This window comes from Pyrgilauda ruficollis, unplaced genomic scaffold, assembly GCF_017590135.1.
Source record: "Pyrgilauda ruficollis isolate IOZ18807 unplaced genomic scaffold, ASM1759013v1 scaffold9, whole genome shotgun sequence".
In the NCBI taxonomy this organism is placed as follows: Eukaryota; Metazoa; Chordata; class Aves; order Passeriformes; family Passeridae; genus Pyrgilauda; species Pyrgilauda ruficollis.
The window spans coordinates 13,419,506-13,562,654 of NW_024531043.1; the positions used below are offsets into that span (position 1 = coordinate 13,419,506).

Sequence of the window (143,149 nt, forward strand, 5' to 3'; positions counted from 1 at the left end):
TAGTATTTGTGTAATTGAGATCTGACTACCTGAATGATCCCAGAACGTTCCCAGGCACAGGCAGTGGCTTCTGGCAAAAGGATTTGGCTTAATCACATAAAAAAGGATTTGTAAAACATTTTATTTGTGCAATTATCCAATTTTACATAAGCTTGACATTAAGGCTCAGATAATCAAAGATATGATTAAATTAAATCTTTGAGATTGGCACAAAATCCTAAACCACTTAGCAAAAGTCTGATGTTTCCTTCAGTACATGGAGTCAGATATTGCAGGCACTATCAGGATGCAAAACCAGTCCAATGAACAGAAAATAGACAATAAAAGGGCTAATCCAGTAACTCTGTTAGGAACTGGGACCTCATTTAGGGAAACTTCCAATGTATAATTTAGTGTATGGTTTTATCTACCTGCCTAATTGCTCTTTGAATCATCAGTGTCTTCATGTTTTCACAAAGAATATCTATATCCATGCAAAATCAGCTCCACATTACATGTGCTGCACAATGAAAGTATTTTCATTTGATTAGGCCTCAATTTCATTGCCAAAACGCTGTATTTTGTTCTCTGGCATCAACCAGCAACTTCTCATATTCTTAATTAGAAAAATATTTTTCCATGACAGCGTCGGCCCTGTTGAGTTAACTGCAGGGTTTGTGTTTGTTTTCCTTTTCTGCATCTGAACTGCTCCGTTTGTCCTTCCCACAAAGGGTGTTTTGGGTGTTCAGGAGGGTGTTTTGGGTATTCAGAGGGTATTTAGGGTGTTTAGGGTGTTCAGGAGGGTGTTTTGGGTGTTCAGAGGGTATTTAGGGTGCTTAAGAGGGTGTTTTGGGCATTCAGAGGGTATTTAGGGTGTTCAGGAGGGTGTTTTGGGTGTTCAGAGGGTATTTAGGGTGTTCAGGAGGGTGTTTTGGGCATTCAGAGGGTATTTAGGGTGGTCAGGAGGGTGTTTTGGGCATTCAGAGGGTATTTAGCTGCTGTTTCAGAGCGTGTTGTGCAGGTGAGAACCATAAAGCCTCAACTCCTGCTGCCTCTGAGGGTTTTTTCCGGCTCTTTGCAGGTTTAGAAGCACTTCCCACAGGAAAACAGAAGCTGTGTGCTGGAAGCCTTAAGGAAAAGCACAGCTCAGCCTTTTGTGACTCATCCCCATCCCCTCCATCAATGCTGATTGGTATGGTGATAATTTTGAGCTGTTTTAAAAGCAGAAATCTTCTGGCTTTAGCGGGGTTTGTGTTTTCCTGCTCTCCGGAGCCAGGGGGCTCCAGTCGTTATCCCAAGGGAATCTCCCGTGGCTGGCCAATTAGTATCGCCCATTACCAGGGATTGATTGCAGTGCATCAAGGAAAAGGAGAAAGAAACATTCTTCAGTCTCTGGGAAGGTGGTGCAGCTGGCAAATGATTTTTTAAAGTGCAAATCTAACCAAATTGCACCTGTGCACATCTGAGCAGCTCCCTGGAGCAAAGGACAGATGAATGAGTTTACACAGCTGCGGGGTGATTTGTGTAAGTGAATTAAATAAATCCCTTCTACAAGTGCTTAGCTGGGATGTCCATTACCAGAGAAGTTTGCAGTAAAATGTGAGTGGCTGTGTGCTGATAAATCAGCTGTAATCACTGCCTAACAGTGCCTGTTCCTGCCAGAGGAACGGCCTGACCAGAGTCACTGTAATGCACAATATTTATCGATCTGTTAGTGGAGACTGTGAAACTTTTACAAAGTCTATTGATTCTTAAAACGCTCCTTTCTGAGGTGCTTGCTGAAACATTTCAGTCCCGGTTAGGCACCAGCTCTCCCGTGGTAAATCGGTGACTCCAGGGCCAACAAGGGAAGGAAAGAAAGGTGTTACAGATGGTTTGTCTTGTGCAGGGCCACAGACCCTCGGTGATCCTTCCTCTGCTTCTCTCAGGGAGCTGGCTGCGAGGCTGCGCACCCGGGCTCTTTGTCCTTCCCTGCTGAATGTCAGTGAAAGGTTTGCTGGTGTCTGTCCCAGGCTGTTTCCAGCCTGACTGAGCTGGGGATGCTGCACTCACTGTCACCTCCTGGCTCACACTGTCACCTGCTGGCTCACACTCACACTCACCTGCTGGCTCACACTGTCACCTCCTGGCTCACACCCACACTCACCTGCTGGCTCCCTGTCCTGCTCCCTGCCCTGCTCCTGCCCAGCTGGACACAAACTCTGGGGCTGTTCCAGGGCCCCCAGGGCTGTGCCCAGCCCTGCACCCCTCACAGGGTGGACAGATGGACAGAGGGTGGGGATGGACAGATGGACGGGGTGGGGATGGACAGAGGTGAGCATGGACAGATGGACAGGAGTGGGGATGGACAAGGCTGAGGATGGGCAGGGGTGAGGATGGGCAGCGGTGAGCATGGATAGATGGACAGGAGTGGGGATGGACAGAGCACCCCTCACAGGGTGGACAGATGGACAGAGGGTGGGGATGGACAGATGGACGGGGTGGGGATGGACAGAGGTGAGCATGGACAGATGGACAAGGCTGAGGATGGACAAGGCTGAGGATGGACAGGGGTGAGGATGGGCAGGGGTGAGGATGGGCAGCGGTGCTGGGGCTGAGCTCCTGCAGGCTCAGCTCGGGCTGCAGCACCCAGCACTGCCCTGGGCGCCTCCAGGGACCCAAAGGATTTTAAATGATCTCTGCTCCCTGCTGGGGCTCCCCAGGAGCCTCCCTGGGTGCCCTGGCTGCCCAGTGCTGCCCAGTTTGCCCTCACAGGGCTGCCCCAGATCCTTCAGATCGTGTTCAGAGCATCACAGGAATAAATTCACATTTGTTTCTGTGGATGGTCTCCAAAGTCTGCTTGCAGTTTGCTGTTTCCGCAGAAATTTCTGGCAGGGAATTTGTTTGCTTGGATTCTCACTGTTGTTTTGGTAAGCATATTCCTTCCCTTGACAGGCCCCTCTTGGCAAATATTTCAAATTCCTGTCTTCCTCTTTTTACATTTTAGTTTTTTTCTCAGGATTTTTAGCTGCAGCTCTGTGTTATTTCTAAGAATGGCTCTACTTGTCACTATACGATGCAGAACTTGTAGGGTTTACACAGAATTCCTGCTCTTCCTGCAGGACATCGAGGAGATTGTGGCCCACACTAATGAGGGAGGAAGTCTCAAAAAAGCTGGAGGGAAATAGGCAAAAGCCAGGCTGGTTACCACTACACTTTTGTAGCAACTGAAATTCAAAACTTCGAAATTTTCAAAATTCTTCTTTTATGGGCTCTAAATCAGGATTGCAAACAAAATTCACATTTTATTACAATACTGAAATTCTGTAACACTGAACCTGGGTAACCTTGGAGCGTTCATGCAGCGTGAGGGGCTTAGGGCTGTGGAATGTCTCCAGAAAGGGGAACAGAAAAGGTGTGGATGTGGAACAGGGAGAGAACATCCCCAGAAAGGGGAACAGAACAGGTGTGGATGTAGAACAGGAACAGGGAGAGAACATCCCCAGAAAGGGGAACAGAACAGGTACAGAGCATCTCCATACAGAGAACAGAACAGGTACAGGTACAGAACAGGTACTGGTACAGAGTGTTGATAGGGAAATGCAGAAGAAGTTAACAGGGATGGAAAACTTATCAAATTTTGTTTAAAATATTAGTCTTTCAGTTTATTTGGCTGAAAATAAAGAACTTTGAGAGAACTGAAAACAAGACTATCACAGAAGAGCAGATAAAATAAAGAATATCAGCTAGTTCTAGCTGTTATTTTTCCTTTACATGTAAAATGCTGGTTAATATTTGTGACGTAGAGTGTAATTGGGAGACTCTTATAAAGTACTTACAAGTAATTAGTTTTATTAAAATAAGAAGCAAAGTAGCAACTACAGAGGATTTTTCCTAGCTTTGTGCAGCTCTGAGGAATGCCTCAGTTTCCCCTGCTTGGTCCAGACCCAGTGACCCCAGTCCCTGGGAGTGCCATGTGATTGCAGCCAGTGCTTTTAGAGCTTTCTTCGGGCAGAAATACAACCTGAACTTATTTAAATAAAGAGGTGCCAGCTTTCCCTGGGGATGTCCCGTGTTCCTCCCAGCGTTTGAATGCGGGTGCTGGCTGTGGCCGTGATCCCCCCAGGCGGGTTTGGGGAGCTCCCCTCCCTGCCGGAGCTGGGGCTGCTCCCAGCGGCGGGACAGGGCAGAAACGGAGAGGTGGGAATGGGGAGGAATGGGTAGGAATGGATAGGAATGGGTAGGAATGGATAGGAATGGATAGGAATGGGTAGGAATGGATAAAAATGGATAGGAATGGGTAGGAATGGGTAGAAATGGGTAGGAATGGATAGGAATGGGAAGAAATTGATAGAAATAATTAGGAATGGACAGAAATTGATAGGAATAATTAGGAATGGGTAGGAATGGATAAAATGGATAGGAATGGGCAGAAATTGATAGAAATAATTAGGAATGGACAGAAATTGATAGGAATAATTAGGAATGGATAAAAATGGATAGGAATGGGCAGAAATTTATAGAAATAATTAGAAATGGACAGGAATAAAGGGGTAGAAATGGAAGGAATGGATAGGAATGGGCAGAAATGGATAGAAATAATTAGAAACGGAGAGGAATGGAGAGGAATAGAGAGGTAGGAATGCAGAGGAATGATCAGGAATGGGCAGGAACAGAAGGAGCAGAGCGGGACAGGGCTGGGGAGCGCTGACATCACCCGCAGGCTGCGGGCTGGAGGTGCGGCTCAGCGGGACGGGCGGGACTCCGCCGCCCCTTTCGGCCCCTTTCGGCCCCTTTCGGCCCGTTTCGGCCCGTTTCGGCCCGCTTGAGCCCCCCGGAGCCAGCAGGGGTCCCGCCCGGGCAGAGGGTCCCTCTCCGGGCGCTGCGGGGAGCGCACCGCGGCCGCAAAGTTCCGAACTGGAGATTTTCCTCTTGGCGCACGCTGGAAGAGAAGGGCTGGACTCCTCTCGGGACAGCACAGCTCCGGGGCTTGGGGCACGTTTCCGTGAGCTTTCCTCCGGTCACGGGAATGTATTCGGAGTTCAATGAAGATACCGAAGGGTGAAGCAAGGAAACAGCACTTGGAGGGTCTGGAAGGATATTCTGCCATCGCTGAAGGAATGGACCTTTTGAACCTGCGTGGGAAATGTCCTTTTTGATACCAAAAGTCACCAAGGAAAACTTATGATTGGAATCTTACAGGAGTTTGATCTCAGCTGTACTTTTAACCTTAAATAGACCATGGAGAGTTTGTTATCGCTGCTCTGTTGCCATTATTCTTTGCTGATTTTATTTCAGCACAAATACCAGGTAATGCTCTGAATCTGGTCAGTGTTGAGAGGTGCTTGGATTCCTCGTAGCAAGTTTTGCCTCTCCGTGTCTCATTGTGTGATGTTTTCTGTGCAGGTGTACGGAAACCACTCCCAGCTCCCCAAGCACCCAGGTAAGGAATGATCTGCTTCCATTTGGTGACAATGTGCCTGACTATTTACTTGCTTTTTCTGCAGTTTGTGGGTTGTTTATTTCCTTAGTAGCCCCAGAGAAGCTGAGCCCGTGTTTGAGTGCCAGCCTGCATTAAAGATAACAGCCCAAAGTATCAGACTGTCCCAGCCCCAGAGAAGCTGAGCCCGTGTTTGAGTGCCAGCCTGCATTAAAGATGTAACAGCCCAAAGTATCAGACTGTCCCTTGTGACATTGTGTCATTGTGAATTCAGTACCCAAACGCCGAATATTCTGGAGAGAAAGACATTTGGGGAAAAATGCCTTGTATTTGATATGTGGGAAGGTCCTATTGTTTATCCTCACTTTCCTGGAGTGTAAGTTTGTGAATCAAATCTCTACACAGACAGTTTTCCTTTTCCCCTCGACGTTCAGCAGTTTTTGCTCAATGATGAGCAGTTGGATGTGCCAGTTTGTGCACTTCACAGTACTCTCGTGGCTTCAAGTCTCTCCCCTCCTCCCAGCCTTCACACTTGGGTTTAAATCACTTACAGAGCAGATTAAGGATTTCTCATCTGTTTCCAATGTAAAAAATCTCACCCAGAGCTCAGAAGGGTTTGTGTGTGTAACTGCAGAATTCTTCTGTTTATATAAATAGTTTAACCTCAAGCCTCATGGTGGTGTACAAGTACAGTTTTACTGCTTTGCCAGCCCCTGGATTGCTTTTTTCAGTTTTAACCACATGTAATTATTCTCAAGTAAAAGGCAGAGCAGTGGGGAAAGGCCACGTCTGTTGAGGGAGCAGCTTCAGCCTGATTAATGGCTTCTGTCCCACCTTTGCTCAAAACCAAAAAAAGAGGGAATTTTTATTTCCTAAAAACGAGGGTCTGAGGCTTCTGGCTGGTGGCACAAAAGGGGAAAGCCTCCTGCCCCAGGTGGGGAGTCCAGGGGCTGCTTTGGGGTGCAGGGTGTGTGGAGGCTGTGCTGCAGGGATGCTGCTGGTTTGGAGCGAGCCCTGGGCTCTCTCCTGAGCGATTTTGGAAAGGATTTTGCATTCAGGGCAGCAGCTCCTTGATCCAGAGGTCTCAGCTGGGTTGGAACTTTCGGATTTTGTGGTGTGTGCTTGCTGTGGGTCCCTGTCCTTGAGGCTGGCAGTGCCCTTGTCCCCTCAGTGCCAGCTGTGCCCTTCTCTGCCTCCCAGGCAGCCAGAGGAGATGGAGAACCCCAGGACCCCATTTCCATCCCATGAGACACCCCCATCTCCTCTGTTTGTGCTGTCCCCTCCTGGAGGGAAAGCCTCTATGACAACGGCAAACATTTAGTTAGGTGGGCTAAGAATAGATCCTGAATTAATGGATTCAATCGTGAATCATTTGTTAGATATCTCTGCTGTAGTTGACTTTGGAAGCACGTCTGAGTAGCTCTTGTACCCTCACAAGATGCAGAACTTGGAGTTCTGTTTCCTCAGATCTGCAATTGCTCCTTGTGAGGTTTAGCCATTTTATCAACTTTGCACTCAAAAAAATAAATCTTAGGATTTGTCACACCTCAGAAACTGCACCATGAGGATGGAGCCATCAAAGTGCTCTCCAGGGGGCATTAGGCACTTTTAATAAAGTCTTTGCACCTTTGTATCCATGATACAAAACTCCGGTGTGTATCCAGGACAGGAAAATGACAGAGCAAGCATCAGACAGGCAAAAGGGTTGATCTCAAAGAGTCAAAACCAAAGGTGTGGGATGAGCCCCAGAGGCCAAAGGACACAGCTCCTGCCTCGGGTTAATGAATTTGCACTTTGGGTGTGGGGGTTCTGCAGTGTTTGACGGCTGAAGTGGGGTTTGACAAACTTTCCTGTCAGCTTCACCCCTCAGTCTCCTGAAAGATTGCTTGGGATGGAAAATGACTGCAGGGCAGAGAGCAAGAAATGTAGAAATGTGGTGTGACAGAAACCCGGCTCCCCTTGTCCCTGCTGCTCTTTGTGTTGTCCCAGTGGCCCAGGCCAGTGGGATGATATGCCATGATGGTGCATCCATGGAGAAACTTCTGTGCCTCTGTATCAACTTCCCCAAACTTTCTCAGCTGTAGGACGTGCTAAATTTATTTCATCACATCTGATTAAATGGGTTGTTTTGAAAATAAAGGGTTTCTTGCAGCAAGCAAGACAGTAAGAAATTACAAGTCATGTTTTTCTACACTAGTAATGCTCCACCCTTAAAATAGAATTGTTACCTTAAGAGAAAATGTGGTTGTTTTGGGCAGCCTGCTCCTGATTAAGTTCAAGTGACCCCACATCCCAAAATTTGTTCAAGCTCTGGTCAGCCAGACTGCACAGACAGAAATGCCAGTGGAAACCTGCAGGTGTTGGCCTCTGTCAGCTTGTCCACCTGCTGGAAAGGAGAACTTGCAGGAGAACGAGATGTTCCCCCAAGCCCCAGCCAGTCCCAGTCCGTCCCACCAGCCCCGGGGGCTCTTCTGGTTTTGGGGAGCTGGGGGGCTCTGCAGGAAGGGCTGGTGCTGGGGGAGGTGGGAGCTCTTCTGGTTTTGGGGAGCTGGGGGGCTCTGCAGGAAGGGCTGGTGCTGGGGGAACTGGGAGCTCTTCTGGTTTTGGGGAGCTGGGGGGCTCTGCAGGAAGGGCTGGTGCTGGGGGAACTGGGAGCTCTTCTGGTTTTGGGGAGCTGGGGGGCTCTGCAGGAAGGGCTGGTGCTGGGGGAGCTGGGAGCCCTTCTGGTTTTGGGGAGCTGGGGGGCTCTGCAGGAAGGGCTGGTGCTGGGGGAGCTGTTCCGTGGCTGCTCTGGAAGCCCCTCTCAGGAGAGTCCCCCTCCTCTGGTGCCCCCAGGAGCAGGGCTGTTGGCTCCGGAGGCTGAACCTCCCCTGTGTGCTCCCCCCCAGGGCTCGGGGCTGTCCCCACCTGCTAAAACCTCAGTAAAATCTGGAAAAAACCACTCTGCAGTGACTCCTCAGCTGTGACTTCAGTGGGTGCTGCCAGATGCACCAGCAGGGATTCAGTCAGAGGCTGGGACACGTTTTAGGTGAATTAGAAGGAAAATCAGCTGGGATTTGGAAGCAGGTTTTCTGCAGTGGTTAATCAGTGATACAGCTTTAATCTACTCTGCTGCTTTGATTTATGACCTCGCTTGTGTGCCACACTTGATTTACATAAAATATTTTGGTTTACTTAACCTTTTGACATCCTTTATGGTTATCTTCTGTGGAGACTTGTTACACACCTGGTTGGTCTTTATTTAATAATCTTTTAACCTGTGTTTCTTGAAAGGGTTCAAAGTCCTGGCATCAGCTTCCCATTACTGGCCACTGGAAGATGTGGATGGAATTCACGAGTTCCGGGATACGAACGGAGGTGGGCAAAGCCGGCCCTGGCCCTGGCAGCAGCACGGCTCTGTGCCTGGCTGCCATCACAAGGGCCAGCAGGAGATGAGGAAGGGCTTCACTTCTGTAGCCCAGGGGCTGAGGTTTTTTCCCAGTTGATGGTTTTGCAGGGTTCCGATGTCCAAATGGCGTTGTATTTGTCAGCTGATTTTTATGGAGTGTGCTCCGAGGTGTTATGGGCTGTGTGTGCATTGCTGAGGTTATAAAGAGAAAAGGTTTATGATGCAAGCAGTCATTGAAATCACATTGTTATTAGTTGCTTTGGTACATGCACAGCATGCTCCAGGTGCTCAGGGTTTGGGATCTCTGCTCTGCCAGCAGGGAATGTCTCTCCTTTGATTTTGGGAGCAGTTAAATGCCCAGGCTCCTCAGGCACCTTTGAATGTTCATGTAGTGTCTACAGAAAGACAAGTGTAAGCTCTCATCTGGACACCTCACTCATTTTTATCTGCCTTTGGGAGTTTCCTTCAGAGCAGAATTGCAGCATGAGTTGATATCAAAGTTAAATTCCTTTTCCAGCTGGGCGAAATCAGGAGAGATTTGAGGCCAAGCTGTCCCTGGTTATCCAGGGTGAGCTGTGAGGAGTGTGGGACCCGCGTTTGACATTCCTGATGGCATTTGTGCTGCGGGGCTGGGTGGGGAGCCCCTGGTGACCCCAGCTCTGCCCTGCAGGTGTTCCTCCTCAGGAAGGGCTCCCCAGGAGCTGGCTTTGCCCTGCTGACACCCTGGCAGCTCCAGGCTGTGCTGATGTGCATTGCCAGAGCTCCCCAGCGCTCCCCAAACCAGCGCCAGAATGGCAATATCAGCCTCTGATCTGTGAATGTCTAAATCCCTTTATTGTAGAGGTGTCCAAGTATTTTCAGCCTAAACTTCGACCTCTTTCCACAAAATTTCTGGAAGGAATGGAATTGCCTGAGCAGAAATCTATTTGGGCAATATTCTGCTTCCATTAGGAGCTGATGGCAGCATTCCTACTGACTGAACAGAAGAATAATTTGGCTTACAAAAGTTGCCACATAAGTTCTCTAAAAGTGTGTTAAAGTCATTTTCTGATCCTGGACTCCACGTGGTTTCAAAAAGAGTGAAGTGCTCCCTATCTAGCACAGTTCTGGCAATCATGTTACAACCAAGCTGTTAGGAAAGTGCTTGAAAATTTTATATATATATATATAATACAGCTCTTGGAAAAAGGCAATTGATGTTAGATTGTTTTACAAATTTTGTTTAATTTTACTTCAGCAAAATTCAGAAATATTTTCAGTGCCTTGGAAGAGAGAAAGCAGAACAGATGAAGTTCTGATCCTCCCAACCTTCACTTGCAGGAAAGGGGCTGGCTCACAGGAGCAATCTCTCTTGATTCCTATTATGACATGGTGATAAAGAAATTTATCAATGAGCCAGCTGCAGCACTTTGCTGAAAAATTTGGTGGATTTTGTCTTACAATTACCTGCAGGGGACATCAGCAGTGGTCTTTGTCCCTGCAGTGCTGAATTCTCTGCAGTGCTGCACTGGATGGCTCAGATTCCTCCCAGTTGTTTATATTGTGCCTTATCAGACACAGATATCATTTCAGCTGCCTCCAGCAGAGGTTTTATCTGCCTGATATTTCACTTTGATATACAAGAAAAGTGTTCTTTATTGTTGTAATCTACTCCAGGTGACAATTTGCTTGGTTTTGGCTCCATTCTGATTACACAACTCTTCTGTTTATTGCAGAGTCTCTCTTGTTTTTCCACTCATCATATCATGCAATTATTTTCATTCCATGTTTCTCCTCTCAAGCCCTTGAAGCACCATAATCTGTCCGTCACGTTAATCCATTTTATTTGTTGAAGTCATTGTGTGTGAGGCCAGATTTGTATCTCTCAGAGCATTCGTGTGCTCAGAGTGTGTCAGCAAATTAATGCTTTGGAAATCTCAGCACTAGAAGCAATTGAAAGGAAACAATCAGCTCAAAATATTGCAAATAAAAAGAAAGTGGCCATGCTCAGGTTTTTCATCTGGCCCCTTGATTTCCATGCATTTTTATCTGCAGGTTTTTGTGTGTGTTTTTCTTTTCCTAAGAGCATTTGTCTTTTTGCTCTGTGAGCTCAGTTGGTCTAAATGCCAAATCAATGCCTCTCCATCTACTTTCATGGGCTTTTCATCAGGCTTTATTTGCCTGCCCAGGGTAAACAATTACAGTGTGCAAGACACTGTTACATTTTCAAAATCAGAGAAAAAAATTAGAGAATAAAACCTTGTGGTCAGACATAAAAAAGTTGGAGGTTTTCTTATATTTGGATGGAGTTTCTTGTACTTTGATCCGTGCCCGTTGCTCTGACCTGCTCTGTGGGCACAAACAGGAGAGCCTGGCCCATCTCTCCATGGTCCCTGCAGGCTGAGCAGCCCCAGCTCCCTCAGCCTCTCCTGCCCTGCCCCAGGTGTGCAGGTCCCTTCCTGGGCAGCCAGCTGCTGAGCCCTGCAGTGATTTTCGTTGTGCCATGATTATTTTATGTATTGTATTTCATTTTATTCCTTGCCAGCAGGAGGGAGCTCACAGCCCTCCACCTGCAGCTGGGTTTGTACAGATCTTTCTGCTCAGTGACTGAGGGGAACCTGCCTTTAGAGGCTCTGCCTTTCCCTGAGCAGGTGGAGCCCAGGGAGAAGTGTGCTAAATTTCAATGGACAAACCTGTGACCTGTGCTGAGAGATAGGAACTGGCCACTTCATTACTGATGGTGTTTATTCATTGTTTTGCTTATTTGCTTGTTTTCTTTTGTTGTTCCACCCAGCTCTAAGAATCCACAACTTCACTGTGCTTCCTTCCCATAACTCTACCTTTGTAAATACCAATGACTCTGCCTACTCTAACTTCTCTGCAACTGTAGGTGAGATTTTCTCGTTTTTTTGTTCTGCATTTGTCAGGCGTGGATGGTTCTTGTAACCTTGGATTCAGAGTGAACTCTGGGTTTGGGTTCAAGTGCTCCTGTGGTAAAAGTGATTATTATTATCATCATTATTATTAATATTAATATTATTATTGTTATTGTTATTATTACTACACTGTCACACATTGCTGGAAGAGCAGCCTGCAGGGTTACCTGGCCTGCTGGAGTTCTGGGAGAGGCATCCCCACGTGAATCCCATGGCAGGATGGGCCCCAGGGATCCTCCAAAACCTAAAAAAATTCTATTATGCTTAAAAGAAACAGAGATGTTCAGAGGAACATGTGAGAATAAACAGGTTATTTTTTTCCTTGTATTTCAAGGCTAAAATGGAGAAGAAGCCCTCTGTTTTTCACTGGTTTATATTAGTTTTTCAGGACATGTTAAGAAAGACAAATGCAAGTGGATTTGCAAAGCCTGGAAGTGAGATGTTGTCAGTCATGACAGCTTTGGTTAACAAGATGATTTATTTTGGTTTTTTGTTTGGTATTTTTTTTTTTTAATGAGAAGCAAATCTTTCTATATCTGTCCTTACATTATTTTTTTTAACATCCACATGCTAGGAGATCAAAGGAAGAACAGAAAATGGCAGCTCCCAGGCAGAAACCTGGCAGACTGGAAACCAGCTACAGCAGCTTAAAGTCACATAATTTCAGTAATTGCATTTGTGCTGTGTGGCTGCAGTTGCAATGTGACCTCGTGCCCACTCTGCCTGAGGTGTTAACTCACATCAAACTGTCAGGAAACCCGACCTAGGAGAAGGATGGAAATGGCAAAACTGTCACTTGGGCTGCTCAGATAGCAGGAGTTTTGTATTGGAATACTAAACCCACCATTTTTTTACTCTCTAACAGTAAAAGAGTGCTGCCAAATGGGAACTCTATTAATGATGAACTTCAAATGACCCTAATTCCTTTCAGTCCTCTCTTATCTGCTTTATAGACCATTTGCACAGTTCTCACATAATAAATGTTCAGTATGAACATTACAGAGAGTGACACCTGTGGCCAAGGAAGTGCTGTGGGAACAGAAATGTGTTACCTTGTGGGAACAGAAATGTGTTACCTTGTGGGAGCTTCCCTGCAGAGGGGAATTCATCGTTCAGGTGCCTCGAGAAGAACTTGGAAATGCTGGATTTTCTCCATAGTACACACTCATGTTTTTAAAAGGAACTACATTTTATCAGTCAGTTAGAGGCAGGGCTTGATGGCTTCTTCCTCAGAGGGGGGGGAAGATACCTGAAAACTGATATTTAAATAAGGATTTGGGATGAACTCAGAGAACATTGAAACATGCATTCGTTCAGAAAAGGAAAATGTTTCCCACTCCTGGAGCTCCCTCAGAGCAGCTCTTCCCAATATTTTTCCAGAAGAAATCCTGAGGAAGGGTCCTAAACCCAGGGTTCTGAATCGCCACAGTCCTTGCAGAAATGCCATCCCGAAGAGTGGTGGGAGCAGGAAATCCCCCCAACAATTGACATTCTGTCTGCTCAGGAACAGGCAATCCAGTATCCCCTGTTCCCTGAGTGCAGGCATCTCAGCCCAGCAGCTTTGGTGCTGATTTCTGCTTGTGATTTCTGCTTGTGATTTCCCAGTGTCTGCGCTGTAAAACCAGCCAGGACACAGGAGAACAGCTCCCCATCATCTCCTGTCAGCTGCACCCGACCTTAATGAGGCTCCTGCAGCAAACACACAGCAGGATTCTCCTGCTGAGAGGATTCCTGTGCTTCAGCTGCTGGGCGATGAATCAACAGTGCTTTTCCTTGGGAGGGAACACAAGGAATCACAAGAAAATTAGTCATTATTCATGCTGGATAAAGCAATTGCCTTTCCAAGGACACCCCAGCAAGGGATGTCTGAAAGGAGATCTGTTTCTGTCTGTGAGTGGACCTTCTCAAGGATCTCTCACTGAGTAATTTTTCAGTGAAAACTGGCATTGGATCACCAGCTCACCCTTTCAAATAATGAAAAAAAGAAACACTATTTTGTTACACTTTAATTAGTTAAAGAATTTCTTTACTAGCTCACCTAACAGTAAGACACTCTAGGAAGTGTCTGGCATTCCAAACTCTGCAAAGCATAAAGTTTATTCAGATTACTTTAAAATAATCATTTTTGGGTGTGTGGGTTCTCTCAGTCTCAGTTAACCACAGAGCTGAGTGGACATGAGTGTAATATTTACAAACTTGAAATAAAGGTGGTGTCTGTGTGGTCTTTAAAAATACAACAAACCACTGGCAAATGGAAACAAACAAAGAAACTGAACACACCGAAACTGGCAAACTGGAACAAAAACACCAAAAAGAAAAACAAACACAGAAAGTGACAAAGCCATATAGTTGGACCAAGATAAACATCTGAGCTATAGGAGTCTGGTAAAAACATGTTTCCAGGAAGTTTTCCTTTATGTGAATGTTAAATTGGATTTTGCTTTTGCTTTAGATATTGTAGAAGGGATGGTGAACAAAGGAATTTACGTCACTGAAAAGAAAGGAGTCACCTTTCTCTTCTTTGGAAGCTATAGAAATTCTTGCATCAGTAATCCAGAGGCTTGTGGGCCTGAAGGTGAGAAATTCATTCATTGTGTTATTCAATAATCATTGTTTCTTTCCTCCTTGGAAGGAAATCTAAAAATGAGGCTGGACACTTTATTGACTTCTGGGACAATTGAGTGTTGATTGCTGAAGATTTAGTCTTTTCTAACTGCAAGTTAAATTAGAACTGATCACCAGCTGCTCAGATTCAGTGTGGCCTCTTTGCAAGAGTGGGCTTGGGCTTTTTAGATTTCTCTCTAGAGGTAAGAACATTTGTAAGTCTCTGGGGTTATGGAATCCATTTGTCCAATTCATAGGTGCTGAAATCCCTTCATTCTGTTTCTCATTCTTGTGGAATTCATGTCATATGCTTTCAACACCTGTAGTGTAACATAACAATCAGAATAAATTGTTTTGTAGTACCAGAGCACTCCCAGTATCTCACAAACAAGAACGTTAAAGGCATAAAACACTGAAATGTTCAGCAGATAAAATGTGAGGAGAAGAAATCGTATAAATAATAAACACTAAGTCACTGGAGCACATATTAATAGAAGGAAAAAAAGGAAAAAAGGTAACACCCTTTTGTCTAAAGATAGTGTCTGTGGTTTTTCAAATCAAATGCACCTGTGGTGAGGGCAAGGTGGGATTTTATTCCAGCTGCTGCTGCTAAACCACCCCTTGATGTGTTTGTGTGAAAGTGGAGTCAAGCACCCTCAGCCAGGGAATGCCTTTGGGACGGGTGTTGGGATCTTCCCAGGTGAAATACTATACCCCATGGAACAAAAACCCCAGTGTTTCTTCTAAGGCTGAGTTTCACAACATTTCAGGACTATTATTTTTACTCGAGAAAACAAATTTTCCTTTTGGTGTGTTGGAACATTCTTAAGCATCTTTAAACAATGGTTTTCTGTGAGCAGCTTTGGGCTCATTGCAGCGACCTCTTCAGTCAAAAGGAACATTTGTGGCAGATGCAAGAGGCTGTTCTCTTATTCCTTGGCTTGAGCTCATTTGGAGAAGCTGCCTGTGGCCAGCAAATGTCAAGTGGGAGCGAGGTTTGATTTGCCACTTGTGTGTCAGTGGAGCCTTCTGGGGTAGCCTTTACCAAAGAAAGCCACCTTATGGAAATTGCATTTATTCACCAATGTGTGGCCTGGAGAGCCGCTCCATTCCACAGGGTGACAGTGAAATCTGCTGTGAACAGGAGTATTGTGGGTGAAGTTAATCACACTTGCACTTGCAGGACTGTGTTGTATTTTTGGAACAGTTCTTTTCTTTTTGTCTAGGTGGGGACCTGAGAATCTTTCCTGTGGCTCTGCATGTACAGTTACCCCTTTATGTGCCACCGGGCTTGCAGGAGCTGTTGGTGGATGGAGGGTGAAAACACACACAATAGCTTAGGAAATCCAGCGGTTAGCAGGGTGGGCTGGAGCCAGGCAGTGCTGAGGAGCTCGGGAGAGGGCACTGGGTTAAATCTGCCTGTGATGGGGCCTGGGGAGCACCAAAACACCTGTAGGTGCCCTTTGGAGACCAGAGAACTTTGGTTTTCACGGAGAGAAGCTGCTCAGGACACTGCTGCGTCCTGGGTGTGCTCACGGGGTGCAAAGCTGAGGGAGGGATTGTTTATCTGGTGTAAACTGTTGGAGCATTGTTGATTTTAGAAATGCTGTCCTGGTCTATGCCAGCAGATGATCTGTCCTCAAAAGCATTCCCACTGCCTGTATCCTACCCTCTGGAAATTTTCAATTGCACTCGGTTTTTTCATTCAAGTCTCCTCTCCCTTGCTTTCCTCAGGAGTAACATTTTCCTTCTTCTGGAAGACTCAAGACCAACAGGCCAAGCTTCTCCCTGCCTCTGGTGGACGAGTAATTTCCAGTGGTTTCAAAATCTGCTCCAACGAGGGTGAAGGCTCTGTGGAGTTTTACACCCGTGGGAATGCAATGATGAAGTGGAAAGCAAGCTTTAGTCCACCAGGTAAAGTTTCTATATTTTAAAAAACCTGATTTCTTTGTTGCATTTTGCTTTATTCCTGCAGACAGAGGTAGTGAGAAGAGCACAGCTTCAGGAAAGAGAAGGGGGTATATAAAAATAGCTGCAGACCTCTGTGCTTGAGAATCCTCTTGGTGTGGGGAGGAGGGATGAAATAAAAAGGAAAGCAGTGATGTATTGCAGAGCACTTGCCCTTGGCTCCAGCTTGCAGAGGTGTCTGAGTGCAGTCCTTACTGACTCCCGTGGTTCATGCACGTCTGGGTGGGAGCACAGCAAAGAATGCAGAGTAATCCCTGGCAGCTCCCGGGGCATCCCAGCGTGGTGGGCTGCTCCCTGCTGGACTCAGGCTTTATTTGGTAACTCTCTCACTGCTCTTTGGTGCTTTCATGGTTCTGTTTCTGTTGAGTGTCAGCTTTCCTATGCCAAGCCATAGCATTAATGAACATTTTGGTATATCACATGTCTCACTGCTTCTGTCTAAACTGTGCATTGCTGGGGAGCACTAATATCTACTGACTGGAACAAATTCTGGTCTTCCAGTAATGCTAATGGCATTCAATAAATATTTTCTTGCCCTAGTTTGTCTGCCTGTATGTTGTTAAAATAGGACTCACGGTAGCAGTTTCATAAACCTTAATGAATCACTTCGGAAATTTTATTTTAAGAGAAAAGCTGCAAATGGCAAGAATAATTCACACATTGTAGATTATCCAATCCAAGTGAAAATGAATATTGCATTCTCTGCCTCTCAAGCATAAGAAGGAAACGGTGAGAACTTGTGAGTGGTTCATGTGCTTGCTCTCCAGCTCTTGCAGTCTTTGTGCCGCTCGCGCTGGGCTGAGTTTGAGGCAGGAGTGAGGAGACCTCAGATCTCGGCCGGCAGCGCTCAGCAGGGGGAATTTATGGAGCTGCGGTGAGCCCAGGTTCAGACAAAGCTGAGGGCATGCTGCCAGGCGTGGGCTTCCCCAGGGGGTGGAGAGTAGCGGGGAGCATCAGCGGTCCGTGGTTCCCCGAGGGGCTCCCTGGCAGCGAGCCTGAGCACGGAGCTCTGCGCGGAGCCCCCAGCGCTGCCTCTGCTGCCTCGCAGGCCCCTTCTGGACCCACGTGCTGTTCACCTGGCGGCCCCGGGAAGGCCTGAAGGTGTACGTGAACGGCACCCTGCGCACCACGGACCCCCAGGGCAAGGTGTTCTACGACTACGGGGACGCTGGGGCCGAGCTGCTGGCGGGCAGCGAGGGCACGGCCCGGCGCTCCGTCAGCGGCGCCTTCGACGAGTTCGTCATCTGGGAGCGGGCCCTGAGCCCCCGCGAGGTGCAGCAGTACTTCACGGCCGCCGTGGGTGAGTGGGGGCTGGCACGGGGGGCTGCCGGGCAGGGCTGGGTGCCCCGACACCCTCTGCTGCTGAGCACAGCTCCGGAGGCACCCAGCGTGAGGGGCAGTGGCACAGCCTCAGGGTGAGGGGCACTGGCACAGCCCAAATCCATATACTATATTATACTATATTATACTATATTATACTATATCATACAATACTATCAGCATGTGTGCCCTGTTCCACTGCCAGGGAAGAATGGCTTAAGTAAAAACAGGGAGAGCTCTTTTTAACCCCCTGTCCCCTGGGGGGCCCCCAGCACTGCCCCATGTCCCCTGCACCTCCCACATCCCCTGTGACAGGCCAGGCAAATCAAATCCTGTAATCCTGTTTTTCCAGGGAATCCAATCCTGTGCAGGGCTCCCTTCCCTCTCCTTCCCTCTGGCCCTGGGGGTCTCTGGGCCCCAAATCTGGCTGCTGGGCATCACTGTCGGGAGCTCTCTTCTGAAACCCTGCTCAGGGTGCTGGGCCCTCCAGTTCTGCTAAGTCCAGATGTTTTCAGAGCTGTGCAGAATTTTGCCTGCATCCCACCTTTAATCCCTGCTGATTTTCAGGAGGCTGCACAGCAAACTCCTTGATTTGTACCTGGAGATGTTCCTGCACCTGTGCCTTTACTGCGATTTCCATGGCATTAATTGCTCTGTTGATGGGTTTTTCTCCTAAACTCCTAGTTCACAGGTTTTTCAGTCATGTGGAACTATCAGAATGCTGTGGAAAATCAATGTACAGCCTCTTAATTGAAAGTGAAGCTGAATGTGTATTTTCCAGGGGCTTAGGAATTCAAATGTAAAGGGATGCCAGGTATATATATATTTTTTTAATTAGACAGAAGAATTCCAAGCCAACATTGTTTTAATGTGATCAGGTGTTTTGGAGCACTTGGGAAATGTGGCAATTTAATTTTTGGCTTTTCTCTTTAAAATAAAACTGATTGGGTTTTGTAAAATTTCCCACTTAATGTATGAAATTAGAATATTCTCAGAGGAAGCAATGGCTTTTACAATAGTAATCAACACAGGTAGAAAGGTTATGATATCTATTTATTGATTTTGGGGGATTTCTAGCAGGGTTGAAGCAGGGTAGTGTGCTTTGACGTAAGGAAACAGGACAGCCTGGTTTTTAATGGAATGAATGTTCATGTTCCTTTTGGGTCTGTGAGAGGAATGGGTCCTGTGTATGCAGCTAAGTTCCACACCCCTGGCAAATAATAACTCTTGGTCAGATGTAGATTAGAAGAAAATTTTATTTCTCTATCACAAATTACTAATAAATCTCTTTGCACAGAAAGGAATCAATACTTTTTAAATGGAGCAGCTGAAAGCCATCCAGAATGAAGTTTATTCTCTCTGCCTTGACAGATCATTTCTGACATGCTCACATGGTCATGTTCAGTGCACCGTTTCTACCCCTGCTTTCATTTGAGGGCTCCTCAGTTTGGCTGCAAGCACTGGGAGTATTTCCACTGGCTTTCAATGTTTTTCAGATATTCAGATAGCACAGAATTTCTGATGGGGAAAAGCCTTTCTGGGCTTGCCTCTGTGGGTGTGATTTTATTTGGCACTGGGACAATTCAGACTCCAGATCTGAGTCAGCAGCTGGAGATGGGAGCTGAGACCTGGCCCTCGTTTCTCCAGGGTCCCAACAGTCCCAGTCCAGTTGGTCTCACACACAGAAATAAAACAAGATCTTCCATGAAATTGTCAGAACTGTCCACAGATCATTATTTATTTTTGAAAAGACAGAGGATGAAAAAACCCGCTAAACCCTAAAGAATTTCTGTAAATGTTGGGGAAAGAGCTGGAGGAGAAAGATGGATGTTAGTGTTGTAACTGTACCATTGACCTTTTTAAACTGAGATAAAACACTTGAAATTTCCTGTTTGCAAACCAAAATTTAAGTATGTAAGACTAAAACTACTGCAGTGCTCATCTGTAATAAGATGATGGAAAAAATCTGATGAGAGAATCAGAAAATTAATTTTTTTAAACAAGGTTGTGTGGCTACAGTACTGGAAATAAATAAAATCCACAGACCAGCAAATCTGTTGTTTCAGTTGGAACTGATTCAGCCTGAGGTGGGAATATGTATATAAAATTATGTATCCGATATAAAAGTGCAGATTTGTTAACACCCTCATTTGTGTTTGTATTTCCCCAGGTGTGCAAGTTCTGCTCTCTTCAACACTTCCCTGGTCTCTGATGACAACCACGACAAACCCCGTGGTAGGACAGTGCTCAGGACTCCTTTCCACAATGGCAGAATGTGCCTAAATCCCAGTTACAGCCCCTCCTCCCTGCCTGATTTTCATTAATGGCACTTATCTTCATACCTCCATTATAAGTGCCTTTGGACACGCATAGGCAGACGTTTTAGCCACTGTGGGAAGATGGGAACACAAAGGAAATTCACCGTTAAATAAAATATTTACTACATTAAAAAATGAAAGAAAGTAGCAACTTCTGAAGTATTACTATTAACTTGGAAAATATAGGAGACTAAAAACCATTTTGATAATGTTCCTTTTCCTTTGGCCCATACGGATAATCTGGGATATTCTGTGCTGGGTTGTGTCCCTGCTGGGGGCAGTATGGATAATTTGGGATATTCTGTCCTGGGTTGTGTTTCTGCTAAGGGCAGTATGGATAATCTAGGATATTCTGTGCTGGGTTGTGTTTCTGCTGAGGGCCATACAGATAATCTGGGATATTCTGTGCTGGGTTATGTCACTGCTATGGACAGTATGGATAATCTGGGATACCCTGTGCTGAATTCTGTCCCTGCAAAGGCAGCATGGATAATCTGGGATACCCTCTGCTGAATTCTGTCCCTGCAAAGGCAGCATGGATAATCTGGGATACCCTCTGCTGAATTCTGTCCCTGCTAAGGGCAGCATGGATAATCTGGGATACCCTGTGCTGAATTCTGTCCCTGCTAAGGGCAGCATGGATAATCTGGGATACCCTCTGCTGAATTCTGTCCCTGCAAAGGGCAGTATGGATAATCTGGGATACCCTGAGCTGAATTCTGTCCCTGCTAAGGGCAGCATGGATAATCTGGGATACCCTCTGCTGAATTCTGTCCCTGCTAAGGGCAGCATGGATAATCTGGGATACCCTGTCCCTTTGCAGCTCCCCACCGATGCCTACCAGCCCGTCCTCGCGGCGCTGAGCCAGGACAGAGGCAGCTCCCCCTCGCCCAGCTCGCTGCTGGGGCACCTGCAGAACGTGTCCTCCAGCCTGCCCCACAAAGCCCTGTCCAAGGACTCTGCCCTCAGCCTGGCCCAGGTGAGTGGGGCTCCCCGGTGACCCTGGTGCTTCTGCAGAGCCTGGGGTGCCCAGTGTCGCTGGGAAGCCTTTGCTCGCTGCAGACACCCCTGTGAATAAAGCAGTGGTGCTTTAGGGAGCAGCAGAAGCTGAGCAGAGCAGAGCTGAAATGTCTCACCAGTCCCTGGAGATATTACCTTGTGCCTTTGGACCTATTCTGAGCAAGGAAGGCACTGAGGGGCTGGGTCCCTTCTCCCAAACACGGACAAGAAGAAATAGCCTCAGGTGGTGCCAGGGTAGGCTTCAGTTGGATCTCAGGGAAAAATCCTTCCCTGAAAGGGCTGTCAGGCACTTGGACAGCCTGCCCACAGAAATGGTGGAGTCACTGTCTCCTCTGAAATGGGTTCAAGGAATTTATTTTATTCAAGCCAATCCACAGAGGGGAAAAGGCAAGCAGATGTTTCTGCAGTCTGAGCTGAGAACAAGGGGCCGTGTCCCACTAACATAAAGTTATAACATGGAGTGCTGGGAAGTGATGGCCGTCTAATTCCCTGATTTCAGCAGGCTGAAGCCATTATTGCAGTAATCAGCTCTGGCCTCGCTGCTGATTGTTCCCCTAAGCCTGAGGGTAATTCCAGAGTGACAAGAGCGCTTTACTCAGACAAAAAAAATACAAATAAACCTTCTGAAAACCACAGGGACAGCAACTGAGAGACTGTGTTAAAAGCTTAGCATTTGCAAACTCTAAAGCTTGGATTTCACGGATCACAGTTTAATATGTAGCAAAAGCTCTTCTAAAAAGCTTTAATACGTTCTTTCCTTTGTTTTCCTGAAATATTTCTATGGGCTCTGCGTGTCAGATGGAGCAGCCTCCTGCCAGACCCCATACCTGTTTCCCACATCATGCAGTTGCTGTCTGGGTGCTCATTCCTGCCGTCTGACGCTGCTTTGTGTGCCATGACAGCGATTTGCAGACAGAAATGTGGGACATGATTATCTTTAGCAGAGCTATTTTGGGACGTAAATACAAGAGAGTCCCGATCATACACACCGACCCTGTCATTTGCCTGATTGATGGGGAGGCTTTGTATTGTCTGCAGCTAATTCTCTGAGAGACAGGCACTGAGCAGCCATGTGATTTTCTGCGGAGTTATCTCTGCCTGATTGTCCTACGCCTCACAGCACCAGGAAATTTGATTTAAGTGATGTGCAATAAACTTTCTGATTACTGACACACGTTATAATGAATTGCTTCTGACAAATCTGACTTGGGTTTGTTATGTGGTGTCTCCCACGTTTCACTGTGGAACTTTACTGTATTCATTCTCTGAAGGCTTTTTAATGGATAAGTTTAAGCTGGAAACTTGGGGTTTTTCTTTTGATTTTCAGTGCAGTTTTCTGTGCTCCCTTTTCCCTTCCATGCCAGCAGGACTGCCCAGCCCTGGCTGTGTTTGGGCAGAGCCTGCAGTGCCCAGCCAGGCTGGACAGGGCGTGGGGCAGCCTGGGGCTCTGGCAGTGTCCCTGCCACGGACCGGGGCCGGATTGAGATGGTTTCTAAGGTCCCTTCCAAGCCTCTATGATTCTACAGATGTCATATGGGTTTAGGTGAAACAGGAGACTGAGTTCATTCAGCCTCAGCCCTGGCGTTAGCTCAGCTGTGGTGACTGCACCTGGACTGCCAATACAATAATTGTCACTTTGGGAAGTCACCACACTGAACGTGCTGAGTGTGCTGGCAGGTACAGATGGATCTGTGACTGCAATGGAAGTGGGCTTGTCATCTTAACATGAACCTGAGAAAAATCCTGGCAGATGTCTGCCCTAGGTCCTTGCCAGGAGATGTAGCTGATTAATAAATAATTGAGTTTTATTTATCTTTCAGGCATTTTTAAAAGCTATTGAAGACTTCCTGTTACTGTCTGACTGGATTGATGGACCAGAGGTAAGACAAATGGGCTTAGATTTGTGATTTCCTCCAGTTGCACAAATTCACATGATAATGACAGAACTGGTTGTCACTGTTACTTCACTTGCTGGGACTTTTTGGCACTGTGACTTATTTTATCATCTGGCACTGATGAAATACCTGCCGGGTGAATCCAGAAGTTTCCTGGTTTTTTTGCTTGAATCTTAAGAAAACACAGATTTCAGAAGAAAGAGCTTTTATACTGAGAGAAGGAGAACCCAAAGCACAGGGAGGTCTCATTGAAGCCTAAAATGCTTTTGAGACAAAAAGATGTCTAATTGATTTAAGTTCTTAGTGTGAAATCCTTGATCATCTCTGGTGTAAATGGATTTCAGATAAAATAGGTTTCCTTTTCACTGAAACATGCATTAACTCTGACATTTTATGAATCAAGTTTCAGCCTGGAGGGTTAAAGTTGCTTTATACCGAGGAGCATTTGAATAAACATGAAAGAAAGGCCAAACTGTCTCAGCTGGTGTTCCAAGAAAGACTTGATACCAATCTTTAGATATTGTCAAAGACATTCTGCCCAGTTCCTGGCCTCATTCTCTGAACGCTGAGTGCAGCTGGCTGTGAGGCTGTGGGGCTGCACTCCCTTGGCTGTTCTAAAGCAGCACTTGGGGAATTGGCCCTGGGTGGCCTCGGTCTGTGGGACACCTTCTCCAGGGAGGCTGGGGAGGGAGGGTTCTCTTCTCCCCCCGGGCTGGGGCCCCCTGGGCTGTGCTCAGTCCCTGCTCAGCCCTGTGTGTGTCTGTCTGTCCCTGGGCTGTGCTCAGTCCCTGCTCAGCCCTGTGTGTGTCTGTCCCTCCGCAGTCCCTGCTCACCCCGTGTCTGTCTGTCCCTGGGCTGTGGTCAGTCCCTGTGTCTCTCTGTCCCCGCTCACCCCGTGTCTGTCTGTCCCTCCACAGTCCCTGCTCACCCCGTGTCTGTCTGTCCCTCCGCAGTCCCCGCTCACCCCGTGTCTGTCTGTCCGTCCGCAGGGCCTGGCCGTGCTCAGCAGCCTGATCCACACCATCGACACCGTGCTGTCTCACCTGTCCCTCCACCTGGAGGGGAGCTCGCTGCCGCTGACCCTCGAGGGCTCCTCGGCCGTGGCAGGTGGGGCCGGGCACAGCTGCTCCCCTTTCCCACCCTCCTGAGCTTCCCAGAGCTCCTCAGCCCCCTCTGCCAGTGCCAAACGGAGTTTTATTGGTGCAGGCTGCAGGTGATGGCTCTGGCTGTGCTTGGGTTTTCCTGGGGTTATCTGGGGAGGAATTCAGAATTAGTGTGTGTCAAGGGCTCAGTAATGCCAGGCTAATAAAGAGCCTAGAGCTCATATGCAGCCCCTGAGGTTTGGGTGCTACAAAACTTCAATCTTTGCAAGGGTTTTGCAAGAGACTGAAAATGATGGGAATAGTTTTGACCTTTTTGGAGAATTTTATTTTACTGCAGGTTAGCATCTTAGCACCTTAATTTTGTCTGCATCTGTGGATGCTGCAGGCATCAGAGGTGTTTCATCTGTCCTGGCTGCCTGCTTTGCCTTGCTGAGACCCCTCTGAGGGGTAATAACCTGAGCAGTCCCTGCAGCACCCATCACTGCTGCGCCTCTCCCACATGGGGGTCTCAGGTGCAGGAATGGTGCTGCAGTGCAGGAGTGCTGCAGGTCTGCTCTGCTGCGCTGGGGGCTGGGGCTCTGAGCCTGGCTGGGGCATCATGGAACAGTAAAAGTGCACAAACCTGCTCTGCCATAGAGCAGAGCAACAAGCAGTCTGGGGCTGGGGGATTCACACATTGCCTGCAAACGTCTGGGTTCAAATACAGGAGTGTTTCAGTAGCTGCAGTAGCTCTCAGGGCAGGCTGGTTAGGCAGTCAGCTGTTGACTTGCTGATGTTCTTGTCTGGGTTATCACACAGATTACGCTGTGGTCAAAATGCATCCTCAGAGCCTGAATGTGTCCCACTATCGATTCCCATCTCGAGGGCAGAGCTATATTTCCATCCCCAGTGAAGCTTTCCATGGAAGAGGTAAGGAGGGGATTAAAGAGAGAAGTGGACTCGTGTGCACAGGGTATCTGAAAATGATTTTGCTTTAGAGCAGGTTTTGGTTCACTTTATTTTTCCAGGTAACTGATTTGATCCCTGTGGATTGCACTGAGTCTGAGGAAGCAGCAGTGATCCTGTCAGGCTAACGAGCAATTAATGTGGTGGAGTTTTCATACTAATTGGATTAATATTGAATAATGGGGCTGAGCAACAGAGACTGAAGCCATTAAATTCTGACACATTTTTACATCAGAGAAGCCATAATTCCATAATTATTCTTTTTAATTATCTGAACTGGTTATTTTAAAGAAATTCTAGGATGTCAGGTCAGGTATTACCTATCCCTTCATGCAAAACTGGTCTTTTGTCTAAAATTAAACTATAAAATGAGAGGTTTAAGCAATAGCAGCTACAGGAACTGAATGAAGATAAAGACTACACTCATGGCAAAAAGTCAGACTCAGAAATCCATACCTATGCAAAAATTTTAAAAACCCCCAAAACAAGCATGGCTAAAATCTGCACCTTTAGTCAAGTCTCTAAAATAGCAATGTTAAGTTAATTATCTCTGCTTTACTCAGGGGTTGAAGGAACCCATTTACAAAAGCACCTGCTTCCATTCTCAAACCTTTGAAAATCTGACTTAGGTGCCCTAAATTCCAACCCACAGAATTGACTCACCCAGAGGCTTTTCTGCAGTCACCTCTGGAGAGGGATGGTCAATCCCTCTTTCATAAAGTGCAAAGTTAGCTGAAAATAACCTGCAGTGAGAAATTCTCTGATAATTACTGAACTGTCTGCCTGATTTGTGGTGACAGCTTTGTTTCTCTGCACTGGCAGGGGATCTGGCTGGAGACTGCAAGTCCTCCCAGGTTTGAATAACTATAATTGCAAACCAACTTGTAATGCCAAAAATAGCATGTGAGAGGAGTTTTTTCCTTTCCCACTTCTACAGTTCCTCACCATACAGATTCTCTTTGATTTTCCAGAACATTGTCGTGCTTTGTATCCTGAAATGATCCAGGGCATTAAATGTTTTACTCTTTTCCAGCTGAAGCTCACTTCTGAGCAATTTCATCCTTGAGGCCACACTTCTACACTGTCCAGATGAGCTAACCTAAAAAATCTGTTATTTCACCTTAAGCAGCTGACTCTGTAAATACTTGGAACCTGACAAAAGGGATAGTAAAAGCCATCTGTGTGGCTCACTCTGAGGAAACACACATCTGCCTCTGCACTCAGACGCTGGGGAAGTCACCTGCAGTGTGGGCAGCACACAGCACTGCTGGCCAGGCTGGAGTTTCCCCAGCTGCCAGCCAGTGCTGGGGGTGCCCTGAGACCCTGGTGGCTCCCAGGGAGGCACTGCTGTGTCCTGCTCCTCTCCTGCTGCTGGGGATGTTGTCACTGACCGTGGGTGAATTAGCAGCTGATTGTGGAGTGCAGCTGTGCAGCACAGGCATCTCTGTTCCAGCTGTGGTGCCTGTGCTGTGCAGTGTTCACACCTTTTCACTGGGCAGAGCAATCAGAGCCCTGCCAAAGCCAAGGTGCACAGGGCTGTGCAAGTCAGGGCGGCCAGTGAACAAGAGCTGCAGCCCTGGGAGGGTTCTGTGCTTGGCACTGCTGCTCTGAGCAATGTCCCTGTTCCTCTCCACAGCCTGCGTCACCATCGTGGGCCTGCTTTACCACAGCATGCATCGCTTCTTCAGCAACATCAACCCCCTGCACACCAGGTGAGTGCCTGGGCCCTGCAGCAGGTAACAGCCTGTTTATTCTGTGTGCTACACCTGGGCACAGGTGTATCCTGTCCTTATCAGCTGTGACAAATGACAAGCCATAACCCTGCAGTGCTGAGGGCGTGTGGTCATTAACCAGGCAGGGATTAAAGTTTACACTGCATGTTTTATTTTAGGTGGCAATAAAATAGATTCCATAGCGACATGTTTGTCTTTTTTTCTTCTTCCACTCATCAGATCTGGTACCAGAATTTCATAATTTAATCTGTCTCATAAAAGGAAATTGCATTTTTTTCTCCTAGCACATATGAAGATAAAGCTTGCACTTAAATGAAACAAGTAAGGAAACATAACATCCCTCTTTAGACAAAATCTGAATCCTAATCCTAGAAAGCCATAAGGTAATTTTATAACAGGACACCAGGCAATTGTTCAAAGACCTTCTGCTTTATGTACCACACCAGTGAAATCATTAGCAGATAAGATACAGTAAATGCAGAGCTGTAGAGCCCTCTGCAGTGCAGCTCCCAAGGGGTTTGCAAGGCCACTCATGCAAACCATTACCTGGTCCTCTGAGCAAGTGCAGGACAGCTTTCATTTGACTTTGGGCTGTGTGGATCAGCTCCCACTGTCTGTCTGTCCTACTGGACTTGTTGCTGCTAGCAGGAAAGGAGCAGCATCCCAGCCCCAGGGAGTGCCAGGGGCTGCCAGAGATTGACAGGCATTGCCAGGAATTAACAGGCATTGCCGGGGATTGCCAGGGGCTGCCAGGCATTGCCAGGGATCCCCTCACTCCCTGGTGCCCCTCGGGGTGCAGAGCCCTGCCTGGCTGCCCCGGGTCACAGTGCAGGCTGGTCACAGCCAGTGATCCCTCAGCCACTGCTCAGTGGCACTGCCCAGCCAGTTCAGGCTGTGCTGCCCTGCCCTGCCCTTCTCTGCTCTCTCAGGAGGACACTCAGCTCACACAGGTGGCTCCAAGGCAGCTCTGCCTCCACTCTGCAATATTTTATACTCACATGAAGAAATTGAGGCAATAACTTACGAGAGCCTATGTTTTCCAAAGAGAAGGATCAATGCAATTTATTAAGGCAATAAGATGTAATCTCAATTTTTCAAAGGGAGAAAGAGAATTAAAATGATCCTGACTCAGGTCAAAGTTTATTGAATATGCTGCATAGCAAAGCTCTGTATGCTAAAGCACTGTCCCAGGTCCTGGGGCTCTGGCACAGCAAACGGAACAGATCTGTAATCTTGGAGTGCATTCCCTGAAATCTGTGGCACAGGACAACCTGGGGATCCATTCCTGTTCCCCTGAGCTGGCTTTGATTTCAGCACTCATCTGGAGAATGAAGGGTCTGCCCTGTCACAATGTTAAAAAAAACACAAAGTCATGGGAGAAGAAATGTTTCCTAGATTTCTACAATTAATTCAAACTGCTTGAAATGTTTGCAGTATGTAATGCACTACAAGATCATGTCCTTGAAACTGTGGATGCAGGTCTGCCCAAACCAGCATCCAGAAAGGTAATAATTCAGGGAATGCTGCCTTAGCAATTCTTCCTCTGGAGCCAAACCCCAGGTACTCAAGGGTCTTTTAAAAATAAGTATGCACTTCTCTTCTGCTTGCTTTTTCTTTTCTGTGCTCTACTATTATAACTTTTTTGCTTACTTTTCAGTAGAATAATTTTTTTTCTCAGAGTAGTTTGTTTTAGAGAGTTTCTTTTGTGTTCCTTCTACCACTGGGCTACTTAAACACCTGTAATTTGAAACCCGACCTTCTTCTTTTTTTGTGGTGGAAAACCAAAACCAAACCTCTTGGAGCTTTGTGCTGTACAGACACAGAGCTATTTTCAGACCCCATAAATACCAGTTTCTAAGGGGAGCAGCTCTTGATGCTTTCCCCAGAGAAGATGAAGCACAGCAATGTCCCGAGCCCATTCTGCTGCTGCTCACAGGCAGTTTGTGTAAACGTGGACCTGACACCCAGGGCCAAGGTGAGGAGAGGCTGTGCAGGCACAGAAGCACCATGCCCTGCTTCTGGTGAAGATTGTCACTCCAAAACTCACCAAGGTCTCTAAAGGTAAAACAAGCAGGTGTGGAAAAAGCATCCACGCTCTTAATCTGTGTAGGGGGAACCTCAAAAGTGTTGGATAATGAGTTTAACTTGACAAGTCCTTATCCAAACTTAAATTTGTCGAATCAGAGTAGCAAATTCTGCCTTTGGATGAACAAGCTCCGTTCCCATGCTGGTTTCTGGGAGCAGAAGTAATCTCTGATCCTGATGGGTTTTTAAGGTCAGAGCTGAGGGGTTGTGCTAAATGAGTTCTGTTCTGTGGCCCTGCCAAGGAGCTGAGAGCAGTTATTTCAACGTCCCACGTGAGGTTTTTGGGGTTTTTTTTCTGAAATAAAAATAAGAAACCACTGCAGACAGGTGGTGGGTGTAAACAAGGTGGTTTTTCATTTGTTTCAAACTGGCCTTTTCCAGGTGGGCTATGTTTGGGAGCCCAGGCTGGTGGTTAATTCACCCAGGCTCAAATTTCTCATGGTAAAACCCATTCATCCACCTGCTCAAGGGACAGATGACAACAGGCATTTAATCCTGCAGTTTGTTACTCAGAGTGTAAAAAATTCTACCCTGAAACCAAATGGATCTCAGTTACTCCTAAATGTGTGAAAATGCCAAACTCATAAGTTTTACCTTAAAATAAGGGTTCTTATGTACTGCAAAATAGCTTCCCACTGGAATAAATTAATTTCCAGGACTAATCAGCTATTTAGTCCAGTTCAGCTGTGTGTATTGTGACCTGTCTTTCCCTCTAACAAATCTAACTGGACATCATCTATTTGTCAAGGTACAGCTACAAATCACTTCTAAATACATTCCTGTGTTTATTTTGTGCATTTTGTCCGTGTGTCTCACAGACTGATTTATCTGTCAGCCAGCCTGAAAGCCCCTGCAAGTTTCCTCCTCTCTTTGCTCAGGGAATTGTTTAGATCCCTCCATAGGATTCTCCCCAGTTCCCTCAAACATTTTCAGCAAGGCTTGTAAACCTTTGCAAGCAGGAGCAGAGTGAAGGAGGAGCTTTGATGTCAGGTGTCCAGGGCTTTCCCTGTCCTTTACAGGTACATGGCCTCTAGTCCTGGAGGACCCTTTGGGGCCAGACCTGGCTGCCCTAGAGGAGCTCCTTGGCTTGAAGGGAACAAGGAGGTCCTGTATTCCTTTGCTGCTATGTGTGAACCAAAAACCAGTTGTTATTCTTCTTCCTTAACATATTTACTTCTTTCCAAGGATTGCTGAAGCTGCTGCCTACAAAGGCTCCATGATCTCAGCCAGCAGTTATCTCATCTCTATCAAGGTGGAGCCTCTGCCCCAGCTGTCCCCCAACCTGTCGGGCTCTCCCCTCATCACCATCCAGCTCACCCACACCCTGGTAAGTGAATGGGAGCTGCTGCTCTGGGCTGGGCAGAGCTTCCCTCCTGGGACCCTTTCTTTGCACTTCTCCCATGATTTTTGTGGGCATTTTTAGTAGCAATCCAGTTGCCATTTGTGGCTACAGCATTCTGTTTTCCCCACCATTATGGCTTCTTTTTCCATCCCTGCAAAAGGCTGATGAGTGCTGTGCCCGGGGCAGCTGGAGGCCCTCGTGTGTGTGCTCTGGGGTGAAGTGCTGCTTTCCCACTGCAGTGCTCAATAACAAGGATTCCCTTGTGGTTTTTGCTTTTTGATGTTGGTCTGCACTGAGATAACGGAGGGGCTTTGATGGTTTGATGTCAGTGGAATGGAGAGGAGGCAGTGCAGCATCTCTGCCCCACTTACAGCCGTGAATAGGAGCGGCAAGGAAAGATTTAAATTCTTAAACAGTTCCTAGAATACATCTCTTAGATGTTCTTCTGAATATTTTATCATGTTTTTCTTTCAAAGCTATTTTCAAGTCGGTTTATCCTCTTTCTGTTGGGCTCTTGGTAAAGCTGGCGTGAGCTGCAGAAGCAGGGAGGATCCCCGAGGCCCAGGAGTGAAGTGTGCTGTTCTGCTGACAGTTTTCCAAACTGAGAACTCCCAAATGTCCCCAGAGGCCTCTTAGAGGTGGGCACTTGTGAAGATCTGCACGGATCATTTCCAAAAAGCACTTTGCTGTATTTACCCAGGTTCCTCCCCGAGCTGCAGTGGTGATGATTTACTGGCAGGCTCTCAGACAAACCTGTGGGTTTTCCTTTGCTGGGACACAGACAGGAGTGCTGCATTTGTCAGGCACCCTTCTTTGCTTAGGCAGCAAAGCCCCAGAAGGTGGGATGGCCATGGCTGGTTTCTCTGTGGCAGAGAAGGGGCTGGCACTCAGGCTCCTCCTGGACCCCTCTGTGCTTTAATTCTGTCAGCAGGGCTGGGTCCCTCACAGAGCTCTTCTGCCTGATGGGCAATGCAATCACAGTGCACACGGAATTTGCCAGGAGGACTGCTTGCCACCTCTGGCTTTCACACTGTAATTGCTCATGTGGCTGTTAATTGACGGTCGAATTTAACATCCAGGAATGGGTGAACAGATGATTCCTGGTGGGGCTGCACTGGGCCAGGCCTGCTCTCCTGTACACTGCTGTGAATCCCATGGAACCATTTTGGACAATAGAAATTTAGACAACTGTAAATTTACTTAGGGAAATGACTTCAGCAAGTTTACAGAAGTAAATTCAAGTGAATTTACTTCAGCAGGCTGGGAGGTGGCTCTGTGTCCCTGGAAGCTTTCAGCTGCCAGCAGCACAGATCCCTCCTGATGTCACTTCACTCTGGAGGGTTTCCTTTGGCTGAGTAGGGCTCCTCGTGGAATAAAGGTAGAATTTAAAATGTAAAAGAAATTCTGGCTGCAAGATCATTGTGTTAAAGTAGGTGCTTTAAAGAGTAACAGTCAAGTTATGTATCTAAGGTTGTGATTGAATGATGTGTTTAAACTGAGAGCATAAAAACTGGCTTGGAAACCTGTTTTATCCATTAAAATACTGCAGTAATGGGAGAAACATTTGAAGTGGATACCATTTCATTCTTATAGCTGTTTGTTTGTTCCACATAATGTTCTCAGTTTAGCAGAGGAAAGTGTAATAAGAAAAAGTAAAAAATACCTAGTCCAAGCAAATAGTTTTTCTTTATTAAAAGTTTCAGTCTGACTTCTTAATTCCTCTTCTTCTAATGTGTGTAGGAAAAATGCCAATCACTGAGCAACAGAAAACAAAAGGAAGTTGGAATAAACCAAGTCTATTTTAGGAAATAGTTACAAAGAAAATGCCTGTGAACTGAATATCACCTCGTGAAACAAAACTTCACAGCGCATTTATCATCCCACAGTTTAACTCCCGGTGAGTTAAATCCCCCTCAGGCCGGGCTTTCTCTGAAATGTCTGCAGTGCTCACATAGCTCTGAGGAGCTGGTGAGCTCAGGAAATTTCCCTCTCATTTTAAAACATGAGGTGTTCCAAACTGGGACTAATGTCTGATTGATTAGGGAAGGCTACAGGGAATATCTGTCAGTGATGTGTCAGTGCTTCCCTTGGCAGAGAGCAGCGTGGGCAGAGCTGGGGCTGTGGGGCTGAGAAGGCACCTCAGAGCTGATAACAAACCTGTTAATTCAGGTTAATTCAGGTCATTCAGGTTCATTCATGGACCAGGGAGAGCAGGCTGGCTCTGACAGGGGAGTTACAAAGAAAATGCCTGTGAACTGAATATCACCTCGTGAAACAAAACTTCACAGCGCATTTATCATCCCACAGTTTAACTCCCGGTGAGTTAAATCCCCCTCAGGCAGGGCTTTCTCTGAAATGTCTGCAGTGCTCACATAGCTCTGAGGAGCTGGTGAGCTCAGGAAATTTCCCTCTCATTTTAAAACACGAGGTGTTCCAAACTGGGACTAATGTCTGATTGATTAGGGAAGGCTACAGGGAATATCTGTCAGTGATGTGTCAGTGCTTCCCTTGGCAGAGAGCAGCGTGGGCAGAGCTGGGGCTGTGGGGCTGAGAAGGCACCTCAGAGCTGATAACAAACCTGTTAATTCAGGTTAATTCAGGTTCATTCAGGTTCATTCATGGACCAGGGAGAGCTGGGCTCTGACAGGGCTATTGGCTGTAATTGCAGCACAGTCTCTGTGAACACTGAATATATTTCATTTCTCTTTCTCATCAGCAAAATTTTGCCTGAATTAAGTCCTCTAAGAGACAATTTAATACGATATTAATTATTGATTAATTAATTATCTGTTAATTAATTATTAATGCAATTTAATACAGTACATTGCAATGGTCAGTTGGTATTCAGGAACACTTCAGGGACAGACAGACCTTTTTTGACAGATTTAAAAAGTGGAGCTGCTCTGCTCTTCACCAGCTCGGATGAACTGCTGTGTCCAGCAGAGCAGAGCACAGAAATTCAGAAATTCACAGAAATCCCCAACACCTCCAGGGCCTGGGGGAGGATGTGGAGACTGAGGGTGGTTTGAGGCTGGAGACAGCTTAGTCTTGACCTGTCCAGATGTTTTGTAGTGAGGCAACAGTACATTTTGTAAAATGATTGTCTGAAAAAAATTCTGTTTCCAGCAAGATGTTTTTCATAGCAGGAACAACTAGAGAAGAACTAACATTTCACTTCTCTGATCCAAGAAATTACAGCACAGGGTAGAAATTTAGAAGAGATGAATGTCAGGGCTGAAATGCAGCACAATGTGCTCTGGAAAAACTCAGAAGAGGCAGCAGAGGAGGAAATTGTGTCAAGCAGCACCAGCATTTTGTAAAACTCATATGGCTGCACAGCACAGGCTACACAGCATCAACCTTGACTTGTGCCCATGCTGAAGTTGCAGTTTGACACTCCTGGGGACAAAGTTAGCTGTAAATTCTCGTGTTTCAGGCACCTTTCAGCTGGTAGGAGCAGCAGCGGGGTGGAAATCCAGGCACATTTGGTACAAAGAGGGCACAGAACTGCCAGGGACAGTCAGCTGGTGGGACAGGAGGGCAGCAGTCACAGCCTGGGGGCTGCTCAGAGCTCTGTGGATCCTCACTCCTGACTGGCACTCCAGAGAAAATTGCCTCACACCTGGAAGAAAACTCCTTGTGCACTCATTTTAACCACTTCGAGTTTTCTCCAGGGCTTTATTTTCTCATTGCTCTTTGCAGAAGAGGAATATGTGCAGCTGCATTTTTGGAGAGCTATGAGCTCCTGGCTGCTGCACCCTCTGTGAGAATCCTCTCATGAAGATTAGATGCAAATTGGGAATTCTTAATGCAGCTGTTTTACATCAAATATGGTTTGGGGCAGAGCCACTTTAAAGAACTGTTTGGTTCTGGAAAAAAGGCATGTTTTACTAAGATACTGCAAGTCAGGACTAATTTAGCATTGTTCCACTCAGTCCTTTGCTCAGCATTGTCCATTTTAATAAACACAGTGCTTGGGGAATTGAGGTGCTCATCCTTCCTGCCATGGTCCTGCACTGAATCATTAAACAGCTACTCCTCTCCTGGTTTGTGAGGAGCTGCCTCTGCTCTCCCTCTTTGTGCAGTGAGTGCTTCCCATCAGGACCCTGCTGTGACCCTGCCCTTCACCACTGAGGCTTCAGCAGCCCCTTTTGATTATCAGCTCCTTCCTTCAGCATCTTCTCCTCTCCGTGATCATCAGCTCCTTCCTCTGTCAGCCTCTCCTCTCCATTATCATCAGCCCTTTCCTTCAGCATCTTCTCTCCATTACCATCAGCTCCTTCCTTCAGCAGCTTCTCTTCATCATATCTCCTTCCTTTAGCATATTTTCCTCTCCGTTATCATCAGCCCCTTCCTTCAGCATCTTCTCCTCCCCGTTACCATCAGCTCCTTCCTTCAGCAGCTGCTGCTCCCAGTCCCTCTCCTGTTCCCAGTCCCTCTCCTGCTCTGTTCCTGGCTCTCCCAGTCCCTCTCCTGTTCCTGGCTGTCTTGCAGGAGCTGCAGGAGCACCTCAGCATTCCGGGGTGCTGCCGTGCAGGCACCACAGACCTTCTGCACAAACTCAGCCTGGTTCACAAAACTGCTTCTCACTTGTCCCTTCTCACTGAGCTTTAAATGAGGCAATGGGAGTTTTGCCTGAAAACTCACCCAAAGCTCATCCTTTCCTCTCTCTTTTTCCTGGCCAGGCCACACCCCGAGGTTTGTTTAACATCATTACTGATAAGAAAATAAAATAAGGGAAGAAGCAATTCCCGTTCGTACACAAATATTAGTGCTGCCCTGAGAGAGGCAAATCAATGTGGAGCCAATTAATTTTTATGGCCAGTTAAGTGTTGGCTAATTTATATATTGATTGATGAAAAACAATGAATCTTGCCCACATCTGCAGAACAAAGGTATAACTTTTCAGTGGATGGACTTTGACAGAGAAAACATGACTAAAATACAATTGAAACTGTGACTCTTGCAGAATGTACCACAATTAAGCAAAGAGAAAAAATACTAATCAAGCTCATGATTTTTAGGCACTTTGTTAGACAAGTGAAATCCTTGCTATGAGGAATAGAGGAACTGCACTGGCCCAGAGAGGGCAGAGCACTCGCACTTCAGAGAGGCAGCAGAGGAGGAGAGGCTCCACTGGGGTTCGTTCCCTCGGCACTGCCCGTCCCCAGGAGCTGGGACTGCACTCCTGCTGCTGGGTATGACAGTGGCAGCCAGCAAGGCCTTGGGCTCTTGTTCTAGCAGATGTGCAGCTGCTGAGGAGGGGTTTTCCCTTTCTGAAAGAAAAACGGGAATGCAGTCCTTCCCAGCTGCAGAGGCAGCACGGGCTGGCTCAGAGCACCTTCCTGCAGGACAGGGAGGAGCTGCCTGGGAGGAGCTGAGCCAGCTCTGCACTGCTGCCAGCTCTGCACTGCTGCCAGCTCTGCACTGCTGCCAGCTCTGCATTGGTGCCAGCTCTGCACTGCTGCTTCCTCTGCACTGCTGCCAGCTTTGCACTGCTGCCAGCTCTGCATTGGTGCCAGCTCTGCACTGCTGCCAGTGCTGCACTGCTGCTTCCTCTGCATTGCTGCCAGCTCTGCACTGCTGCCAGCTCTGCATTGGTGCCAGCTCTGCACTGCTGCTGCCAGCTCTGCACTGCTGCTTCCTCTGCACTGCTGCCAGCTCTGCACTGCTGCCAGCTCTGCATTGGTGCCAGCTCTGCACTGCTGCCAGTGCTGCACTGCTGCTTCCTCTGCATTGCTGCCAGCTCTGCACTGCTGCCAGCCGAGGTTTGGAGTTTTGCTGGAGCTGCTCAGGACCCTCACTGTGACAGGAGGGAGGCAGAGGCTGTGCAGAGCAGCAGAGCTGTCCCTGGGTGGGTGCCACAGGGGGAGTCAGGGGCTGGCACACACAGCCCAGAGCTGAGCTCTGCCATGCCCACAGGGCTGGCACACACAGCCCAGAGCTGAGCTCTGCCATGCCCACAGGGCTGGCACACACAGCCCCAGCTCTGCCATGCCCACAGGGCTGACACACACAGCCCAGAGCTGCCCCATGCCCACAGGGCTGGCACACACAGCCCAGAGCTGCGCTCTGCCATGCCCACAGGGCAGGCACACACAGCCCCAGCTCTGCCATGCCCGCGGGGCTGACACCCACAGCCCAGAGCTGCCCCATGCCCACAGGGCACTGCAGCCACCTCTCTCTTGCCCAACTGGCTCTCAGGTAAGGAATGCATGAATGGATTGCTCAAGGAGATAGCTAATTAATAAACCTGCAAGGAAAAAAATATCCTGTGGCACTTCAGATGTGTTCACAGCAAGCTGTGGGTGAGTTATGCTGCTCCTTGTCAGCATTTTCTACAGTAGAGTTGTTATTTGCCTGAGGATGTTTTAAATAATTTCAATAGCAAGAACTCCAGGAGCCAGTGCTGTCTGTATTCCTCATTGCTTGTTTCTGTCTGCTATGAAAATTGACATCAAATACAGCTTGAATACAGCAAAAGAAGAAGTTTGGAGAAAGCACCAGACACACCAGGGAATTCAGTTTTCCTGAGTGATTTTGTAATTATTCAGCTACACTGGTGAAATCTCACTGATTCCTATTTGTCATTAGGGATGCCAATTCTACCCTCAAAAAGCTTCGGAATTTCAGATTTGGGAGAAAGCTTTTTTGTTTGTTTCTTTGTGGTTTTTTCCACCTTGACCTAAAAATAAGTTTTCTTGATTTTTGCATATGGCAGACATATGGTAATTTTTTAGGAGTGTTACTTGAAGGCCCTCAGAACTGGATTGATTTTTCTTTATCAAGAAATTCAGCTTTGCAATGTAATACTATTAATTTGCACTCCAAGTAATTAAAAAGCTAGAGGAGTATTGAATTTTTCTTGTAACCTCTGATTTCTCAGTTTCACCTTCTATGTAATGGCTGTTTCGTGAGTCATACAAAACTTTTCCCCTAGGTTTATTCAATGTTGAAGTCCTGATTTCCATTGATTTTGATACGTGAAACCCTTTGTATTGACATGATCTATTTTCCAGTCAAATGCTTTTGTTTGCTCTTGCTCAGACTGAAATCATCATTATAGAAATGGGCTCAAGCTTTATGGGCCAGGTTCTCGTGTGCAGTCAGCCAGCAGAGCTCACAGGGGTGAATGAAATGGTGCCACTTTGGACTAACAGGACCTTCCCAGGTTATTGCACAGCCACTGCACTTCCAAAATGCCCAAAACTCCCCAAAATGTGACTGCTGCATGCCTGGAGAGCAGGGCAGTGAACATGCACTGTGTGAGGGCATTATTGCAGAGAGGCACACCAAAGCTTTGGAGCTTTAACTGTGGGGGTGAAGCTGTTGGATGAGTGGTAGAGCACAGGGAGGAGGTTGAAATGTTCCCTTTCTTGGTCCTGCTGCAGTGCTGAGTCCTCCTGAGCTGTCACCAAGGAGCTGTGACAGCTCCACGTGTTTCTCCTTGGCAGGGCGCTGGGCTCGATGTAAATTCCTCTGAGGAGCAGGAATGTTTACGTTGAAAATCCGCCAGCAGTTAGACAAAGTGTTACTGGGGCAGAGGAGGCGTGGGAGGAGGAGGAAACCATCCAGGGAATAATCCAGTGTAGCTCCAGAAAATCCGGCACCAACCCTGCCTCTGCTTCAGCCTGGCAGGGCTTTGCTCTGGGAGCAGCTGCCAGGGTGACAAAAAAATCAGAGTTCAGATCCTCTGGGGACTGAGCCCCTGCAAAGTGACCAAGTGCTGGCAGCTTGTCCTCCCAGAGCCTGGTTTAGGTAAGGCTGAGCTCACTCTGCACCCTGGGCAGGCTTTGCTGAGTGTCCTCCCAGAGCCTGGCTTGGTAAGGCTGGGCTCACTCTGCACCCTGGCTTTGCTGAGCCAGGCTCAGGGGTGCTGCCCCTGGACAGGAGCCAGCACAGCCCCAGGGCTGTATGTGACAGGGACAGTCCTGCCCTTCCACCAGCTGGTATTTCCCAGCAGCAAACAGGGGATCCCCTGCCTTAGTTCCTGTTGTGGTTCCTCTTTAGGGCTGAGATGCTCAGGATGCTAAAGCAGCCTGGGAGTCTCCTGCCTTATTTCCTTTTGTATTTCCTCTTTAGGGCTGAAATGCACAGGGATGCTAAAGCAGCCTGGGAGAGGCAGCTGGGGATGGAATGGGATGTTGTGTGCAAATAGTTCAGGATCAAATCCCACAAAATCCTCTGAAGGCAGCGTGGAGGGAACAAGCTCCTCCAAACTGTGCTATTAAAACTGATCACTTGTTTTAGGGAACAAGTAACCTTACACTTATCTAACCACCTTGAAGTGCATGATGTCGCTTTAAATCATGTATTTCACAGTGAAACACACAAACATCAGACCCAAATATGTCCTGTGAACATAAAACCTGAGGAATGATAGAAGAACTTCCCATAAAAAATTTATACAGAATTTGCAGAGACTTAGTGCTTTATTCTGGTAAATTCTGTACCCAAGGGAACAAAAGCATAACTTCAATATGTAGTATATTTCTATATTTTGATTCTTCATAGTCTGCAGGCTGTTGATTAGCTTCTTACTTCTCTGTATTTGTGTATTTTGTATATCCCAGAAGTAGATTTACATATTTGAGCTCGTTCTCTGGCTTTCTCTTGAGGAAAGTTAGAACTCACTATATATTGTCTAAAAAAAACCCAAACCAAGCCCATAAATATTCTTCCACTTCAGAGAAAAAAAAAAAAAAAAAAAAAAAGATAAAAAGATTTTGAGTTTGCTTCCTGCAACTATCAACTAGCCAGCAGAAAACAAATGTACTGGCAAGAATATTTAGCAGAGCAGCAAATTTTAAGTGGTTACAGAAGACTGTTTTTGGAAGGCACACTCCAAAAAGGAAGCTGTGACCTTTTTTTCCTAGGTATCTACTATTTTTTGGATGTTTTATACATAATTCCCTGACTCTGTCTTCACTAAAGATATGTTGAAACACTTGGAGATTTACTGGATCACAAACAGTGATCAAATGTTTAAAGGCAATTAATCAACACAAGGACTCTGTTCCAGCACTTCTCAAAGAGATGCTTTTCACTTACCCTTTCCTGCTGCACACGTTTCATCCTGATATTTGCTGGGCTGCAAGTCTTGTAGAACATAATCTTATTACTGGATATCTGAGCTTCTGTGTCTTCTTGTACTTTCTTCTGATTCATTGAGGAATTTCACTTTCAGGCCACAGCTTTTCGCTCTAGCTCGGCATCAGTGCTGGCCAGGAGCTGGCTGGCTTCTGACCTGAGGAATATTGACCATTACTAACCATATATTGATATATTTATATTCTGACCTGGAGAATATGAACCATTATTAACCATATATTTATATTCTGACCTGGAGAATATTAACCATTATTAACCATGTATTTATATATTTATATTCTGACCTGGAGAATATTAACCATTAATAACCATATATTTAGCATTAAAATGCTGGAGGTGGATTTGCTGCCCCTTGCTCTCGGTGAGGAGCAGGCAGAATTCTTCCTGGGCCCTGGGAGGCTCAGGGCAGAGGAGGAGCAGCCCAGTGAGAGGGACCTGGAGCTTCACTCACTGCAGCTCCAGGGGCTCCTGGGGCAGCTCAGGAGCTGTGCAGGGCCAGCTCAGGGTGTTCAGGTAGCAGCTGCCCCTCTGGCTAGCCAGTTACCCACTGGAGTAGCCAGTTACCCTCTGGGTAGCCAGTGACCCCTGGGGTAGCCAGCTGCCCCTCTGGGTAGCCAGTTTTCCCTCTGGGTAGCCAGTTAACCACTGGGGTAGCCAGTTACCCCTTTGGCTAGCCAGTTACCCCCCTGGCTAGCCAGCTGCCCCTCTAGGTAGCCAGTTACCCCCCTGGCTAGCCAGCTGCCCCTCTGGCTAGCCAGTCACCCCTGTCTGATGAGCTGCACTGGCTGCAGCTGAAGCCCCGGGCCAGGCTGTGTCTGGGTGCAGTTTCACATTGGAGCTCCCCTGAGCAGCCATGGGGGCACAGCAGCTCCTCCAGGAGCACCTCGCACGCCCAAGCATTTGTTAAAAGGCTTTGGCTGAATTTTTCCTGTTTGTCGTGGTTGATAAGGGAACCTGAGCGAGGCAGCTCTGGGTTTGCTCAGCTGAACCCCTCCCTGCCTGCCCTGCTGGGCTCAGACCAGCTCTGCCACGGAGCACTTGGGGTGCACTGAGGAACCAGAGGTTATTCGTGCCTGCTGGAAAGACTGCACAGATGAGATATGGAGATTTATATTTGTAATGACAGAGCTTGGATTAGTTGCTGAGGAAAACTTGCCCCATTTTGGATTTTCTATAGTGTGCAGTTTTCTAAGCCTGAGGAATGCATTTAGAAAGATAGAGAAAATGTTAAAAGGGAATGATACTATAAAAGTCCTTTATTTTCTCCATATTCCTTCTTGCATGACTGAACTAGGTTTTATATGTTTTGATGATACCACAAATGTGACATTTCAGCTGAGAGCTATAGAGCCCTGAAAATAAAAATGTGTCCTGGAAGCACTGATGGATCTCTGACAAGGCTGGAGCTTCCAAACTAATGGGAAATGATGACAAGCCCTGCACACAAAATGAATGGGCTTAGCCTCAGCTGCAGACTCTCTCATTTGCCTGGCACTGCTCTGTGCAGGACAGAGTCCCACAGCCCTGGGATGGTGATTGTCTGTGCAGGACAGTGACCCACAGCCCTGGGATGGTGATTGTCTGTGCAGGACAGTGACCCACAGCCCTGGGATGATTGTCAGAGCAGGACAGAGTCCCACAGCCCTGGGATGGTGACTGTCTGTGCAGGACAGAGCCCCAGAGCCCTGGGATGATTGTCAGTGCAGGACAGTGTCCCAGAGCCCTGGGTGGGGCAGGGAAGGATCATCTCAGTGTCCCCTCCCTGTGCCAGTGTCCCCTCTCTCTATCAGTGCCACCTCTCTGTGCCAGTGTCCCCTCCCTGTGCCAGTGTTCCCCTGTGCCAGTGTCCCCTCTCTCTGCCAGTGCCACCTCTCTCTGTCAGTGCCACTTCTCTGTATCAGTGCCACCCCTCTGTGCCAGTGTCCCCTCCCTGTGCAACTGGGCTGGCTCAGCTGCTGGGAGGTGGCTCAGCCACGTTCAGCTGGGGGCTCTGAAGGACAGTACAGAGAGCAATATTTCACATTTTGTACACAATATCTCCCGTGACAGAACATCTGCCAAGTCCAAGAAAACATAAGCTAAAAATAAGGGTAAATTTCAGAGCACTTGGAAAAAAAATTGCACAGCTTAAACATATGGTCTGATGAGAGTGTAAGTAGCTTATATTTTGGGCACTAAATATAGAGAAGTGTATTCTAGTATACTCTATTTAATTTGAGAGTATGGCAGAAGTGCAGCTCTGTTCTCTATTGATGGAAATTGGTGTTACACTGCAAATCTTATTGGCAGAGGGACAACTGTGGTCGAAGCCCTGTCTGCTGCTGCAGCTGTGCTGTGATCAGGATGTGAGGCTGCAGCCCCTGCTCTGCCCCTCTCTGCCTTGGGGTCTGTCCCTGCTGGGGAGGCTGGAGGCTGCCAGGGGAGCCCACAGGGCTGTGCCAGAGCAGGGAGATGGTTCTGGCTGCTGTCCTGGCTGGCCCCTAGCTGACAGCACGTCAGTAAATTATACCACAGTGATAATACGTTGTAGTGCCAGTAACTTTTTATAACACTCATAAAATTCCTTATTCCTGTGGGGAAGCATTCCTGCAGTGCAGGCAGTGCAATGATCGCTTTCAGATGTCACGGAGGACTGGGACACTGGTTCCTTGCCAGCCCTGTGTGGAGGTGACCAGATTTGCTAGGCTCCACGTCAGGAGAAGCAGTTTGGAGAGCTGGAAGGAGGAGGAATGCAGTCCCCACCTGGGTATGGTTACAGGCTTCAGGCAAGCCAGCAATCTCCTGCCCCTTCTCACATCTGCCTCCTGTTCCTCTGCCATACCTTGGAAGTCAGATCCTGAATGGCCACATCAAATGCCATCACAACCTGCTGTGCTATTCCATTTAAAGTCACTGGTTTATAATTTAATCCTGGTCCTACATTCCTCTGGTATAATGTGTGTCAGTATTTTCCAGGGTTCATTCTGTCCTGCTCGTGCAGACCTGAAGGAAATGTGAGCAGTGAGGCAGTGCCTTCCAGCAGGGCTGTGCCTGCAGCTGCCAGGCCAGGAATGCACTGCTGGGGAGCACAGGCCATGGAGATGATTTCTGTTATCCCTGGAAATGTGTGTTAAACGACCCAAGCCCAGCTAGCTGTCACCCCTGCTGAGCTGTGCCACCCTGGATGGGTCAGGGAGTGAAAGTCACCCCAGGAAAATGCACGGGCACAGCTGAGCTTCAGTACCTGCTTGGCTTTCTGCTTGCTTTGTGAACAGAGAGTTTCTGTTGGAATCCTTCTTGTTTCCTGGTATAACAGAGTAAAAGATATTGGGGAAAACTCCAGGTTTCTTGCAGGAAGGTCACAGAGGCACAGAAGCCTTAAGATGCCTGAAGATTCCACATTTATCATGGCCTGAGGAAGGCTGGTGAAAGTTTTTTCTGTCACTTGTTGGCATGAGCTTATATGGACTTCAGCAGGGGAGGGGTTGCATGAGAATTAGATGTTTCCAACTTGTTCTGCAAGGAGGTTGCTTGGGGTGAGCCTGTAGAACAAAGCACTTTTCACTGTGACATAATCCTGCCTTTTTTACAAGTTTGTCAGACCACCCGTGGTGGCCAGAGTCAGATTCTTCCATGGTGTGTAGGAAATGCAGTCAGACTGGACTGAAACATCTGGGGTAAAAAGGCCCCTTGGTAATTAAGGAATTTTAAATAATTACCCATTCCATATTGTTCTTTGTTTTCCAATGGTTTGAATTGTAACGAGAGATCATCTCAAGGTACAAAGAATTTCAGATTTCCAGTTGTTCAGACGTTGCAGGATGTTTCCAGGATGTTCAGGCCCCAGGGGCTCTTGGTTGAATGTGGGATGGCAACAAAATCTGTAAGGTTTTTTTATTGGTTTGAGAAGGACAGGGGAGGTGAGCACTTAAATACAAAGCTGGGAAAATGAGAGGGAGCATGAAGCCTGGACTATGGTGTGGAGGATGAATCACAGGCACTGCAGTTCTTACTGAGTCTCTCAGGGTGTATGAATGTCCTGACCTTCCAAGTGGCACTGAAGCATCTGTTGCTTCTTTGTCATCTGCGCTGTTCATCCCTCGGGCCAGGTCAGGACACTGGGTAAGGCAAGGTGGCATAACTGAATAGCAGCTGAAATTCACATTGCACAATATTGGTAAATAAGGATTGTGAGGGACAATAAATCCCCCACGCCCTGGTCTTAATTTATTTTAAACAGCAAAACAAATGAAACCAAATTAAACTCCTAAGTCATTGTGTGAGCAGCGTCCAAAAAAATGTCAGTTCCAATAAAATATGACAAATAAAAGTATTGGCATAAACTCCAAGGATTTATATCACTGGCACCACAATAAGGCCTTCTTTAGTTGATCTTGAGACATGACTCAAAATGTGAAGAATGAGAATATAAATATAAATAAAGGGATTTTTTTTCCCTAAATGCTGAAAGGGTTATTTTTAACACACTAAACATTTTCTTTTTAAGTTAACACTAGTCAGTGTAATTGGAAGAATTTTTCAGTGGGCTTAGCACAGGCAGCTGAAGTATTCAGAATAATCTGTACAGAACTGTCATGGAGCTGGATTAAATAGATTATTATACTAATCTGTTTATAATGACCCAGGGCATCATTCACAGTCTTCATAATGAGCTCTTGCTAATGAGTTCTGTATTACTTTTCCTAAGATGTAACATTTCTGGGAGGAGAGAATTTATTTTTCAAAATATAAACTCTGCACTCGTATGTTTTATTCATGGCTATGAGTTTTTGTTCTGAATCACCCGAAATATTTTTCATCCTTTAATTAAATAACATCAGTGTTCAAATAACAGAGACTGCCTGTCAAAGAATACAGTGCAGTCATTCAAGTGATCTCCACCAGAATAATTACCCTACAATCAAGCTGTAATTTGCCTTTTCAAGTAGACTGAATGATCCAGATTGATTGAAAAAAGCGAGCTGTTTTTTTAAATAGGAAATAAGAGATGTTCATTTCACATTCTACATTTTTAAAAAGTAATTAGTCATGAGATGCCATTTGGCAAATCTGAAATGGCTCCTGACAAACCCCCAGGATGGGGCTGGTGGCTTCAGGCTGACACTGGTGGGAGACAGACCTGGGTATGTGTAAATTCATCACAGCACCTGTGGCCATTTCACAGTGAGATTTGTCTTGTCCTCAGACTGTGTGGAATTATTTAATCCAGGACTGGCTGCCCTCACAGGGTCCCTCCAGGCCCCTTCTCCATCTCCTGCCTGGCAGCACCGGAGGCTGGCTGGTCAGGAAAATGACCAGAAAAATGCCCAGACCAGGGTCACTGGTGCCTTTACAGCAATTGGTTATTTTCAGTCCTGTAAATAGAATTCTTTTTCTGTCTTTCCTTTCTCTTAATCTGGCCTTTAAATTTGTGATTAATCCTGATTTTAATGAAATCTCAGTGCTGTACCTCTCTTCAATAGGTATCAGTTTCAATCAAAGTATTTAATCTGAGACAATCATGTTGAATGGTCAGAACACTGAGGGCAGGAAACAGCTGGCAGACAAATGGCTGGTTTATGGAAAGCTGGGAGAGGTACACAAAAATGGATGTAGAGAAAACTCTAAAGCAAACAAAAGATTTGGCCAGCGAGTTAAATTATAAGGGTAAAGTTTAAAGCAATTTCTTCCAGAAAGCCCTGAAGGTTTTGTGGAATAAGGCACTTTCTTCGTCCTGACACTGCAAGAGCACAGGAAATTGGAATTAAATTAATAAAAATGAAAACAATGTAAACCTTTGCTCAAACTCTGAACCAAACAGTTCCTGTGTTTTCATGAAATTCAGAAGAAGATATTGCTAGCTAACAGTGCAGTGTAAGAGCTGGCTTTGTGTTTGAACTGCAGTTCAAGGCTGTGGAAGGAGCTTTTCATGTGGCATTTCTGGCTGGGGCTGAGCAGGCTCTGGGGTGAATCCCATGCCCTCCCAGGAGCTGGGAAAGGGGAAAAGGGAAAAGTGCAGCTGTGTGCCAAGAGCCAGCCGTGCTCTAAGCAAACCATGCAGTTTGGGAGGCGTGCCCCTATTTTCTGAGCTTTCTAAAGCTAAAATAAGTAGAAAGACTGGAAATTATCTGGTTTTGGTAGAGTTCATCTTTCTGCCACTCTTCCTTTTTTTCTCTTTCCTGTGATAGCTGCTCCAGTTCCAAACAGGACCAGGCTGAGCCATCAGAGATCTTTGTCCCAGCAGCTCTCAGGGACTGCCTGTGACACAAAACCACAAACTCTGCTGCTCTGGGGGCACTTCAGGTGCTTCATCTCTTTCCAGCTGAGCATGTAACTCCTCACAGGCTCTTTGCTTTTGCTCTAACCCCGATGTTATCTGATTCATACAGATGTTCCTCTGTCAGAATTCTCTTGTTTTCATTCGTTTAACTGCAGTTTTTTAAGGGTGTTACTGAATTAAAGTGTAAATTGCTTTTGTTCATAACAGCAGTCCTGAATGTGTAAATCTGCTTTCTGTAAGGGTGACTATTAAGATTAATCTATTTGCACAAGAAGCTTATTTTCATATATTTACCCCATGCTTTTACTGCCTCATGGTCTCTCAGTTAGGGCTTTTGTGGTTCCCCTTGATCACTGTGTTTGTGAACTGCAGCTGTATAAAGTGAGTGCTTGTGATCACAAAGGCAAAGTGAAAAGATCATTGTACACTGACCAAGCCTTTGGTATCTAAACCCCGTTTCTGGACCTGGCATAATCCACTTCTGTAACTTGGGGAACACTATTTCAGTGTAGCTGGGTCACTACCATGAGCTGTACCCCCCTCCCAAAAGCACAGTCTGCTTTTCTGGGAGGAGGAATTTGCAGTTTGCTGGAGAGCATTGCAGGCCTCTGCACTGAGCTGAGCCCCTGCACGCCCAGCAGAGAGCCTGGCCCTGCTCCTGCTCCAGTGGAGACACGGGTTCATGGCCAGGCAGCCCAAAGCCCAGGAGGGGTGCTCAGCACCAGAGCTCTGCACAGCCTCTGCCCCTCTCAGCTTTCCCTTCCAGCTGCTCCTTGGAACGCAGGGCTTCACATCTGTGAGCATCAGGCTCATCTGTGCCTGGGCCAGTCCAAAGCCAGACACTGGGAAATGGTGTGACCTGGGGAAAACCCAAAATGTGGCTTTGTGGAGGACCCCACCTCTGTGCTGAAAAGGATTCTGGTGTGAAAAGCCCTTGAGCTGGCAGCCCCTTCCAGTAATGAAATCTAGGGGAGTCTGAAGTCTCTGAGGGCGTTAATAAGGAATTTTGCTGGCTCTGTAATTGAGACAATGGTCCAAAACTCCTTTAAATCCAGGGAAAGCCTAGCTGCCTTGAGTGGGTTTGGGATCAAGCCATGAGTTCTGTAATGAAGCTCTTAGGCAGGTTCAGCTGGACATGCAGACACAGGGTTTATTTACAGCTCACTCTCAGGCCCTGCTGAACCCACCCTGGAGCTCCTTGTGGCTCCAGTGAGACATAAAGAGATTAAAGATGATGACAGAAGTCATAATGAGCTGCCTCAGTGAGCAAATTGTCAATAGCAGCTTTTCTCGGTAAGAGACATTGGAGGTAACATATCCCTGGAACAGCCTGACACCTCTTCAGGTGAGGCCTTTGGGTTTTGTTGCTCTTCCTGCTCTCCGGAGGTTGAATATGGCAAGAACAAGGGGATTTTGGCGAGGCAAACCATGGCAAGAGAAGTAGGAACAAATCTCCAGAAAGCTGGGTTGGATCAATATTTTGCTGGTGGGAAATAAGCAAAAATGAAGCATTAGTGTGTAAAAAAGAAATGAGAGACCTGACTGTGCTGCTGAAGTCCTGGTGGAAGGGCTCAGAGGATTCCCTGAGCTGCTGGTTGCCCTCCACTGTGTGCACTGGGTGCATCCCACCTAAAATAAAATAAAAATAAACCCAGCATCTACTGGGTAGCACCAGAGGGGAGGACAGCACGGTGTGAAGAGGCATCAGGGATAATGCTGTGGGTAAACAATATTTCAGACAGGATTTTGCTACTTTTGAAGGTTTAATTTTCTTTCATTCCCTGAAATTCTCTCTGCACTCTGAGACAGGTGGGAGGCTCCTCGTGGGCACGGCTGAGCCCCAGAGCGGGGAAGGGCTGTGCTCTCCTCTCTGTCCCTCTCCTCAGGCTCTGCTGCTTTGCTTCTGTGCAGCATGAGGAGACCATAATGAGAGGCTGCCCATAAACCAGAAGATTGCCTTTAAATTATATTTCTTTTCTTTGTGTTGATGCTCAGGGCAGTTTCACTCTAGAGCTTGAAACCCGTGATTAATTTGTGGGCACAGCCTGGGCTGTGCCCCACAGGGATGTGACCCCAGCAGGTGAGTTTGAGTTTGTGGGGGTGCCTGAGTGCTTGGCTGCAGCAGAGCCTCCTGTGTGCAGGGCAGGCCAGGGTGCCAGGAGAAAGGGAGAAACTCCCAGGGGTTGCCTTGGTGCCCCTGTGATTTGTGTGCTGCAGAGAATCCAAACACTTCTCTGGGGAAGGCTGCTTTGCCCCTTTCTTCAAATTTAGAAATCCTTGGTTTTGAATTACTTACCACAAGAGTTTGTCCAAGAGCCTGTGATCTCTGTAAGAAATGACCTGGCATTTTTTAATGAACTACCTTTTGTGTTGCTCTGAGTAAGCAGGGGATGATATGAGCACAGGGTAGAGATGCACAGCACGTGCCACTTTTGGTTATGAGGCTGCTAAAAAGGTTCTTAAGTTGTAACTCATGGTTGGAAGGAATCTCTTGACTTATTTGGATTTGTATCACTCTGTGACAGGTTAGCCATCATCTCTTTAGTAAAAAAAATACATTTATTTTCTGGGCTGTCAGCCACTTATTATTTATAAAGAGGTCTTAATTGGAAGTGTTGTCCCATTGGAAATATTCCCATGAACACTAGCAAGAATGTTTCCAAAAATAACACGATTAGCAAAAGAAAAAACTCTTCAACCTCTGTAGCATAAAACACCCCGAGCTCGCACTCAGATGACACTGGAGGAGGTGCTGCCAGGCTGGGAGGCACTGTGCTCCTAAAAAGGGACAGTCGTGCTTTGGGTAACCCTGATCCCAGCTGAGCGCTGTGCCTTGTGCCCGCGGGGGGCTCCCTGTGGGCTCAGCAGGAGCAGCCCCTGAGCCCTGCACAGCCCCTGGCCTGCTGCAGTCTGCTGAAGGCTTGGGAGTTTTGCTCTGTCACTTTTCCATGGCCTGTAGAATTTTCCCAGTAAATTAAATTGTGCACTCAGCCGTTTCTGTTTACATACAGTTATGGTTCCATTAGATCTAAAAGCATTTTCACTATTTGTGTAATACACTTGTCTTAAAGGAGAAGCAAGACAAGGGAATTCACGATGGTTTGCAGGTGGTGTGTCCAGGAGCCTGCAGGAATGTCACACCCAGGCACTTTATGTAACTCCTGGCACTGCATCCATTAAAACCCAGGTTACCATGAGGAGATTTCCCTGAAGTGCAGGAAGAGCCTAGCACTGCTGCCATTGAAGGGAGAAAATAAATTCTCATTCTTTGCCCATCTGAAATTGTTGCACTAACTAACGGGCAAGCGAGTTTGGAGACTCTGCAAAGCTGTGCTCTCCACATTCCTCAGAGCATTAGATCAGCTTCAGAGGGACCCAGCTGATTTCAGGAGTCTTGGAAAAACTGATGGAGCTGGGGATGGGGCTGTAGATGGGATGGCATGGCATGGGATGGGGATGGGAATGGGGATGGGATGGGATGGGATGTGATGGGATAGGAATAGGGATGGGGATGGGAATGGGGCTGGGATGGGATAGGAATAGGAATGGGGATGGGGATGGGATGGGAATGGGGCTGGGGATGGGGCTGGTGCTGCAGGGGGAGCAGCCTGGCTGTTTTCCTGCTGCTGCTGTGTCAACAGCCACATCTCTGTCCCTGCTCTGTCTGGGGATGTGCACAGAGCTTCACTGACTCCCATTTTCTCATCTGAAAAATCAACTCCACGGCTTAGTCTCATATTGCTCAACTTCGTAGCTGGAGTTAATGCTCCAGGCCTAATTCCAGGCTGGTTCTCAATTTGTTGGATGTGGTTGATGCACACATCAGATAGTTCTGGCACCCTGATGCTTCCTGTGAATGAAAAATGACACGAAATAGTTGTGTGAGTTTCATCCCCATTCATGCAACAGACTAAAAGAAAACTCATGTTTGGCAAATGTGCAGGAATGGGAGAAAAGATTCAAATCGGAGGAAAAAAATGTAAATGTTCTCAAGAGAGGGTTTTTTTTCCCACAACGAAAAGAAAAAAAGAAATTTAAAAAACCCCAGTAATGGAAACCATTGAAAGATCTGGTCAGGAGAGTGTAATATCTTAATGAGGTGCTAAGATCGAAGCTATAGTCTTACAAGAGGGTGTGTTACATCTCCTCGCAGCTCTTGGGGCATTACGGAGGAGTTTTTATCTCTAGATGGGGATGAGGTCCAGCCCCAGCTGGGCTGTGTCTGCACAGGTCAGCCCTGCTCTTGTCCCCCTTCTCTTTATTTATTGACTGTGCTTAGGGCAGCAGCTGGAACTTATTAAAGTGAGGGAAACGTGCTGGTTTGTGGGGTGACTGTCTGGCTTCGGCTCGTTTTCACTCTGTTTGCTAGAGCAGGTGAAGCAGTGGAGGGTGTGTGTGTCCCCAGAGCCGGGCAGGGGGCTGAGGACAGCCCCTGGAGCCAGGCAGGGGATAGGGGACAACCCCTGGGTCCGGGCAGGGGGCTCGGGTAAAGCCCCTGGATCTGGGCAGGGGGCCCAGCAAAGCCCCCTTGGTTCTCAGGGCAGGGGGCTGGGTAAAGCCCCTTGGTTCTCTGGGCAGGGGGCTCAGGAAAGCCCCTTGGCTCTCCGGGCAGGGGGCCCAGCAAAGCCCCCTTGGTTCTCAGGGCAGGGGGCTGGGTAAAGCCCCTTGGTTCTCCGGGCCCCTTGGCTGCTCCTGGGAGGCTCCTGGAGCTGCTGGGGCTGGGCTCCCTCTGTCCCAGCCGGCCCAGAGCAGCCTTTACCCCATCACCCCCTCAGTCAGGGATAGTGGGTGGGAGATGAGACGGGAAAGAACGTGTGCAAGTCACATGGGAAAAGCGAACTGGGGAGTAAACCCAGATGTCCTGAATCCAAGTGACTTCTTGGTCACACCAAATAAACATTCCCTTATCTCACCTAGGGGCCTGAATATCTTGTCCTTAAGCAAGCGTTAGATTTTGTAATGTTTTCCAGTCTGGTTGCAGCAGTCTCATGGTGGAAGGACTGAGCGCTGGCTGTCCTGCAAGGCTTTGTCGTGGGCTGTGGCACCGCTCCGGAATGTTTATTGTGCTCTGTCATTACTTACACTCCGTCTTCCATTGACCCCGGTCCCACCCGCTCCCGGGAGATTATCCGGGCAGGGGAAGGATGAATGGATCAGCAGCTAGCCAAGGGATGCAGGGGCTGAAAGGGTCAATATAGAACAAAGGCTGCCACACAGAATTCACAAAGAAAGTGAGGCACTGCCTTCCAGAGGCAACATTCGCACCGCCGGGGTTTAATGAGAATGGAAAATGCTAACATATAAATCCAGTCCTAAAAAAACATATCCACAACAAACTACTGAGTGGTAAATATTTTTGCTATTAAGCCTGGTACTCTGTTTCTGACGTGAACTATTAAACTCCTCCTAAAGCTTTCATTAAATCATGTCCCAAAACTCCCTTTCAAACATGGTGCTCTGTATGGAAGGGAATGAGTCTGCAGATGGATGAGGACAAACTCTATTATCATGCAGAGTAAGTGAAATTTTAATGTTTCACTGCTCCAGGCTGTCAAAGTCCTTGTGCTCTTCAAAGCAAAGGGTTCAGATTCTCTTCAGTCTTTGTGGAGGAAAATTAGGGCATCTTTGTGCTTTTTAAAGGTATGTTTAGAAAAGGTCACATGTACGGTTTCTTCACTTGGAAGCGTATCTCTGGATAACTACGATGCGCCTGTTGTGTGAAAAATTGCCTAAAAGGTCTCTAAAGCCTTCTCCATAATAAATATGAGTGAATATGGATTGATTCTTCTTAATTATGACTTTCACTCTTGCAGGAAACAGATGTTTGCTAACTCAGATTTCATTTCTGGCTTGGCAAAGAACTGTGTACAACTGAAAGCAATGAGGGCCGGTGAGACTTGCCATTGCTGCTGGGTTCTTAAGCTTTGCTTTGGAATTCAGCACAACTTCTGGCTTGTTATTTAAGCTGGAGCATGTTACTTGCAGGCAGCAAACCTCTGTTCTGTGGGGTTTCAGTTCCACCTGGTTACCAGAAATCCAGGTGAGTGTGGCTGGGACCTGGGTGCCTGCCCAGCCTGGCTGCTGTGGCTCGGGGCAGTGCCAGCAGTGTCCAGCTGGGCTGAGCTGCCCCAGCTTCTTCCTTCTCCCTGGGATTCTCTGCCTCAGTATCAGTGGGACTGGGAACCACAGCTGAAGTGCTGACTGTCCTGGATGGTTCCTGGCTGATGCAAATGTTCCTCTTCTTAAAAGAATGATAAAAAGCCATCAGGAGGAAAAGTCCAGGCGCTGCTTTGGAAGCTAAGAATTGTGGAAATATTGCCTAATAGGAAAAGTATTTTTAAAACTGATTCTCCTGTGTGCATCCCTTTGAGGGGTTCTGGTTTCTGCCTGCCTTCTGGGCCCTGTCACAGCTGCTGCCATTGCCTCGGTGATGTTTCCTGTCCCAGAGCTCTCTGCTGGGCCTGCAGAGCTGCATGGCAAGGGGAAACATTTCTGCCTTTGTCAAAATACTACAGGTGAATGGGGGGAGAGGAAGATCCATTTGCTTCTTTTATTGTGCTTCTGTTGGATTAGAGAACGTGTCCTTTTATAAATAGCTTTTTCTACATCAGTCAGACCAGTTGTTTTCCTTTGGGAATACTTTCACATGAGTTAAAAAAAATAGAGTAGATTGAGAAAGGGTGCATAGGAGGCACGTCTGCTTCTGTTTTAGAAAAGCAACACATTTTTATATAATAATGCAGAGTAGCAGAAAAAGGCACAGAAAAGAAAACAAAGAACCTTAAAAGACACCATCGTCTATTTCATTACACAGCTTTGGAAAGTTATCATGGATTTGTATCTGCATTATCACAAAATCTATTGCATTATTCTGCTTGTAAGGCAGGTGGGGAAAAGCTGAAATGATGTTTGATTTATTTATCCAAAAATCCCTGCAAGCTTCTAGCAGTGTGTGTGAGCAGAGCTTGGCAAGGCTGGAGGATGGGTGGCACAGACAGCTTTGGAAGTGGTGGGCTTTGCTTTACCTGCCTGAAAATAGTGTTTTAGGGAGCCTGGGAGTGCAGGAGCAGCACGAAGCAGCCAGCCCTGGGCAGGGCAGTGAGCAGCACAGCCAGGCTGCAGTGGCAGCCTTGGCCAGAAATGCCTCACAAAGTCACCTCCTGATGAGCCAGGCTGGACCAAGGGGTTTTGGGACCTTCAGCTTTGCTTCATCCATGCTCCAGGACTACTTCCAGCCTGGCCCATTTAACTCAGATGTCCTAGAAGAGATCAGAGCATAAAAGACAGAAATGAGCTCTTGGGGGTGGGAGAAGGGCCCACGGGAGTGTGTTTAGGGCTGTCACTGAAATCCAGGTGGATCTGCCATTGAAAAAAAAGAGATTTCCTTCTTTTATTTATTTGCCAGTCTGAAAAACTCTTTTTGAGCCCTGACAATCACACCGGGTTTCTTCTTCTGTGCAGTGAGATGTTCTGGAGCCCTGAGCTGAGTGGACACAGGCAAAAGCAGAAGAGCTGCTCTTCAGGGCTGTGCATTGCCTTAGTCAGAATAAAGCCTTTCAGGCAGTGAGTAACTGCCTCAACATGGGCACCTTGGGTGGAATAACTTGCATTTGTAATTACCTGGATTAAATGAGATCTCTTTGGAGCCAGTCTGAGTTCATTACCCCGGGAGAGCAGTGTCTGGCTGGAGCTGTGCCCTGAGCCAGCCAAGGCCCTGGGGAGGGTCCCAGCTTTGATGGCTCTGGCTCTGCTCAGACAATTCTGGTGATAACACTCAGGAAGGAGCCTGGTGCTCCCCTGCTCTCCCATTTGGATTGACTTGCTAAAACACGGAGGCAAGGCTGCCTCAGTGTCACTGGCTCAGCTCTGGCCTCTCTCCATCCCTCCATACAGGTTTAGATGGCTCTGTACATGTAATTTTTTCTCTTACATATGGATATAACTGTTTAGCTGTAAGGACATAGCAAAACTCTCTGACTGCTATGTTGCTAATTATGTAAATGAGACTATTTCTTGAGAGACAATCTTAATATTTTCACCTCTTCATTCTTTGGAATAGAGCTGTGCTTTAAGGAAGATGAAAAATGTTTTCACTTAAGCATTAAGGCAGCTTTTCATACAGATCATCAGTTCAGTTCTGTGTCCATTGGTGCTTACACAAGGAAAGGCTGCCATGCTGAGTTCTGCTTCTCCCTGACTGGCATTTAAATTTTTTAAACATCAAATATTTACTGATGTAACCCAGTTGCTCATCAAATTGAATTTCAAAGGTCCTTATCCTGCAGTTTCTGTTTGTGCACATCTCCCATGCAAGGCAGCTCCATGCATCTCTAATGACAAAGAACCTGCTTCTTTCTGGAGCTATTTCTTAACCTTTCTGTGCTCTCCTTTATTACCATGATTTACAACAATATTGTGAGTGTTATTAATCCAGACTGCAGTCAGTGGGTGTTTGGCGTGGGTTTACACTGCAGTGCTGCATCTTAAAGAGCTCTGGCTCCCAGACTGGAAGGGTTTTGGCTTGCAGCCCCTCTCCACTGCCCAGTGCTCACCCACAGACACAGCACCCAGCCAGAGAGCAGGGAAAAGGGGAAGTGCACTGTCAGATGTGTGAGATCTTGGAGCAAGGTGTGGGAGCGCAGCCCCCGAGGATAAGTGGTCAGCTTTGTGCTCGGGAGTCCTGGAGCTCAGCCTCAGCTCTGAGCCTGATGCTGTGCTCAGGGTTTCTTGAGTGGAACTTCTCTGCTAGGGTGGGAATTCTGTAGCTGCAAAATTAAAGAAAAGCCACCTGGAGCTGTGCATGTGTGTTTGGGGAGTTCGTGATTTTAACTCAAGGGTTGCAGACAGTTTCTGGTGCCAAAATTGCAGCTCTCCTTGAGCAGTTTGGAGAGAGCTGGCTCCCAAACCCAAGAGCAGAGCTGTTGCTCTTTAGCAGTGCCATGGAGCCTGCCTGTGCTGCAGGCAGGGGACCTGAGATGGACCAAAGGGACCAGCTGAAGCACCAAGGGACAGATCAGAAGTGAGGGTGTGCCAGAGGCCAGGCCCTGACAGCCCTCACTGACATCTGCAAGCTCAGATGTTGGCTTGGCAGCTGTTGCATGAAGCCCCTTGTTCAGTGCTGTAAAAAGGATGGGATCCTGTTAAGAGAATCTCATTTTTATTCAAAAGGATGTGGACTTGGTAGCAGAAAAATAGCAAGATCCTCAGATGTTCCACGTATTTAAAAGCAGCAAAGTTTTTTGCTGTGTGCCATAATTAAAAAAGAAAGCACCAGGACAATTCCCTCATCCATTCCCTCCTCCTCTCTCCTCTCTCTTATAGAAATGATATCTGGTACAGCAGCCAAGATATTTTTCAGTCTGGTGCTCATGGGTCTCTTCATTGCTTTTTTGTTCTCACACTGCTTGCCCAGAACAGCAGCTGTTAAATAGACAACTCTGAGAACTGGGGAAGGATATTGGTGAAATATTTGATTAACACTATTTTTGCAGGAAATTGATATGTCAACTATTTTTATCCTCAGGCAAAGGAGTAATCAAACCCAATCCCTGTGGCCACCTTCTCCGATTTCAGATGACTTTATAACCTCTGGTATTTCACTGGTTTTTAATTTTATATTGCAGTCTGTCACAGCTTCCCACCCTTCGTGATTTCATGCAGTTTTTTTAACTGTATGATTGTCCCGTTAGGAAATACACTCAGCAAACTTTCCTGTTGCAGAGTGCTGTGTTCATTGCTTCAGAAAGTGTGTGTTGGCACAGCTCTGTTCACAACAATGAAACAACTGAAACTCTGGCTTTTATCCATAACACACTCTAATTCCCTATTCATAACCTAAATTCCTTTTTGTGCAATTTGCAATTTTTTTTTCATTACATATGCTAGTTACTTCTTAGGATGAATCAGTCAAATGGACTCTAAATTAAAATAGTTGGCTGATCTAAGCCCCAAATCTGTTGCAATGCAGTTTTCTCACAGCTTGGAAGAAAACAGCCAATATAGCCACCACAGGCAGGGGTGATTATTCTTTCTGTCTGTCTTTTTCCAGGTAACTGAGTAGATGAATGTACCCTAAAGTTTTAATCTTCTAGGTAATTAGGAGAAATAGATGGAAAGGAAAGTCAATAAACCATGTGAACCTGAATAGGTCACACTAACAGTCAGGATGTCACAGGGAGGACAGGAAATCCTTAAATTAGATACATCATTTTAGTCTTTAATTTAATCCATAAACCAGAATCAAAATTTGTTTTGAACCGTACGCACATAATTGAGGAAACAGAGGCAAGTGGGCTCCAAATTTAAGTGAATGGGGTAAATTGTCACCTGCTTTGGGTGAGAGGAAGCCCAACACCTTGGACTTGGAGCTGCTGAGGTGGAGGTCAGTGAGAGCCCTGCCCCAAAGGTTCCTCCTTTTCACACTGCAGAAAGGAGGTGCACACCCTCCACTCCTGGTGGCCACTGCTGTGTGCCTGAGCATTGATTTTTAAATGCAGGGGAGGGGAGGATGGACAAGCTAACCTCATACAGGTTCACCCCACCCTCTGCTTGGCCTCCCTTCCTTGGCAAGCCTTCCCAGCAGCAGCTGGCTGCCTGTTTTTCTTCTGCAGTTGTGTTCCTGACATTTCCTGCAGCGGGTTTTCCTGAAGGTTTGCAGCAGCCCTTTCAGCCCACGCCCCCCTTCTCTGGCCCCCTCTTGCTCCCCATGGCTTGTGCTGGCTGCCGTCGCCCATCCCTGGCCCCTGGCAGCCTCTGTGCCCGGGGCTGTGCTGGCGCTGGCAGCAGTGCTGGCTCTACCAGCCCCGTGCCAGCGCGGGCACCCCAGCACAGGCTCACTCAGGCTGGAAGGACCCTCAGATCTGGGTCCAGCCAGCAGACGGGCACTGACTCTGCCCTGCTTTGGTGCCAAGAGGTTGCTCCCCTCTTTCCATGCAGTTGTTTTTTGGAGAGGCTGCATGTGGCCCTCTCCATGCAGAAGGAGTGATTTGAAGGATTTGGATTAGGGAGAGCACATGTACAGATCCTGGATTATTCAGTGTGCTGCTACTTTCCCTCCCCTGAAAGCTTCATAAACTGTCCTTTCACAGGCTTTTAATAAACACTCAAGTGACTTAATCTTTTAGTGTAAAGGCCTGCTTGTATTTTAAGCTTTCTGTTATCAATGTCATTAAATCAATATCCTCAGTTCTACAGGATCCAAGTCACATATAAGCTGTCACACATAGTTTAACTTTAAAAGTGCAATATTGAGGTACAGTCAGTTCCTTTTTCATAGATTAGAGAGTACTTTGAAGTAGAGCTGTTGAAGATCAGAGGGAGTTTATTCCTCTGCAGCCAGTTTCTTACGTGTTGGGGGCTCTCTGTCCTAATGACAGCTCTGCTGCAGAACTTCAGTGAAGTCTCAGAAGATGAGTGTTTTATGCAGTTATCATAAATGGCACTGGAAAGCCTTGTGGAGATTATATAATGGGTGATAAAACATGGGACAGATTCTTTAAGAGAAATAAGAAGGCAAATTAGGATAGACCCTTCTTTGCCATTCTTTAATCTATTTATCTGTTTTTCATTATTATTATTTACTTATTCTTTCTCCATCTGAGTACATACACAGCTCTGGACAGGTCAGAGCCTGTATGGCCTCACTTGGTGTGGTTCTTTGTCTAATGGGTGACATCTGTGTTTAGAGTGAAGATGGACAAAACCAAGGACTCGTTTCTTGCCAGAGAAATTTAACGGAGGGTGAAACATACATCTGGGGTTTATTTGTGTAAAAGATGCACGACTGCAGTACCACGTCTTCTTCCAGCCTGACCCTGGGTGCCCTTTCCATTTAGAGTATTAGAATCCAGATTTATCCAGAGAAATCTCACAAATCACAAATGGCATTGTTCCATCTTTGCTGATGTTACAGCAGATCTTTCCCTCTCTCCCTTTCTATGGTTTTTAGCCACTGTCTGTCACAGAAGTGACATCATTTGCAATACAAGGCAGCTGTAGATTCTCTCCCTTGCTTGCTTCAGGAAAGCTGTGGAGATGAGGGATGTCACCTCACTCAGCACAGCTGGCACAGCTGGAATGTGGGAGCAGCGTGAGCTCTGCCAGCACAGCTGCAGGCAGGGCAGTGGCAGAGGCTGGGCTGCACAGGGAGGTGAGGGACAGGAACCTGCCCCGCTCTCCCTTCCCAGCCGGGACCAGGAGCGGTCAGTGCTGCCTCTGCTCCCTGGGGAAAAGGGCTCCAGGGGGTCCCAGGCCAGAGGGAAGGGCAGTGACAGGGCTGGGGTGACACTGACAGTGCTGGGGTGACAGTCCTTGTGACAGTCCAGGAGGGACAGTGACAGTCCTGGGGTAACAGTCCTGCAGGGACAGTCCTGGGGTGACAGTGACAGTCCTGGGGTGACAGTCCTTGTGACAGTCCTGGGGTGACAGTGACAGTCCCCTCTCACACAGCACCTGACCTGCAGCCCCATCCTGTGGCAAAGGCTGGGGAAAGGGTCAGGCAGGGAGCTGCAGACCCTGGCCAGGGATGTCCTCGGGCAGATAAGGAAATTCTGTTTACGTTGTGCAGAGTGTGGGCTGAGCATGAATGTCCTTATCTGCAGCATAGCTGCCTGAGGTGTGTGGCACTCGGGAGCAGCCCTGGAAGCCCTGGCTGGGCAGAAATTCCTGGTTATCTCCAGCCAGGGGGGAACTGTGCTACCTTGTGCCTGACACTGCTGGCTGGGCAGTGGGAGGGGAGAAGGAAAATTGCATCAGGAACTTCTTGTACTTGGTTGAGTTTCAGCAGGATGAGGTGGTGGGGATTTTTTCTTCATTCCCTAAAACAAGGAAAGCAGAACTTGATTATCTTTGGTCTTGACAGCAGAATTGTGTTGCAATAATCTGAGATCTGTTAATCCATCAGTGTATTTTTTATGTTGAAGACTCTTGTAATTAAAAAATTGCCATAAGGCAGGGCTCACATGATGTGGACCTTAGGGATTTATGTATTAGAAAGGGTTGAACAAACATTGGAAGTCCTCTAGTTTGCATATTTTCTCTGTAACAAACTATTACTTCACTCCAATATAATTTGAATAATTTTGTCATCAAGCTCATGTAACGGGGTGGAGAATGGGATCTCAAAGCTTCTGGAATATAGGAGATTGAGTTACTTGCTAAACCTGTTTATGGAAGATAGAAATGATGTCATTATAATGCTGAGGTGTGCTAAAATAAAATCTTGAATTACAGCATGGCTCTTTCAAAATAATTGCTGTTGTGGAAAGAAAATGTCTGGGAGTTGGTCATTGTAATGCACATATTTCAGAGTTATTAATCGTAAAATGTGACACTTTTACTACCCAGTGAGAACAAACGATGAACAAAACCCAAAGAAGCCAAGTATGTGCTGAAGAATGATGTCCCAGTCCTGCAAAAATTAACACATGTATTTGTGCTTATGTACAATAGTGATCCTGGTTTGCTATTTGCCTAAAGGAGGCACAGATTTCTCACTCAGAGCAGTAAAAGTTTAATCCCAGTGTGTAAAATTAAGACTGAATACCATCCTTGCATGTTTGGAGCTTGTGTTGAAGATGTGAGGACTGAACAATTCTGCTGCCAGTTCTGGTGTGTTGATCTACAATCAGTCTCTTGAAATTATTGTAGCAATGAGAATGTGAAGCAGCTGAATAGTGGGATTTAGTCCTTTTAAAACATTCCTTCAGGGTTTCTATTTTTTCTTGCAGACGCCCAGACAATACAGCCAAGCACTAAATAAGAGTAACAGAGTTCACCTTTACTGTGCATTTCTGGACTATAGGTACGTTGCATAATTCCAAATTCTTTAACTTGGTTTTATTAGATTACACTTACTTTGTGATGCCGTGTACTTTCTATGTTCTTCTTGCTTTCATTCATGGAAATAGCTGAAGAAATGGAACCACTGGTTTATAAAAACCACAATGTGATTGTTTCTTCTTACCATAGGTAGGAGACCTGGCATTCCCAGACCCTGGGCTGGGTGGTAATTGGGAGCTGAAAACATTTTGAAATCAGAGTTGCAGACTGATACAAATCGTGCTTGTCTTGTTTCGTGAGTGTGCCCACTTGGGCAGGTGCTCGGATGTTCCAAGGTGGCAAAGCTCCAGCACAGCCTTTGTTTTCACTGGCTCTGTGCCACAGCAGCGTGTGAAATCTGTATTTCAGAGCTGTGAATTTTGGCCAGTGCATGGAATGGATAAACATAATGCAATGATCCATCTTGAATGCAAAGTAGAATTAAAGGGAAATAAATATCACCTCAAATTTCACTCAGAAAATAAGAGCTATGGAAAAGCAGTAGCTTTTTATTTCTTTTTTTTAGCACTGAATACATTTAATTTTTTTCTTTTGAAATGCGCTGCTCTTAGTGAATTCATTGAGAAAGAATACAAATAGTGAATTTTTAATTTCACGGGGATTAACAGGTTTTGAGCTGTAACAGTGTAAGCCTAATTGATGTAGCAGTGGTCTGGGATGCTGTGATCCCTGCTGAACACCATGCACTTGGGAAGGTCACAGTAATTGTTTCGCTGAAGTTTTCTTTCACCTGTGTTGAGCTGCCCCAGCTGTTGGCAGTTCCTCGTTGTTATGGTTACTCACAAATTAGGGTCAATTAGAAGCAGGTTATATGAAGCAAATGAATATGGCTGGGGCACTGTTCCTGTATGCTCTCTGCTGGGGCCCTGGAGGCTTTGTGAGGCTGCAGACTCCAGTATGAAATCTGTTCTTCCAGAGGAGCTTCACCGTGCCAGGATGGGTTTATTCCCCAGGGCACCGCAGCTAATTTGGGCTCTGACCTACGGCAGAGTCTCTCTGAGAGCTCAAGGAGGTCCTGAAGGGCAGAGGTATGAGGCAATACCTGTCTTTGAAACAAGCACTGAGTACAGATCACTCAGCCAGTCCGCAGGACTCAGAAAATAGAAGAAAGAAATAGTTCCTGTCAGACCAGGGGTGGGTGACCTGTGTGCCTGAGGCTGCTGGGTGCCCACTCCACTCCAAGGCTGGCAGAGCTCAGGGAATTCTGGCTTGTCCTGGCTCCCAGGAAAAGCAAACTCATCAGGATCACTGCTCAAAAAAAAGAGCAAAGTGCATGAGGATGCTGAGAGCAGCCCCCACGTCCTGCCCAGCCATCCCACAGTGGAGCAGGAGCTGCCCCTTGGGGTGAGGTGACAGAAGGGACAGGGATGGGCCTCTGGAGGTTGTGCTCAGTCAGCCTAACTTGCTGTGGCAGGGTGGCTGTGACACTGGGTAAGGGTCAGGCAGCACAGAAGACATACTGGTTTGGGGGATTTTGCAAGATTATTGACTTGTCTGGTACTGCAGTTCTCAGAATACAGAAATCTGGGTGAAATGCCATAAATGAGATGCAAAATGTACTGTAAATGTAGCTGTCATTCATTGATTATAAAACTGGGAAGAAATCTCTAGAGATGTTCATGGAGGGGTCTGTCTGTGCCTTGTCCTGGTGAATATTTTCCTTAACTGTTCACGATGGAACTGAGGACACGCACAGTGCTTGTGGGGTCCCCAGCCTGGGATGGCTTCCAGGCCTTTCATCCCTGGTAGCACAGTGCCTGTGGAACTGCCCCCCAGCAGGGCATTCTGGCCGGGATGACGTTTGGTTTTTGTGCCTCGCAGCAATGGAACGGGCGTTTGGTCCAGCGAGGGCTGTGTGAGGGACAGTGGGGACCTCAACCACTCCGTGTGCCTCTGCAACCACCTCACCAACTTCGCCATCCTGATGCAAGTGGTGCCTCTGAAGGTGAGACGAGCACAGCAGTAAATCTGTCTGTTACAAATGAAGCATAAATGCATCGGTTACCTCCTCACATCATGTAAGTGACTGAAACTGGGCTCACTTATGCCCAGCTTGGATTTATTTCTTGCTTCTATTGTGTTATCCAGAGAGCTTAATTAATACCCCAGCCCTTTGTGTCAGTCTGAGCACTTGAAGGGGAGTTGGCTACCTCAGGTCATCCGGTTCTTATCTAGCCATTATTATCTTTATTACTTGTGAAGCACCTAATGATTCCATCTGGTTTCCAAGTACAATTTTTCTAGGAACTCTTCAGGCTGATAATAAAATGCAGCTTTGCCTCAAGACCTCCCATCTTGTCAGACAGAAGTATCTTGGGAGAAATGTGCTATTATTAACTCTGTTTTAAAGAGCAGCATTCAGGGAATTAGCCAGGATTAGACAGGACAGCCACCAATTAAATGTCACTGGAAGATTGGTTGGTTCCCCACTGGGGAATAGTTCTGAAAGGCCCAGCTTTCAACTAAACAGATTTAGGGTTGTGATGATTAATGGGATGCTGCAATAAAGTTTTAGTATTATGCCATATTAGTAATTAGAGATCAAAGATATTTCATACAGAATTCTTTGGAATAGAGTTTTCCTTAAGAGATCTGAAACACATAACTAGGAAAGGCTGGCTGTGAATGGACCTTCCAGTTCCTCACAGGCCTTTAACAGCTCCATTTTCAATAGCTTCTCTCTCCTTAAATTATTGGTCTGGTGCATTTACATCCACCAGACTTTGTGCAGAATGTTTTTCCACAGCTTTGTTTTCCCCTTTATGATAAAAGGAAAATCTCATCCCAAATCTTTGTCCAAGACATTTCCTTCAAGTGGACCACTTAGGATTTTCTTGTGGTGCTAATTTTTTTAACTAGTGGAAAGAATTGTTATCATGATTGTGTAATTGGCATGAAGAGTCAGGCAAAGACAGAACTCCTGGCTTTGAGCTGTGCCAGCTCAAATTCCCAAAGCATTTGCTAAGTAAAGCCTGCTGAACCAACGTGACAATTGGAAACTTCTCTCAGGTGTCCTTGGAACCCTCTTAAGCAAATGTTAAAATGCTGTGGATTTTGAGCACATACTTGTGTTTGTTCACCATGTTCAGAAATTCATGAGCCAAGGTTCAAAGGGCCCGTTTAAATCACCCCTTGGAACACCAGGCTGCCAGTGCTCTAAGACACTGTTGCAGTGATGTTATATCTGATCTTGAACTTTTGTGTGTTTTGATCCTCTTGTCATAAATGAAGTGCACAGATAATATGAAGCAAGTTAAAGAGGGTGGGAGTATGCAACTGCCCATGTTTGAACAGTTCTGGTTTACACAGCTATAATACATCTGTGGCCAAACAGATTGAAATGGATCAATTTTTTTTTTTTTTTTGTATGTCTGATTTTGACAGAATGTTTATTTTTCTCTAGATTCTGGAAGAAAAGTTAGATTCTTACCCAAAAGGCTCTGCTTTTCATAAAAAAATGGAAATAAGCTATTGGAAATGAACTGCCTGAAAACTGTAGAATTTTTCATCAAAAGCTGTATTTTGGTTCAAAAAAAAAAAAGGGAATTAATTTTCCATGGGAATTCTCTGGGTGTTTTGCACTTCCCTTCTCCTGTGGAAAGTGGCATTTCCTTTCTCCCCAGGTACAGATGGGAGCAGCTCTCAGGGGAGCAGCAAGAGGCAGGGGCCCCTTCACAGCCTCTCCTGCAGTAAAACCAGGGCTGCACAGTTCTGCCAGCCTTGCAGAAAGGCAGGCAGATGCACAGAAAACAATTTAAAAATCTAAAAAAGGGATCCTGACAGTGATAAAGAGTGGCAATATACCTCAGTACATGTGCAGCAGCTTCAGGGAGAGCCCTTGTGGGGAAACCCAGGAACTCTGGGAGCAGCTCAGTGTGGTGAGAGCTCTGAGTCCCTCAGCTCCTCTTCACATTGATTTTCCTTCTGCTCAAAAACAAACCAAAAAAAGGGCATAAGCTTCCCATTAACGTGAGTTTGCTGTCCCCAGCTGGAGTGCACGGGATGCTCAGGGGGTCCAGCCACAGCCAAGGTGTCTCTGACACCAAGCTGCTGGTGTCTCTGACCCAGCTCTGGCCACCAGTGACCCTGCCCTGCCACCGGGCAGCTGGGTGGGCACTGCTCCTGCCAGAGGGCTCAGCTTGGCTGCTAACTCTCTCAGGGATGGTGGCTTTCTCCTGAGTTATGCTGAATTCCAACAGCAATCTTCTTGCTGAAGTCCCTCTCTTTGTTCCTTCCCGTGTTAAATGTGTTTTTTCCAGCTGCAGAATGCAGCAGGATCCAGTCCTGGCAGCCCTGCCCCTGCCCCAGCCTCCCTCCACCTTCACAACACCAGCAGATCTCCCCACAAACACATTCTGTGTGTTTCTTGTGTCCATCAGTGCCCTGCTGTATTCTCAATATTCCTCAGCACTGCAGAACTGTGTTGTTATTCATTTATGCCTGGGGAGGAATTGCAGTGCCCCACCTGGATCCCATTTTGCTCCAGTGAGACACTCACAGGAACAAAACTGGAGGGTGTCTTGCATTTCCTGGTGCTGCCTCTTGAACGCTTGAAATGCTGAGATGAGGGATGCTGATGAACTGTCAGACACTTGGCACAGACTGCCAGGTGCTGTAATTTCTAGGGAGCACAGAAATGCCAGAAAGTTCTGGAGAACAAGCTGGGAGTTCTCCATTCTTCTTCTTGATCTTCACTCAAAACAGGTTAGATTAATTCAGTCACTGTTCTGCTGTATGCCAGCTGGAGGTAATCTCCAAAGGCTGAAATTTGCTGAGATGAAAAATCATTTTTATTCTGATATTCAGAGAAAGAAATTGAAAGAGACTAGTCACAAAGGAAAATTTGAAATTCTGGGATATTAACTTAAACGTGACAAAATGAACCTTCACTCTAATGTCTGTGGGCTCTGCACCAGGATGGGGAGAACTTGGAATGCTGTGAATTAGTTAGAACTGAGCTGGGGTTGCAAATGTGGCTGCACAGCACTCCAGATTTTACATGGGTTTCAGCAGGAGCTTTAAGGCACTGCAGCCAAGGTGATTGTGAAAGAAGGACACAAACAATGCTGCTGATGAGCTCAGTTCAGTGCCTTCAGAGGTGTGGGGGATTAGTTGTAACAAGTTTATTTCAGGATTGAAATGCCCATCTTGGAGAAGCTCACAGCCATGTGGTGCTCAGATGTCAGCCTGGCACTGGCCTGGAGCCTGCTGAGGAGCTGGACCACAGGCCTTGCTGAAATTGTTTGTGTTTTATCACTGCTGCTGCCTCTGTCAGCCTGGCCCCAATTCCTGCTTGCTGAGATTCGTTTATCTTGTTGGTCCTCACTTGAGAATGACAACATTTATTTTGAATTTTGGAGATTAGTGGCCATCAACTGGTTTAACCAAATAAATAAGCTGATTGGAGGTAAAATGGGAGTGCAGATGAGCAGAACGTTCCTGAAGGAACATGTTCAACCCTTGATTGCCTTTGTGTCAGGGATGTAAACAAGGTCAGCAGGCAGTCAGAACCCGGAGACTGCAGGGAGCTCTTGGACAGCCCTGAGCAGGTCAGTGGGACTGAGGATTGTTCAGTCCCATCCTCCCAGCACAGCCTGGCCTGGGGCACTCAGAGGAGCTGTGCAGACATCAAGGGCTTGCTCTGATCAGGCTTCTCCTGATGGGGAACCCGAGGCAGGGGGAAGCAATCCCTCTAGCAAACAGATCATTGCTGCAGCTGCACCGTGGGAGCTCCTGCCCTCCCTCCCAGACCCACAGAGCAGTTTCCAGGCTGTCCTGCACCCACTGCAGCCAGCATGAGCTGGAAGGGAGCCTCTGCTGCACCAGGGTGGGAGAAAGCAAGCAAGAACCCGTTGCTGTGATGTGTTTGTTCCTTCTGGAGGAGAGCAGGGCGAGGAGCTGCCCCAGGGGCTTTCCTGCGGTCCTGCTGCGTGGGACACGAGACATCCCCTGGGCCTGGGGGTCCCAGCTCTGTGCTGGGGCTGCTGGCAGCAGGGACAGGGACAGGACAGTGGCAGGAGAGGCAGAGCAGCCCCGTGGCACACACAGACAGGATCAGGAGTGCTCCTTCCTCGACAGCAGAACCCAGCGCGGCACGGAGCTGCAGCTCCGAAGGGCTTCAGAGAACATTCTGATGCTGTTGCTGCATTTTGGGCAGCTTTGCCCCCATCAGTCAGTGGGGCCCTCTGCTCCTGCCAAGGAGCATGCCAGCCATCTGGCAGATTTGTTTTTGTAGTGATCCAACAACTACAAAGCATGCCAGGCTATTTGTACCATCTGCCACGTAAATGTCACTTCAGCTAAAGGATGGCGGACACCTGGGGACCCAGGGTTCAAAAATCCTTTTAAAGAGGAGTCATTTTCTCCCACAGAAAAATAGGGTTTGAAGCTTGGGTCCCCCTCCCCCAAAACACCAGTGCAGGACACAGCTGAAATATTTATGTCTCCTAAACCATTCTCTTAAATTGCTCTTTTTTCCTGTTTTTCCTCTTGCTGTCTTTTCCAACTGCGAGAGTATAAAAATGGCTCCTATAAAGTTCACATGTGGATGGACATTTCCAGCTAAGCAGTAGTGTTATACAATCTGTGGTAGAAATTGTTTGGGGTTTTGAACACATTTTCTGCATTTCTAAAGCTAGAAATGACTTTGTTTTTTATGCCATTCCAGCCTGTTCACAATTCAGAAGAGACCATCAATCAATAAAGTTCAAGCAGCTCACCAATGGGCTTGTAAGCACATGAGTGTTTATACAGGGAAAATACTTAAAGCCATCTGATCTTGATGATAGAACTGTAGAAACAACCCTTAGCATTTTTAGGGAGCCCAGGAATTTGAAAAGGTTTGGGTATTCATCTGTGAGCTTCTATTTACAAAAAGAAAATCATCCCAAATTTATTTTCTTGAGGCAATTTATGTGGTTTTATTTTATCTTTCACTGTTGAAGCTGAGTTTTGATAATGCATGGCTGACTGATAAAAAGGTGCATCAATTCGTGTTCAAAAGGGCTGTTTTGAAAAAGTCTAGTATTGCAAAATGCTTCAAAAATATGGTGGTAAATATGTAATTTATCAGTTTGGAGCATTGTTTCCTAAATCTAATATTGCAGTTATTAATCAAACACTGCACTTTGTGTGCAGTAAAATAGCAGTCTGAAATCATAAGCTTTTTTCTTAAAATTTTCAGCCAGCTCCATACTCAAATAGGACAATGAAATGGAAATAATGTGGCACTCTCTGATTTCTGCTGTTTTGTAATTTTTACATAATTACTTTTCTCAGCATGCTTTTCATTGCTGGGAACATAAAAAGAATAATGCCTTAGTCCAGTAATTTTTCTTTGTGCTGCATATTTAAAAATCGGAGAGGCATTGTGATTTTTTTGGTCCTTGTTTATTACCGCTGACGGTTTGTGTAACTGAAAAGATCTCCACAGACAGTTCAGACAGCCCTCAGCCATCAGATGAACAAAGATAAATCAGCCTGGGTGTTTATTCCAGCATTGCTTTGTAAACTTTCTTTGCTATTTCTCACTCTCTCCACTTCCCCCTGGGTTTCACTGCAGTGATTATTGTCCCTGTGGAGGAGCAATCTCCCTGATTTTTTGTGCTCACACTGGGATTGGGCATCAGATTTCTTTAGTCCTTAGGAGGCCCGTGCTCATCTTCCCTGAAAATCTTGCCCTGCTCTTGGTTTTGAACCAGAGCCATTGTTCATTCCTTTGCTATTCCACTCCTGTGCCAGCACAGCTCTGTAGATTTGATGGGAGGAAATAGAATTTCTGGTTGTCCCTAATCCCACAGAATTACACGGGAAAAACTGGGGCTAGTGCTGCAGGATACCAAACCCCTCTAATTCCTTAGAGAATTGTTTGGCAGTTACTGAATTTCACTCAGCAGGGGAGAGCAAAAATGACTTTTCATTTTGGAAAAGCACAAATATTTAAGAGTGCTATAACTGTCAAAATAACTGCTTTGTTTGAGAAGCATGATGAGTAGTCTATTTTAATCAGAACACTCACCAAAAGAACTTAGACCTCCTTTCTGTGGTGGCAATGAAAGCACTGAACCACTTGGCAGCCACTTCTTCTTGCTGACTGAAGGATTTCCCCATGCAGTTTAAAAATGTTACGAGCAGGGCGCCTTTATCCATCACTTTTCCCTTTGGATGCAGTCACTGTGTGCTCGGTGTGTCCCCTGCCGTGGCCTTCCTGTGCCCTCTGTCCCCAGGCTGGGGAGGGGGCTCAGGGGCACCCAGGGCACGAGCCTCCCTCCGTGCCAGCCCTGGGCCCAGATGGAGCCAAAGCCCTGGGAAAACGGAGCTGGGCACTCGTTTCCATGGAATGTCCTGGGAGCTGGGTGTGTCGCTCTCCTCAGCTGCTCTGCCAGGTCTCGGGCTCAGACCTGCACTGCTGTGTCCTGCTGGACCCGCGGCTCGGGGTGCTGCTCTCGGGGACTCTGCTCTGCTGGGCACAGGGCACAGGGCAGGAGGGGCTGGGCACAGAGGGCACAGAGCAGGAGGGGCTGATCCTGCTGGGCACAGGGCACAGAGCAGGAGGAGCTGCTCCTGCTGGGCACAGAGGGCAGAGAGCAGGAGGAGCTGGGCACAGGGCACAGAGCGTTTCCATGGAATGTCCTGGGAGCTGGGTGTGTCGCTCTCCTCAGCTGCTCTGCCAGGTCTCGGGCTCAGACCTGCACTGCTGTGTCCTGCTGGACCCGCGGCTCGGGGTGCTGCTCTCGGGGACTCTGCTCTGCTGGGCACAGGGCAGGAGGAGCTGGGCACAGGGCACAGAGCAGGAGGGGCTGCTCCTGCTGGGCACAGAGCAGGAGGGTGGGCACAGAGAGGGCAGAGGGCAGCTGCACCAGCCCTACAGGGCACAGGGCAGAAGGAGCTGGGCACAGAGGGCACAGAGCAGGAGGAGCTGGACACAGAGCAGGAGGGGCTGATCCTGCTGGGCACAGGGCACAGAGCAGGAGGAGCTGGGCACAGAGAGCGCAGAGGGCAGCTGCACCAGCCCTGCTGGGCACAGAGGGCACAGAGCAGGAGGGGCTGATCCTGCTGGGCACAGGGCACAGAGCAGGAGGAGCTGCTCCTGCTGGGCACAGAGGGCAGAGAGCAGGAGGAGCTGGGCACAGGGCACAGAGCAGGAGGAGCTGGGCACAGGGCACAGAGCAGGAGGGGCTGATCCTGCTGGGCACAGGGCACAGAGCAGGAGGAGCTGGGCACAGGGCAGGAGGAGCAGGGCACAGGGCAGGAGGAGCTGAGCACAGAGGGCACAGAGCAGGAGGAGCTGGGCACAGAGGGTACAGGGCAGGAGGAGCAGGGCACAGAGCAGGAGGAGCTGCTCCTGCTGGGCACAGAGGGCAGAGGGCAGCTGCACCAGCCCTGCTGGGTGGGTAGAAGAGCTCCTTGAGTCTCACGGGACAATCTGCTGTGAAAACAGCATTTAACATTTCCTACGAGCCTTAGACTTGAAAGGGAGGCAGAAAAAACCCACCCTGCTCTGTGTTGCACTAACAGATTTTAGAATTTGGAAATATCAGCTTTTCTGGTCCCCAAACTTTATTAGAATCTGATACCACTTCTCAACTTGAGTCCTTCCTCCCTGCCGTGCTTCCTTCAAGCTTCATTTGAACTAAGAACTTGCTGTTTGAGCTTTGTAATGAGCAGAATCCCTACTGTTTGATGACACAGTGCCCAGAACTACTTTGAAACATGATGTGGGTGTTTAAAAATACTAATTAATATCTTGGCAGAGATATTTGGAAAATTCTGTATTTTTTGTGTCACAGTGAAAAGTTTTAAATAACCAACACCAGGCTGGGCTGGCTGGAGGAAAATGTGCCTTTAATCCTGAAAAGCCCCCTCTGCAGCATTTTATTGTAGATTGCTAAGAACTGTGGAGTTAATGGAGAAAGGGAATTCAAAAACAATTCTGCTGGAAATGGCTGATAAAGATGATTGCATTGTGAAGCGTGACTCTCAGAGGCCTTTTTTCTTTGAATTCGCAGTATCTGATGCATTGTGGCTTGAGAAAAGAAGTTTGTGCATCAAATTAGGCTTTTCTGTGGGCAGTGATTGTACAGTGCCATTCAGCATGGCCCCACCAAAATCAGTCTGTGCTCTCAGGGAGCAGACTGAGCCTCCTGAGCTCATCACAGATATTCATTTTAAAAAAATGGAATGTTATGTACCTAACAAAGTGCTTGGCAAGCTGAAGGGAAACAGAGATTTGTATTGTTGTTATTATTATTTAACATATAAATAAAGGCCTCTCTGGACTGCAATTGAATTTCAGCAGCCTTTCTGGAGGCAATTAAAACCATTAGCTTCATCAGCCAGGGCCAGCGTTTTAATGTCTCTGAGACACTCAGGCTGCCAAAGTTAATTATTCATCCTTTTCTTTATTGGATTCAGATTACATTTTAAAGGCACAACTTCAGGAGATTTGGCTGAGCCTTACCTGTTCCCCCTTAGCCCCTGCTCCCCCAGGAAAGGCTCAGGGAGGATGGTCAGACTTTGCAGAGGGGTTTGAGGGTGGCTTTCAGTGCTGGGCAGCCCCTGGCACATCTGTCAGGTCAACAAACAGCAAAATCCATCTGCACTGCAAGGAGCTTCACGGTGGGGGATTTCCTGTGAGATGAAGGCTGACCAAAAGGGAGGTGAAAATCTGACTCACTCTTCTGTTTGGACGTAGGGCAGAATGCAGTTGTCATGGCATTTCCAGCAGTGAACAGGTAACTGGTTTAATGACACGTATCCACTGCACGGGCACCTGCAAACATCCTGGGCTGCACCAGTGAGTGAGGCTAAGGTACACACCAGAGGTAGGATCTCCTCCTCAGCTTCCAGGACTCATTTTTGAGGCTGTAAAACCTTTTTTGGTTCAAGAACTTACCTTTTTTTGGGAAGATGAATTGTTTTTCAGAAAGGAGGTTTCTAAAGTACTTTGGACAGTGAAATTACTGCTTTTGGTGTCTAAATAGTGAAGCTGTAACTCGGTACAGGGACAAACCCTGTCAGGATCAGCTGTGACAAGCCTTGGTTGAAATATCTGAGCTCAGCCCTTTGTCTGATGTGTGACCCCTGAAGGCAGAAATAGAGGGAGCTTTGCAGAAAATTTTAGGTTAGAACTTTCCCAAACAGTCCCGTCCTTTGGAGAAAGCCAAAAGTTCACTCTTTGCCAAGCAGAAGAGGTGCAGTCAATGGCCTGAGAGGCGAATAATTTGCAAAAGGACAGGGACAGGGGGGCACAGGTCCGCTGGGAAAAGGGAGCACTGAGCAGAGAGCCCAGGAGGTGCTCTGAGCTGCCCAGGGGCTGTTGTGCTCCCGTGTGTGGTCACTCAGTAACCTCACATACATGAGGAGCTTTTCTCCTCTAGACACAAACTATTTTTCTTGTAGAGCCTGCTGAATAAGTCTTTCAGCCTGAATGACCTTTCCCAGCTCTTCCAGATACGAAAAGTACCATCTCATTATAATAATATATTTTCATCTTCCGTGCAGTTATTTATAAACAGAGGGGTTAGATATCACTTTCTTTTTTTAATTTTTTTTTGCTATGAGCAGCATTATAAATGAAGGATATGTTCTTGGAGTCTGAACTGGTATCTTTCCAGGATCATTTCTCAGGCTTGCTTGTGGGTGAGTTTTTGCTTGGCTGTGAGTCTCCAAAATAGAAATGTTAAGCAATGTAGTAAGTTCTTTTAGGAGGGAGAGCAGGGGTGGGACAGTGGGCTGTGCTGCCACGGGAGGGTGGATCTGCTCAATCCCCTTCTTTGGCCAGGCTTTCAGCAGCACTCAGGGTAAGGGGTTTTACAGCCTAAGCTGGAAGGGTGGGAGTTTTATACCAGGCAGGAATTTTTGATTTCACCTTGTGAAAGCTGAAACTAAGAAACATCTGTGTCTTAGTGTTGGTGATTGCTGACACTCACGACTGGATGAGCTCGTTTCCTGGCTTTTCAGAGTAAAAGAATGACCATCTAAACACGGGGAAGCAAAACATTGTAGAAGAAAAGAATAATTTAATGTAGATTGGGACAAGTGTGAGAATCAGGCTCATGGGACGACTTCACAGATTGCTCAGTGTTTTATTTGGTACTTTTTAATGCTGTTTTCCTTAATAATAGCATTGCAGCTTGATTAGAGTTTTTGTGCTGTCTACAAAAACATCCCAAATTACTGTTTTATATTCCACATCATGCAGGAAGTCTGTAAACTTTCAAAAAGACAAGCTGAGGTAAGGTAAAATCAGCCCTTATCAGAGCATTGGAATTAATTGAAATAGTTTCTTAATTAATGAGGCCCAATGCTTTGGCAAGCCAGGTACTTCTAACAAACTGCTCCTTGTTATCCCCTCAGCTGAGAACACACCACATCCAGATGTGCTGTGACAGCTGGGTTGAGAGGTTTGTGGAGATCTGATGTCTTTAAAGACAGGTTCTTTCCTCCTTCACCACAGCCCTGCAGCGAGGCTGCACACCCTGGAACCATTCCAAGCCTCTTTTTGTGCTCTTTTCTGTGCTTTTTCATGTTCTTTCCCCGCAGTTCACATGCGCGCAGGCAGGAGCTGCTCTCTGCCCTCCTGCAGCCCAGCTCCCCCAGAGCAGCCCCTGCAGGCTCCCCTGGTCCTTCCTGGCCATTAAACCCGGCCCAAAGCCCAGCTCTGTGCCTCACACGGGGCCGGAGGGGGAGCTGCTTTTCACAAAGCTGTTACCAGGCTGATGTGAGTATTGATTTGGGAGCAGCACTCTTTGGGAGCAGCCTCGTCAGATTTTGGTTGTGTTCACCAGGGCAATTTGCAGCTCACAGATGCAGGGACCTGTGTAAGTTATTTCAGGTTTCAGTGATTCTTCTACATTTTGTTGTAGAAGTGATTTTTTTCCCCTTTCTCATTTCTAAGTCATAGAGGCTCACTTGGAGTCACATTTTGTCTTGCCCTGCAGAGGTTTCTGGAGAAAGGCTGAACTAAAACCCAGAGACAGACTTTCTTAGAAACATGACATCAAAGAAATCAGAGAGAAAAAAATAGCTGCGTGATTATCATCTTCTTTTGGATTACTGTGGGAAAAAACCAAACAGTTTGACTGGGGGGATGGAACACCTTTCCCACATGGAAAGAACTGGGTTTGTTCAGCCTGGAGAGGAGAAGGCTTCAGGCTGACCTAATGGTGGCCTTCCAGCACCTGAAGGGAGCCTACACGATGGAGAGAAACTGTTTACAGGAGCAGGCAGGGACAGGGACAGGGGGAATGGCTTCAAAGGGAAGGAGGGAAGGTGTAGAGCAGACATTGGGAAGAAGTTCTTCCCTGGGAGGGAGGGCAGCCCTGGCACAGGGTGCCCAGAGCAGCTGTGGCTGCCCCTGGATCCCTGGCAGTGCCCAAGGCCAGGCTGGACACTGGGGCTGGAGCAGCTGGGACAGGGGAAGGTGTCCCTGCCATGGCAGGGGTGGGATGGATGGGATTTAGGGTCCCTTCCAACCCAGGCCATTCTGTGATTTTTGCCCATTTCCACTGGTTTGCTGCTCAGGGTCTTCTGCATTTGTCTGTGATAGCAAGGGCACCACCAGCCCTTTGAGAGCTCTGCAATGCAAGCACCAGGACCGAGCACTGTAAATCTGAACTCTCCCTGAGCAGGGAAACTCTCTAGGGAACATTTTCTGGCTTAAGGACTGCTGAGAATACTGATTTCAGAGTGATTTTACATCTGAAAAGCTTCCTCAGCTCCCCTCCTCCTTCTGTAGAGTTGTGAGCCACCTGCAGCCAGGGAAAAGGGTGTCTGCTGGAGGCATCAGGAAACAAGGTCCCTGCATTTTGGACATGAATATACCTGACGGGGAAATCACTTCTACACTGCTCCATTTCAGGAATACTCTGTGAAGAATGCCTGTACATGCCTTCTTTGGGGGATGACAGCATCTCTTTTGTAGGAATTATCTGGAGCTTTTAAGCTGTTCCAGTACACAGAACTCTTTTGTTTCTGTAATTGATGCTGTCCAGTCAGGGAAAAGAAATGTGTCTTTGGCTGAAAAAGAAAAAATACTCAAGAGCTGCATCATATTTCCTAGGAACAGTAACACCATAGCAACAGTTGTCTTTCAGTGCTGCTGCATCCCTTAATGGCTCTCAGACTGCTGAGCTCTTCTGCTGGAAACTCAGCACACGTGAGCTGCTGCAGTTGGCAGATAATGACAGCAAAAACCTACACACACAACACATCTTTTTGTCTGTATTTATGTTTTCCCATGACCACATGGCACATTATTTCTCTCCTTTAAAAGGAATTTTAATGGGGAGTTTATTGGTAGAGCTGCTTTGGTTTGATAATCTCTAATGGAATACTTCATTTGGGTGTGAAATTTTATTGTGTGTGTGGAAAATAACAGAAAATCCCAAACATATGTGAAAGGAGTAGTTTTTATTAGATAAATGTGCTGTAAAAAAGTTTTGGAAAGGCATCATTCCTTTGTATTTTTTTATATTCAATGAATATTTTTCAGCTTGGATTTTAATTAATAGTAAATCAAGAGTGAAACAATAACACAGTATTTCAAGCATCAAAAGTAAAACTTTTTGATTGACTAATTTTTTTCCTTCAGTTTATGAAAATGTCAAGTCTATCCAAAATCAAGTCAGGAAAAATGTTTGAAAATTCTTCTCAGATGAGAAAGCTTTTTCCTGCCTAGCTCTGTTCTACTTATTACACGCTAATGCTGCCTGGCTCCCTTTGTTGGGTGTGGCTCTTTTGTCATTCTTTTATGAGAACTTGCATGGAAAATTAAAACACATGCTGATTAATTTGAGTGGCCAAACCACGCTGTCCTTCTTGCACTGACTCTGTCCAGGTTTAACACAGATCCTGGTGGAGAGCACCGTGGAGTTACAGTTTAAATGTTCCTAAAAATGGCATTACCTCCACGAGAGATGGCAGCAGGTCGAAGCAGAGGCCGAGAGCAGAGGTTTGCCCTGCTCTGCTGACACTGGCTCCTTGCTGGGGTTTTCCATCCTGTGCTGTCAGCCCAGCTCCCTCAGCAGGCCCTGTTGGCTCGATCCCTTACACAGAACCAGTAATGGATCTGTCATTTTAATGGCTGGAAGTGGCTCTGGAGCATGGGCTCTCTGGTTTGCTGGGTCTGCCTGCACGGTGCTGCTTGCACAGGGACGGGAATGACTGCAGCATCACTGGGAAGGAGCATCATGGGAACATTGCTGGGAGCATTGCTGCCAGCATCACTGGGAGCATTGCTGCAGCATCACTGGGAGCATCATGGGAACACTGCTGCCAGCATCACTGGGAGCATCACTGGGAGCATCACTGGGAGCATCACTGCAGCATCACTGGGAGGGAGCATCACTGGGAGCATCGCAGGGCCCTGCAAGCACCCGGGCTGAGCTGCCCCGGCTGCCCGAGCCCTGCAGCCAGGCAGGAACCGCTGCTGCTGGGGACCCGGGCTGTGACACAGGACAGGGACCGAGTGCCAGCCCCGCTGGGGACCCGGGCTGTGACACAGGGCAGGGACACCGCGGGCAGGGCTGGGCAGGGCAGGGCTGGCCGTGCCGGGTGTGACACGACTGACAGCCGTGTTCTGGTCTCTCCTTTGCGTGCAGCTAACCAGAGAACACCAGGTGGCCCTCTCCTCCATCACTTACATCGGCTGCGCTCTGTCCATCTTCTGCCTGACGATCACCCTGGTCACGTTCGCTGTGCTGTCGTGAGTAATTTTAACTTATACCTGCTGAGCAGCTGGCACGCAGAAAGGCAGGCAGGATCCCTTCAGCTGCTCCGGATAAAACAAAGGCTATTAATTCTACAACCTTCCTTAATTAGATTCTGCACATGTATTTGTAACACTTGGTTGGTTATTTCTAAATTACTTTCATTTCCTGAAATGGGATGGTCTTTATATAGCAAGCTATTTCAATCTCGTGAGAGATTTTAAATTTTTTTAAGCTGTCCATGCTTTGCTATAGTTCAGGAATCTTGCAAAGAGCCTTGTAGGAGGTCTTGGTCTGGACTCCAGCACAACGTGAGCCAGGGCTGCAGGACCACCCCTCTGCCACCCCCCATCTTTGGGTTGCTTGGAGTATACAGGCAGCACTTTCTGCTTTTCCACTGTCCTGTCTGTAAGGCAGGGTGTTTAGAAAGGAATGCCCAGTAAGGAAGTCTCAGTCAGCACTGGCTGCCTGACTTCAGTTTCACACAACTTGTACACAATTACCTCATGCAGCCCACATTTATGTTCAAGTGTCTTGCTGCTCTCCATCAGGCTGGTTTGCTGTGGTGCTTTAGTGGGGTGAAGGACACTGTAAGCAGTGTGAAATTCACTCCATGGCTCGTTAAAGGTTAAAACCTCTGCATCTCCTGCCCAACGCAGGGCAGCCCTGTGAGGGCTCTCTGTGCTGGGAAGGTTTCTGCCCCAGGGCACTCAGGACCTTTATTCCTGTTTATGTTCCAGTAGTGACAAATGAGTTTGAGGCCCAGCTGGGCTTGATACAAACATTTCTGGAAAAAAGCTTTCATAAAGGTTTGTGTCTAAATAAGAAACAGAAAACCTGACTGAGGGTGAAGTAACTTGTCCAAGGCTGTGCAGCACTTTGGGAGTACAGCAAGGAGAGGGATTCTTGTCTCCTTTCACACACTAAACCGTATTGTTCCTGATTAAGAGTTTGATTCTTGTTTTCTGTGCCTTAGCAAGTATTTTGGACATCCTGTTAAGAGGCCAGTTTCTAGGGAAAAGGACTAGCTGAATCTCAGTAAACTGATTGCAATGCTTGTTTATTTCCAGACCCCGTATTATTTCCAAGTTTCGAGATCTGTGTTGGTCATACTTGGATTAAGAGCGTAACGTGTGGCAAAATCCACTCCAAATAGGTCCAACATCTGCCCATCTGACATTGTGCTGTTGGCACGTTTAGGCTAAGGGGAATGATCTGCTCCATTTTAGTCTGAGGCAAAATTGGATGTTAGAGTGTTTAGAAAGGAAAAAGGAGCAAAAGGAGGAGGTGTTGCTGCAGCAGGGATGAAAACTGCTCAAGGAACTGGAGGCAAACAGAAGACTTGGAAGAGAGCTTGGAGCCAGCTGAGTGTCACAGGGTTAAGCACCCCACCTACATACAGCATCCTTCAAACTGCCAATTTACAATAATTTGATTATCTTTTCACTGGAGAGCAGGGTCTCATTAAGCAGCTGAAGTGGAATTTTGCAACGTGGTGTTAGATGACTGTGACATAAGTGGTGAAGAATCTGGCAAGTTCTTTGCTACTCCATGTCCTGGCAATGGCAGCCCCTTCCCAGGAGGGCAATGAGCCCTCTGCCCTCCTGGTGACACTGCCCAGCTTGTGACACATGGAGCTCCTCATTACAGAGCCACTGGCACCTGGCAGAGCATCCTTGGAGTTGCTTTTGGGATCTCTGTACTTCTTGTCATCTCCCTCTTCATTCCCGTTCCATGGAGCAGTGCAGCAGGCAGGGTGCATTGGAATGGGAACCTGTTATCACCAGGAATGTTTGTTTTTTAAAGAGAACAGGATTTAAGGCAAGGCCCGAGATGTTCAGATCAATGTTTTTGTTTTCTGTTTCCTATTTTGGGATGAGAACAGAAACACGAGGTCCGCAGACTTCCAGGAAAGCCTGTTCTTGTCAGATTTCCAGCTGCTTTTTGAAAAGCCAAGAGAGATATGCTCAAATGGTGTTGAAACCACAGTCAGGTCCCTGTCAAGACAGGCACTGCCCATCTGTGTATGGAGCTATTGTTCCTGTGCTCAGAAGTTTATTTGTATAAATCAGAATTGGATCCGATGTCTTTTCCCATTCCCTTATTTCCCAGAAAGGCAAATACCAACAAAATAAACCCAGGAACAGTGTGGGCACAGGTGCCACGTGCTTTCTGTGAGGAGTGGGTGTGACCTCCCTGGCCCCCAGCACCCTCCAGGATCAATCCCTTTGCTGATGTTCTGTCACTGGCCATCAGCTCGTGTGCACATCAACCCCTGCTGCCTCCAGGGGAGCAGCAGCAGCCAAAGGCTCCACTCAGGAGCTGCCCCACGCTGCTGGAAGGAGAGCTCCAAAGGCTCCAGGGTCACCCTAGCAAAACCAAGAGCCACTTTTAGTGCTGGCTGGTGAGAGGGAGGTGCCCTGGTGCCCCCAGAGCTGTGCTGAGCTGTTTCTGTGCCCGCTGGTGGGTGGCAGGTGCCCCTGGTGCCCTGGAGCAGTGCTGAGGTGTTTCTGTGCTGTCCTGAAGCCATGCTGAGGTGTTTTTTTGCTGCCCTGATGCCCCCAGAGCCGTGCTGAGTGTCTCTGTGCTGCCCTGGTGCCCCCAGAGCCGTGCTGATGTGTTTTTGTGCTGCCCTGGTGCCCCTAGAGCCGTGCTGAGTGTCTCTGTGCCCGCAGGTCTGTCAGCACCATCCGCAACCAGCGCTACCACATCCACGCCAACCTGTCGTGCGCCGTGCTGCTGGCCCAGGCCCTGCTGCTGGCCAGCTTCCAGCTCAGCCCCGCAACCGTGAGTCACTGGGGTCCCTGGGGACAGCTTCTGCTGTGGGAGCTCTGTCTGGAACTTGCCTTAGCCCAAAAACGCCGTCCTGCTGCAGGGGGAACTCCTCAGGCAGAGTACCGGGGTCTAAACCATTAAAACTGGCATCCAAAGCAGCCAGGTTAGAGTAAGACAAATGAGCCAAGTTAACAGCATCACATAACCGATCTCTTTCCACTGTTAATTTTAAAAACGCAATTTAAAGTAACATAAGGTCTTTGATGGAAAGTTCCACCTGAAGAGCTGAAACCAAACCTGATTTTACAATAAATTTCCAGGGTGCCCTGTGTTTGTGCTGGTAGAAACTCGGTACTTCTGTGACCAGCTGCTGCTCCACATTATTTTTCAGAAGCAGACAATGGTTTCTATTACTGGGAGGGTGGTGGTGGTGGTATTTTTTCTCAGTAGAAGTAAATATGAGGTTTGCACATTGTTCATTTTGCCAATACAACAGCTACCTAAATTTATAGTCAGCTCAAATGGGATCCTTTGAATTTCTGTTAAGTTTATAAATAACTGTAATGCCTGGTTTGCACAGGCAGTCATTACCTGAGGACTTAAAAGCACTTTGGAAAACCAAGTTCATATTCTTTTGCTGTTTAACATTCGGGTGGGTCCCGAATGAGTCATGCAATGCAAGGGAGAAAATGAGAGGGGATGGTTTAGAAGGAAAATGAAATGGAGACATTGGAGAGCAGCAGAAGATGAGGCTGAAGACAGTAGAAACCAGGCATGAAAATAATCCTCTTTAAGTAGAGAGCTAAAACCCAGTTGAAAGGACACAGGCTTGAGGGCGATAGAAGGCTCACTCAGCGTGACAGCGTGTGGTATTCTCACAGGTTTTTCTTTTTCATCCATCCCAAATTTGCAGACAATTCAGCTGAGTCACCTGAGATGGTGTGTGAAAGCCTCTTGGCAGCCCAGCAGGCTCCTGGTGTGGAAGCCCAGCGGTGTTGCTGGTGTGGGAGCAGGCAGAGCCGAGTTCTGCAGGGACAGCCCAGTGCCACCCACACTCACACCCAGGGCTGCTGCTGGAGTCAGGCTTGTGAAACGCCCAGCAGGCTCAGGATGCAGTTTAGTAGGTGCAGATTCTCTCTGGGACCTAGCCCAAACCTGCCTTGGTGAAACAGGACAGTAGCACGAGGAAGTGAGACCTGTTTTACACCCCAGGCTTTGAGAAATGGAATGCTTCACAGAATCCATGGATTTTTTATCCCTACCTCCTCTGCAAGAGCTGTAATTGGATGGGATAACTCTGTAAAGATCTGAAAGTTGACAGACGTGATGTAAATATTGTCTGCTGGGCTTTTATTTTTATGCTTTGTCCTCTTGGAATCGGGGGCTGTGATTCATCCTTTTATTGGTCTCCTGTCATTACCCACTCTGACTAGCTTTGACAGCAGCCTAAATACCTTTAATTGCAGCTTTAATTGAGCTGCTGGGCGGTGGTTTACAGAAAGAGGGAGGCAGTGTTTACACTAGCAGGGGTCAGTTTGCAATCTTTGCTCTGCCAGGGCTGCTGTGTCCTGCTGAGCCCTTTTGGGTGCCCCTGCTCGAGGCTGGCATCACCTCCCTGCCCTGAGCCTCCCCATCCTTTCCCCATCTCTGGCTCTGGGGATATTTCAGTTTTGATTGCAGATATGGCATACAGCATTCCCTGCTATTTTCAGATGTGTTTTTTAATGATTTACAATTCATTCTACAGCAATTTTTCTTTTGTAGAATAGCAGTGGATTTTTATTTTCTTTTGTAGAATAATAGTTGTTTTTAACCACAAAGCTCTATCTTCACAAACAGGACTTTAATCTTTCCAGTACACCTAATTTATTCATTTATTTATGAAAAGCTGCTCATTGACGCCCATCATCAATAGTCTAAATGGTAGTCTTAACTGATCATGGCAGGTTCCAGGAAGGCGATTCTTCCCAAAATCAGGATGTCTTTTTATGTCTTTGTATTATTGAGACTCAGGAATATGAAAATTGAAGTCGAAGGTGTTAGCCAGCACTGGGTTTTTTCCAGCACAACCGGGAAAATCCAATGTCTCTGCTGTCTGCAGTTCTGGATCAGGGTGTTTATCTCTTTCTCACTCAATACTCCTGCCTGGAATTGCTGGAAACATCCAAATGGAGAGGTGAAACAAGCTGCTTTTGTTTGTGATATAGCTGTAAAATTACCTGTCTGTTTTAAGACTGTCCTCAGGAAAAGAAAATGACAAATTTTCTGGGGGCCTTTCTGAAAGCCTGCTTTACTTTCTCATCAGCAATGGTAGGACAGACCTTGCTGCTGGCTGGGCTGCTTTTTCTGCTCCCACAGACCCTCCAGGTGTCAACTCTAAGAGCAGCAAGAACAAGAGCTGCCTTTTTACAAGTATTCTGCTCGAAGTAGGGTGTTCCACAAGGTGCAGCAAGAGAGGCAGGCTTGGGCTTAGTGTGTAAGGGCTCAGCTTCTCAGTGCCTTTACAGAAGGCAATTTTGCCATATAAGAGTAACTGCTAAGCAATAATTAAGGTAAAAAAACCCCAATCAGAATGAGCAGCAACTTTGCTATGGATTTTATGTACAAATCTGCAACTAGGTATTATACAAAATTCTATACAGACCAGCCTCCTGCTCCTTCACTGTGTGCTGTTTTTCTGCTGCTTTGTGATTCATATTGTTTGGCTACTCAAAAGTTGGAAAATATCCATTTGACAGAACTAGCCTGTACGTCAGCTTTATGTTGCATTTAGATTTTTGTGGACTAATCTTCTGGTAGAAATCAAAAGGCATTAAAATGGATTTTATAGCCTTATGATAAAATTAACTGCAAAGGCTCTTACAGCTTTTGTCAATAAGCTAATCTGGTTTAATAATATGTCACTGAACTTTGTGAAATACTAAACCACATACAGACCTCACTTACACAAATTAACCCCAAATTTATTGCTTTTGAACACAGGTAGTGCCATTGGATTTGCATTAGAATGTCCTTGCACCAGTCCAAGTGAGTCTGTACAGGAAAGGCTCCATTTTCATTATACTGCCAAGTCCCAACGTTTTAATTTCCACTGGAGTACAAACTCCCAAATCACCAGCATAAAGAATAAAATGCCAGCCCAGCCCAGCCCAGCTCACGCAGCAAAGGGACCTCACCATTAACATCTGAGGCAGCAAACTGGTTCCTACTGGTGGAGCCCCCCACACAGCCCCTGCCTGCCTGGAGCCCTCCAGCTGAGGGAGACAAAAGCCTTCATCCCCAGGGGCTGGGGGCAAGCTGCTGGGACCCCCAGGAGAGAGAGACTGAGGAGGGGAAAGCAGAGAGTGAGGGAAGGGAAGGGAAAAGCAGAGAGTGAGGAAAGGGAAGGCAGAGAGTGAGGAAAGGGAAGGCAGAGAGTGAGGAAAGGGAAGGGAAAAGCAGAGAGTGAGGGAAGGGAGAGCAGAGAGTGAGGAAAGGGAGAGCAGAGAGTGAGGGAAGGGAGAGCAGAGAGTGAGGGAAGGGAGAGCAGAGAGTGAGGAAGGGAAAAGCAGAGAGTGAGGAAAGGGAAGGGAAAAGCAGAGAGTGAGGAAAGGGAGAGCAGAGCGTGAGGAAAGGGAGAGCAGAGCGTGAGGAAAGGCCAGTGGGGAGCACCTGAGGCTGGGGAAGAAGAAAGGATCCCATTCTCCTGTTTTTAAGGCTGGTCAGACAGAGGTTTAGAGGAAAATGAAAGATGGCTGAGAGGAGCACCTCAAGGAAAAGCAGGGTACAGGACAACGTTGTACCCCACTTCTCTGACTCCTGTGTTTGCTACAGGCTCAGCAACCAGATGCAGACACTCAGTTTTGATTCCCTAAATATTTTGTAGACTTTAATGGGAGTATTGCTCCTACTGTTATAAATAAATAACACATTTGGATTTCCACACCACATTTGGCAATGTTGTTAGGGGTTTTTATTTTTTCTTTTAAAGGTAAGAGGATTTATTACTCTGAAACTATCTGAAAATGCAGTAGAAAAATGAAATTTTCTATTGCTTTCTAAGACAGTTTTACTCCAGTGATTTAGCATTTAGCCTGTAAATGTCTATAGAACTTTAAAAAAAAGAAAACTGATGTGACTGTATTACAAAGAACTGATGTATTCATTTTTACTCTTAATTTAGCTGCCTTGCAAGATATTGGCCATTCTCCTTCATTTTTTCTTCCTGAGTGCATTTGCATGGATGCTGGTGGAAGGATTTCATCTTTACAGCATGGTGATCAAAGTATTTGGGTCAGAAGAAAGCAAGCACTTATATTATTATGGAATTGGATGGGGTAAGCATTTAGTAGCTGCTTACTTTAAGTCTCCTCACTACAGGACAAGATTATATTGAGAAGCATATTTGAAATTGTCATCCTGTGATCACGGTTTGCCTTGCTGAGAGTAGGTCTGTTGCATGGGGAAATGCACAGTTTTTCTGACTGCAGTCAGGCTTCAGAAGGTGCAGTCCTTGAGCCTGCCTGCAGTGCAGGGAAAGGCACAGCCTCTCAGGCCAGGTCAGCCCCTGCCTGCCAAACCCTGGCAGCACCAAGGAGGGAATCCTCAGCACGCTGCTGTGCTCCATTCCTGGTTCTGCCTCACACCAGTGGCGTATCCCACCTGCGTTCTGCAAAGCCACACATGGGAAGCAGGCACAGCAGTGTCACAGGGCTTCACGGGCTGGGCTGTGCTGCAGCCAGGCTTTTCTGTCCCACCATTTGCAGGATGCTGGTGACAGTTTGTGGTGCTGGATGTTTTCCCACTTCAGCCAGTTTCCTTTCCTTCAGAAACTGCCACAGAGTGAAGCCTTTGTTCTGAGCTGTCAAATGACAGAAATTCCATTATTTGCTGTTATTTGTTGCCCAGATCTGATATAACACAGCAGAAGAAAATAACAGAAAATGAACTTCCCAATATAAATGGGAGAATACACTCATCCCCATCAAGCAAAGTAGATCTTTTCATCATTGGAGGGAAATACACTTTCATTTGTGTCTAATGCTTCATCTTTCTCAATAAATGACATACTTAGCCTTTTAGAATTGATATCCTAAAATTGTTTTGAATTGTCTGCCACAGAGTTTCTACAACCTGGTTTTTTTTTGTATTCTTTGGGGTTTTTCCTTGTATAGAAGACACAGAAGCTTTCAAAATTCAATGCTTCTTAACTGCTGAGGATACACCATCTTTATAAATATCTATTCATATATTATACAATATATATTCATATATGTTATATAAAAATATAAATATTTATAGATGTGCTTCTAGCTGCAGTTATTAAAGAATGAAAGTACTTCTTCCAAGAATGATATTTCTGGCAGTACTGGAAAACTTTACACAATTTGTGAGGATGATAGTGGTAAAATTAAGCAGAAATTGCCTGTCAGAGAATTTTGTAAAACTCTCATGCAGAAAAGCTAAAGAATTAAAAAGAAAATTGAAACTTTAAGCTATCATGTCTAATACTCTGTCTGGGACCTGTTTATTAAATTCTGTAAGATGATCAAAGCTCAAACCTTCACATTTTATTAAATCATACAGGAATTAGCAGGCAATCATTTAATGTTTGAAGGGATGGGTTTCTCTGCATTCAGAACTGCTGGCAATAAACTTCTTGCCTCCTCTCCAGCTCCTGGCCTGGAATGGAGTGGCACAACAGGACCTGGCAGTGCTGGGGCCAGAGCAGCTCTGACACCAGGAGCAGATCTGCCCCTGTGTGATTTGTGTGATTTAATTCCTGTGACACCAGGAGCAGATCTGCCTCTGTGTAATTCCTGTGTCACCAGGAACAGATGTGTCTCTGTGTGATTCCTGTGGATCAGAACCAGATCTGCCTCTGTGTGATTCCTGTGTCACCAGGAGCAGATCTGCCATTGTGTGATTTGTGTGATTTAATTCCTGTGTCACCAGGAGCAGATCTGCCCCTGTGTGATTTGTGTGATTCCTGTGGATCAGAACCAGATCTGCCCCTGTGTAATTCCTGTGTCACCAGGAGCAGATCTGCCCCCGTGTGATTTAATTCCTGTGTCACCAGGAGCAGATCTGCCTCTGTGTAATTCCTGTGTCACCAGGAGCAGATCTGCCCCTGTGTGATTTAATTCCTGTGTCACCAGGAGCAGATGTGTCTCTGTGTAATTCCTGTGTCACCAGGAGCAGATCTGCCCCTGTGTGATTTAATTCCTGTGTCACCAGGAGCAGATCTGCCCCTGTGTGATTTGTGTGATTCCTGTGGATCAGAACCAGATCTGCCTCTGTGTAATTCCCATGTTATTCCATAAACATTTCTCCACCTCCTAGGGCACAGCCCACTGCACCAGTCAAAACCATCTGGAGTTTCCTCTAAACACAGAAATCTTGCAGACCCATGACACATTTTTGTTACAATCAGCCTTGACTGAGCACCTGAGGCAGTCTGAGTTTGCTGGGTGTGATAATCTGGTTACCCAAATGTCACCACTCTTGTCCTCTCACCTGCTGTTCATGCAGCCCTGTGAGAAACTCTGCTCTCCTAAGTCATTCTGAATTCTTGAGAAAAATGCACTTACCTGGGGGAAGGTGGTTAAAATAAGGCTGATAGTGCTTCACATGTATCACTGCTTGGATGGCAAGAGGCAGGAAGTCCATAAACCAAAACCAGGCTTACACAGGACTGTGATTCCCAAGGAAATTAACACTGATCCAGTTTAACAGTTAAACTAGTCCTTTATTAAAAAGTCATTTTGTCTGACATCAGTTAATTAATGTTGGATTAAACAGCTGCAGGAGGATGTCAAGTTAGACTTAATTTGAAAATGGCTCTGAGCTGTTCTGTTCGTACAAAATTTAGCAGAACTTGCAGGGCTTACTGGAAGATGTACTTTTATTCCTAATAATGCCTCTGCATCTGCCTTTCTGTGCCTTGCTGCAGGCTGCCCACTGGTGATCTGTGTCATTTCTGCAACCTCGTCCCTGGACAGCTACGGAGAAAGTGGCAAGTGAGTACAAAAACCCCTCCTGCAGGTGCCACAGGGATGAAGGTCTGATGGGGAGGAATCTGTAAATGTGTTAACTGGGCTGTGGTGCTCAAGAGCCTCCTGAGGAGCAGGGGAGAGAGGCTGCAGAAGGATGACTTGTGTAGAGATGTTGTTAAACATAGAAGCCTCGAGTGTGGTTTTCACAGAGATGATGCACAAAAAGCTCCTGAGGTGTTTTTCCTACTTTTCACTGAAGAGCTCCTCAGTGAGCTCCCTGCTCAGGGGGGAAAAACTTGCACAAAGATGAGAGTAGTCATTTATTAAAGATATTCAACCTTCCAAAGAAAACTGCAGTTACACACCTGAAATCTGGAATGGATAATGTCCAAAACTTTGAAAATTAATTTCCTTTCTAGTTTAGGAAAAGAAGAGCAAAATTATATGAAAGAACACCATAGGATTTAATCCTAAAATAATTTCACAGGTGGTAAACTGGTTGATCTCTTCAGGGCTGTAAGAAGGGCCTGATTGTGTTTGCCAGCCCCTTCCCCAGCACCAGCCAGGGGAGGCAGGGAGGGCTTCAATTTGTCTCTGGCTGCAATGAGACAAATTCACTGCAATGAGACATTTCAGAGTGCTCCAGCACTGAAACAGCCTGTGGCTGAGGACACCAGAACAGCAAATTGCAAATAAAACATTTCCTCTCTTCCCATCTTTGCACTCCTGTGAGGGTGGGCTGGGGCAGCGAGGTGACACTGAGCGTGTGACAAATCCAGGTGAGATCCCACCCTGGTCCCAGTGTGAGGGGAAAAGGAGCCTTTTCCTGGTGTGCTACCCCGTCTCTGATTTCAAAATTCATCACTCTTCTTGCACTCCTAGTTGTTTTATAAGTTGGGTTTTTTTAACTAATAACATGACTAATTAAATGACTGTGTGCTTCCTCTGAAACACCTTGGTGTCCCCTGCAGCTGCTGGCTCTCCCTGGAGGATGGAGCAATCTGGGCTTTCGTGGCACCAGCGATGTTTGTGATCCTGGTAGGTACCAGCAGAGCAGCTGCTGCTCCTCTGTGCCAGCAGGGCTGGCTCACACCTTGTGCCAGCCCCCTGCAACTGCACTGAGCCCTCCAGAAACCCTTGGTTCCTGCTCCCAGATTTTCTGTTGTGCATGGGTGTGTGTTAGTGTATGCATATTAATTCTCACACTGTTAATTTCTTTATTCAAAGACAAGGATAGGATCTAAAATGGTGGGACAGCCCAGCTGGGGTCATTAATAACTGTGTGAGACCAAGTGCTCTTGAGAACTTTAGCAGCTCTCAGAAACAGCCCCAGGAGAGCACTCCAGGTGAGTTTGCTGGGCTCAGGTGAGGCTGTCAGGTGAGTTTGCTGGTCCAGCTCTATGAGCTGCCCTTCCCAGGGGTGCAGGGCCATGGCACACCAGCACTCCACAGCATGAGGAGTGATGCTCAGACGTTAAATTGTGTTCAGCACACAATTGTGATCACTCCAGGAATCAGGAGTGTTTGAGAGACCTGTGCCAGATCAGCTCCTCTTCTGCCCTGTTTCTGCTGCCTCCACTGACCAGGTTATCTGCAATGCTTTCTGCAGGCTGTAATGCCAGATTGAGAGCCTGGAGAGGCCATGGACTCCCTGATCAGTGAAACCATCAGGTTAATGTCTAAAGATCTATGTAGATTTTTAGAGGCATGGACATTAAAAAAAAAAGCAGAGAGAAACTTGCCCAGATTTCATCACACAGAAAACCCGCACAGATCCTGCTCAGAAGCCAAAGGAAGGAATAAATCCATGTGTGCATAACTAGTGTTACCATTGCATACCTCTGTACCCATCTGGCAAACAGAAGGCATACCCTGAACTTCTGTGTGTCAGTTTGCATTCAAAGGTATGTCGATACAGATGAACGGAGAGCAATTAAAATAGTCTAATTTTCATGTGTCCCCTCCTCACATTAGCACTTGCTTTCTGGCCATTTTCAGCACCAAAGGAGGAAGTGAGATGCAGCCAGTGGCCAAACCATCCCAGGCTGTGGTACCCAAAACACACCAGGTAGGGAAATGCTCACTCACCTGAGCCAGCACAGCCTCCAAGAGTTTGCACGTGCAGCTGCTTGGCAGAGAAAGTAAGAGTTGAACTGTCTGGCTCTGACTTATGATCTATAACATTTGTGCAGCTCAAATGATGTTCTTGTAGGGATACAAATACTTTCAGAAAGAGAAAGAGTGAGCTCACAAGGTTGATCCATGTAGAGCAATTTGTTAAATAGTCTAAACCCAGCTCTGCCCAAAATAGCAGCAAGAGAGCTGACAAATTACCTCTCTGGGCATTGGAAATTCCAGCTGAAAAATGTGTTAGTGCCTATAGGGAAATAACAGGGCTAAACACTATCTGGTGTGTGTGCGTGTGTGCCTGTGTTCTTTAAATAACAAATTAGCCACCAGCTGCATAAACTAGCATTTAAGTCTGAAAATACTTCTCAAAAAGCAGTTTTTGACTAGTTGGATCCACAGTGTCTCTGCCAAGAAAAAGGATTGTGCTGCAAGGAAAAGAGGGGGATTGCTCCTTTCAACTCCCACTCCCCAGAGAGCAGGCAGGCTCAGTCCACTTTTATCCTGCCCAGCCTCACAGGCACTCCAGACATCACGGAGCCTGAAGCAGAATGATGTGGAGGGAAAACCACTCACACACTTTTCTAGGCAGTAATTCAGAACCTCCCAGCCCTACACAGATTCCCATACCAAATATGCTTTTTCCTTGGGCTTTGAGTCAAGGGATATGATGGAAATAGTTCCTTCTATATGTAGGTCTTTTGGCTTCTACCTACATCTTAAGGCTTAAGATCACTCTCCCCACACCCCAAACCACAACACACAAGCCTCTCTCTCATGCTCCTAAAGCAGCTTCACAAAAAGCCCTTGCAATTACTTTACAAACCAAGCTAAGCTCAGCCCAAGCGGCCCTGGGACGTGTCTTCAGCCGAGGGGAGAAAAACCCAGCTTGACAAAGCACCCGAATTTCTGACAGAAGACATGAAAACTTCTGGCAGAAGGCTTTGTTTGTTATCAGCCATCTGCTGCCTTGGTGTGCTTCCATAGCTGTGGCAGAATTCAGGGAATTCTGTGGAGGCATCTGTGTGCCTGAGCAGAGCTGGGCTGCAGGCAGGGAGTGAGGACACACTGGGCTGCAGTGGCAAGGCCCCTATTGCTGCCCCTGTAAATTGATATTTTCCTGTGGTGCAGTTCCAGTGAGGGTTTGCAAGGCTCTGAGCACAGCACAGAAATGGTTTTCTCAAATATGCTCATTACCACCTCAAAGGATTTACAGAGGGTATTTGCAAAATACGATTTGGTATTTTGGTATTTCCCTATTTAGCAATAGGGAAAATGATCCCAAGGCCATTGAATTTCATCTCTTATCTCTGTAAAGGTGACTGAACAACAGGTACACTTGAGGAGCTGGCAGTTCCACAGGATAGCCTTTGGATAAACTCATGAAAATGAACTATTACAGATGCTCTGATGCTACAGCAGGTGATGATCTGCCCTTAGAAACCTAAAATTAAAAAAGGGGTCAGAAGATTTGGGAAAACCCAAGGAAATCGTTATAATAAAATTTAAACATCTTTAATTCACCCTCTCATCCTCAGAATTAGAATAATTATGTCAAAGTAGAGGATGATTATTGAGTTTTAACTGAGGAACAGCACTGTTTTTGAAGTCTCCTCTTTCTTTTTGTTCTGTAGTTCAGGGTAGTTTTGTTCTACCCTTGTTCTTGATGCTTTGTAGCTGGTGTGCAGCTTTGGACAGGAAGGGGGAAATACATCTTTCACCTTCACATTGTCTACCTTTTTTTTTTTTTAAACCCAAGGTCTTTGCACAGCAAGACAGTCTTTGCCACATTTCCTTAAGAGATAAAGATTTCCTTCTTCCTTCACCTGTGACTCCAGCACAAACTTTCCTTTGTTGAACATTTTCAGTGTTAGTCTTTTCAAGGTTTCCTACTTTTCTGTTGGGATTCTTTTCATTTTATTGATGTTTCTGCTGGAGCTGACATCAAAACGAGTGGAGCCTTTGCAGAGCGGGGTTCAGATTTCGTGTTTTCCCCGCTCCTGTGGAGCGGTCGGGCAGCCGGTGTGGGCAGGCTCGGGAGAGCGGCCGGTGCAGCGCGGGAGCGCAGCCGGTGAGGGGCCCGAGCCCCGCGGCAGCCGGGTATCGATCAGGGCAGCGATTGGCAATCGGGGTATTGATCAGGGCAGCGATTGGCAATCGGGGTATTGATCAGGGCAGCGATTGGCAATCGGGGTATTGATCAGGGCAGCGATTGGCAATCGGGGTATTGATCAGGGCAGCGATTGGCAATCGGGGTATTGATCAGGGCAGCGATTGGCAATCGGGGTATTGATCAGGGCAGCGATTGGCAATCGGGGTATGGATCAGGGCAGCGATTGACAGCCATCAGGGTATTGATCAGGGGAGCATTGACAGCCATCAGGGTATTGATCAGGGCAGCGATTGACAGCTGGGTATTGATCAGGGGAGCCTTGACAGCCAGCAGGGTATTGATCAGGGCAGCGATTGGCAATCAGGGTATTGATCAGGGGAGCGATTGACAGCTGGGTATTGATCAGGGGAGCCTTGACAGCCAGCAGGGTATTGATCAGGGCAGCGATTGGCAATCAGGGTATGGATCAGGGGAGCATTGACAGCCATCAGGGTATTGATCAGGGCAGCGATTGACAGCTGGGTATTGATCAGGGCAGCGATTGGCAGCTGGGTATTGATCAGGGCAGCGATTGGCAGCTGGGTATTGATCAGGGCAGCGATTGGCAGCCAGCAGGGTATGGATCAGGGCAGGGATTGACAGCCATCAGGGTATCGATCAGGGGAGCATTGACAGCCATCAGGGTATGGATCAGGGCAGCGATTGACAGCCGGGTATTGATCAGGGCAGGGATTTATAATCAGGGTATGGATTTACAATCAGGGTATTGATCAGGGGATGGATTTACAGCCAGGGTACTGATCAAGATATTGATACAGAGTCAGGGTATTGATTTACAGCCAGGATATCAATCAGGGTATTGATTTACAGCCAGGGTATTGATCATGGTATTGATTTACAATCAGGGTATTGATTTCCAGTCAGGGTATTGATTTCCAGCCAGGGTATTGATTTGTGTCTGGGGATCCTGAGCTCCTTGGCTGTGGGGCACTGCACCCATCCAGCCTTTTCCTGAACAGGCAAGGGAGCTGCTGAAGGAAGGGGAAAAGCTGTGGGGGTGGGAATCATCGACACAGGACAAACCACACCAGCCTTGGCAGCCTCTCTTGGCAAATGGAGGGAGCCCAGCCAGTTTCTGTTTCCTGCTGTGTTTGCACAGTGCTCCCAGGGCTGCCTCTCCTCAGAGCCAGTCTCAGCTTGCTCTCCTGACCAAGGCTTGTTCCTCCTCCAGGTCAACATCGGCATCCTCATTGCTGTCACAAGAGTCATCTCCAGAATCAGTGCAGACAGCTACAAGGTCCATGGAGATGCTAATGCCTTCAAGTAAGTTTTTCTCATTGAAATAATAACAACAATCTCCCACCAGCAATGTTATACCAGGGACTGCTCCCAGAACACTGACATCATTCCCCAGTAAAAGCAAATACTGTTAAAGGTGTTCTCCACTTGAATGCAGCCAGTTAAGCTGTATTTTATCAAAGCTGCATGCTGCACGGGGTGGAACCTGTGCTTCAGCAGGAGCTGAAGTGTCTCCCTGCCTGTTGCAGTCTCCAGCATTTGCTGATTCATTGTTTTCCCTTTGTTAATGGAGACTTTCCTCTTCCTGCTGCAGTCAAAAGCTGAATTTCACAGAGCATCATTAACCTGTATTGGGTTATTGCAACTCTTCTGCTCCTTCTGAGGACAGACCTTGTTTCTAGCCCCAGTTCAGTATAATATTTAGGCATATGCTTATCTTTAAGACTCTCTTGACATTACAAAGCACACAGACTTACACTGGATTTAAATGTGTGCCTAAATTCAAGCAGATCTTTATATCATAGTGCCTTGAGCCTCTTGGGGTGGTGGCCTCTGAGAGTGAGTCATCTTTGAAATAGCACTAGCAAGTCTGGAGGGGAAATGTAAGGCACACACAAAGCTACCTCTGAATGTACAAGGACAAATTCTGATCTCTGAAATATATATAGAGATTACAGGTGTGTAGCTAAGAAGATAATTTAATATATCTAAATTAAGGGCTAAATTAAGATGTTGACTGTTCCATTTTGTATCTCCTAAATAAGCTTTAGTCCAAATAGAGAGGTGACACTGTACATAAATAAAAGAATATGGAACTTAGATAGAAGAAAAATGTGATGATGGTTTGTGTTTAATGTTTCTGAGGCACAGGTTATTGTATGATAAGGATTTGGTGCCACTATTCTGAAATGGTATCATAAAAAATAATTTTTATGCTTGGATTACTTATGTAATTTTGAAATTGTCATTAAGTTTTAAATACTGGTGACAGTTACCTAATTGAAGTTAGTTTACTTATTATACACTTATCCAACAGGAGAAGCAAAACAGTAAATAAGTCTACACAAGAATCAATAAGATAATTACACTGTAGTGAAATGAGAAGCCTGAGAATTAAAGTGACTGTTTCAGGTTTGTCTGAGTTCCTGTGACCTTCAGAAATACAAAGGATATACAGAAACTTAGGAAGCAAATAACTGTATATTGTCAATGCCAATTTTTATGCACTGTTAGAAATATGAAGACAAAGACACATCTCCATAGGTACGAGAGGAGCTCCAGGGATTGCTCCATGTGCTGGGATATTTTACTGTATTGCAAGGAGTGGATTCAACACACACTGCACCCTGCACACTAACACAATTTTTTTTTAAACTCTGTGTGTGCACATAAGTAAATTGATTTATGAATGATTGGTCAAGGAACAGGATGTAATGCCTTTAATGAGGAGCATATGTTCTTAGCCCAAACATTATCAGCTGTAGATTTGGAATGGGGTAACTCTGTACTGAAAATGAGACTTCTCCAGGTACCCTGGCTGAGAGATGCTCTTTGTGCCAAGTCATTTCCACATGACAGTTTCAGGATTTGACCTAACAAAAGTTACAGGGAGAAAAGTGGAGAAAAATATTATCAGAGGGCTGATACATCTGAAAACTTGAACCATTAAGTTATTAAGTGGAAATATGCTGTGATGGAACAGCTTTCCTCACAGAGATAAATTAAGTCAACAAAATAAGAAAGGCAAACAGAACACAGAGAATAGTTCTTCTGTACATATCATTACAGAAGTGGGTCCTCAAAGGAAGTTTGAAATGAGAAGTGCATAAATACATGTTGAAATCACATCTTGGGAAGTGTTTATACCCTGATTTAACATAGCAGTGAGGCATGATGAATTAGAGTTTTATGTACAGAGGATGGCATGGAGAAAGCAACTGGTCTGTAGGAGAAAAAGATAATTCTAAAGCAAATTCTAATTTGTAGCACCGAGTTTATATGCCAGTATGAAATCTTTGTGTGTATTTTCCAAAAAATAAGAGAAGAAAGCAGAGCAGGGCTGTGATCTGACAGGTGCAGGAAGTGTTTCTCACGGTGTGAAATCCCCGTGGCTCCCAGCATTACAGCTCCTGGGAGCTGATTACAGGCTGTTAACCCGGGAGGGTGCATGTGCACAGCAAAACAAATCAGTGACAAACACAGAGGCCAGAAAAGCAGAAAGCTTTATAGCTTCTGTGGGGAAGGACTGCAGGGGAGTTTTTGGATCAACAAGTTGAGCTGGCTGAGGGAGGAAGCCCCGAAGGCTGCAGAATGCTCTGTGCACTGTGATCCCCAAATAAAGGGGCTGCCGGGCGTCCCTGGGTGCAGCTCGTGGACATCGCTGTGGGCAGGACTGGGCTGTGCAGGAGCAGTTCTTGAAGCCTTCTCACAAAGCCAGAGCTGCATGAAGCTGGCACGGTGTGATTTGGTGAGGCAGGAAAGCTTGGGCAGCCACGGGGGACGTGAGGAGGAGTGGCTCCTTCGGAGCTGGGCTTGTGCTTTCAGACAGCCCAAGGCAGAAAATGGGAGCTGCAGGGCAAGGAGCTGTGGAGGGGAACCTGCCCAGTCCAGTGAACCTGAGGCAGAAAAGAGGAGGGACTGCAGTGCTGTCTTTTCCAGCTGCGGTGAGACAGGCAGCACGGTCAGACGGTGAGAGCTGGGACAGCAGCTGGGACAGCGGGTTGGACAGCAGGGACAGCAGGTTGGACAGCAAGGACAGCAGGTTGGACAGCAGGGACAGCAAGGACAGCAGGTGGGACAGCAGGTTGGACAGCAGGTGGGACAGTTTCCCAGCAGGGTGACACCTACAGTGACAATGAGCTGAGGGGCCTGGAGGCACTGACCAAAGTGGCTGTGGCAGGGGCTCGAGGAGGTGCCAGTGCCACCTCTCTCCTGGTGGCTCAGGCCAGCACTCGCTTCCATCTGCAAGCCCCTGGCTGAGTGGCCTCACACTTGTGGGTGTTTCCAAGTTCAAACCAAGCAGCTGCTGCAGCCCAGAAATCCCAGAAATCCCTGCAGGTTTCACAGAACAGGCTCCTGCCCAGGCTTGCCTCTGGCCAGCCTCTGGTGCCACAGGAAAACTTTAATCACTCTGACAAGGACTGAACTCCACTGCTGCTGGCAGCAGGATGGGAGAGGACCTGCCCTGGCTCTGTCTCCCCTGAACTCCTGAGCTCAGCCAAGCTGACACCACATCCACGGGACTCCTGGTCCTTGCCCTTGGCTCCTGCTGCAGCCGATATCCTCTGTTAAATGCTCATCTCCCTTGCCCTGAAAGCTCTGACTTCTCCCCAGAGGCAGAGGGAAGCCCAGGCTGTGCTCAGACACCATCTCTGCATGTCTCAAGCCAGGTGTGGGGACTCAGGCCACACCTGAGCAGAGATCACCTCAGAAATCCTGAGAGCAAAGACACATTTTGAGTCGTGACAGTGTCAGTTAGAAAAGGTGTTTATTGCTGGAGAAGTGCTGGTGCTGGAGCATGTTTACTTTCCGAAAAATTAAGTTACTTGGCAATGCAAGTGGATGTTACCAACAGGGCTTGTTTCTCCTGGCAACAAACAGCAATAAACTGATGTAATTATTTCGAGTAACTGTTCCTGATTTTCCATATGGCAGCAGGTCCTCTCAAATGCTGACTCAAACGTGACTGCAGAACATGCACCAGGGTGAGCCAGTGCTCTGCTCGGAAGGCAGCAGCTGGCAAACTTCAGGTTTAAAAGCCAAAACAGAAAACAAAGCTGTGAACAAAATTCCTTTTAGTGTCCCAAAATTAATTTCTTGTTCATCTTCCCCACTGGCATTTCCCCCAGCACAAAGCTCCTGGCTTATCGATCTCTTCGGGTTCTGATGCTGCTTGTCACAGAGGAGACATCAGAGAGCCTCCTGCTGAACATCTTGTTCTGCTTTCACTGCCACTGGTGCGCCCATTTGTGTCTTTAAAGTAAATAAAAATAGTGCCCCTAAAATGAATTTAAGAAGCAACATAAAAGACTAAGCTTTAATGATACATAAACTGCAAAATACCCAGTAATTTGAGGCAAAATGAATACAATTAAACAGTTTATGATCAGAGACACTAATTAAAGCGTGATAGACTCCTGTGACAGTCTGAATAGTATTTGGTCATTGTAGCAATTTTCCTATGTGTGTGAAAATAGCTACTTTTTTAGTGTCTGAAACTTTAATTCTGCAAGACCAATTTACTGGAAAGGGCTGAGCAAAGAATTATTATCATCTCCTTTTATTATTTGAATTTACTTAAGATCATAATTTTGTATTGTTTTTGAAGCATATTGAACACGTATAGAATATGAACTTTTCCTTTAGTTGTCATTGATTATTCTTGGACCTTTTATCAGAGGATTAGCTATTGATTCTCAGCAAAATAATTTTGAACAATAATTCAGTTGTGGCTTAATGAGAATGTTTTGCATCCAGGGAACAGATTTTCTGCCAAAAAGCTAATTTGTTATAGTTTATAGAATGCTGAATCTAATACCTTGAAATATTCAAATGCATACATACAGCATTTGTTTGAATTATCCATTCTTTTTTTAGGGACATAACTAATCATATGTTTGAGTTCAAGCACACAAGTAGCCTCTCTAAGCTTAATGCAATTAAAGCAGATTAGTTTAATGGAATTGCTCATGTGCTTGAAAAGGCACATGATTACATTTCTGAGTTATGAACCATTTGAACTCTTTTTCTGACTTATTTCTGCTGCATCTAAAGACTTTATTCAGCACATTCATTGAAGTATAAGGGCCTTAACAAGGTTTTTTTTGCTGACTGCCCCACCCTTTCAAAGGCTCTTTGCTCTTTGCATGGCAAGTGTTTTCTCTGTTACAGTGAGAGGGGATCCCCAATGTGACAGTGTTAGAAAAGTTCACATTTCTCTCCCCCTGGGGACAGCTCTTGCCTGGTTACATTTACACAGGTAATAATTTCACTGCCTGAGTTCCCTCGACTGCAGGGTTAAAGCAGGTCTGGGTGGCACTGACAGATGTTAACTGCAGCAGAGCAAGGAATGGCCAGCCTGTCTCCATTGCAGGAGGAGTGGTTTTAGTTTAGAAGCACACACCACATTTATCCAGCCCCCTGTGATTTCCCAGCCAGCTCACTTCTGCGTGCTGTTGGCCAGAAGAGACAGTTCCATTAACTTCTCCTGAATAAACTGCCAAGTCCAACTCTTATTAAATACATTCTCACTGCTTACTCTGAAATGGTCCAATGAGTTGGAAAAATCTCTGTCTTTTTTATAAACTGTACGCTTTACTCAGTGAACCAAAAGAGATTGCTATCATAATCATCCATGGAGAAAGCAATTACAGCAAAATCAGAAATATTTCTTAGCTTTTTACCCTATTCTTTCTTTCCTTTTATTATTTTCTTCATCCCTCAAACTCAGTGAAACAGTCCTCCATTGGAAAAATATGTTTTCTGTTTAGTTAAATTAATGATTGAAAATTGGAAATAATGGCAGTAGCTGTGGTGAATGGGAGCAGAACAGGGCTTCAGGAAAGCTCAGCACGGTGAGTAAGTCATGCCAGCTGCTGGGCTAGTTCCATCTGCATTTTTAACACATCACAAACCCCTGCACAGGAAACTGAAATAGAGTCTGTAGCTTTAATGCAGATCTGATCCTCACTTTGTTGTTTGAGAAATGTCCAGAAAGCCTTTCCCAGTGGCAGGGGCCAGTCCAGGAGGGCTGTGCTGCAGCAGCTCAGGTGCTGCAGACATCTGCCCACGAGTAATTGGCCATTCCAAAGCACTTTGCAAAGCCATCTATTACACCCCTGCAGCACCAGGCTGCTCTGCAAATTGCTCATGCGTTTAATCACTGATCCATTCCGTGCCAGGCTCTGCCTGGGTGTTTTACTTTGTTTATAAACACTCCCCAGCCCTTCAGCCCAGCCTCCTCCTGCCTGGGATACAAATCCTGGCAGTCAGTGCTGATAACTCCGGTGCTTTATCATCAGCTGTTGTTCTGGGAGCTCCTGTGTATTTGCTGCACTTTGTTCTTGTGATTCCATTCCTGGCTGGTGCCATTTGGTGTCCACAGACTCCTCGTCCTAAGGGTTACTCCCAGCTGTTCATTTCCACAGAACGTGCTTGTCAGTCATGGAACTGCTGGAGCTCTCACGAGAGCTCTCCTGCCAAAGCCATCCCATCATCTCCTCCATAACTGAATCCCACCTCTTTGGGATGCCATTTGAGATTTTTTTTTATTTTTTTTTTTTAAATTTTTTTAATCTCCTTCCACAAGGAAGGTGTGGAGCAATTTGCAACCTGTAAACTGTTCTGAAAGTCTACAGGGGTTCAAAATCCATAGCACTAGAAAAACCTTTCTGTGCCTTTCTGGCTGGCAGATGTTTGCAGCCCTCAGAGACAGGGAGCACCTGCTTTGGTGTGCTCTAATGAAAAAGAAAAGAGCTTTTTCCATGTGCTGAAGGAGAGCCATCCATTAGACAGAGCAGTGTGACAGGCCAAATCTGCTTTCAGCAGCTCCTTTTCTTCACAATTTCTCACTGTGTGTAAGGAATCGTGTTCATTGAACGTGGCTTCAAGCAGCATGAGTGAGGCACCTCCTAGAAACTGCTGGAAGGAGGAGAGTTGACTGGCAACAAAGGAAATAATTAAAATGAAAGTATTAAGCAGTAACAACTAGTGAGCTGAAGTGCTACTGCCAATGACAATGTCTTCAACCTAATTAAATTTTTGGCTCATTGAATATGACAAATACAAATGCAGTTTGGGTACGTCCTTATTAGACTCAGGGTTTTAGACTAAAAATAACATGGGTTTGAATGTTGCCAATGAGGGTATTAATGAGGAAGTGCTAATCTTTCAGAGACCATAATGGCAGTAATGGGAGTGCTTTCTTCACTGCAGATGCTGAGAGTCACAGCTCTGCAGAAAGGCTCCCGGCCACGCTGTGATTGCTCAGGCACACTTTGGGAGGAGTGTTAAAAGATTAAAGGGATGTAAAGCATAGCTGCAGAGAGGAGGCTGCTCTGCAAAAAGGAGACAAGCAGGGACAAATAGAAACAGGCTTAAACTGATGAAAAAAATCAAATATCTTTAAGCTTCCTGTAGTGGGAGGGGAGTTGCAAAGCAGTGGGTCTGATTACCTGGGAGCAGCTGCCTTTGAGCAGCTCTCACGAGTGGTGGTACCCCTGCCTGGCAGGGCTACTTCTGCTCCAGGAGTGACAACCAGCCCTGCCTGAGCTGGGCCAGGTGGCATTGTGAGCCCTTCCACAGCTTGATTTTTGCTTGCTTGTGTCTTTCAGAGCCAGAGCTGTCCTTTGTGGGAAGAGTTTTCTGTCTGTCACTGCTCCTTTAGCAGGATTTGCTGCTCCAGGGCTGTTGATGCTGGCTCCAAAGGAGCAAGCAGCTCTGATACTTGTGCCTGCTCCTTTCTGTGTTAGGAAGGGCAGCAAGACTAAACAGATGGGTGCAAAATATACAGGGGAAACTTCATTGTTAAGAGGTGCTGGTTTTTCTGAGTATAAGGATAAACCAATTTTTATTAGAGATGCTTAGTCGTGTTTACTTTCACAGGTGAATGTCAGGATAGAATAAGGTTTATTAAAACCTGGTTATTAAATCCCTGTGATGAAACCTTGCTGTGAACACAGCAGAATCAGTGCTGAGGTGAAGGGTGTGAGAGAAGGGGCCATACCAAGCCACTCTCCAGCTGTTTATCGTCTTGTCTAGATGGGAATGTCCAGGAGCTTGTGTTGTACTTATTGACCTGTGGCTGGATCAATTTCTTGACTCCAGCCCAGCAATCCCTGCCAGACTCCAGGGGCAGTGGCTGCAGGTGTAATCTGTCCTCTGCAGAGCCTGGGGGTTCAGGTCTCCTCTCTTGAAGGCAAACCAGGATTTACACAGCATTTGATGAGAACAAAACTCTCTGCTGGCCCCATGCCCAAGGCTGGGTCACTCCTGATGGGTCCTTCGTGGCACACAAGGTCAAGGGTGTTGTTAACAAGATGGTATTGAGACATCTGAGAGCAGCACGTGGGGCTGTCACCCCACTGTCCCCTCCCTGCTGACAGAGTTCTCTGAAGGACTTGTCTCCTTTACTTCCAGAGTTAGAGCAACAGAAACTTTCAGCTTTTAAAAATCTATAGCTTTGAAGTTCACATTAATTTGTTTTTAAAATGTCCTGGCTGGATTTAGTTTTCCATCTTTTAATACTAGATTTTAAGCCATGAAAGTGCTGGTGGGAGGACGGGGCTGTGAGTCACAGCTTGGTGCCAGGTTCCAGAGCAACAATTAAATGCTGCTCATTCATCACAAAATGGGACAATTCCCTGTGAACAGCAATAACCTCAAGAGTTTGCTTGAACTGCTTCATTTACACCCTTGGCTCCAATTTATAATCCTGGAACTCTGTGTCAGCTTTATGCAGAATAATAAGAGCAAATATTACAGTTGTGGCATTGCAAAATAGAAATGTTATTTAAGCATGTGCCTCGTGTAGGGCTCTGGGCAACCTGTGGATCACTGCCCAGCCTGACACAGCTCCTAGGTGTGGCTTACGTATTTTCCCAATAAAGCACTCTGAAAATAAAATAAAATAAAATAAAATAAAATAAAATAAAATAAAATAAATGGAAAATACAGGTAATTACACTAAAGAGAAGATGCTCCCTTAGTATCAAAAACACTTTTAGGCTCTGAGGTGCTCTCTTGAGGTACCCAGTAGGAGGCAAGGCCCTGCAGTCCTGCCCCTCTCTCCTGGGTGTGCGTTTGAGACAGGAGACCAGGCAAGGGTGCAGGATTTATCTGCCACTGCTGCAGTGCAAGCTCATACGAGCCACTGCACAGAGAATCTCTTCTCCTCTCACTTTGTGTGCCTGACCTTGAGCCTTTGCTGGTGGCTGCTGCCGTTGCCATGGAAACGGGAGAAGATTGTTCTGTTGATATCGTTGCATAATGAAGGGTCACTGAGACTGTTGGGGTCAGGAGATCATTTTCAGAATTCAGCTCCTCAGGGGTGAATGCTATTCCACACAGATTTTCCTCATGATTTGACGTGATTGTTACTTTGTCATCCTCAATTAAAATAGGGGTTAACTGACTTCCAGTTAAACGGCAGAAATATTTGGCACACCAGAGATTCCTGGAGAAGGCTGCTTTCTCTGGGTGTTCCAGGGCTACAGAACCACCCAGCTGTGCAGCTTGTTGCCACTGTAGCTGAGGAGTGGTAAATGGCTGTGTAATTGTCTCTGACAGTTTTGAAATGCGTGTAGAACACAATCACATTTACTGGTAAAAGCCTCTGGTGATGGAGTTTTGAGTCTCTTCAGGGAGGAACTAGTTCAGAAGCTTTTTTTCCTCTTAAAAAGTTGTGTTTCTTCAAGGACAGTTTGAGAAAGGAGGAATTGGAGCCTGGGCCATTTTTGACAAGCCATGTTTTCTAGATTACCAATAATTTTTGAAGCTTGCCTCCAGTCTTTCCAAAAAACCACACTTTTCTTTAAAGCTCATACATGGAGCACAGGGTAGGGGCTACTTCATATTTTTAGCATATGGTGTGCCTGGTTTGACATCCCAGAGCAGGGAAAACAAAATTAATCATGGTGGGTTTTCACCACTGACTGCAGCTTTATAAGTCTTAAAAACAGGTGTGTAAACTGTGTTTCATTATAGTTATAATTAATTAAATGAAGCTAGCTCTATGTAATCCTGTGCTTTGGACAAGTCTTGACATTTTAGTGAAGAAAGGTCCCATCCACGTGATCCTCCTGGTCTGGCAAGGCCAGAGAGATGTGCACTGCCAGGCTCTGCTGCTCCCTTTGCTTCCCCCTGCCCAGCTCTTCTTGCAAGCTCTGCCCTTTGCTTTCCCTCTCTCTGAGCAGCTCTGTGTTTCCGCTGCACCCTCTCCTCCTCCCTGCCTGCCCTTCCTGAGCAAGCTGTGCCCTTTCCCACCAGGATTCATGGCAGTGCTTCCAGCCCAGCATTCCTTTTCCTGGGGAGGGGGAATGCTGTGGGGCCCTCTCCATGGCTGCATCATCTGGAAATCCCTCTGTGCCAGCACTGGGCCTGCCATCTCACTCTCCTGCCACCGAGAGCTTCACCACATGACATAACAGCCATAAAGAAGATTGAGATGGCTGTAAATGGAGCAGTAAGACTAATTTTCAGGCTGTTGTTTCAAGATGAGTTGCAGGGACGTACCCAGTTAGCAGCAGCAGGGGCTGGGCTGGTGCAGTGGTGCCTCACACGGAGTTTGCCTCAGGACAGGCTGCAGGATGTGCCACGGCATGGAGAGGGGCTGCACTGGGAGCTTGGAGAAGGGGGGAGCACTGGGGAGGTGCGGGAGCCGACTTCTTTGTCATCTAACCAGGGGCAGATGTTAAAGAAGAGCAGATCACACCAGCCTGCTCCACCCACAGGCAGCCTCTGACCCTTGGGGATTTGTGCTTCTCTGTCCTTGAGCAGACAGGGCAGGAGGTTCTGGGAGTGAGCTGCCACAAGCAGTGCTCTGTCCTGGGCCCGCAGCCCAGCTCTGTGCCAGGTTTTTGGGAGTGAGCTGCCACAAGCAGTGCCCTGTCCTGTCCTGGGCCCACAGCCCAGCTCTGTGCCAGGTTTTTGGGAGTGAGCTGCCACAAGCAGTGCCCTGTGCTGTCCTGGGCCTGTGGCCCCAGCTCTGTGCCAGGTTTTTGGGAGTGAGCTGCCACAAGCAGTGCCCTGTGCTGTCCTGGGCCTGTGGCCCCAGCTCTGTGCCAGGACAGGAATCTGGGGGACCAGGCCAGTTCCACACATGCAGAGTGCCCAGAGCAGCCAAGGCTGGACTGTCCTGTTGCTCCTGTTGACTTTACAACCATTTTTGTCAATTATTTGATACCTTTCACCTAGAGGCAGGACGATACCATGACCTGTTCAACCCAGGGCTGGCTCATGGCAAACTGGATATCTATGAAACCCAATCCTCCTGCTTAGCTTTTGTTGTCTGCTTGTGAGAACAGTGTTGCTCTTTTGTCTCAGTTTTGGAGAAAAACTGGCCCCTAATAATAGCATGGTATGTTAAGAAAACCCAAAAACAAAAAAAAGCCCTTACACATTAGAAAATTGCAATTTATTTTCTTTTAAAAACCCAAATGAATCCCTCCAGACTTTCTTGTCAATTTGCTTTTGTGAGACTATTAAGGAAAACCTGTCATGGAAGTGGGTAATATTTTCTTGTCTCTTTCCCCCCCCCCTTAGCTCTGTAAAGTAACTCCAGAATCTTTTGGGGAAGAACCAAACACTGTGGGAAATAGGCAAGTGAACATTTCTGCTCAAGAAAGGAATAAATCTTCACTATTGTAAGCACCAGGGCCAGTTCTTTTCCTTTTAAACTGCTTTCATTTTCCACATGATTTTCTAAGAATTTAATTATTTTGGCTTCTGGCCATAGTCATCAGCAAGCACTCCTGGGAAATTTGTTCTGTCATCCATTTCTGGAGTCTCATGCATTTTCAGCAGCCACATTTTCTGGATTTCCAAAAAGCGTAATCCGTGACTGAGACAAAGAGCCTGCCCATCCTGCCTGCCTGGCTGCTGGAGAAGTGAAACTGGATTCACCCTCCAGGAGTGTGTGTGCTGTCTGTGGTCGCTCTCAGCAGACCCGGAGTGCCTCCCTGGCGGGGAGATTCGTCCTGCACGCTCCTTGGGCAGTAGCTGTGGCACAGAGAACGCCTGTCCTGCCCCACTGGAGGTGCAGGTGGTGCTCAGGAGAAGAGAGCATGAAAGGGAGCACAGAGACAGCCAGAGCTGTGCAGATAAAAGCAGACATGCACAAGGCCATCCGGGGCAGGCCCCTCCAGGATGGGATTTCACTGAGGGCAGAGGAGCCCCTGGTGTCCTGGGGAGGAGGGCAGAGGCTCCCAGGGCAGGTCCCAGCCCCCTCATCCTCACCCATTTATCAGCACCCCTCCACTGCCTGTGGAGCACTCTTCTGCTGTGAGAATAACTCTCATTTCCTTTGATGACTTAATGGCAAAGTTCAGTGGAAAATTAGCTCTCACCTTGGGCTTGGGGATTGAGAAGCAGAGAGTGCTGTCTCAACAGCACTGCGGTGAGAGAATTAGTACCAAAAAATGCTGGAGGAAGGAAATGTAGGAAAGGAATGGTAAAATCTCCCTGCAAGTTCTGTTTCCCTGGGGAAGTCACAAACTCCTAAAATTCAGCTTGCAATGACATTATGTTTTAATTCTTCATACTTGTTTCTAATAACTTGCATTAAAGACAAGGAGAAGGATATGTTTTAGTTCAGTACTTAATTTTTGGGAAGTATTTTTTTTTTCTTTTGTGTTTTTAGAATCTGGAAGCCATGGAGGTGACAAGGGCTTTGATCTGTGGAAAGCCTTAGCAAGACAGGGATTCCTAAATCCCTGGTTGGGTGCTGAAGTCAGTGCTGCAGCCCCTGGAATTGCCTTCTCAGTATTAAAATTCCTAAGGTAGCTCCATTTCTGGTCATGGCCTTAATTTTGTCTGGCTTGATGGGGATTTGAAGTGAGACTTGAGTTTCAGTCCCTGCTCTACTGAATATTTAATATCAATTCAGCAATATTAATAAAGCAAGGATTAGGTAGGACTCCCCTCTCTCAGGGAGTGCCTTGTGACTAATCTGTGGAGCTCACCTTCTCTCTCTGAGCCAGACAATATTTAATTATTCAATATATAATTGTGGGACAGGTTCAACAGGCAAGAATGAGCATCAAGCAGGGAGTCAAACACTTTTCTGCAAAAGTGGAAAGTGCAGTCCCTTGGGCAAAAGCCTGATTTGAGCTCAGGCCTGTGTCCTGAGCAAATGCTGTGTCTTCTAAAGGCAGTTTGAGATTTTTGGGAAGGCGTGTGAGAGGTGAGGCTGCTTTGGCAGCATCTGCCTTCTTGTGAGGGTCTGTGGTGAGAGGGCAGACTGTTAAACACTCAGAGAAAGAACAATTCCACCTCCCTTCCCACTCAGGGAATAAAAATCAATCTGAATTTATTTGCTGTTGCAGCCTAGAATTTTTTTTCTGTAGCTACAATGCTTTCATTTAGCAGCCTCTTCCTGGGTTATAAATGACACCCACAAGAAAGCAATGATCTGAAGTGACTGTAAATGGTTCTTAGTCAGATTCACACCATTATTTTGAAAGCGCAAATAACATTTGGGAAATGGGAAATGGCCTCTGCAGTTATTAGTTTTGTCTTTTTTTCCCCTTTAATTTGCTATAGTTCTGCCTAGAAATCACCCAAGATTAGGTAAGCAACTGTGTATGTGCTGATTAAAGGACATGCCTTGTGCCAGCAGCCTGACTGCAGCCAGGACAGAGTGCAGGAGGAGGAGGAGGAGGAGGAGGAGGTACAGGTGTATTTGCAGGAATTCATGAGCTGCTGCTTGGAGTCAGGAGCAGAGGCAAAATCCACGTGTGTCCTTTTTGGATGGAAGTTCTCCCATTAGACCAAGGTGTCTGGCAGAGCCCAGAGCTGGGCTTTGTTCAGCAGAGCCCCCACAGCCCTGCTCTGGTGCCACTGCCATGCTGTGGGCGTGGGTGGCTTGCTGGGCTGGAAGGGGCTGGGGATTTGGCTCTGAGCCTGAGCTGTGGCTGCTCTGCTGGGCAAAGCTCTGCTCTGCTGTGCTGTGCCTGCTCTGCTGGGCAGAGCTCTGCTCTGTTTTGGCTGCTCTGCTGGGCAGAGCTCTGCTCTGCTGTGCCTGCTCTGCTGGGCAGAGCTCTGCTGTGCTCTGCTGTGCCTGCTCTGCTGGGCAGAGCTCTGCTCTGCTGTGCTCTGCTGTGCCTGCTCTGCTGGGCAGAGCTCTGCTGTGCTCTGCTGTGCCTGCTCTGCTGGGCAGAGCTCTGCTCTGTTTTGGCTGCTCTGCTGGGCAGAGCTCTGCTCTGCTCTGCTTTGGCTGCTCTGCTGGGCAGAGCTCTGCTCTGCTCTGCTGTGGCTGCTCTGCTCAGCAGCTCCAACACCCCCGGGCATTGCTCCAGCTAGAGAGGAGTTCTTTTCTTGAGGACTGCAAGGGAGCTCATTGCTCTAGATCCCAAGTGGACTCAGTGGCTCTTCATCAGCCCCGAAGATTGTTCTGTGTTTTTTCTGCCATTTGCTGCCTCGTTCCGTCAAACATGAGCTGTCACCATTACTGTTCCATTTGTCCTTTTGGTGCTGGTGGTACCTGCAGCTCTTGGTGTGGCTCCTCGGGGTGGGGAAGGAGCTGTGGGCAGCCCAGTGAGCAGCACAGAGCTCTGTGCTCTGCTCCTCAGGGCTCAGCAGGGACAGCAGCCAGCTCAGGAGACAGGGCTCCGTGTGAAAATCACTTTCATCCACAGCCAGAATTGCTACCTGTGGTTTCCCAGCATCTCTCTGACTTCCAGCTGAGGAGTGAGTAAATATTACTTGTAACAAACAGGAAACTGCAATTAAATTAATTTTTTTTCAGCCATAAGTCTGAAATGCTAGTCATGGTTTTGGGGATTTATTTATTTTTATATAAAACACAAAGGGTACTGCTGGAAGTGACTAGAGAGGAAGAAACAAGAGAGAAACTTCAGTTAAAAGACTTGTCTTGTTCTGTGAATTGTGGTGAAGGAATTTTGCTTTTTTTAGACAGTGTTTCCTCCAATGATTACATAATCTTGGCTTATGAGTCTGAATTTAGTTCTTACTTCAGCAGGCATCATGACAGAAAAGTGGATGTCAGAAGTCTTAAAAGGATTAGTGCTCCATATAGAACCAATAAAACTGATTTGTGAATTAGGGGTCCCCTCCACAGAAGTAATAAAGTTTTCTTTCTGCAAGCAGAGAAGTGTCTCCCTTGTAAAGGTGTCAGTGTGGTCGCTGTGCACTGCTGTAATACTGACAGAGCTCGGGGCAGGAGCAGAGCAGGGCAGAGATGAACTGAGGCAAGGCAGCAATCACAGCTGAGTGGAGCTGTTCCACACCAACTGCAAATACAACACCCTGCAAGGCCCAGCTGTGCTCTTGGAAAAGTGTCCCTGGTAACTTCAGCAACTGCAATGATTTTAGATGATGTTGCTAATGAAAATACACCTCAGAGGTGCTGAAGCCTGTGCTTCTGCACACCAGGGCTGCAGCACAGCTGAGGTCATTATCCAGCTCAGAAAACATCCCTTCCCCTGCTGATTGATTTCAGCTGGGTTAAAATGCTGCCTAACAGCCTGTGCCCCAGCAAGACACACAGAAGGCTTCAAAATCCTGGCCTGATGTGAGTGCTGAAACCAAAACAACTGAAAAAAGCCAGTTGAAGACATTTGGATGGGAAAAGAGCTCCATCAAGCAGGTTTAACTTCTCAGGAAATAGAATTCAACCCTAAGAACAGGAAGAGGAAAGGAAAACATTTTTTTTTCATCTGGAGATTGAAAGGGTGAGTGGATGTTAAATGGACAGCTTAGAAATTAATGGAGGAAGTGAATGCTGCTCTCAGCAGAGATGTCTGTGAAAAACTGATTGAGGATTTTCAAAGGAACTGGACTCTGGCCTTCTGCCAGAGGGGCTCAGCCACGGGTGCTCAGGTGAGTGGGACAGCCCCTGAGCTGCCAGGACCTGGCACAGACAGCCCTAGGCTGCCAGGACCTGGCACAGATAGCCCTGAGCTTGAGGGACCTGGCACACCTGCAGGGCAGCCCCTGAGCTGCCAGGACCTGGCCCGGGCAGCCCTGGGCTGGCAGGACCTGGCACACCTGCAGGGCAGCCCCTGAGCTGCCAGGACCTGGCACGGGCAGCCCTGGGCTGCCAGGACCTGGCACGGGCAGCCCTGAGCTGCCAGGACCTGGCACAGACAGCCCTGAGCTGCCAGGACCTGGCACAGACAGCCCTGAGCTGGCAGGCCTGGCACAGACAGCCCTGAGCTGCCAGGACCTGGCACAGACAGCCCTGCAGGCACTGCCCCAGGGCTCTGAGCCCCCAGACGTGAAGCCCTGCGGGGGGCTCCGGGTGGGTGCAGCTCCAGCAGCCTCGCAAGGCAGCTGAAGGGGTTTGGTGCTGGGGCAGAGCGTGAGCAGCCCTGAAGCACAGACAGCTCTCAGGTAGGCTGTGTACAGCTGATCGTAGTCCAAAGGCTTCTCCAGATGGTCTAGATGTAAAAATTTAATCAGACTCGAAGTATTTTTGTGTTTTCCAGAAGTTGTTTAGGTAACGACAGGTATGTACCTACAAAAAAAACCCAAACCCAGCAACTTGGCAACATGTACCAATAGAAAGGAGATTCTGTGCTGGATTTGCTTTGTTCCTAATGAATTAGTTCCAGGACTGATCCTTCAGTGTGTTTAGATGCAGAGACAAAATCTCACCAGACTTGGTGCTGTTGGAGTGCAGACAATGGCAATACCTGAGCTTTGAAAAGTGCATGTGAGAATCAGGCTGTTCATTGCCAGGGCATGGGAAGGGGCACTCAGGAGAAACGTAGCTGGCTGTTCTGTTTTCTGGCACATTTGGGCTCAAGAAAAAAGCTTCTAGCAAGGTTTATGATGTCCTGGTGGGGCTGAAGCACAGTACCTGCAGAGTAAGCACAGCCCCTGCCCCAAATTATTGCTTTATGTCACCAGTTTTATGGACAATATAAAGCTCCATTGATGCTAGTGACTATTTTTTTTAGGTTGCACAGCATAAGTCGTGCATGGGGAGGTATTCCTTCTCCAGAAACATCTATTTGATTGTGCTCTATATCTTAGTGTACCAGAACTAATCTACTAAAATATTCATGTAGCAAAGAAAAACTGGAACAAAAAGAAAAGATAAAGTATGTGCAGTGTGTCAGAATTAATGCACCTAGTGGAACATTAACTTTTGTATTTCTAGAATTTTTTTAACCTTGCTACCTTAATGGCATTCTGAAGCAGCATTTTACAGTTAGTACTTTTCTTTTTTAAAGTTAAAATATTAAAATAGAATAAGGGTAGGAAGGGGAGGGATAAGTGGAAGAAGACAAAAGAGCTCCAGGAACTGTAGAGCTGGGTCCTTTGATTGGTAGGTAAAGCTCATAAACACCTTGAATTAATAATTTCCTACACAGAATGAAATTCCAAACATGTAAGCAGAGAAGGCTATGCAATAACTAGGGAGAAGTTTAAAAAAGTCTTACTGAGACTTAAGAGAATCATAGGCAGAGCTGACCCACAATCTTAAATGAATTTCACCTTCACATGGCTGCTTTTCTAAATGAGTGTGCATGAAACATTCATACTTTTGCATGGAAAATTCCACATCTGGATTGTATTTTCATTTTAGCTATGGAATTCTGCTGCACATGTGCTGAACTTTGGGATTGATGAAGAGCCATTTTTATTAAAACGTGATTTTTAGAATTATATGAGTAATTTGCAATATTAAAGGCTTCTGGAAATCTAAACTCTAAGAATGGTTTTGAAAATACTGAAAATTGACTGCCTGACTATTCTGCCCCCAGCTACAAATCAGATGAAGCCATTTATGCTCTGACTCAAAGGGAAACAATGATAACATTTTTGGCAATGAAACAGTTGGGGAAAATTATATTCCAAACTGAAAATTTTATGAAACCAGAGAGAACAAAAGAGAAAAAGAAAACGAGGTGGTTTGTGGTGAAGGCAGTTTTACAAGAGGAGCTGTGCTGGGTGTACCAGCCCCTGCTGGTTCAGCTGCAGAGGGTTAAACCCTGAACCCTCCTGGCTCTGGGTGTGCCTGGTCCATCCCTGGGTGTTCAAACCCTGAACCCTCCTGGCTCTGGGTGTCCCTGGTCCATCCCCAGGTGTTCAAACCCTGAACTCTCTCAGGCTCTGGGTGTCCCTGGTCCATCCCCAGGTGTTCCCTGGCCTGCCCAGCTCCTGATCCTGCACACTGCATTTTCCTGAGTGCTCAGTGCCATTTCACAGCTCTTCCTGCACAAAGTCCATGGCAAGAGCTGTTCTGCTGGCAGCTCCCCAGTGCAGCATATTTTATCTTAGAGTTTGGGGGGGATCTTTAATCCTATCAGACAAAAAAAAACCCCAAAGCATCTTTGATTCGCAAAAATAAACTTTTATAAGTTGTTTAAAAATTGTATCTTTTAAAATGCATTTTAAAATTTAAATAGGACCTCAAGCTTTAAGATATTCCTTCATTTTCTGTCTGAAAAAATTCCTTGAAGAATTAAATTGAATTGTGCCGAAATATTAATGGCTGAGCATACAGAGATGTGAATCAATACACAAAAAACCCAAACCAGAACAGGAAAAAAAAATCTAGATGCTTCTCTGTCCCAGATTTCCCTATAAACTTCATGGCACACTTTTAGTTGAGGATATAATGAAGTGTGTGTTCAGGTCACTGAAATGAACAAGATATCTTGTCTCTAGGTTTAATTAAAAGATTTCTTCATTGAATTGTGTGGTACAAAATTATAATTTGTTTTGTGTTTGCTGTAATTACAGCAGCCTCCTGTCAGGCAGCTCTGTGCATTCCTCTCAACGTGGGCTTTAATCTGTACGAGGGGGCACGAGGCACAAGGACATTAATCTCCCTGAAACAGCTTTTTCCCTTGCATAGGTTCCCACCTAAATAGAAATCTGATAATTTCTAAAAAACATGGTTTAGCAAGCAGGGACTTTTAGTTTCTCACTACCCCTGTTTCTTTTCTGCCCCATGGCTTCTCTATCTGTAATTGTACCATAGACTGAACTAACTGATGTTTTAAACTATTTGATAAATCTGCATGAATCCCAGGGGCTGCAACAGGAGCTCAGTAAGTGTTTGTAGTGCTGGAAATTGGGATTATTCTGCCTTCCTGGCACATGCTGCAGAGGGGGACTGGTCCCTTTTCGTGCTTTTCCTGCTAAAATGGCTCTGGGCTGGCCAGGAGGAGGAGTTTGTCCTTGGAGAGCTGGCACTGAAAACTGCCTGGGTGTGCCAAGGTTCACCTGCTCCTGCTTGGAATTGCTGCTGGCTCGAGGCAGCAGTGCCTCGATGGCAGAAGGGTTTGCCCCTGGCCTGAGGAGCTCTCTGGGTGGTCACAGAGTGGGTCACAGCTGTGACCTGTGCAGGGCTCGCTGCTCTTTGCCTCCTGCACTTGGCTGCCCACTCACAAACTGCTCGGGACACTGAAGAATGACTGCAGTGTTTTTGTGACCATCTCTCAGATCTCCTTCCCTGCTCCCTCAGTTCCTGACTCACCATCTGTATTTACCCTGTGTGATACCAATGTTCTGTTATCCCCATTTCCACAGATGAAAAAATAATTAACATCTTTCACATTAAAAGAATTTTATAGTAAGGAAAAGTTCCACCTGCTGCCTTGCTGCCAGAACATAATTGATAAACTCCTTGGTGTGGAGGCTGACATTTCTTTAATGATCTCACCACAATTTCCTATTTCCATTTTCTCCTACAGACTAACAGCTAAAGCTGTGGCTGTTCTCTTACCAATCCTGGGGAGCTCGTGGATCTTTGGTGTTCTGGCTGTCAATGCCCACGCTTTAGTATTTCAGTATATATTTGCTGTTTTTAACTCACTACAGGTAAGTACCTGGTGGGGAAATTTATGGTAACAGGAGTGCTTCTGAGATCCAATTAAATGGATCATTAGTAATGCATTCACATGTTTGTTTGCTGCATTTTATTCTGTGTTCCTTCCTCTGTCTTTTAATTCTGTGCTAAGCCCAGAGTGCTGGCAATTGCTTGTCTTTGTTTGAACAGAACTTGTATCCCACTCCTTAGAGTTTCCAGTAGCAATAATTAAATAAATGAGACAGCACTGAGCTTCAGAAATGAAATGAAATTCATTCTTGCAGCACTGTGTACCACAGGCAGGATCCTTCAGTAGAGATACCAGGCCAATTTTTCAATGCCAATTTGAGGCTTCGTTACTGAGACTAAATGAAAGCAAACAGAAGTTTATGGGAAAGATCAAAAGTGGAGCTATTCCCTGTGCTGTACAGAACTCCTGCATGCAGGAAACTCAGCTCTCATCTCCTTGGCACAGCAATCCAGAAAAGCAGCTCTGTCCAAGGAGGAATGTAAACATCTGCTTAGCTTTAAGCAGACATTTCAGTACAGCCATAGCCCTATAGGCATGTTACAGTTCTTTCCCAAACAGTGTTACAAAGAGGAAGGAAAAACAATCTCCTGTAAATCCTGTCTTGTCTTGGAAACAAACAGCACTATGGATACAAAAATAGTGAAACAGGGTTCTTGGTGCTGAATACTACTGCCAGGAAAATAAAATTATTTTGTGAGGGAAAGGGATTTTCACTTTGCATTGGACTTTTCACTTTGCATTGGACTAAAAGCCCAAAGATAGCAAAATTCTGCCATGAAAATTCTCCTGGTGCTAATACCTTGCTTTTGTAACCTGAAAAATCCTGATCTGGCATTTCCCTAAGAGCATTTCCCTCTTTGCAACCACAAACAAAAAGTTCTCTTGTTGGCATGAAACAAGAATTTCTGCATATTTTCAGCCAGATTTTTCCTTTAGTACAGCAAAGTTTAGGAGTTGTTTTTTTTTACAGGAATAGTTCCAGACAAGCCCCACAGTCACCTAATGCTGCAGGTTTCTCCAGGTTCACTTGGGACTCCCTGGTTTAGTGCACTCTGGTATTTATAGGGCTCCAGCTGCCTGATGCCTGTTCTGTACAAACTGAGAGAAACACACTAGGAAACATTTGATTTTTCACAGCCAGACCTCACCCTTCTCCCTTTTTTCTGTTTTCAGGGGTTTTTCATGTTCCTGTTTCACTGTCTTCTGAACTCAGAGGTATGTAACCAAATGGTGTTAATAAATCAGGTGTTACCAGATTCAAAGAACATAAGTGTGGAGCAAGAACAGACTTTCTGTGTTATCACTGCCTGCTGTGTCACTGATTTCCTTCTTTTAATTAATCCATGGCTCTTCTGGCTCTGTGACTTGCAGCATTTTTACCCATGCTTGACTTTTTGTTTTAATTAGCATGAGAAAGGTCTGAAACACAGAACCAAGATAAGAGGAGCAGTTCAAGAGTCAGGAGAGAAGCTGAGAGAAGCTGTCCTGAGAGCTGGAGGGGCTGAGCAGGCCCAGGCTGCACTGTGAGGAGGAGATGCTCCAAAAGTGGGAGCAGGACTCACTCTGGCAGTCCCTGCTGGGGGCTCTGTTACAGCTGCAGCCCCAGGGAGGAAAATAAATATTATTCTCAGCCAAACATACTTCTGGATGTTGCTCATGCAATCCTTAATGGGAAACCACACTGAGTAGAAGATTTTCCAGGTATTTTTCTTGGCAGGAAGTTCAGGTGTTCGTAGGGGACTGAGGCATCTTTTTGTATTAAGGCTGCATTAGAGCAGCTGGGATAAAGCCAAGACAAGGCTGATGTAAATTTGGCTTGCAGCATCCTCTCCTCCCATGGCAGATAGCAGAAAATGCCCAGGAACAAGTATTACTGAAAGAAATGGTTTTTACAAAACCCACTGCCAGGGCAAGGCTCAGTGGAGACCCTCGTAGCTCTGGCTCTCCACAGATCTTTTTCCTGGATGTTAATGAGTAGTTCTGCCCCATAACCTGCTGCTGCTTCCTGTGCAACAGCAGCACTCCAGCTCTTCTGTAGAGAAATTATTATTTATTACTGTTTGCCAACCCAGAGCATTCACTGATGTGGTCTCTGCCAAAATCAGTTTGGAGAGTCAGGTCTGACTCTGGAACTCTTGATCTTTATTGAAATCAACTAAAATTAAGCAGGCAGGTTAAAGGCAGGGAGGAGGAAAAATATTTCTTTATTCTATTCTCCCCCAGGCTTAGAAATCTTCAAGTTTCAAATATTTTATATCAAAAACAAATATTTGAATTGCTGTTATTTTTTCTGGAGCCTCATGAGAAATTAAATTCAGAAACTTTTCAGAATTTATATCCTCAAAAACCACACAGCTGATGTGAGCTGTCATTTTGGGAGAGCAGGTCCTACTGGCCCCTTCCCAGGCTGTGCATATCTAAAATACTCCTTTAGCTAAACAGCAGGAATTGTTCCTGAGAATTTCTTTCTGAGAAGTAAAACTCAGATATTGTAAAGAAACATCCATAGACTGGGTATAGCAGTGGCTGGGTGAAAAAGGGCTTTATTCCCAGGGCACCCAGACAGAATTGCATTGGTATTATAAAAGTCACAGGAGAATGGGCCCAGGTGTCCTTGATCTCCACAGCAGTCACTTCCAGCCATCAGTCCTTGACAAGTCTCACCTACTTGTCTCACCATCTGGTTTTCACTTGGTGAAGAACATGGCTCCATCTGCAGGGAGCTTACCCAGCACCTCTAAGTGACTCAGTTTACCAGGCTGGCAGCTGCTCTGTGTCCTGGTGGCCCCTGCATCCTTCAGGGCTGTGTGAAGCCCAGGAGAGCCTGCCTGCATGGGCAGCTCCTGCTCCAGCCTGGGGCTCTGTGTTCAGCTAGGAAATGTGCAAGTGTCCTAGTGAAAAGTCCATGAAGGCAAAGAAAAGTGTAGGGGTGGATTGTTTGTTGTTTAATAGCACAGTGACATTTGTGTGGAGGAAGGAAAAAGGGGAAATGATTGCAGGCTGCGCCTGTGAAAATAAACACAACTTTTTCAGCTGGTTTCACTGTTTTTTGCCAAAGGTTAGAGCTGCCTTTAAGCACAAAACCAAGGTCTGGTCCCTCACCAGCAGTTCAACACGCAACATCAATGTGAAGCCCTTCAATTCAGACATTGTAAGTATTGCTCCTCTTTTCCCCCTCCTGTATTTGAGTTCCACATTAAATTCTGTTGGAAAGAACAAAGCAGGCCCATGGGTATTTTTAGCACCAGCCTAATGCAAAGTGCAGGCAGGTGGAACCAGCAAGCATGAAGTTGCAGCTTCAATATTTGTTTTGAAAGCAAAGGACAAAACTCTGCTTTCTGGGAAACCATCAAATAAAAGCAAACAGCTTTATGAGCTCTGGATATGGTTCAATAAGGTTGTTCCCCCAGTTGCAATGGACTTCTGCATTCCAGCAGCTTTTTGGCAGTGTGTTGCTCTGATGATGGTGGCTCTCTGATAGGGCATTCTTGCTCTTAAGCCAACATGTGAATATCCTTTTCTAGCTCTCCTTAGAGTGTCTTGAGACACAAGACATTTGTTTTTATAAAGAACCAGACATCTGAAGTGATAGGTGTTATTAAGTGATCGTTGCCAATCACCTCAGATCCTGGCAATAACTGTTTAAGAATCCTTTGTGGCATATGCTCTCAGGACCCTGTGACAACACTGTAATGCAAATAGATGCTTTCAAGCTTTTATTTCATCGGCAAGAGTGGCTTGGCAAAATAAATAAATTGATCTTCTATACTATTTTATTTTCCAGATGACTGGGAACAGGCCAGGCACAACTCCCACGAAGCTGAACACCTGGGATAAAAGCACCAATTCAGCAAACCGCATTGATTTATCCGCAGTGTGACACGAGCAGCAGCTCCTCTGAGGAAATCAAGCCATACATTCAGGACCTCTGACACCGTGTCCAGCTGTTTCTCACTGCCAGTAACAGTAGAAAACTGGGTTTTTAAATCACTGCCTAATGAATTGGGAACTGCCATACTGTTTTGTTGAGTAAATAGCCCTCGTTGCTTGCCTTCAAAACTGTAATACGTTCTAGCACTTGGCTATTAGCAATATCTGTAAAAATGACCAGCACAAATATACACTGGATGATACATTTTGTCAGCAATGATGAAAACACTAGGTATGCAAGGAGGGCTTATTGCTCCCTGAATCATTCCAGCTCCCAGAACTGAGGGAAAGCAACATACCTCTGTAAAGATGGATTTTTATGCTCTAAAATGAAATGCTTCCCATTGTGACGTTGTAATGAGACTATTCCAGACTTCCTGTGCTCCCTCTGTTTACATTTTTTTACCTTACAGAGTTATCAAAGTGAAGTTGGTTCCAAGTACACGGTATGGTGTTTATCTAAGTGCTGCAAGGAAGGCAGGCCTTGAGGGAGAAGCAGGTTCCAGCTACCCCACTCCCCAAGGGGGTGTGGGTGAGCAAAGCTGAAACCACATAAACAGCACCTGTGAGGTGTAAATCTCCTGGATGTGGCCTGTCAGTATTTTAGCCCCTCCTGTTGCCATGTTATCATCAGAGGTAAACCGGCTGTGGCTGTCCTGGAGCAGCCCACAGCTCCTCTGTTGCTGATCTGTGTCTGCTGACACATTGCCATACAAATTACCCAATTATTCCCCTGCTTTGCCTGCAGCTGGGGGATGCAATCAACAACTCTCTGTCGAGTGCATTTTGCAACCTCACTGTGCTTCTAGAAACCAGGACCCGGCGCTGTGACTTATCTTGCTCCTTTTACTGGTCATTTTGAGACACTGAACTCCTGCCACAAAGATGTAACACACTGATCTACTGTGAAGACAGCCAGCTGCAAACAGCTCCGTGTATTGTTTCCTGCAGACAGCTTTTAAGCAGGGCTCTGCAGTCTCTTTTGTGGTTTTAGACTCTGCTCAGCATTTAGTAGCTTCTGCTTTAGTACTGCCATGAACTATCTTTAAAGAGGAAAAACACTGTGATTTTTCTTCTGAGCAGTGTTTTGTAGGCTCTCAGAGTGGTGTTTGGAGCACGAAGCAGGGCCACCCCAGCTGTGCACTGGAGCCAAGCCAGTTTAACCCCTGGCCAGAGCCCTGGGGCATCCCGGATTGCCCAGGTGAGGCTCTGCCCGGGGTGGCTTTGCAGCCACAGCTGCTGTCCCCAGCTGTGCCCTGTGCAGCAGCCCTGCCGGGAGCAGCAGGGAATTCTGTCCTGATCCCCTGGCTGCCAGAGCACTGCAGAGCACACGCAGCTCTTCAGCCTCACCTCTTGTAAGATGTTTTGTGGGTTTTTTGTTTCTTTTTTACCTTAATTAAAGGTGTGTGTATTCAGCAGCTCAGACCATTCCTGGTCCCAGGGAATGTGCTATTTGTTTCCAAGAGAAAAGGTATTTACACTCTAATATGCAGAGTGGAAATTTTCTATTGCATAGTAAATTTATCAAAAAGTAAAATGAAAGTAAATTGATTTTTAGGAACAGGAAATACTCACCAATTATGATGGAATTTAGTTAAGTGTTTAATCCAAAAGACATGGAATTTAAAGTTTAGAAAACCTCAATGCATTTAACTTCTATTTGATCCAAATCAAGTTTTGTCCCTATTTCCTTCCTGCACTAAAAGAAGGATCTCTTTCAGTTTGGCCCAATCTTTCCTGCCTTTTCCCCTTCCTAGCCAAGACCTGTTGTGTGATCCCCAAACTGGAAGCCCAGAGTCCACCCAAGCGTGCTCAGCTTACAGCTCAGAACATTCTACAGAAATTATTTTAGTTGCACCAGATGTGTGCTGGATTCTGCAGCTGGAGCAGAACTGCACATCACACATTCACAGGCATGAAGTCCACAGGCTTTGGTCTCATGTTCCCTAATGCTAAATATGACAGCTAACTCCAAACAGAGGGTCAGTAAAAGCTGAATATGTAGATGGCTGCGTCTTTATTTTGGCTTTTCTGTATGGTTTTCTCCTCACCTTTTCTGCATTGCTGTGTCTTACAGCTGTGCAAATATATGGGCTTTTCTTGGCCTGAAAATGATTTTTTCCCCCAAAAGACCCTGTAGACAGAGCCCTTGGAATGTACAGAGGAGATGGAATAGAGGAGTTCTGTGATAACAGTGTTCAGCGTTTGTGTTGTGTGCAGAAAATGTATTTAAGCATATTTTTTATACTGGACCATGTGAGTTCTTTTGGTTTTGGTTTGTTTCTTTGGTTTGTTTTTGGTTTTTTTACACTGTGACCACAAATATAGATTGAAACCCTCCTTGATCATTTTCTAATCATTGTATTATAGCACAAAGTTCTGTGAATGAACCAGACAACATATACAAGCCTTTTTTCTTTTTTTTTTTTAATCTTAATTTTTAAAAGTATTCCCCTCTGCACAATTGTCATTACCTGCATTTCCTCCTGTGCTGCATTGGTCATTTTGTCCCCAGGCAAGAGACTCCCCAGTGACACTGCAAAATGGCAGCGCTACAAAGGGCTGCATCAGTTTTTCACCCAGGTGTGCTCTGGTTTAAAATTGTTCACCAAAACTGAGCCAAGCATGCAAACGTGTTTAGATTTACACTTTTGCTGTGAGGGAGCACTGCCCACCCACCTGTGTCTGCTGGGATCCCTGGGGATGCAGGCTCCTCCTGCACCCTGCCACTTTTATCTTGTTCTTGGCCGTGAGGTTTGGAGCACTGCATTTTTCACACTGCCTTGGGGATGGGGCTGCTTCTGCTTTTGATAAAATCCCCACAAAGTACAAACGTGCTCCGTTGCCATCGATAAACATTCTTTTTGTTTGATTCAAAGTGTTTTTCTTGGTACTGAATGCAGCAAATGTACTGAATAAGAAATGCTCAAATGAATCTTTAAACAATCTCTTTCTGTCCTCAGCCTCTTGAAGCTTGAAAATCTTGCAGTTTATTTATGGGCCTGTATATAGCAGCTATTACAATTTCTTTTTTTGGACAGCATCATTTTGTCAGCAGTATGAAATCTTAATTGAATGAAATGTGAGTTTTAAAAATAGGTAATGTAGCAAGAATGACTTTGCCAGTAATTAGTAAAAGAATTTAGTTTTGTTGTTTTTTCCCCTTCAAATAAATAAGAAATCTTAATTTCCTAAAAGGACTTTGTTAAAATGATTCTTTTGACATGGACTGCAAACAACAGCAACACAGTGAAGGTTCCCTATCAGTGCTATTGCTGCAATTATCCATCAGAGCAATTCCACGTGCTGTGAGAGAGCTGCTGTCTGACTGATGTGCAGGCAATATTTCTGTTCAACTTCATGCCCAGAGAAAACTGCACTGAGCCTGAGAGAGCTGCTGGCAGCCCGTGCAGAGCTTCGGGCTCTGGGAGGGGTTTCAGTCCACAGCAGGTCACAGGGGATGGGTTTAAAACAATGCTTCTTGTATGAAAGCTTTATTAGCCTTACCCTTACCTGAGAATGACAATGCAAGTCCAGAAGTGCCACATCTCAGTCCCCTCAGCTCCCTCCCAGGGATGCAGCTCCTTTCCAAGGCCAGAGCTGGTTCTGTGAAGATTAACTGCTGCCAGCTGCCTCCTCTGTGCTGTGCAGGTGTGCAGTGTGGTGAGGTGGGGGAAAATAACTAGAGCAATTATATGCTGAAAAATTAAAGATTAGAATTTAGATGAGAAAGGTTTTTCATCCTCTTCCAATAAAGCTTCTTCCCTTTGTCTCCTTTAAAATCAAGTCATATATAAAAGAAAACTTTCTTGCTATTTTGTGAAACACAGAGGTTATTAATATTTATCATTCATGACAGAATAATAAATTAGATCATTTTGGCACCGGCTTACATCATGTTTGCCTTTAAAAATATTTTCATTATATCTGTGTTATGCTTGGCTGACTCCATGTAGTGTGTCATGGATAGTTATTGCTATAATTGCCCTTGTTCACACCATTTTCCTTCTCAATAATCCCATATGTTCTTGGAATTCAGGGGCCATATTTCATCTTGTCAAGGATGATTACAGCACTGAATGTAGCACTGACATCAGCATTCTCCCCAGGTGCTGACACGGAGTCCCAGGGGACGTGTGAGCTCTGCCCTGGATCTCCACCAGCCCCTTCTCCGAGGATGCTCCCTTGGCTCAGGGCAGCTCCCCCAGAGCTGCTCTGGGCTGTCTCGTTCACCTGTACCAAAGGCAAAACTGAAACTTCCTCTTGTCCCTGTTGTTGTCTGTTGTTCCTGAATAAAATCAGGCTTGATTGGGCGCTGAATGTGTTCCTTCAAGCATCCTCCAAGCTAAGCTTTTGCTGATACCTACTCACAAACAGAGAATAAAGTATAAAACAGTTCAAGACAAAAAACAAAAAACAAACCCAAACCAAAACACACACACACACAAAATCACACCAAAACTGCAGCACAATTAGCAGCTCTGCCATTGCAAGACCCTAGCTTTAGTTCATGCTCGTAATATTCTGGAGGAAAATGCAGAATAAAACAAAAATCAGGGGAGCCACTTAAGAGCATTTCAGTGGACAGAAAGGGTAATAGTTGTGCCATGACTTCAAAAAAGCCACTTCTGTGAATAATTTCTCTTTGAATCCGCAGCAGTTCAGACCAAACAAGCTCCTGCAATCCCAGCTAATTCCAGCCCACCATCAGCCCGGGAGGAGCTGCAGGCAGCACTCGCTGCAGTCCCAGCTCTGCTCCGGGGCTGAAGGCACAGCTCCGAGGTGTCACCACGTCCCCACAGGGGCTGGCACAGCAGGAGAGCCCTGCCTAAGGCAGCTCCAGCAAAGCCTGAGGCAAGGACAAGGCCTTTAGTCCTGCTCCCAGGGCTGAGAGCAGCAGCTTTGCATCCGGGTACAGCGAGGTTCCCACCTGGAATCCATCTGCAGAGCTCAGGTGTGCCTGCAAACTCCCTGAAACACCTCCCTGCAGCTCCACGTTACCCACAGCTCATAATGACCAGCAACAAAACCTTGTGCACAGCAACCTTTAATAATGTCTGCTCATTAGGAAAATGTTTGGTCCTGTGAACATCTAACTGCAAGGAAAACACAGTCCCTTCTGGCTGAGGATCAGTGCAGTAATTTAACAAGGAAAGAGAGATAATCGTCTTCCTCCATATCAGAGCTGTTCATTTAATAGAGCTATTTTTTCAGATAACAGCCTCGGTAATGACACCACAAAAAATGCACACTGGGAAGCACAAAACAGCTCAACTCTGCTTTCTTTCTTTGTACTGTAATTTGTGAGACATTGCACCTTCCCAGGGAGAAAGGAAGAACTTAGAGCTGACCTTTCATGACCTTTAAAAATAAGCACATTTCAAACTCCCAAATTCCAGTTATCTACTTGGCAATTAACATTCTTTAAGTGCATCAGTACCACTAGGTGCCTCCCACAATCCTTTAAGAACATTTTTCTTTTTCTGCACTCATGTAGTCCTTCCCCTAACTTCTCTGTTTCACCTGTCTGGCATTATCTATTCAAGTGAAACTGGAACAGATGTCACAAAATACAGGCAATTGCCTCCTACATGGTCTACAGGTCGCTGCTTTTGCAGGATTAAATTTTGGGACTGGCATAGGGAAGAGGTTATGTTACCTCCACTTCGACCTTCTGCTTTCTCTCCCTACAGATGGTGGCTTTTATAAAATGAAAGCAATTGCAGGGCAAACTGTGTTTGTCTGGGATGTGAAAGGCAGCTGGGCTCTGTTCCTGGCAATCAAATCTGTTCACAGGTCTTGCTCCCCTCTTCATTCTGTTAAGCTGATTACTTCCCTTCCCATAAATACCTTTTCAGTTCATTTAACTCCTCAGGCCTTTCTAACTTGGTCTTGCCAGAACTTACCTCAGATACTGTAAATGTCCCTTTCTGCAATCTGCATTTTCCTTTTCCCCTGTAACATGGGCTCAGGGCACTGAGGTTCTGTGAAAAACAGAATTTGTGGCTGTCTCTAAAGCCCAGGGGGTAAGCAGCTTATTTGTAAACACTCATGCACAGAAATCCATCCTTGGCCAAGAGCTCTCCTCAAACATCCTCTCCAGACACTGAGGAGATCCTGAAGTGAATTAGCATCAATTAAATTACAGGGCTAGGGCCACCTGGGGCTGTCTCTGGCTGACTTTGCAGCAGCTCAGACCACCCCAGCCCACCTGAGGGCTCTTAGCTGGCCCTTACTGCCCTCTGCTTTGTGGCTCTCAGAGCTCCTGCTTCCTTCTGGGCTGCTGGGAGTTTGCAATGGCAGCTGCTGGCTGGACACCTCCTCTTGCTGCCTTATTTACTTCTGTGCTCTGAACTTGGCATGCGAGGGATTTTGGGGCTCTTAGGATGCCAGTTCCTGCAGAAGGAATTTCTACCCTACACACAGAACAAGGGCACAAACGTAGAAGTAGCTGCTTTGAATTTCTACCAAGAAGTAATAATTATTATTATTTGCCCCCCAAGTGAACCCATTTCTCTGCCCTCAGCACCATGCAGTGGGCACAGGCAGGTGAATCAATTCCCATAAATAAGGTTATTTCACCCTTAGCACTCCAGGCCAGCAGAGTGCTGTGGGGCTTGGCCAGGCCCTGTTGTCCACCCTTGACTCGAGGCAGGCTTTGCTGGAACACTTCTTGCCACTGCTCTCCAGCTTCGCTTCTCTGCTGCCTCACAACCTGCAAGGGTGCAGCAAATCAAGGATTTATCTGAAGAAGGAAACAATTGATCCTGAAATTCTTCACATCTGGATAAAGCCTGCCTCAGACAGGCACAGCTGTGATCTGCTGTGTTTCCACCCCAGCACAGCCCATCCCCAGACAGGGGCTGCTTCCCGAGCCTGCCTTCTTCCTACAAGGTCAGCAGTCTCCATGGAAACCCAAACTGGAAGCAGCACTTAAAATGGATTTTCTTATGAATAATTCCATTGGCATTCTCGAGAAGCAAAGAGGCCCTTGCTGAGGGCTCCTCTGGCACAGCCCCCACAGGAGCAGCTGCAACTGCCCTGGCCAGCTCCTCCTGCCCCGCTGGGCTCAGCTGCCCCCAGACCCATGGCCTGCTGTCCTGCTGTCCGGGTGTCCTGGTTTCTGGGTGTCCTGGTTTCTGGTTGTCCTGCTGTCCTGCTGTAGTGCTGTCCTGGTGTCCTGGTGTAGTGCTGTACTGGTGTACTGCTGTCCTGCTGCCCTGCTGTCCTGCTGCCCTGGTGTCCAGGTGTCCTGCTGTCCTGCTCTCCGGGTGTCCTGCTGTCCTGCTGTCCGGGTGTCCTGCTGTCCTGCTGTCCGGGTGTCCTGCTGTCCTGCTGTCCTCAGTGCCCCTCAGCCAGCCAGGAATTGGGTCCCAGGGCTCCGGGAGCCGAGCACCACGGCAGCCACAGGTCAGGAGTGTCCCGATGGATCTGCTGGAGGACAAACCCAGCAAACCCTGATGCATCTCAGTAGAAAAATTCACTCACTCCTCTTTAGCAATTGAAGATTCCAGGAGATTTAAGGACGGAACAGTAAACCCTGCCCTAATCTGTGAAAAGTATTCTCTTGAGCAGTTTTGTGTGCAGTGTTTACACGCTATTCATTATTATTATAAATACAAATAACACTCTTCATGACAGCAAAATTTTGGTACTAACCGCAGTAAACTTTGGATCAGACCTGGACCCACACCAGTATTACCAGAAGAAGCCAATTGTCAATAAAGATGGGAAAGACAACCCTTTAAAACGAGTCAACAGAGCAGCCAGAAATGAAGAAGATAAAGGGCTTTTGTTTCTTTTCTATAGGATATGAACAGTTACCAAATCTATTTTGAAACATCATAAAATTCCAAACAAAATAAAAAAGAAATCCTCACAATTTACCGACATGATATTTTTTAGTGATCCTGGAGAAAGACAGTCCTGGTTTATGATCCCAATTCCAGATAAGAGCTGGCAGCAAAGCAAATAGAATAAGAAAAGTTATTTTATATAAGGAAAAGTGGCAGAAAGAGCATGTGTTTGTTATCTTGCCCAGAGCAGCCCAGTTCTCTGTCAGAAAAGACAGCATTTACCATCAGCCTCATGAGGGAAAGTAGATAAAAGAGAAAAATAAGAAAGGCAAGGTGGCTGGGGAGAAAGGAATAATTTCCCTGCCTCCTGTCTGGAAGGCCGAACTGAGGGGAGGCCAGCAGGATCCATTTTCTGTAAGCACTCAAGGACTGGGGAGCTGGCTCCCTTCCCTGTCTCCCAAGGGTGCTGCCTGGAGCAGGGTGGATCCTCCTGTCCTGTGGTGCTGGGGCAGACACACACCAGGCAAACCCTGTCCAGACTGAACCTGCAGAGATGGGCCAGGGCAGGGCCAGGTACAGGCAGGAGCAGCACGCCAGCTCTGGGGCTGCAACACAGCAGAATCCTCTGCATAAAATGAAAATGTGCCTGTGACTTGGACTGGAAGTTGGGTTGATCACAAAAGCTTGTGTACCCATTGCTCGGAGTCACCCTGCTCAGGCCAAAAGGTGCCCATCACTCATTTTCAGGTGAGACCAAGCTGTTCCTAGACTCCAATTAGAGAAAAACACCAAAGAGGCAAAATTTGCCTTTTGTTCTCCTCCAGATAAATAAATTCTGTGAGACAAATGGGCTGTAACAACTTAAATGTTTAGTATTATTGCACTGGCTCCCTTTTTTCACTTTTACATGTATTCCTGATAAACTTGCAACAATTTTTCCAATCTTCTAATTACTGCCAGCTATAACAGAGTAGAAATTTCCCTCAGAATTTGCACCCTTAGGATGGAACCCTTTTCCTTACAGTTAAGAAGAATTAAAGAGTTAGACCCAGCAGAACAGAAATGAGTCATATTCATTGCTGTCAGTCTGTCTAAGGAGTGATTGGTCACTACCATTTCTCTGCTCCTCATTCAGGCAGAAATCATTAGAAAAGATTTAATCAAGAGAGAGTAATGAACGTGATAGAAGCTGGCCAGAGAAATGAGAAAATCACTTGACTTCTGTTAAAAGATGCTGGATTTTTTGAGTTAGGCCCTACATTTTTTATTGAGTTAATGTAACCTCCGTTGTGTGTTTCAGTTGAAGCTGTCCTGGCCAGCTATAAGTCAAATATAAGTCAAATTCTGAGTCAGATGCAAGCCTGCCACTCTTTAGAGATGTCTGCATGCACATAGGTATATATTAGTGTGTCTATACACCTTAAAATTTATGATCTGAAAATCCGAGCTGTTTTGGCTGCCTCACATCTTCATTACTTTTAATTTTCTTGTCTCACTTATCTTCCAGCTAAACAGAGGATGGTGAAGCAGAAGAACACAAGTTGCCATCAGGCTGTCACAATTTGGTACTAACTGATTACAAGACAGGAAGTTTCAGGATTGAAACATTTCTCTCACCGGAAGGATACAGACATTTTGGAGAAATATGATCATTGATAGTATTCAAAGAGAAAAATATTACAGCTAATAGTATGCTACAAACAACAGAAACCACTGAATACCATCCCATTTTAGCAGATAAACCCTCCAATTTGAAGCCTAATGGAGTCAGTTTGTTGGAAGACTTGCAATCATTTCAGTAGGGTTTATGTCAGGTCTTGTTCTGGAGCTGACTGAGACAGTGACATTTATTAACTCCTTCAGAGTAACTGCTGCTATTCAGACTGTCTGCTGAAATCTTGTCACCAATGTTCACGTTTGCCATCCCATGTGATTTTTAGTTGTATGAGTCAGGTAACTGTAATTAACTGCAGGAATACTGAAGACTTACAAAAATGGAACACTGCAGTAGGTTATACATAGTGCCAGCTAGAAAATATTTACTCACTTGGGTCTGTTTCCTCACCTGACAGAACCCATGATGAGCTAGAAATATGTGCATCAAACTTGGCTTCTGGCAGAAGAAAGCCATTCTGCAATACATCACCCCCACATCCCTGCCTACTTTGTGTCTAGGTCAAACACTGAAATGTTCTTGGGGAGCAAACACAGACCCTCTCCAATCAAAGTCTGCTGCTGGGTTCCAGGAAATGAAGTGCTACTTTTTGTTCAAATTGTTCATCTCAGGATATATCTGTGGTTCATGAGCTCCCAGCAAGGAGTCCTGAGCAGGTCATTACTGTTTAAGACAGCAGTTTGCTGTACATGCCATTTCACTTGAAAAAGAAAAAATATAAGGTTTTTCTACCGAAATGTAATTTCAGAATGGAAATGTAAGAGGAAGAAAACTGTTTGTGCAAATCAAAAACAGATACTGTGTCTTCAGAGTATTTCTCTCCCATATGTGAAAAGAATTCCATTCTCTATCTCAATATTTTCTTTTCACATCTCCTGGTGTGAATCTTATTCCAAATCAGTGCCACACTGATCCATCCTCCCTCTAATGAATACATAAGGGACAATTCCAGGAAAAATGGAAACAGTGAGGTGAAAAAATGAATGTTTTGTAACCAGGTATATGTCTCTAAAGTGCAACCTCTACCTCATAATGCATTCCATGATGAAGAAAATAATGTTTCAGGGAAAATGCCCTAACTTGAAACAAAACAAAACAAGGCACACAGCAGTCCAGTGTCGGAGTAGCAGTGGAGATTTTTCAACCCATTAAACAAGTCACCGATTTTCATCTCTGTTTTAAACTAAAGAAACGGGAAAAGAAGTAAATACTCTATGTTACCCTGCAAAGACAAGTGTATGAATGCAGCCTAGACAAGAGAAGTGCCCTGCCAATCCCACGGAGAGGGAAAGCAGAACTCTGCAGACCCCAAACGTCCAGGGGCACTCTGAACTCCGTTTGTCACAGAGGCAAAGGCGGCAGCTCGCTCGGCGCGGCGCCCTGGGCCGGGCAGGGAGCCCTGCCAGCACATCCTGGGCTCTGCCAGCTGCCAGGGCACCGGGGGCAGCCCAGCACATCCTGGGCTGTGCCAGCTGCCAGGGCACCGGGGCCAGCCCAGCACATCCTGGGCCGTGGCTGGGCTGGCCCCAGCTGTGCCAGCTGCCCAGGGCACCGGGGCCAGCCCAGCACATCCTGCGCTGCCCGGCAGCTCTGGAGCCCTGGCCATGAAGGGCCCGTGCCCCCAAAGCAGCAGGGAGGGTGGCACTGGCAGCTGGTGGCACTGGCAGCTGGTGGCACTGGCAGCTGGTGGCACTGGGGCTGTCACACTCCAGAGCGTTCCCTTTCTGGCCTGGTCCTTGCTCCTGCAGGCACTTCCCATTCCAGAGCAATGCAGGAGCAAAGAATGACTCTTCATTTGCACAAAGACAAAGGCACTTGGTTCCTTTCTCTCTACACCAGCTGGGCCCTGCTCAATAAACACCGTGAGCATTTTGTGGTTTTTGCTTAGCCTGAATTCAAGCCCAGCCCGGGGAGCATTTTGTAATGTGCTGCTCAGTACTTAGCTCTGTGTTCAAGTAGCCAGCTCTAATTTTTCTCATGCCACTGCAGTAATCACCACAAGGTCTAAAGATTTGAACAGCTAAATCCTGCTTTCATAAGTGGCTGGGCAGCTGGAAGGCCAAGTAATAAAAAGGCATTGAACAGGTCTTAAAGTCTAAATCATGGTGGCACAGACATTAAAACATCCTTAACTCCTCAAATACAAATGAGACCTAGAAAAATGTTCAAATAGTAGCTACAGTCCAATTACTTTCAACAAATGTTTTTGAAGGTACAACCATGTGGCTTCAGTCCCATGTCACCAGTGATGTGACTTAGATTCCCAAATCAGCTAGAAACTTTCAAAAATGCTTCGATTTTTCTTTCTTTAAAACACAATTTATAATAATATTGAGGGGAAGGGGGAACTTCTAACTTAAGTTGTCACTTATTTAAACTTTTAATGTGTTATGTCCTTACACAGTTGCACACAGCTATTGCTTGACAGCAACACACTTCCCTTTACCAGAGATTTCAGTGAAATATTTCATTAGTATTTGAATTTTAGTCTCTGAAACAATAATGGCCCAAAATATTTCAGTATTCTCTTTGCATCCCTGCAAAAGGAAAGAAATCTCACTCAAGTCAAAATGTTTTTTATTGTCCATTGATCTATACAACCAAAACCTACAGCAACTAATTTCCCAGATTAAACTAATAAATTAAGATTGCCTCACTAGAAACCTGACTATGGTGAAAAAAGGCAGTAAAGGAAAGAGATTTATTGAGAGGAAAGAAATCTCCATTTTAGCTGCACTTGCTTAGCTCCTTTGGCCAGGATTAGCTGACAGTTATCAGAGTCCAAGATAAAGATATATAATGTTTAGAAATGGCACCTAAGCTATTATTCCAGAGAACAAGCAGAGTGTGTTATTAATCTTGGGTTCTTAGACCAACTAAATTGCTGTCAGTAAATCAGTAATTATTTATGGAGCTTCTTTACAGTGACTAACTAAGGGATTGAAATTATTTATCACACAGCTGCTGTGCAGAGTCAATTCAATGCTGCCTTTGGCTCACACGTGGTGTCTGAGGCTGCCCTGCTGGGGAGCTTCTGTGGGCTGTTGGTCTGGGTGTTCTTGTGCTCAGCACAGGACTCTGAGTGTCAGCCAGGCCCTGTCAGTGTGAATCCAGCTCCTCTGTGCAGGAGCTCAGCAGAGCTGGCACCTACAGAAACCTGGGGGCTGCACCACAAAATCTGGTTCACAGCTTCCACTGCAAAGCCATCATCACCTTCTTCTGTGGCTGCAGCCAGCTCCTGGTGAGATGGTTGGATTTTCCATCTTTGTTTACTCATCCCTAGCAGCAGCCAGAACAAAACTGAAGAATCTGTTAATTTGACAAACTTGCCACATCCAGGATTAACTCCACAGCTCTTGAGCAGTGTGAAGAATGAATTGTCCATACTACTCACAGGTTCCTCTGCAAGTCAGACAATTAAAAATAATGTCACTTTCACTATATCTATTTTTAATGTTATGGCATTAAAAGCAATTTCTACATTTATTACTTTGAGCAGATATATGTAATAAGGAAAACTCCAGTCTGGCAAAGCCTGAAGGTGATACAAAAATGGAATTTTGGGGGGCAGATGAATTCAAAAGCCTGTAGTAAGATCCTGTAACTAGAACCTGCAACAATTCAGTTAAGAAGACCTTGTTTTGCAATAGCAATATTGTTGCTGTTTCCCAGGAAATGAAATCATGTCAGAGCTGCCCCTGCTGAAGGAGGTGTGAACAGGGGTGCTGTTACTGCTCACACACCTGGACACCCTCAGCCCAGGGCAGGGGGAAAAGCATTGCTGTACTACAGGTGTGTGCAACAGAAGTATTGGCCTGACCCTATTTTTGTGCCTTTTTAAGAAAAATAATGTTTTCTAATTACAAAAGAAGAGCCTGGAAACTATATAGACATGAAATAGATCAAAATCCTTAGCGAAACTAATGGAATGCCTGCAATAATATCTAAGTTACCAATAGGAAAGGCTGTTCAAGCCTAGTGAACTCCTAAGGATTTCTCTGCAGAAAGCAGAGCGTCCTGAAGGCTTTGAAGATGTGGACAAGGCTTCTCATTGTGAGCTCCAAGCCTCAGAACAGTCTCTCTAAAACGCCTGCAAGCGTGCAGTTAGAGACTCCCTGTTGTCCTTCCTTTCAAACCCACAGTTCACTGCCGTCAGAAGAGGCCAGGAACTCCCGAGGAGAGCCTGCCAGGACCCAGAATTACTGCAGGAGCTGACGCTGCCATTTGCCTGGGGTTTGCCACTCATTGCAAAGAAAGTATTAGAAGGCATTAGCTCTGCTCTGCAATCATGAAAGCTCCTTTGCAGCAGGATTTAGGAACCCAGCAGCATCTGGCAGAAGCCAAGCTGGCATAGCCCTTGGGAAGTCTTCCTAAAGACCCTCTACATGGATGGGAGAGGGAGGGAGGGAGGGAGAAAATCATCTGGAGCTGATTAAAGATTTCAGATGTGGCATAAGTGAATAATAACCACGACAGAACGCGGCACGTGAACAGTTCTGCTCTGTGCAAAATCCTCCTGTGCCTGTTAGACATTTTAAACTATGTACTTTTCATTTACATTTAAATTAAACTGGAGCCATTCCGTTTGAGGCAGACGCCCGTGGAAGTTGTTGAAAGTTTGCAGCACTTTGGAAGGCAAGGTGACCACAGCGTCATCCTGCAGCAGAGCCGCGCGCTGCGGGAACGCCGCGGATCCCTGAGAGCTCCAACTGCTCTGCCCTGCCTGTGACTGCTTCTGGCTCACAGCGAGCACAGCCAGCTGCTGGGTTTGCAGGACAGAAAACAGGGATGCTTTGGATGAAAGTGAAGGGCTGGGAACACGATAAATCCAGTTCCCCAGGAGCTGCTGAGAGGTCAGACGGGAGGGATGACAAAGGCTGAACAGCACACGTGAAACCATTGTCAGGAGGCAGCGTCCACACTGCAGAACACCTCAGTCAGAACTGAATTCACTACAAACTGACAACCCAAAAGGGGTTAAAGATGGGATAAAAATATTTCAGTTGTGTTCAAGGCAGGAAGGTCCATTTCCACATAAAATGAAGCTTCCGAATGGCTCCACATTGAGAGTAACGTGAGGAGCCAGTGTGGAGTCACACAGGAAGGTTTGCCAACACCACCAAAATTGAGGCTACTCACAGAAATATGTTTGGGGCTAACAGGAAGTGGAGCAGGAACTGAAGCCCCTCGAACTGACCCACCATTGCCTGCAGCCTGCTGCGAGCCGTGCTGCCAAGAGAGGTCACCTCAGGTGGTCCCTGCACTCTCAGGATGCCAGCAGCCAGGGCCATGGACCTCCGGGCATTTCCCACCCAAACTTTTATTCCAATGCTGCCACGTGCATTCACTGCATGGTTTCAGAGCTCAAGGAAGCAAGGAATCTTCCAAAGCAGGGGCATGACATGGATGTCTGGATCCAGAGCAGGGGCTGCAGCCCCAGGGCTGTGTGGCTGCAGGGACATGTTGCTCTCTGACCCTGAACAAATCTCTTGTCTTTCAGCTACCAGGAAGCAAGAGAAATCTGTGGACACCTTTAGCAGCCAGTCCACATTCTGCATTTATTCACCTTCAGGCTCACAGCTAAATCCAGATAGCAGAGCAAGAGGAAAAGAAGAAAATGTGTATAATTACTGTATTTTAATGAGCATTTCTGGCTGTAAATCTAATAAAAAGAATTATAAATACTGAGAAATACTCATGGCAGAGAACAGACTGATTAAATGTAGATGGTGCCATGTCCTGCCTGCTGCTGGGAGCAAAGAGCTGCAGACAAGCTGGCTGCTGTGATCCCTGAGCCTGCTTTCACCTCATAACTCAAGGTCTTAGACGCACTGGAGCATCTCAATTGGCTCAGGCTATGCAGTTAACTAATTTAACTGACATTTGATTTTCATTTCTTTGGTACAAGATCTGCCCCCTTTTTTCCTCTGTGCCATCTGCGAGTACAAAACATTATCTTAATTTAAGTTATTATAACAAGCCCATTCAAGGTATAAATTCTGGCAGGATTTCAGATCTCTGCAGAAGGCCAGTACAACACTTGTGGCCAAATTAATCCCCACTTAAACTTCATGAAGTTTTGAGCTGGATTTTCTGAGGCACAGAGTCTGCTAAGCTTCTGTTCAAAGTAGATTGCACGAGATTCTGTGCTGCTGCTGCTGCAATGAACTCTCTTCTCCTGCCTGTGGACCTGCTCACGGATGAGCATCCATTCTTGGACAGAAATCTAGAGGTTTTATGAAAATTTTTATTCAAGTCACATAAGGCAGAAAGATCCAAGCAAGAAATAAAATCTGGTGGTGGATGAAGACTCGCAGTGTGCTTGATTAGATAAATTGCTTGAACCACTATGATTACCAAATAAATCCACGCCCAAATCCAAGTTTACTTTAGACAAATAGCCAAGGGCTACCTATAATCACCATCCTCAGTTATTCAGTAATTCCAGTCTGATCTGTTCAGAGCTTTCTACAAAGAACATTATCACGCTATCTAAGCCATATTCTTTAGTTTTCAGTCCTAAAGCTATTTTTCTTCCAATATATTTGTCTCTGTTATAAGGGTTCCCCTCTGTCTCTCCATCTGTAATTACAGTGCAATAAAATGTATTTATTTGATCAATACCAAGAAACACACTTTTCTGTGTACTTGCAAACAGGGAAGGAATATTATTCCCAGCTGCATTACACCCAAATGCAAAGCATCAAACCATTTCACTTTGTGTCTGAGTTTTTAAAAAGCTAAATCTATGCACTTCTTAGTTTAAAACAGAACTATTTGCATGTGTAGGTAGCAATCCAACCAAATGCACATTTTAACCTAAATAATCAGGAAGTGATCACAAGTCAGCAGAGTTTTTAACCAGAGAAGGAAAGGACTTTGATGGAGGAGAAGGAAGGCTCTGGGGAAGGGCACAGGGCAGAGAAGATGCAGAGCTGGATGTGGGTGAAGGAAGGAAGGGCACTACCAGAATCTTGGATTTGGCAACAAACCCAGCACTCTGCAATCTGGTACAGTGAGGAAAAGCATGGTACTAACCACTCAGCCTTGCACTGTGGTTAAAGAAGCAAAATTGTATTTCTACAGGCTGCTTGTCAGGTAAAAAGAAGTTTGTTATCTCAAAAATATGAACTTTCCCTAAGACAAATCAGCCAAGGAAAAAGAGCAACAAAAATTCATTTTCTGATGGACACAAAGACAATGTGTTTATGTTTCAGATCTAGCAGTTTTGTTCTCCCACCTTCAAATATCCATAATCCTCCACCCACCTTTCAAGATTAACAGAAGCTTTTTATTTTACAGAGATTTGTTTTTATGCTCGGTCTCCTGTCAAGAAAGGCACCTGTATCTCTGACAAACATCTCCAGGCCTCACTAATCAGTGCTTTTGTTTTCTTTACAGTAAATTTAATACAAAGGTTGTAGGGAGCGTCACGGAGACTGATGACCCCCATTTAATGACAAGCAGGAACAACTCTGGGATCTCAGCAGAGGCTGCTCCTTGCTGATTAAACAACTGCTCCAAGCCCAGCTGAGATGGCTCATTTGTAAGGGCAAGATGGGAATTCAGCTTTCAAGTCCAGTTAGCCTTTGGTGTCTCTGCCTAGCCTCAAAGCAAGGCTCCAATAAGTGACATCAATCATCTGTCCCAGAACTATTATCTCACAATGACACCCTCACTCTTGATCAACCACAGAACAGTCCTAGCTGGGAGCAAATAGATTGTTCTTTTCACATGTGGAGTATGACTTCAAACAATATTTGTTGTAGGCAAGAAGTATTTTTGACAGATATATTTGATAAATGGTCTGAGGGGGAAAAAGAAAGGTTGAAATGTTAAGAATAAAAGTGCTGAATCTATTCATTAAAATGGGCTTTGATTAATATAATCATTGTCTATGAAACAAAGGTGTATAATGAGGAAAGACAAAAACATACTGAACTGTATATGATGAAGCTGAAAGACTGCTGGAATGATGGGCTAAAACCCCTATAGGTAGCTGAACCCAAAGAATTGGATATCTTTTGTATATCAACATGCTTTTGAACAATTATAGAGAGAACAGCACTGAAGATTAAACAAAAAAAAAGCATGCATATTCCTCAGATCATTTTAAAACCTCTCCTTCAGCTTGGAACACAGGCATGAGTTTGCTACTGCAAATTCATGCCATCAGTTCTTTGAAGAAACCCTTCAGGAAATGGACTGACCCTGGGTGTGCGCTGCTAAAACCCGGAGAGCTGAAATCACCAGCATGCAGGTGATCTGAAGAAACAAGGACAGCGTGTTTCTGCAAACAATGGTGTGTGTTCTCTGCTGAGACCACCTGGCTGCTGCTCGGGTGGGAGCAGGGTAAGGAGGAGAGGGGAGCTGGGGAGCACAGGACTGCTCTGCACCTCCTCACTCGCTCTGGATTTGCCTCGTGCGCTGCCTACACAAACTCTCACCTCTGAGCCCATTCCCTGCAGGAGCCTGGCAGGAGGAGCAATCCCTGCCTCACAGGTGTCTGTGCCAGTGCAGAAAGCTTCTAGACTCACTTCAGATGAACAAATAAACCACGTACCCAATACACAAGAGCTACGCTAATTTGGAGACCAAAATGCGAAACTAATTATTTGCTATAAATATTTAATGTCCTTAATGCTTCCAACACGTCCGACATTTACTTGCTCTGTTTTTCCCCTTCAACTCTTGGCTTCTGCAAATGCTAAAAACCAGCTGTGGCTCACGATTACATCAAATTATTTTACTGAGTAAACACCAGGTCAATCCATTTTCCAAACATGCCAACAGAAATTTTTCACATTTCTTTTATAGAGTACAAGGCTGATTCCAAAGCAATTATAGCCACGGCAATGATGGACCAAATGTATCTCATATTTTTCTTTACATTTTCAGCATTAGTTTGACTGAAAAATCCCCAAGGCAACTTCAAATACTCCTCCTCTGACCTTATTTTGCCAAACTTAATTAAAACCAGGAAGCAAACTGTTATTTATTTCCGTACTGCTTTTTGTTCCTGTCATGTACCAACTGAAAGACAAAAGGAATTTGGTTCTTTAGGTGTCATAAATCCCAACTCCCTTCATCAAGAAGTGCTTCAAAGTCTAGCAGCTCTTTTGAGAGCAGATTTAGAAGGAGCCATAAAGGTTTTGTGTCATTTGCCTTTAGCATCAGGTTTGGCTACTGTTTTTTAAGGTAAATTGTTAAATTGCACTGTCTGCAGCTGCCTTTCCCCACCTGTTTCCATTCAAACCCATTGCAGTTCTGCCTCTCAGAGAAAGAAAGGCTTTTCATCTGCAGGATGGCAAGTCTGGAAGTCCCCGACTCTGAACACAGCAGCTGGAAAATAATTTCTGAGTTCCTTGGTGAGAAACGTTGCTCACGAAAACTCAGGTGGAAATCCTGAGGAAACCAGAAGGGGATTTTGAGCAGGAGATTTTGCTGTGGACATCTCCAGTGCCAGTGTCCCAGCCTGGCACTCTGACCATTCAGGTGGCAGAGCCTGCAGGTGCAAGGAATTCTTCCTTTGCTAATGCAGGTCCGGCCACATAATTGTGCCTTTATCTGTAATCTCAGTAATGTCTTCTGAAACGGGCTGAGGAAACCAGATCTACTTACTGTAGGAGTAATTGGTATGCATTATAAAGGAAAAAAACCAAAACCCATTCAAATATAATTTCAACTACCCTCTAGCTCTGGCCTTAGGGAAAGAAAATTCTAAGACTTACTTGCAATCTTCCCTTATTTTGAAGAACGTTTCATTTTGGTTTCAAGATTATTTGCAGCCCCCATTAGTCTGGTGGGCTCCCAGGTGGATTCCTAAAATGTAGTTACATTAGAAACAGCCAGGAAACTGCATTTTGTATCTTCCAGCAGAGAGAAATGGATGGAAAGTTTCCTCAGGCTTAATTTCTCATATTTGCTCATATATTTGATTCAACTTTATAAGCATTTAATTTGGTTTTGATGGTTATTTAATCAGTTTAATTACTACATTAAATTATTTTCAGCTTTTTGTCCATATCTTAAACTCCTGAAGTCCAGTTTAATTCACCATAAGCCTGGCCACCTTGGCATTTTGAGCTCTATGACAAAAGCAGCAAATGCCTGGGATAAGGATCATCTTTCTGTACTGGGTAGGAACTGGCTCTCCTACATTAATCTTGGGAGAACAGGATTCCAACAATTCCCTTCTAAATTAGGTCTTCTGGCATACAAAACTTTATTTATGAACATACAGCCAAATTTCTCACCTTTATCCATTGGGGACTGAACTCTCTATTGCTTCTTTAGAGACCTTTAGAATAAAGCTGTCTTTTATACAAAATCCCTTTCTCACTATGCTGGCAGTTTAAGCGGATCAGGAAAAAGCAACAAATAATTTACTTCCACTTTAATGCTCCTTTAAATGGTCAGAAAAGAGTTTCACTGCAAACTACAGTCAGATCTATTGCTAGTACCCAGTAGCATATCATGAAAGGAGACATACCTAAGATTAAAAATAATAATCATAAAAATCTGCCATGGAAAAAAATCCATCTAAAGTTTTTATTCAGTGGCTGGTACAGAAAATACATTCTGTACCTGAGACTAGAAATGAGTCATCCAAGCAACTTGAAATGAAAAGCATATCGAAGGGATATTAAAAATAAAAGAATTTAGAATCCAAAAATAAATAAATATGATCATTCCAGGCAGGTAAATACTTCAGGAGATTACTGAGAAAGATGGGATTAATATCAATCTTATCTCCAATGCAGAGGACTTAAAAGTACATATGGCAATCTGCTGGTGTTATTGGTATAAAAATTCATGCTAGATGGCAGACAGGGAATTCAAAACAGACCTCTTTATTTTTTACCCCCCTCAGATAAAGAAGGTCAGAGAATAAACAAGAATAACTCAGTGTGTGAAAACATGGACTGGCAGAAAGGTAAAAACACAAAACAGAATTCAAGTCTCCATGACAAATCTATCTATATGCAGGCTTCATTTCAGACACATTCAGAAATTAAGGCTGAGGCATGGGATGCAGGGTCACAGCATTCTGGGTGCTCTGAAGCAATACTTTGAATTACATTGTAGGTCAGATCCTCCAGAGACAGGAGATAAAGTCATCCTCATTAACTAGAAAGGACGTGTGAGAAATGCAGGCAAAGAAATCATAAGTTAACTAGGGAAAAAATGTAAAGGTGAGAAGAGGCTGTTGGAGAGTGTGAATGTGCCCATTCTCCTGTCCCCAGGACAGTGCCAGGGCAGGGAAAGCAATGCCAGGGGCTGCTTGCAAGGGGTGACACAAGTTCTGCTCATGGGACTTAGGGCATTTCAGTCAGCCCAGAAACAAACCAGGGCAGGTCACAGTGGGGACAGCAAAAGTGCAGGTCACAGAGGACTTAGGGCATTTCAGTCAGCCCAGAAACAAACCAGGGCAGGTCACAGTGGGGACAGCAAAAGTGCAGGTCACAGGTGGGGACAGAGACCAGAGCAGGTCACAGGTGACCCAGAGCAGGTCACAGGTGGGGATAGGACCAGAGCAGGTCACAGGTGACCCAGAGCAGGTCACAGGTGGGGATAGGACCAGAGCAGGTCACAGGTGACCCAGAGCAGGTCACAGGTGGGGATAGGACCAGAGCAGGTCACAGGTGACCCAGAGCAGGTCACAGGTGAGGACAGGGACCAGAGCAGGTCACAGGTGATCCAGAGCAGGTCACAGTGGGGACAGGACCAGAGCAGGTCACAGGTGACCCAGAGCAGGTCACAGGTGAGGACAGGCACCAGCCAGGGCTGGATTGCAGAGCAGCCAGGTGCCAATCCACCTTTAATAGAAACACAAGTTGTGCACATTGCCACCAGTCTCACAGCCCTGTTTGCCTGCTTTTGTCACCAAACACAGGTAAAAATGGCCCAGCGAAGGTTTCTGGGCCCAGGTCACTGTCAGCAGCTAACAAGGAGCAGCAGGGTTCTGGCCCTTGCTATCAAATGTACCAATGGAGAATTATTGTATCTGCCGAGGTGACAGAATTAGGAATGCTGGCTTGCACAGGGGGGATTTTCTTAGAGGAACTCAAGCAGAGCGTGTCTCTGTTTCAGGTTTGGTGCTGTGTGTGCACAAGGACACGGAGCAGGGACAGGACACAGATGATGAGCCTGGTCTCGCAGCATGGCACATTAACAGAGGGAGCTGTGCCAGCCCAGGAGGGTGATGGATGGCACTGAACACCAGCTGCTCAGCTCCAGCAAAAACCTTCTGCTCCTCAGTTGCAAAGGCATGTGTGAGCCCGAGTGGCTGGAGCAATGAGCAGCACAGAAATTGTTACTGTGCCCAGGCTTTCCAGCTCCACTTTCATGGCACGTGGTTTTAATATTTCTTTCTAAATTCCTCTTATACCTTTTTTTTTCTTTATAACAGCATAATAATCCTACCATCTCATACCTATCCATCCTTCTGATTATTCTCCTTGTCAGCTATTTGTACATTTTTACCTTTTGTAGGAATGCCACATGAAAGAATATACTTAATAATAGAGAACACTAATAAACACCCTTGTGCATCTGGCTCTTTCAGCTTCTCTAATCCACACTTTGTTCCCTCTTTTAAGTAAGGTCCCACACAAGACTCACTCAGCTAATCAGAGGATAAACTTAAAAGGAAGAGATGAATAAATCACATTAAACTGGGAAGCAGCCAACATATTTTCAAAAAACCCAAGGTGAAATCCCAGCCCCAGTTGAAGCTCCTAGCAAAACTCTCCTTGATTTCAGGAGGATTAAACTCCTCATGGATGCAAGACCTTTGTGGCCTGTCACTTTTTGCCATTTGGAATGAGACCTGAAGCTGTGTGAGAGCACAAAGCTCCACCACACCCCAGAGACCTGTTTTCCCAGCAAATGCAGTTAGGGCTGTTTCTCTAGGGATCCTTGGCTTTACTGGTGATTCGTTTTAAAATGTGCTGGCAGAATTTGAAAATAGAAGGTCCTAATCTCCACTTCTCATAGCACTTAATTTCTCTACAAAGTGTTTTTAACTGTTTGCAAAAATGTTCCTTCCTAAGATGATGTAGGAGAGGAAATAAAGGTTTTGCTTCCTGGATAGCCAGGGATCTGGTGGGCAGGAAGGAAAAAAAACAGCCCGAGGAAAAAACAGCTGCCTCCGTTTAAAAAAAATAATCACTGGATGTTTTCATGCCTTGCAGTTATAAATTGGATTCAATGGGTCACTAATTAAAGCAGTGATAAGCAAAATCAACTTTTTGTGCAAAGAGAGGAGGAAAGAAAGGAGAAAGCTCTCTGAGACACGGGGCTTGTTGATCACCTTAAAAAAGCAGATGTCCAAAGCACCTCTTGCACCTGCTGTGAGCAGCAGCTCCTTTTATGCCCCTGGGACACGAAGACCAAGCCCTGCTCACAGAGGGACCTGGCTGATTACCAGCAGGGCTCCAGCCTGTGGCACTAATGACCCCCAAGCTGCCACAGTGGCCCCAGGCCATTTGACAGCTTGTGCAGATGTCTTGTGAATTTCTGGAGGAACCCTTGTCTTCATAAGCTCAGGGTAAGGAAAGGGATGGGGCTTTTCTAATCGATCTTTGAAAAATGAATTTTTAATGAAAACAAAACTCTTTTTCCATCCTTTGGCAGCCCAAAGATCCTTGCCTCTCAAGAAGAAAAAAATGCTGAACTGATTCAGAAAGGCAGACATTTTTATAGAGAAAGAGACACTTTAACCTATCTTTTAGCACCAATTATTCCTATCCAGCTGATTGCTATAGCTTTGTCTCCAAGAGGATGGATTATTACTAAAGGATTTATACTGAAGCACTGCTAAAAATGAACACTTATTATAAATTAAGTTGAACAAGAAGGGTGGGGCTGTATCTTAGCCCCACAGGGGGTCTGAGATCACTTCCCACTCTCCCACATTTTTATCTGTGCAAAGAATTAAACTCTACTGTAGCCCACTTCAGTTTGGCACAGCCAGGGTAACAAACCTCCTCCTTTTCCCCACATCTTTTTTGCTTTTTACTGTAAGTGCTTCGGGGTGGTGAGAGGCAGACACAATTCCTAGCAGAGTTGCCTTTGGAAATGTCTTTGCCATCCCAATATAGCAGTGAATAAGATTGTACAGAAAACCTGCTCTCACTTGGAGACACCAAGAACACCTAATGAGAAATAAGTTTTGATACAATGGAAACAGTTTTAGCAGATCTTATAGAGGTCTCAAAATGCGACAAATTTAGGGGGAAAAAAATTTACTTTATACCTGTAACACATTATACACATTGAAATTTATATATATTTTTTAAATCAGTGTTGATTACTGTTAATTACTTTTCTTTACAATGAAAAATAGAAGTTCTAATCAATTCAAGCCTTTACTATCTGAAAGATCATATCAGCTAATGTGACAGTGATCTCTGGCTCTTCAGAGAAAGAGGCTCTCAGCAGGACCTTGAGACATCCTGTTATAGCTCAGGGTAATTAATGCTTTCCTGTTACTGCTGTACTGTGGACCAGAACAGCCTTAATTAAAACCTTCTGCTATGGACTGCAAAGCTGGATTTTTATATAAATATGTGGATGAAGCACAAGTATTTTTTCATGTCAGTTTTCATTGCTAATTTCTGGCATGTAAATTGGATAAAAGGCTATCTTCCTTTCAAGTAGAGTTTGAGATCTGTATTTAAAATACCATTATGAGGTACATGCAAAAATAGCCAGAATTACAGAGAGGACCTTGAATCAGGGCTGACAAGAACTATATGACTTGGTAATCACCCCTGTAAAACAAATACAAAAAATGTTAAAAATACAGCCAGTTCAGAGATTGACATCTCAGGTAAACCACTAAAAACTTAATCTTTTCATCTTCCCAAAAATCTCCTTCTCAACTCCTGAATTCCCTCAGTGATTTTCTTAAAAATTGATTATTCAACCCGTTTCTGGTCTTTGTAAGTAAGTGCAAAATTTGAATTTGCTTTGATTTGAGGTTCAATCCTTCCTGGAGTGAAACTAAAAAGACAGGATATACATAAATGCCATTATAATGTAAAATACGAAAGCAGAAAAGAGCCAAAATTGCCTTAGCACTTCTGTGCAGCTTTCTGTGCAGCTTCAGCAGTTAATTGAGCCTGCAGTGTTTCTCTTTCATTTACAAAACTTCCAGGTACGGGGTGCGCCTTGTTTCTACCTTCTCACAAATCTGTGGGTAAATTGCAAGAGCTCTCTAGCTCTAACCCACATTTCCGAGGGCAGTGTGAGCTCCAAGCAGGCAGCGTTTGCCTGGTTTTGAGGGAGCAGAGACCAGACCCTGCCCTGGGGATCAGCAATGCTCCCACATGGAGCACGGTGGGACCCCTGCAGGGGATGGGGCTGGGCACAGCCCAGGCTCACAAACCCCATCAGCCCCACGGGAGAGCAGGGGGACAAAACCCAAAGCCCCAAAAGTGGCAGGGGACAAATTGCAGACCCCGTGTGCAGCTGCCAGTCCCACACAGGCTGGACCCCAGACAAGTCCCTGAAATAGTGGGAATGGGAAAACCTGTGTTTTTCAGATGAATGAGACAAGATTAATGTTTATCTGAAAACTGAGAAGAAAATAGCATTATTTGTTTTCTAGCTTAGTCTTTTCTATTATAGTATTTGCATTTTCTCATGTTTTGATGCTCATGATTTTCTCCAAGAACATAAAAGTCTGCTGCGGAAAATGGGGCAAGAGGCTGAGAAAAGAAAACATTGGAAAGAAGAGCATCTCACCATCTGTCCACTGTGGGGTTTTTCCTACTCATCACTCAGAAGCAGGGGCCAGTTTTGGATTCTTTGATCCTGAAAGGTTCAGAGTTCTAACTCAAAGTTATCTTTGTCTATGGAAAAAATAGCAGATGCTCTGCTAAGTGATGGCAGGATCCCAGAGATCATATTCAGAGCAGGAGCCACAAAGATAATTTAACCAGGATGTCACTCCTATTGTGCAGAAGAGAGAACGGGAGCCAAACCAAACTAGTTCCCAAGATCACAATTTAAATGGGGAGAAACAGCCAGAACGGGTTCTATTGTCCTTTTCTCCCTCATGTAGCATATGCACCATTTTTATTTCTTTTGCACAAATGAAACCCCCAGGTTATTCTTCTTATGCTACTGCATGGCACTGTTATGGAGGAAGCCATTCCAAGGAGGATTAATCTGGATAATCAGCTACAAACCATTTTTGTAATAGAACTTCTCCACCGTAAAAGTTTGCACTACATTATCCTTTTCCCCCCACGTGTCAGTAGTTCAGATTTTCTAAGAGAAGAAAAGGAAGTGTCCATGGCGCTGGGGAAGTGTCAGTGCTGTGCTGTGTGAGGCTCTGCTGCTGCTCTAGGTGTGTGCCCACGGTCAGGGACCCCTCTCATCGGCAGCACCCCAGGGGAATTGCTGAGCCCCAGCCACAGCCCGGGCTGCACCACGGAGGGTGGGCAATGCTCAGCAGCCCCTCACCAGCCCTTCTCCTTCAGCCAGGTTCTGAATGTGACATCACACCAGGAGGAAAGTTCACAGCTGCTGAAAGAGCCTGGACTTAATTTCAGCCTTTCTCATGCCAATTGCTAAAGCAGCTCAAGAGACAATGTTTGCATCAACTTAAGAGGCGCTTGAAATACTCTGGAGAGTGAGAGGGAGCTCCCATCGCTTCTGTAGTGTGAGAAAATACAGCACTGGTACCAGCCCAGCAAACCTTTAAGCTTTAAAATGTATCTATTTTTAAGTTCTGCGTAGACTCAAATAAGTTTATTGTATGAGGCTGTAAAGCGAGATGAAAAGAAAGATGATGTAGATGGGCAATTCATCTGCTGAGTAGAAGTGAGCTCATGTAAGTGGATGTAAATGACAGAGAAGAGGACAATATAGAGACAGAGAATTGCTGTCATTACCATAGCAACAGCAGCACAGCAATTATGTGAAACACCACAGATAGGAAAAAAAGATGACTTATTTTCACCTGGAATTTCATGTCTTATGGCATATTTGCTTTAACTCTAGGTATTACACACAGTGAGTGAATCTTTCCTTTTCCCATACCAGTTCAGTCTTAGAAAAGCTTGGGTTGGAAGGAGCCCAAGGATCATCTCCTTCCAGCCCCTCCCACCAGCACATGAGCATCCCTCAAGGAAAAAAATAGGATGCCTAAATATTATCTTTCTGGACTGACATTAGGGGCAAGTTATGGCCACATAAGCCATCAATGACTTAAAATCATCGAGGAACACAATTTTCTTTAGAAAAGTCAAGTGGGTTTATGCTGGAATGAAATAGCTATGAAACAGTTTTATAAAACAATTTTTGCAATAGCAAAGGCCTCAGCTTATCTTCAAAACTTGTTTAACTGTAAAGAGCCTTTTATAGCCACATAGATTCCAACACATCACCACAACTGCTGATAACTGCTGCCTTGAGCATGAAAAATGATCCTGTTAATATGCCATAAATCAGGATATCTTCTTGAACTAGAACAGAGTGCACTGCCAGTGGCACTGGAGGAGTGGTGCTCCCTGGGTGGAATTACAGTGGGAGGGGAAATGTTACCTGCTGACATCAAAGAGCACCTGCACAGCACTGCAGAGAGAGAAAGAGGAGAAAAACAATACATCTGCCTGGCCCTCTGTATTCATCTTCTCATTCAACCAACTCTCCAGCATGTTGACCTACATCTATTGCTGCCTTTCCTGGTTGAGGAAAAAAGACTTCCAAGCCTTTGAATAACAACACATGAGGTCTGCATTCACTTTAAGTGGAAAATATTACAAACTCCAACCTGTTTAAAACATTCAAACCATTACTATCCACTGTCATCACTCTTTCCATATTTTGTCCTATATTTCTTGCCAAAACAGAACCTGTTATATAAGTTTTTATGCCTCATTTGCATCTTCCTTCAAATACATTTCTATTAATTGATTTTTCGCTGTCTTCCAAATTTAGCTTCTGCCATTTTTTTTTCTTTTTTTCTTTTTTCCCCGCCCAAAACTTTTTGCAGTCTTCTGGTTTTGAATTAGCTCTTATTTAACATTTCCAGCTCAACCACTTGGCTGGCAGTAACATGCATTTTTGAAGAACAGCAGGGAAAACAGGCTGTCCCCTGGGACAGAGCAGGAAATGCTGCAGCATGTCCATGCCCAGGCAGCAGGCTCTGCACAGCTGCACTCAGGCTCAGCCTCTGCAGCCAGCACCAGTCCCACACAATTTCCAGCTCTGTCCATCTGCAGTCCCTGTTTTCAGCCCTCTGGGACAAACACCAAGTGCTCTGAGGAAAAAGGACATTAATTAGCAATAAGCCTGGGTGGGCACAGCTGAGGAGGAAGGAAAGCATCTCCAATAAGATTGTAAGTGTTTAGAGCTCAGGTTATGGGATTACAAGATGGAAAGCTTCATTGTGAAATCACATAAGCTTATATATTGTAAGTTTATAGAAAAGGGGAGAGCACGTGGTTCAAGATCAGACTGCTTCTGGCAGAGCTCTGGTCCAGAGAAATATCTGAGAGAATTTGCCTTGGGCTGCCACTGTCAGCACATCCTTTCCCAAAGACTCACCCCACTTCTGCCAGGCAGGAGATCAGGTAGATGATTTCAAAGAAAATAAAATATTTTGTGTCTGCCTCTTTGCACAGGAGTCTGAGACTGTACAATGAACAGATAAATGACCTTATGACAAACCCTTCAGCTTTGTGAGTGTCCTGAGTAACACTTATCACAGCTAGAATGGGAAGGAAAGACATCTTGTAATCTATTGAGTTAGAGGGGCAGAGGGGTCCACCACGGATATTCTGCATCATTTGGAGCTAGGACTATGCAGATAAAGCCACACAAGCCAAGGTTTCCTCTCTGCTCTCATTCCTTTCTGTGGATGCTGCTGTGCACCATGAAAAGGAGCAATGTCCCTCAGGCAAGGTTTGTCTCCCAGTCTCTGGTAGGAAAAGCTTTTTCTTTTCATAAAGGGAGAGTCACACCTGTCTGGACCTGAGTGATTAATTCTGCCTCCTCCTGAGAGCCTGGACAGGCTGCTGTGGAATTCTGCTGGAATTCAGACCATGGTAGCCCCTGTGCCCATTGAGCCAAGTTTAAAGTACCACTGGAGACAGGTGAGATTTTGTTTAACCATGGAAAAGCTCAGGCATTAAGATTTGATGCAAACCTACAGTAACACCACAGTTAAGTTATTCTGAAATTGTTTTGCTGAACTAAGGCATCAATAAAATTTTTCTTTTTTCTGTTGCTAATCATACTTAAACCTTCTCAAGATGATTTGTGATCATTCCCACAACATCATCAAAATGTACTGCCTTTCTTTACAAATAAGTATATGTTTCTACTGGGTTTCACCATTCATTGTCCTCATTTGCTTGGACACCTTACATTACCAGGAAAACATCACTACACAAATGATAGGATCTGCATTTTAGCAGACCCATGCTCACAACATTTGATTGCGTCCTGATGGAGAAAAAGTATTTTGTACTTGAGCTCCCTACCTGCCCAGGACCTGCAGCACTTCATGAGCCAAAAAGTGACATCTCCCTGGAGCTGTGGGCACAAATGCCATGCACAGTGGAGATTTAAGGAAAGAAATTGCACTGAAGACAGACAACAGACTCCTCACGGCCACAAGAAAAAACAGATAATTTCCTACAGTACCAAAGCAACCTTGAACAGAACCATAAACCAGCTGCATTTTCAAACCACCTGCAGGCAGCAGGGAGAGGACAAGAGTCAAAAAGAAAAAAATCCTCAAAATTATAATAGAAATACATTTTAATATAATTCAGAACTATAATGAGATTGTAAATTAAGATTTGCATAAACATATGGACATTTTCCCAGAGTAAAGAATCATTTTTCCATTTCATTCACAGAAAGGAATATATATTCGGGGAGGAAATCATTAGGAACAATTAATTTGTATGAACATACACAGTAATTTTTCTAATTTGGCTTTATAGCATTA

General features: G+C 46.0%; 1 protein-coding gene across 2 annotated transcripts; it reads left to right on the forward strand.

Moving 5' to 3' along the window:
* The first annotated feature begins 4,756 nt into the window (after positions 1 to 4,756).
* On the forward strand, positions 4,757 to 114,142 carry ADGRD1 (adhesion G protein-coupled receptor D1). 2 transcript variants are annotated; one of them, XM_041488936.1, is made up of 26 exons: positions 4,757 to 5,268; positions 5,365 to 5,401; positions 8,672 to 8,755; positions 11,560 to 11,655; positions 14,154 to 14,276; positions 16,040 to 16,219; positions 17,322 to 17,573; positions 19,764 to 19,828; positions 20,735 to 20,890; positions 22,752 to 22,811; positions 23,816 to 23,933; positions 24,728 to 24,838; positions 26,511 to 26,586; positions 29,878 to 30,019; positions 59,132 to 59,205; positions 61,065 to 61,188; positions 74,846 to 74,949; positions 77,629 to 77,740; positions 81,891 to 82,044; positions 84,660 to 84,726; positions 85,674 to 85,740; positions 90,174 to 90,265; positions 109,627 to 109,753; positions 110,947 to 110,988; positions 112,832 to 112,924; positions 113,558 to 114,142. In XM_041488936.1, exons 1-26 carry the CDS (start codon positions 5,200 to 5,202, stop codon positions 113,651 to 113,653), a joined length of 2,721 nt encoding a protein of 906 aa, XP_041344870.1. In that variant the 5' UTR covers positions 4,757 to 5,199; the 3' UTR covers positions 113,654 to 114,142. The 2 variants fall into 2 exon arrangements, with proteins under 2 accessions (XP_041344870.1, XP_041344871.1); XM_041488937.1 differs by lacking the exon at positions 11,560 to 11,655.
* Positions 114,143 to 143,149: the final 29,007 nt, after the last annotated feature.

Bases quoted from the DNA above. Each gene is read 5' to 3' on its own strand.
- ADGRD1 (XM_041488936.1), top strand. From the start codon at position 5,200: ATGGAGAGTTTGTTATCGCTGCTCTGTTGCCATTATTCTTTGCTGATT. The intron at 19,829-20,734 runs GTAGGACAGTGC...GTCCCTTTGCAG, and splicing joins CAACCACGACAAACCCCGTG to CTCCCCACCGATGCCTACCA. The intron at 59,206-61,064 runs GTACGTTGCATA...TGTGCCTCGCAG, and splicing joins TGTGCATTTCTGGACTATAG to CAATGGAACGGGCGTTTGGT.